Source organism: Eublepharis macularius, chromosome 6 (genome assembly GCF_028583425.1).
Source record: "Eublepharis macularius isolate TG4126 chromosome 6, MPM_Emac_v1.0, whole genome shotgun sequence".
NCBI classification, from domain to species: domain Eukaryota; kingdom Metazoa; phylum Chordata; class Lepidosauria; order Squamata; family Eublepharidae; genus Eublepharis; species Eublepharis macularius.
In genome coordinates, this window is record NC_072795.1 from 7711366 (window position 1) to 7833842 (window position 122477).

Genomic DNA, 122477 nt, shown 5'->3' on the forward strand with positions numbered 1-122477 from the left:
CCTGGAATATAGCCTTCATTTGCACAGCTAGTGTACTTAAGAATGCCAGTTTTGGGGGGTTCATGGAGACAGTGCCGCCCTTTGAATGACGTTAGTTGGTTTCTCAACATCTGGTTGGCCACTACAGAAAACAGAATGCTGGACTAGATGGCTGCCAAGGTCATAGTTCACCTAGGGTGCCAAAAAATCTTGGGCTGTCCCTAGATGGGTCACGGTCACCATACCAAGTAAATGCAGACCAAAAAGTTGGGAACCACTGCCTTACAACAAACATAGTTTGTTTCCAGTTAGTATAGTCCAACAGCCTTGTTGAGTAGGCTGGTAACTTTTATCGGCTATTGGAGAGCATTGGACTCAAGACGTGACCTGAGATGGAACAAGGGTCTTTATTGTTCATAACACACTTTTTAATCACAAAAATCTAAATTGATCGCATAACTTAAGGTTTGACCTATCCTTTTCATGCAGAGCAATTCCTTTATGAGACTGTTCTTCTCAACCAATTCTGTGGACTCTTTGGCTAGAGCAAATATAGAGCTCCATCAGTCCTCCGGCAGAAGTTCATATAGCTCTTCATCTGGTCTGCCAGCCTGCCACAGGCCCAGCTGTGGTAGTTTTTACCTCAGATCTAGCCGTTTTATACGTTTATTGAAGACACCTTTCTTGTGACATACCGGACCTCACCACAAGGATGGCACTGTATTGAGCCCCAGTCTGGTGGGAAAGGTCCAACTGTGACCAGCCAGCTGGGCCATGGGTGGCTAGTTTGGCCCATTCCCATAGGAGCAGGAGCAGAAGAGAAGGAGCAGCTTCTCTTCAGGTGGCTGAGAGTGGAAGGGGGACAGGCTTGCTATGCCTGAGGGGAGCACACCTGCTCAGGAGGGCTTAAAAGAGGTGGCACAGTGCTAGGGTTGCCTGGCAACTGGGGGAAGGGTTGTGGGAGGGATATGGGAGTGTTTAATGCAGGCAGTGGCACCACACCACTTCTGGTTAAAAAAAAGAGAGACACAAATAGCTCTAAGAATCTCCAGAAATTCTATGGTAAACCCATTCTAGCCCCTCTATGGTAAAACCATAGAGTTTCTGTCAATTCCTAGAGCCACTTCTGTCTTTTTTGGTTTTGTAACCAGAAGAGACATGACTCTAAAGGGATCCCTGTTTCCACCAGAGGAATGGGATTCTTACCGTTGAATCAGGATGGACAAGAGTGAGTGACATATCTTGAAATTGTTAGCGGTTGTGCCATGTATGTTCCTGGACATAGGAGTAGCTAAGATGGTTTGGCAGCTTCTACTTTCTCTGCTTTCTCGGTCCCTCCTTGACAGATTGGTCAATAATTAATGGACTGATTTTACTTCACCTTAATTTTACATAACTTGGTTATCACCTAGTTTCTACCTACATATACGTGGTTATTGCTAGTTTTTACCTACATATAAGTGGTTGTTGCTTAATTTGTATTTTTATCTATTCTGCTCAGTCGTAGATACTGCTTCCGTCTTGTCATTACCAAACAAAACAAAAAGTCCTACGAATGGCACCTCTTAAGATTACGGCACAGCATAACATGTGTGAGTTTGTTCAGACACGTTTCAAACACCATATTTCATATTTCTTCATACTGGAAGAATCACATATATACATATCTTATAGTTAGAGCTGTTGTATCATGCTGGCTTTCACCCTTTCATGGGTTAATTCCAATATTCCTACAATTTCTTCATTTTTCTCCATATTGCTTGACCAGCCATTAAGCTCAGCCTGTGTTGGTCAAAATGTCTGTTGCTTCAGTAACTCCACCCCGCCCTGAAGTTAAGGTAGCTAACACCCACTCCACTCTGATACCGATGACCAAACACTCACGGTGCCTATTACGTAATTTGGCAATTTCACATTGGCTTTGACGTTCTTTTGAAGTTCAACTGTGACATTGTACAAATACAACAATGTTATGGAATTAGCAACAGGGTCCTCTGGAAGACTGAAAAGTTCAGGCATGAATTCTGCTGTTTTTAATGTCAGTTTTGTGCCCCCTTATCATTGCACTTCAACTCTCCCCACTGAACACACAGTCAGTCCCTATGCAAAAGAATAAATATATGCCAACGTCCGTATCCAGCCCCTATGTTGGATCCCTATAATAACAACTACTACAACAAAACATTATAATAATAACAAAAACAATATTTGGTTTATATACCGCCTTCAGGACAACTTAATACCCACTCAGAGCGATTTACAAAATATGTTATTATTAGCCTCATGACAATCACCCTGTGGGGTGGGCGGGGCTGAGAGAGCTCTGAGAGAGCTGTGACTGACCCAAGGTCACCAGCAGGCTTCAAGTGGAGAAGTAGGGAATCAAACCTGGTTCTCCAGATTAGAGTCCTGCTGCTCTTAACCACTACACATAACTGGCTCCATGTAAGGTTTCTCTATTTATCCCTTTCAAGGACATATAAATCAGGCCAATAAATGGCATATCAAAGAACACTTAGCTTTGTTTCTTGGATGCTTACCTAGAGATAATGATTTAAAGTTCTTTGAAAGACTTCTGATTTTAGAGAGAATTATATTCTTTTAACTTTTTATTCCCCTCATATTCACACACTTACCTTAGCACATCAGAGATACTTTATTTTTTATTCCCATAACGTTTTAACTCTTTATCTCCTGTGCCTCTCTTTGCACCAAAGTAGGTAAAGGGAGTCCCCTGTGCAAGCACTGAGTCATTACTGACCCATGGGGGGACGTCGCATCACGACGTTTTCTTGGCAGACTTTTCACGGAGTGGTTTGCCTTTGCCTTCCCCAGTCATTTACACTTTACCCCCAGGCAACTGGATACTCATTTTACCGACCTCGGAAAGATGGAAGGCTGAGTCAACCTTGAGCTGGCTACCTGAACCTGACTTCCGCCAGGATCGAACTCAGGTCGTGCAGAGCTTGGGCTGCAGTACTGCCGCTTACCACTCTGCACCAAGGGGCCCTTTGCACCAAAGTACCTGTCTAGAAATTGGTCTAAGGCTTTAACTCAACCAAAAAAGAATACTAGGCCTACTACAGAAGCGGTTGATAAACCCTTAATAGTTTCCCCCCCATTAGTAAAGTTAAAGAACTTTTTTCAGTCAATAGGGTTTGTCTTAAAAGGGCCAAGAAGGATTGAGCTCAGTGTTCCAGGTTTTTGACAAATCCTGAGTTCACTATGTGTAATGACAAGTCTTTTTGTACGTTGCCTGGGGAAGATACTATACCAGAGCATTTGGAGTCTCTTAAAGACAATCGTATTTTCCTTATGTGTGAAATAGGCAGTAGCTCTTTATAGAATTGCAGCTGTGTAGAACCGCAGGGAAAATTTGACCGTTGCTCCACTACAGAACCATACAAAGACCATCGTTTCCTTTTATTGACAAGTATGTCGGTGCTCATACCCCACTTCTTCATGCTCCTTTAGAGCCTGGAATAATTGTTAGACGTCTTCCTCTTTGTGAAGGCTATGGACGTGGGCTATTTTTTAGGTAGTGATCACTTTGTTTGTTTGTTTGTTTATTTGTGTCATATATATTCCGCCTTTCTCACTGAGGGCGAAGCTACAAGTGACAAATGACACTTGAACGGCAAGTGTATTTCTCCCTGTTCATTTGTGCTCCACTCAATCCACTTGCCGTTCAAGTGTCATTCGTCACTTGTAGCTTGGCCCTGAGACTCAAGGCAGATTACATGGTGTGAGATTAGTACAATCAGCGGCAAGGACAAGGGCAGGCATTTCCATACAGTATCAAGAACATTTCCATAAAAAGTGTCATAGGGTAAATGAATATAAATTTACAAAGACATAGTATTCGCAAGGATCCAATATAGGGTTGAAGAATTGCTGAAACAGAACATAATCAATTCTAGGACTTACATTAAACAAGAAACACAGGTAGTACATAGGAGTACATATTTAAAGCAACAGATAATATGTAAGGGAATATAATGGTGAAGTCTATGGTCCCTAACTTATTAGCAAAACATCTGGGACATCCCTTTCTACAATACCGCCTTTCTAGCTGAGAAAAGGTCTTTTTGAATGATTCAGTTTTGCATTATTTGTGGAAAGCCAGGAGCGTGGGGGCTCTCCTGACCTCAGGCAGGCCGTTCCACAGGGTAGGGGCCTATTTTATTAAGCTATTTTAATCACTAGATTTCATATTTCCTCATTTGTTGTTTTTGAGCATTGGCCCTTTAACCCAATCATTTTATTGCTTATGCCGTTTATGTTTGTTTCCATACGGCTCACCTTTTGTCCGGATACAGTGTCTTCGCACGCAAAATCGTGCCAGGAAGACACTGTTATTTTGTGATTCTGCACGAGATCATGCTGTTATTGCACGATTTCGCACAAGAACGTGCTGCATCCCTGCAAAAGGTAAGCCGTGTGGAAACGGCCTATACTTGTTACTTCAAAGTAACAGAAACTTATTAATGAGGGCAGGAGGCACACGATTATGGTGGCTAATGATATACACAATTAAGGTGGGCTGGTGTGAGGAGCTTCGGTGAGTTATAAGAGTAAAACAGGTTAGGAGAGAAGTGGGTGGTTAGGAATGGTTGGGGCTGGAAATTGAGTTACTTCCCCCCCCCCTGCTTCTCTCATCATACCAAAAGAAAAAAAATTACATCTTTCTGTAACTCTTTACTCAGTCACAGAATTGTGTTTTTCCCAGAAGCATCTGGTTATGTACTGTTGGAAACAGTATGTTGGATATGATGGGTGTTTGGCTAGGTCCTGTGAGGCTCTTTATGTTCTTATGCTGTAGATATGACAGATCCAAGCCTCTCGCAAGACGGGGAGCCTTTCATAAGCTAAAGGGTGTAGCCAGCACAGCTCATCCATTGCAGGTATCTTTCAGCTTCAGTTGAGAAAGTGGCTGCAACAACAGATGTGAAACTGGAAGAGACCAGGCCAAAAGGAAGGGACAGGTGGAAATTTGTGGACCATGATTGGGAACACACCCATGGGAGGGCAATTGCAGGATCTGGGATTCTTACGCCACAGCACAATACACAGCTAGTATTCGGTGTGCAGAAAAAGCTGCAGCGAAATGTTGGATCTAAGCACCATCGTTACCCTGCTCTTTCTGTGCTACTTGGTCGGGGAGATTGTAAAGGCGCAAAGAAAAACACAACAATATCCACCTGGACCGGCTGCTATCCCAATTCTTGGATGTTTATGGCGACTGAAATTCTTTCAATTAGAACGTGATATGTTGACAGAGGTATTTCTGCTCCGACATTGTGGTCCATTGGGTGTTAAGCTAGAAGAAGTTTATTGCCAAGTGAACATGCAGGGCTCTTACAGGTTAGAACCATGGGTCATATTCTTCAGCGGAAGCTATTCTGTGGCCATGGCATAGTCAGAGTGATTGCAGTTCTGGAAACTATATATTAATATCAAGAGAACTGTTGTAGTGATGGGAACTCTTGACTGGATGGAGTCTGCTGTCCTCACGTTCTGGGCTACGTGGAAGGAAATACCTCCTTGTAGCTTTTCTGACTATGCAGGCACCTTCTTTAGTTCTAAATAAATCAAGGGAGTAATGTAGACGCTACACCTTTGTTTCCAATGGGATAACAGAACATTTCAACAACTAGAAGTAACATTTATTTTACTGGTGGGGCTCTTGTACTTCCCGTGGTTGGTTAGTAACCCCCATGACTCACTGTTATTTGCAACTGTAAAAATATTTGCAACCGGACATGTCCACTAAATATCATTGTTCATTTAATATCCTAGCTGTTGAGTCTCAGTGAAAAAGGCGGACGATAATGGAGGCCTTCAGTTAAAAGCTGGGGTCAAAGAAATATTTTGGTCTAGCATCTAAAGGACAGAAATGTACCTGCTAGTTGAATCTCCAAGGGATAGAATGGTATCTCAAAGGTGAGGTGCCACCACCGTAAAAGCCCTGTTTTGGGTTGCCGGCCGCCTAACTCCTGCAGATGGGGACACAAATAGCAGTACTTTGGGGTGGGGGTGGGGGTTCTCCCCACCATTGCACTTTAATGTACTTGGTTAATTTAGTTTATTATTGCTTATTGTATGTTGATTTTAGAATTATTGTTTTCTTGTTTTTATTGATTTTAACTGTTGTTCACTGCCCAGAGCCCTGGAGGATGGGTGGTTTATAAATTGAAATAATACATAAATAATAAATAAATAAAAGGAGTTCTTAAACATGATTTTTATATCCCGCTTTTGACCATTAAGTCCTTAATCATTCCAAATGTTATATATAATGGCCCTTGCTGTTCCTTGACAAAAGGTTAAGCTTGTTCCTTTGCTAGGCAGATATATTCATATTAGAAGTTACAAAGAAAGGCCAGTTGAAAACGAGATCGACTCAAAATGTTAATTGATCTACTCAGAGCAGATGAGGGATACTCCCACCTGCAGATAGACAGGCAAACTAGGATTGCTATAGGATCAAACCTGGGAAAGCACTTGGTGAAAAACGATAAACGGATACAATTAGAAATGTATAGAAGCACGGCTGAGCTAACAAACATTTGTAAGGGATGGAATATGTTAGCAGCACTTATAGCGAATGAGAAATTAGAAGCCCGATAGGCAGACCTAAAATCACCTGGGCCGTTTCCACACTGCTTACCTGGTTCCGGAAAACAGCGAAATCTCACACGAAATCTCGTGAGAAGACGCTGTTATCGTGTCTTCTCATGCGAGATTTCGCGTGAGATTTCGCTGTTTTCCGGAACAAGGTAAGCAGTGTGGAAACGGCCCTGGTATGCTGTAGGGCAGAGGGGGGAAGGCAACAGGGGCACAAAACGATGGGATATATTAAACAGGAGGATGAGCTAAGCATGCAATGTTTGGTGTAGTAGTTAAGAGCGCGGGACTCTAATCTGGAGAACTGGGTTTGATTCCCCACTCCTCCACTTGAAGCCAGCTGGGTGACTTTGGGTCAGTCACAGCTCTCTCAGAGCTCTCTCAGCCCCACCCACCTCACAAGGTGATTGTTGTGGGGATAATAATAACATACTTTTTAAACCACTCTGAGGGGGTGTTAAGTCATCCTGAATGATGATGTTGTTGTTGTTGTTGTTGTTGTTGTTGTTGTCGTCGTCGTCGTCGTTGTCGTCATCGTCGTCCCATTGACAAGGCTATGTTCTTACTGGGGATAAGGAATAGATTTGGCCCTCCATCCAAATAGTGTCCTGAGGTATATCCCTTCTATTCATAATAATAATAACAACTACATTAGTGGTAAGGTGGGAGCTTTCATGAGCCACAGCTCACTTCTTCAGATGAGCTGTGGCTCATTAAAGCTGCTACCCTACCACAAATTTTGTTAGTCTTACAGGTGCTACTGGATTCTTGTTCTTTTCCACTGCTACAGACAAACTAACATGGCTACCCATCTTGATTTAACAATAACAACATTCAATTTATATACCACCTTCAGAACAACTTAACGCCCACTCAGAGCAGTTTACAAAGTGTGTTATTGTTGTCCTCCTCACAGCAATCACCCTGTGGGGCTGAGAGAACTCTGAGAGAGCTGTGACTGACCCACAGTCACCCAGCTGGCTTCGAGCGGAGGAGTGGGGAATCAAACCTGGCTCTCCAGATTAGACTCCTGCCACTCTTAACCACTACACCAAACTGGGGGAGAAGAGCAAATGAAACATTGCTGGACAGAGGTACTGGAAAGAAAGAGTAGCAGAAGTGTATTGGGAGGGTGGGAAGAGGGAAGAAAGAGCAGCAGTGAAATATGACCAGTCAGGGCAAATTGTAACACTTTCACATGTTCAGAGTGCGTCACATGCATTATCTTGTCTGATTTCTTACAACAGCCCTGTAAGGTAGGTCAATAGTAAGTCTTGCAGATGGGGGAGTTGGCTCAGAGAGGTTTTGCCAAGGCCATCAAGGGAGGTCAAGGGAGAGGCGGGCTCCCTGTTTTGCTGGTCACTCTCTTAGCCATTGGCAAACTGGAATCAAGAAATGGTGCAAAGTATCTAAAGATACTGCCCACATCCTCAGACTGGATCAACTTAAAAGTATCCCAAACAGCGGGACATGTCAACACCATGCCACCATGCAACCCTCTGCCAGTGTGGACTCCAAGTCAGAACGGAGAGAGTTTATCTGCAAAGTGCTGAGCAAAATGGACACAGCACGTTGCTGAGCAGTCCACCTCCTTCAGCAGGCCAGATCCCAGCAGGCCTCTGACCACCTGAGAGAGCTCTGCTGGCCTACACTGTGCAGACGCAATGGTGGCAGAGACGTATTGTTACTTTGCTGCCATCACCATCATGAATTGTGCTTTCAAACTAGCTTCTGCCCCTGCCTTATTGGATTTATTCCAACTCTTCCTCCACTGTGTGCTGGTTGCAGACTGTAATAATAAACTTGACTTGACTTCCTCCATTGTCGCTGTAGGCATCTCCCTTGCCTTTTATTGCCTGCAGCCCCACAGTAACCCAAGGAGCTACCTGGGCTCTAACACTAGAGAGTGCGACTGGGAGCACTCGTGTCAACTGTCTCGGCCATCCCATCATTCCAGCAGTCGACCACGGCATCAACAGACACACCAACTACATCGACAAGAAAATCCCCTGCGGCCATCAGGAAGCCATTTGGATCCATCTGGCTCTGAGGGTGGATTGTGTTCGTAGATTCCCACACCCCTGCCGAGTCTTAGTATCCCTCTTAGTTTAAATCTGAGCAGATAGTGATCTGTCTGTGAATAAGGGTCCATGATCAGTTCCCCCACCCCCAGATCACCTTCTTTCCACCCAGAAAGAATGACCAGATCAAGAGTGTGACCTGCACAAGGTGTGGGACCAGTTACTACCTGAGACAGGTCCCTCGTCCCTTAGCTTTAGTGACAGCTGGCATCCACCACCTCAGTGTAATGAAGTTGCCATTCTTTACTTTGCTGTGATGTGAAGTTTACAATGTGAGGAACAAATCGTTATTTCTCGGCAGGGATGGACCTCGGGCATCCACCCACACCGCCTACTGCTGACGCTGGCAGTGCCCCAAAATAACTTGTGACCACATGTAACATCAGGGAACTAAAGTTTCCAAGCACGTTGCAGCCTGATTCTGCCTTGCCTTCTGCACCTGTTTCCTGGACTACAACACCTGTGGAGGGATTTTGTCCTGTGGTGGGATGCCATGGGCTGAAGTCGATACATGTGAAGGGCAACCAGAGCCCCCTGCAGCCATTTTAGCTTGGCAAATGGTACAAAAGGGAAGGCTGAATGAGGGTTGCTGGCTAATGGCTGGCACCCGCTGGGAGAGTGGGGGGATTGTAACAGGGGTGCCACTCTCATGTCAATGGTGTGATGACATTTCTGGGCAATGCTGGAAGTGGTGCCACACCTCTCTAGGATTTGATGGAAACTCTATTATTTTACCATAGAAGTGACATCATTCCATTTCTACAGTAAAACCATGGAGTTTTCATTGAATCATAGAGTGAAGTGATGCCAGTTCCGGCTTTGTCCCAGAAATGACGGCCTGCTTTTGACGTGACAGCACGTATTTTCTAATTTTTACCCTACCAGCCTACTGAGTGGAGGTGGGGACGGGGGTGGGGGGGGGGGAGATTTCTGATAATAGATCTCCTGTTATAATGGGAGACATGACAGCTGTGGATGAAACCTCTCCTTCCCCCACACCATTCATGTGAGCTGAATTGGGCCCCAGAATTCTGGGGAATGTTAGTGCCCTGATGTTACATGTAACTGCAAGTTGAGTTGTAGGACATTCGATTTGACTTGTGTCACGTATATCGGGAAGCTGAACTCAGATTGAGCATTGCTAGATGGGACTAGCAGGTTCACTAACCAACCAGAAGCAAAAGCAGACAGGCTGGGCATTTTGTAGAAAAATAAGGGCGAGGCCTGGTTTTTTGCCTTGTTTTTAGATGTGTACCTCAGTGGGACAGACAAGATTTGTTTGGGTCTCACCTCCCCTAGACAGGCCGAGTCCACCAGCTTCCTTTTCCTTGGCAAAAACTGCTATTGGCCGTTCCCACACGCTGTTAAAGAGACAGCCCACTCACTGAACTCTGGCAGGGTTTTTTTTCACTCACTCCATACGTCTCTGATTTCAAAGCAGAAGCAGGCAGTTTGGCTTCCATTTTTTTTCAGCGTCTTTTCTGACAATGGGATTTCCGACTCTTTCCTGTGCCAGCTAAAAAAGGCTGAAAAAAAAACAAAAGCCAAACTGCCTGCTTCTGCTTTGAAATCGGAGACGTATGGAGTGAGTGACCCCCCCCCCCAGTTCAGTGAGTGGGCTGTCTCTTTAACAGTGTGTGGAAACAGCCATTGTCTTCCTGGGCTCCATTTTCCACACACACACCACCCGTCTGTGCTCTGCCCCAGGGCTAGGGTTGCCCACTCCAGGCTGAGAAATTTTTGGAGATTTAAGGGTTTGTGGAGGGGAAAGAATTCAGCAGGGATATGATGTCCCGAAAGCTGTGATTTCCTTCAGACAACACCGATCTCTTAGTTCTGGAGATCAGTTGTAACTCCAGGGGACAGCCAGGCCCCACCTAGAGGCTGGCAACCCCACCCTGGTCTCACTCAGAGACCACAGTCCCCAAGAGCAAGTGATCTTTATTTCACATGGAGATGCAGCTACTGCCAACACATGACTCCACCCTGCCTCTTTTTAATTTTTTTTTATTTTTCTTAATATTTTCAAAATAAAAGGGGTACAGAAAGAAAAGGGGGAGATACAGGGTCAAAGGAGGGGTAGGATTTTGCTCTACAAGAGTTATTAAAATACAGAGTACTTAAAACATATCTTATTCAGAGTTAATCAATATTAAAATAAAGAATACATATACTATTCCAGCTACTGTATATTTTCACATTTACTTTCCCAAACTAAATACATCATGCAATCTACCTTGTCAATAATATTTGCCCATTTCCATCTTATCGTAGCGTTATATTCAATATTTAACAATATATCAATATATAATCCTCATTCCATTATTGCTGCACTATTTCATCTTAACTCTTTATATAACTGATTAATATAGCAATCCTCTCTACTTTATCAATGTTTCCAAATCTACACACTATTTTAGCAATTAAATATTTGATTATATCTTCATACCTTTCTACCCTTGTGAGTCTATAAGCTCTTATAAGCTATATGCAGTAAGTCAGTATGTGATCTAATTCTACTTTATAAAACTGCAACATCTTATTTTATTCTTTATAAGCAAAATCATTCCCCCATTTCTCTTCAAATTCACTTATTGGTCTTCTATTTATATAACTCGTCAGTTTTGCCATCACTGCATATTCTGCCATCTTGTCTTTCCAAATTTCACCCTGCCTCTTTGATAAGCAAGTAGTAAAAAGAGAGAGAGATGTCACAGCATGTATAAGCAGTTCTTTTGAAATCTCCGCCACATGACTGGCAACTGGCAGGAGATGGTGGGGGGGAGGTAGAAACCGACCGGAGGGCATGATCCTTGCCCTAGATGCAATGATGCAACTCCTGGCATGACTCAAAAGTGATGCTGTTGTGCCATGGGCAACACTATCGCACTCACCCCAAAACGCTATAGTTTGGGGCAAGTGTGAGAAAGTCATCCTCGGCATCATGACATCACTTCCGGGTCCCTCAGGAAGTTGTGTCATCACACTGGGGACAACGAATGGATGCCTCCATTTTGCTGGCCAGTTTCCTGCCGTTGCCTAGCAGGGCAGCAGAGGGCAGCAGCAGTGAGGATGGGAGATCTCCTGCCATACGCAGGTAAATCTATGCAGGTGATCTGATTTCAGAAAATCTGCCTATATTTAATACAGAGATCTTTTTTCAGGGGATCGCCATCTTCAGATTTGAGCTGGCAACCATCTCCCTGGTCACATAGTCTTCCAGGCCTGTGAGATGAGAGGTTAGGCCTAGACAGAGTATTAATTTAGTTATATGAATTCTACCCCTCCATTCCCTCCTCCCACCATGGGGACCCCAAGCAGCTTTCTTCATTCTCCTCTTCTCCATTTATCCTCCTAACAACCCTGCGAGGTAGGTCAGGCTGAGAGTGAGTGATTCGTGCAAGCAAGCTTCTGTGGCAGAATGGGGATTCAAACCTGGGTCTCCCAGGTCCTAGTTCCACACTTTAACTACTACACCACCTTGTGGTGTATAACAGGAGCCTAACCTTGTTTCTGTAAGAGGAAAATATCTAAAATAACAAGTCAATGACAACTGATGATTCCACAGCTTTTTAGAAAAGAAGAAAATGCCTCAAAAGAAGGGGAAAATGAGATCCTGAAATCAGCAGTTTTTCTCCTCTTCTCCAAACACAAACTTTATTTTGCAAAGATCAGTAGTGGAAGGAGACCCTTCTTCTACTGTTACCCCACAATAGATTATCTATTAGCAGGGGTCATTTCATAGAAAAAAACCTGCAGGAATGTATTAGCATACTTATTAGCAAAACTCATTAGCATATGCCACGCCCCTTGACATCACTGGAAGGTTGTCATTAGCATAATTGATTTGATCAGGCCTGAAATGGCCGGGTTTCGGCTGTTGCCAGATGGGGGAGTGTTCCCCCACCTGGCAGTGGTCCGATCAGGGCTGTTTTGGCTCCAATTTGGGACGAAACCCCCCCAATCCAGGCCGAAATGGGCCCAAAATGGCCAAAAATAGCCATTTTGGGCCCATTTGGCCCCGTATCGGGGCTGAGACGGCTAGGACCAGGTCGGTGCCAGGCAGCACTGACCCAATCCAGGCTGTTTTGGTCCCAATACAGGCAATTTTGGGCCCAATCGAGGCTGAAATGGGCCCAAAATGGCCAAAAATCAGGTGGGTGGGGCCACCTGACACATGACCTCTTGGGAGAACTGCCGGAACTACGTTCCTGCACGTTCCCCCTCAAAATGAGCCCTGTCTATTAGAGATAAAAGAATTAAAATCATACACTTTGTAGCCCTGAGCGGGTTGGGACCAGCATATCTTCGGGACTACCTCTCCCTGTACGTTCCCCGGAGACCGCTTCAATCAGCGGATAAATGTTTACTGGTGGTCCCCGGCCCTAAGGAAGCCCGCCTCGCTTCAACCAGGTCCATGGCCTTTTCAGTCCTGGCCCCAGCCTGATGGAACGCTCTGTAAATGGAGATCCGGGCCCAGTGGGACATATTATCGTTCCGCCGGGCCTGTAAGACAGAGCTGTTCCGCCAGGCGTTCGGTGGTTGAAGGAGGCAGTGCCATGTCAGCCTCCCACCTTCGGGGTGGGGTGGGGGTTCTCCCCACCATTGCACTTGGTTAATTTATTTCATTATTGTTTTGTATATTGATTTTAGTATTGTTTTCTTGTTTTTATTGATTTTAAACTGTTCACCGCCCAGAGCCCCTGGGGATGGGCAGTATATAAATTGAAATATAAATAAATATAAATACTGAGTGTACATACTACTGTGAAGAAGTGTTAACAACTGGCCTGTTTTCTTAGGGAATGAGCTGTTTTTCCTGCTTCTGTGTTGTTGTCAGGCACAGGGTTCGTTTTTTCCCATGGCACAGAGGGATAAGAGAGAGTTTTTTAACTGTTTATGTCTCGGTGTCTCTTCAAGGGATTCTACCTCTTGAGGTGGAACCCCATTGGCTGCCTCTGGAATCGTCGACTCCACACGGCATTACCTAGAGGAGCTCTTTAATCCCCAAAATTGATTTAGTGGACCAAAAATGTAGTGGCTAACAAGGATCATATTTTGTGGATCACAAGTTGTACAAGCCCGGTACAGAAGAAAAGAGACCAGGATCACTAGAAGTTCGTATGAGGGTTGGTTTTTTAAATTGGTCTATGCTATTTTTTCACAGGTAGCCAAGTCCCACGGGGACATTTTCACTTTGTGGTTTGGTCCATCCCCTGTGGTTATATTAAACGGATTCCAAGCAGTGAAGGATGGCCTTACCACCCACCCCGAAGACGTTGCTGGCCGCCCAGTGACCCCTTTCTTCCGAGCAATGGCCAATAACAAGGGTAAGGTTATCCTTATAAGTATCGCTCGATAATATTTGATATTGGTTTACTTTTGTAGAACCTTGTTAGCAGCTTCGTACTCGGATTACATTCTGAAATGCAGTCTCGTTATAAAACAAGCGTTCTGCTCCTCATAGAACGGATGCGCTTCATCTCCTTGGCATGAAACTTGGCATGAGGAATGTTCTAGATGAAGCGTACTCTTCCTTCAGATTTCAGAGAATCCAGATGATGAATGGATGAATCACAGCAACTTAAATTTTGGTTGGACAAATGAGCATTTCTTTCCTTTTAAATTATATATCCCTTGTGAACAAATTTGGAGGGGAGGGGAGGGGAGCGCTATTAATGCACAGCAGCCAAAATAACAAAAGAATATTTTGCTGTGAAGTCCTAAGAACATTTTCCTGGAGTAACCTCCATTGAATATACTTGAGTCTGATTCTGAATACATCCCTTTAGGATGGCCTTACAGACATGTTTACTTTGGAATAAACGGTCACTTTCTTGAAGAGCTACATTCAACTAGTGTATGTGATTACTGTCATTATAAGAGCCCAGGAGACCCAATTAATCAGAGTATCAGTATGTTGTGTTACATTGCTGAACACAAATGAAAATGAAATCCAGCCCGAAAAATAATCCCATCAGAATGGATGTTGAATGATTCCATCTGGAACCATTTTATATTGGGTAAAGTGGATTGCTCTACAGGCATTCAGAATTTGGAAGCCTATCGAAAAAATTTCCAAGCAATATGGTTTCCTATTGTGCAATTTTTGCAGGAAAAAGAAATTTTCTTCTAACATTCATTGTCATGAACTATTGAATTTCTAAATGTATGGAACTCCTTGGGAATTGTTATATTTTGGGTTTTGTATGGTTATGTTTTAAGTTAATGTGGAATACATTTATTATTATTAAAAAAAAATGGATGTCGAACTTTTTCAAAAAGATGACCAAGGGAGGACATGATAAAGGTTTATAAAATGATGCGCTGCGTAGGGAAATTGGATAGATAGCACCTTCTCTTCCTTTCCGTTGGGATTTAGCAAGTGTTTCCATTTCAGTCATAAAAGAGTTAAACTATTTGTGTTACAGAAGAAGCTGATTCTGCACACATTAGATAATGCACTTCCAATCCTCTTTAGAGATCATTTGGAACTGAATTTTTCGAGTGTGAAACAAAAAATCCACTTCCAAACGATAGCTAAAGTGCATTGAAAGTGCATTATCCAACGTGTGCGGAATCAGCCTAAGTTAGTAAACTTATTTGCATGTAACCACTTAGGCTTCGAATAAGGATTCCCACCAAGGAAAGGGGAATCAGTAGTCTTAATGAAGTAGAATTAGGGTTTTCTATTGGGCAACCTGTTTATTGGGGGAGCAATTAACTGATGCTATATACTGAAGTTTTAATTCTCTTTGCCTCACTTGCTTTCTTAGTCTCTCTCAGTCGCTTTTCTAGCAAGATGTAGTCAGTTTAGCAATTTATTATTTTTCTCCAATGTAACAATTTTTATCCTTTAATAAAGTATTCTTACAGAGCTACACTGGAGTGTGTGTCTGTTCTCATTAATTCCAATGTGCCATCTTTGCATTAACTCTGCTAATTTCCAATACTTTCCCATAAGACTAGTACTTGGGTGCTCCTAATCTGTTGAAATCTCCATGTTGAAAGGTAAATAATTTTCTGAATGTTGCATTAAGGTTCACCCAACAGAGGGAGGCCTTGTTTCCTTATCCTCTTTGAATGTTTTCTGGGGGTACCTGGTTTGCTACAGTGTGAGATAGAATACTGGATTGAATGGATTAATTTAACCTTCTAGGTTCCTAATTGCTGGACTGAATGGTTCATGGGTCCAATCTGGCATCGGTGCTCTTGCATGCTATGGACGGTCCAGGATTCATGAGTTAAGATGGAGACATCAGATTAGATGGGTTTCAGTTTTATCGTCCCTGCTGTTCCGAGTCTGAAATCTGCATTTTGATTCGTAATGATTTTCTGTATTTGCATGGGATTTCCCCCTTTTCTATTATTTCTTCATCAGTAAATTGGCATCATGTATAACATGCAATATGTTACAAGTGATGTACTCTGTAGGTATATACCATATCAATGGTACATAAAAATATGGCACCGTGTGTCCACTATGTAAACAAATGTACAAAATCAAGAGTGAAAACAGAGGATTGAAGCTGTTGACAAAATAAAATTGAATATATAAGTAGAAGAAAAAGCATGTGCCACCAAGATTGGTTCCAGTGGTTAAGAGCCTGTTTGGTGTAGTGGTTAAGAGTGTAGGACTGTAATCTGGAGAACCGGGTTTGATTCCCCACTCCTCCTTTTGAAGCCAGCTGGGCGACCTTGGGTCAGTCACGGCTCTCTCACAGCTCTCTTGGCCAACCCACCTCACAGGGTGATTTGTTGTGGAGATAATAATGACATACTTTGTAAACTGATCTGTGTGGGTGTTAAGCCATCCTGAAGGGCGGTATATAAATCAAATGTTGTTGTTGTTGGTTGTTGTGGATTTTCCAGGCTGTATAGCCATGGTCTTGGCATTGTAGTTCCTGACATTGTTGTTGTTGTTGTTATTAAGTCTCAACCAACTCATGAAAACACCAACCACATGGTGTTCAAGGCAAGAGAGAAGCAAAGCTGGTTTGCCTTTGCCATCCTCCTAGACTTCCTTGGTGATCTCCCATCTAAGTACTAACCATGGCTGATGCTGCTTCTAGCTGCCACCCTCAGACAAAAGCAGATTAGTCTGGGCTATGAGGCTGCTAGAAAAAATGTTCTATCAAGTTGCAACCAACTCAGGACTCCAACCACTGTTTTTAACTTGGAATTCTCCCATCCAAGTACTGACTGTGGCCAACTCTGCTTAGTTCCCAAGCTCTGATGAGATCCAGCTAATCCAGAATAATCAGGCTGCTAAATAAGTAAAAAAGAAACCAAAAAGGGAAACGTAGCCCATCCGGAATCAGAACGAATGCTTCAGTACTGGCCTTGCCTCCCAATATGCTGACGGTTCTGCTACCTGTATGAGTTCATTTTAAAAAAAATTAAAAGTATCTACAGTACTTTTTTGAACTTATTTTCAATGGCTTCAGGTCTTTTGCTGGCAACTGGCAGCACGTGGAGGAATCAAAGACGATTTTCCCTGATAACCCTAAAAAGTCTGGGCTTGGGGAAGATGAGGCTGGAGTACCAGATCCAAGAGGAAGCCCGCCACCTAGTGGAGAACTTTATGAATGCTAAAGGTATGGTACGGCTAAAGAAATGTGTGCTTTGCTCCCCACTACCATAAATCAATTTTATATATATAAAAAAACCCTGCTCACCAGCTGTATTGTGGGGATAAAATAACACTAAATTTGTTCACCAATGTGATTGTGGCACTAATCTGTCCAGAAGGGCGGTATATAAGCACGCTATATTAACAACAACAACAATAATTTTAAAAGACACTTTGACCAGATTTTGGTGTTGCTCAGCTATAATGCCATAATGAGAATGACAGTAGCTTTGACTCTCAAAAGCTCATGCCATGGAAATCTAGTTGGTAAAGTGCTATTGGACTCAAATCAGTGAAGTTGACAGAGGTCATTCTTCAGATGAATAAGTCTTTCTTCATTTATTAGTTTTCAAAAGCTTAATAAAAACACAAATTCCCAAACTCAACCCGGCCTAGTATTACCAGTCTTTATCAGAGGTCAGTCAGAATTTAAGAATAGTTAGAGTGATGGAATAGGATCCCGGAGCTCTGCATTCTAACTAGAGATGGGCACGGAACAAAAAAACCCACAATGAACCAGGAGGTTCGTGGTTCGTGGGCTTCACGAACCACGAACCACGGAACTGGACCAGTTACGAACCAGTTCGTGGTTCGTGGTTCATGGGGTTTAAATGCCCCTGTCCGGCCTTAACAGTGACAGGGAAAGGGGCTTTTAACAGTTTAAAGGGCCCTTTCCTGCCTTGCAAGCAGCAGGTCCCTTTAAACTATCTGCTGGCAGGCGGCAGGGGGGGATCCAGCCCCCACCCCCCAGCCCCAGCCCCAGCCCCAGCCCCAGCCCCAGCCCCAGCCCCACACTTACCTTCCCCAGTGCTACGGCGTCCTTTCTCTCCTCCCGAGAGGGGCAGGAATGCCATTTTCTGCCTCCTCCGCTGCCCTGTGGGCCCCCAGGGAGGCGGAAGAGGCCAAAAACAGCCTCACTGCCCCTTGGCAGCCATTTGAGGGGCAGAGAGGCCGAAAACGGACTTCTCGACCCTCAAATGGCCGCCGTGGCCTCCGCTTCTAAATATAAAGCAAGTGTATGGTTTATTATTTTCACTCCTGCACACACACCAGCCAGCAGAACCAGCTCACAACCACCTATAACCGCGCTTCCTATGCCAAACGATAGACTCTGCTATCTGAGTCTGAGTAGGCAATATTAACCTTGAGGGATCGAAGGTTTGATTCAGTAAAAGGTTCACATGTGTGTGTGGCTTGTGTGTGCACCCTGGCAGCTGCGTCACTGCTTCTGTCTATTGTTCTATGGGCCCCTGCCTTCTAGTGCCCTGGACAATTGCCTAAGTCCACTTAACAGGCAAGCCAGTTCTCTGAACACGAAGGAAGAAGAGCCCTTAACAGCGAAGATGCGGATGAGACATCTGACTGCATTTGGCTAGCCTTCCTAGAATTGACGCCGTAATACTCGGCACTGTTTCTGGCCTTTGCCATACTGTCCTTCTGAGCACCTTCTCTTGCTTCCTTTGTACGATTAAATCCTGCCTCTTCAAGGGGCTCAGAACAGAGTGACTCCGTTTTGTCGTCACCAGCGTTCGTGGAAGCTCCTTTTCACGGTACTTCCACAAACCATATACTGGTTTGTTGGGTCGTATTTACAGGGGCAGTTTAAATGGCCATTTCCCCAGGGAAATGGCCATTTAAACTACCCCTTTAAGGGATTACTGATGGGAGTTGGCAAACCAGCTGGAAAATTCCCACTGCCGGTAGGCCACCTGGAACACGCACAGCACATGCACTCCCGGCAAGGCATGGTGTCACTTTCTTGAGTGATGTTATCGTGCCGGTAGTGGACGTGCTCCCGTGCTTTGTTGGGGCCAATTTTTAACAATACATATATCTATATAACTAAAAGGAAAAGGGAGAAGAAAACAACCGCCCCCCTAGATTACACTACAGGTTGAGTTCTGATTTTCTCCGCAACACATACATATCATTTCTAGAGTCACACTTATTCTAGGTTAGTCACAAACCCCCTTTTTTTCTATTGTTCATGTTTCTTAATCCGTAAATGCAGATGTCATCAAATCCTTGTTATCCATTTCATGCAAAAAGTCTATTAACGGTTTCCATTCAGTCAAGAAGTTAACTAATGCCCTTTCTCTAATCAATGCAGTAAGTTTTGCCATTGACACAAACTCCAAAACTTTTGTCAACCATTCCTCCACTGTAGGCAATGTTGCAGTTTTCCACTTTCGTGCATAAAGTACTCTTGCCGCTGTAATAAAGTATAAGAACAGTGTTCTAAAGCTTTTTTCCAACTGGCTGTTTGTTATTCTCGTGCTTCGTTGGGGCCAATTTTAGCCCCAAATGGGCTGAATTAGCTGTGTGCCAAACACAGGAGCATGCCCGCTGCTGGAGCAGTGACATCACTTCCCAGAAGTGATGTCATCACACCTTGTCGGGAACACTTGTGCACTTTGTGTGCTTGCGATGAATCACTTCCCAGTAAGTGCCAAGACCCCCAACTTTAGTGCGCACCTGGGCTGCAGCACTAAAGTGGGCCAGACTAGTGGCAAGGAAGGGCGCCAGTCTAGCCGATGGCCGAGGGCGCCAGAAGCCCTTAGGCTGCCGCCGTATTCGTTCACCTGTTTTTAAAGAACTAAGCCTTTAGCCAGAACAGTTGCTCTCAGTATAAAATTTCAAGACTTGGATATTAAACCTAGTTGCAGCTGTGAATTAGAATGAGGACTCTAAAACGGGTCTTGAACCCAGACAAGACCAAAATGATGCTTGTTGGGGAAGCAGAGATCTTGAAGAACATTGTGCTCCCCACTTTCGATGGAGTTCGTCTGACCCTGGAAGACGCCGTTAAGAGCCTAGGGGTTATACTGGATCCAGTGTTATTACTAGAAAAACAAATTAAGGCAGCGGCAAAAAATGCTTACTACATCCTCACTCTAGCCTGGAAGATGGCTTCTTATCTTGACGCGGCTGACCTGGCCACTTGGATCCATGCTATGGTAACATCAAGGCTTGACTATTGTGATGCTCTATACATAGGTCTCCCAGCTAACTTAACTAGGAGGCTCCAAATAGTGCAAAGTGCTGCAGCTCGACTGTTATGAGGAGCGAGCAGGAGCATGAACATCACTCCCATCCTATAATTGCTTCATTGGCTACCCATCAGTTACCGTGCTCAGTTCAAAGTATTAGTTATTACATACAAAGCTCTTCATGGCTTTGTTGCTTGAAAAAGGGATGTGGCCTCTGTGTATACAGTTGGCTCCTGTTGAGCTGTCTTCAATCTGCCTGCTTCCAGTTTCTATAAAACTGTTACTATGAGCTGAAATCTCAATATTTAATAGCTCTCGCACTCAGGGCCAAGCTACACATGACGAATGACACTTGAACAGCAAGTGTATTTCTCCCTGTTCACTTGCCCTCCACTCAATCCACTTGCCGTTCAAGTGTCATTCGTCATGTGTAGCTTGGCCCTGTGTCTCCACATCATCAAGAGAAGCCTTTTTTTCTGCCTTTCCCTCCCGCCTTTTTTGGATGTTCTACTCTCTCACAAGGACACAGACTCCTCAGTTTCTTTGGGGTGTATGTGTGGAAATTATGTGTGATAATTCTCTCTGTCGATTACATACAGCAGTCCTCAGGGCCGGCATGTCCATCGAGGCAGGTCTGATAGCCGCCTCGAGCGCACCCTGTGGAGCTAGCGGCAGCAGCGTTGGTGGCTGAATGGGAGGGCTGGGAAGCTGCATGCATGCCTCCCCAGCCACCTGCCATACCTGGCCCACAGCTGCTGCAGCCTCCCAGCCCTCCCACTCAGTTGCCCCGTGCTGCCGCCACCACCTGCACACAGCTGTGGGCCAGGCACAGCAGGTGGCCTGGGCAGTGCGGGGCATGCTGCACAATGATGTCGCACGCAGTGACGTCATCATGCAGTCCGGGTGCACGTGTGTGGGGGGCAGCAGAAACAGCCCTGAAGCTGCCCCTGGCCTCAGGTGCCAGAAACTCTGGCCCTGTCCCTGGCAGTCCTTGTGTTGCAGGCTTCAGAAAATACATTCTTCAGTCCAGCCACTGAGGCCTTCAGATTGCTAGATGGATTCCACCAGTTTTGTTAATCTTACCCCTCCCTCCAGACTTGTTCTCTCGTTTTACAGATTATTATCCACTGTGGTTCCCCTTCCCCACTTACCGTGACAAAGAAGCGTACACAAAATCAGCTCCGTGCCTCCTACGGACGTGCTAAATTGCTACAAAGACCAACAAAACTGACTGAACTAGACAGCCTGAGCAGCTTTATGATGCTACCAGGCAGCTCGGGGGAACTTGAGCCCCACTGCCTCCTCTGAAGTTTATGCCCCTTCCCTCTCGGCCTGTGTCCTTAGAGCATGCTGATATGACTTGGAAGACTGCAGTGCTTTGCACCTACTTCGCTTCTTGCATTCTGCCAATATGCTTCATTCCCAAGACCGACTCACACTCATCATCCTGTGCTCCCATTTCAGGAAAGCCCGTGAATCCGTCTTTCGCTCTCACACTTGCCGTTTCAAATGTGGTCTGCGCTGTCGTCTTTGGGCATCGCTTCTCCAGTGACGACAAAACCTTCCATCACTTACTGGAAGCCATGGAATGTGTATTCAAATTTGGAGGAAGTCGCTGTCATAATGTAAGCATCTCGTCTATTTTTTCCCCCTTCTTTCCCAGAAAAATGCAGAATATTACTAGACTATCTGCAGTGAGGGATCTCTCTAGAAGGAAGATAGCAGCAACACAGTACTGTGTAATGCATTAGAGATGGGAACATTCAGACATACTGGCAGGTATCGAGCCCTGCAGCTCCAAAGGTTTAACAGCTCAAGTCTTGGGAAGAGGGATCAACAATGTCAGCCCCTTCCACTCTCCCAATGTAGACCTTCAATTTACCCCTGAAGCAATTCCCAAGAGTTTGCTGATCTCCAGGAACAAAGTTTTGGACAACTCAGAGGACCACACGAAGGGGAATATTCTGCCCCCGAAGTCCACGGATGGATGAATGCAATTCAATATTTACCTCCAGGCGTGTAATGCATGGCCTTCTACTGACTTCACTTCATCCATTTAGAACTATCATCTAGGATTGCCAGGTTGAGCCTAACAACCAGCAGAAGAGTTCAGGGCGGGGACGTGGTGTGTGTGTGAGGATAGCATCACATGCACTGTTCCATCACGTCCAGGAAAAATCTGGAATTGATGGTAAGTAGTTCTAGGAATCGGTAGGCATACTATAGAAATTCCTCTACAGAGCTTCTGGTGATTCCTAGAGGTACCCGCTGTCACTTCTAGGTTTTCCCCGGAAGTGATGTAACAATGCTTTAGGCTGATCCTACACTGGGCAGGGGGTTGGACTAGATGGTCTGTATGGCCCCTTCCAACTCTATGATTCTATGAATGCACCTGATGCCACTGGTAGATGTCATTCTTACTATTGTCCTATCTTGGGAGGTAAGACCAACAAAACTCATTGGGACTTATATCTGTGTCAGGTATGAAGGGCCAGCGTCTTGAGGTTGTGGTCAAATGGTGAGGGTAAATAAGCCAAAGATTAATCCAGAAAATTGAGCTTATTTGGCCCAGTTCCAAATACTGGTTATTATTATGGATTTGCACCAAGAATTTTTTTGTTATTGCTCCAGGCTGGCTCAGAATATGATGAGCAAGGCAGGGCCACACAAAGCCACAGGCTAAAAGCTGCAGGTTAAGAACCAAGAGACCTTTTGCATTATTTAACAGGAGCAAACTGACGTGTGCAACTAAGGTGCCATTAATAATAACAATAGCAATAAAGTCATGACTTTAATCCCACTTTCATTCATTCATTCATTCATTCATTCATTCATTCATTCACAGAATCAAAGAATCACAGAGTTGGAAGGGGCCATACAGACCTTCTAGTCCAACCCTCTGCCCAATGCAGGATGAGCCTAAAGCTGCCAGTGAAGGGGAGCTCACCACCTCCCTAGGCAGCTGATTCCACCTTTGAACTATGACTGTGAAAAAGTTCTTCCTAATATCCAGCCGGCACCTTTCTGCATGTAATTGAAGCCCGTTGCTTCAGGTCCTACCCTCTGCTGCCAACTGGAACAGCTCTTTGCCCTCCTCCAAATGACAGCCTTTCAGATATTTAAAGAGAGCAATCATGTCCCCCCTCAATCTCCTCTTCTCCAAACTAAATATTCCCAAGGCCCTCAGCCTTTCCTCGTAGGGCTCAGTCTCCAGACCCCTGATCATCCTCATCGCTCCCCTCTGCACCCTCTCGATCTTGTCCACATCCTTTTTGAAGTGAGGCCTCCAGAACTGCACACAATACTCCAGGTGTGGCCTGACCAAGGCAGTATAGAGTGATTATGACCTCCTGCGATTTCGATGCAATGGCCCCTTTGCTACAACCCAGGATTGAATTGGCCTTTTTTGCCACCACATCACACTGACTGCTCATATTTAGTTTACAGTCCACTCTTACCCCAATATCTCTTTCGCAGACACTACTACCCAGAAATGTACGTCCCATCCAGTAGTTGTGCTTCCCATTTTTGTGGCCCAGATGTAATACTGTGCCCTTACCTGTATTGAATTGCATCCTGTTCACAGCTGCCCACTTCATTCATTCCTTTATAACATTTGTGATGCTTTTCTATGCAGCTCACCAAATGAAACAAGATAAAGTCGTAAAACCAGAAAATCAAACCATTAAAGACCCAGCCAATAAAAACCCAGAGCACGAAATATCTGGCAGTTTAAAAGATGTTTGTGACAACTCTCAGGCTGGAAGCAGTATGTTAAAAAAACTTAGAAATTCAAAGCCCTAGTTAAAAGTCTGAGTAAAAAGAGATGTTTTGAGCATGGCAGTTAGGAGATCTTCCAGTATTACAACTGATCTTGTGTCTGTAAAAGGGAGCTCTGCTTACGCTCTGAAAATCTTGTTCTTCTCTAAGGTGCTGCTGGACTCATATCAACTGATCTCCAGAACACAGAGAGCTCTATGGCATTATACCCAACTGAGGTCTCTCCCCTCTCCAAATCCCAGGCTCCACAGGCTCCACCCCTCAGTCTCCAGGAATTTCCCAACCCAGAGTTGGCAACCCTATCCCATGTGCTTTTGATTCTAGACTACAAAGCAAGGATGGGAGCGCCACAGAATGTGACGTAGAAAGAGTGGTGGGGGGAGAAGCGGGGCTGGCAGTTGTCGAAGGAAAGAAAAGGGCCTGGAGAAGGCCAAGAGAGAGGAGTGAGGAACAGAGAAAAAGAAAGAGGGAATGGAGGTGAAAATTCGGCAAGACGTTAAGAAACTGACCCATAATAGACAGACATTTATTCCATAGCCGAGGTTCATTTTGTTTCTTCTCGATTCGCTATTACAACTGCCAGTTATTTCCTTTGAGCCAAGCTACAAGTGATGAATGACACTTGAAGGGCATGTGAACAGACTCACGTGTATTCCTCCCTGTTCACTTGCGTTCCACTTGCACTCCACTTCATCACTACGTGATCACTACGTGATCAAGTGGAGCACAAGTGGAGTGCAAGTGAACAGGCAGGAATACACATGAGTCTGTTCACTTGCCCTTCAAGTGTCATTCGTCACTTGTAGCTTGGCCCTTAGTTAATTGTTTGCATCCATAGTAAAACGCAAAATAGTTAGCACCTACAAGTCTAAGATCCACAAGCCGGTCTATCTCTCCACTTTGTAATCAATTAAATCATGGAAGTTTTTTTTTTAAGCATCCCTCTTTGATGTTTCCCTTCTGCAGCTATACGATTGCTTTCCTTGGGTTATGCGCCGTCTGCCAGGCCCTCACAAGAAGACACTGTCTTGCTGCGAGTCGGTGCGTTCATTCATAAGGAAGGAGATCAGTATCCACCAGAGCAGAGGAGCGTCAGAGGAGCTGCTAGACTTCATTCATTGTTACCTGGCTCAAATCGAGAAGGTCAGTGGCTGCTTGTTGTGCTAGATGCCAGTCCACTTTTGAAGACTTATGGGGCAGTCCTGAGAATACTTTCCTGGGAGTAAGCCCACTGAATAAAATCAGACTTACTTCTATACCTGTTTAGGATTGTACCCTTATAGTGCTTTATTGCTTTCAGTTCTGGTGACGGTGAAACCAGACTGAGCTCTAAATGTGGCAGTCCTTTTGGTTACTGTCACAAACTCAGAAAGTATCCTAAGTAGAGATGGGCACAAATAGCAATATGAACAAAAAAAAGCCACAAACAGCCCAATCTGCTGTTTGCGAACAAGCTGTTTGTGAGGCCCCATTCTAAATGAACAGGTGGTCGTTGCAAGCCTCGTTCGTTGCTGTTCGTCAAGCCAGACAGTCTGGCACCTGCAATCAATTCCCTTGGCAACTTAGGCAGGGATTGTCTGAACTCTGTCTGAACTCCTGTTGTTGCCCTGGAAACCCCAATTTAGTTTGATAGCAGGTCTTCCTTTCAAGTGTGGAACTCCAAATTTGTTACAGCAAAGGAGCAAAGAGCAGGGGGGAGGGGGGCTCCCAGCTCTGGCTTAGTTTGCAGACTGTGGAGAGGGAGATAGTTGCTGTTCGCATTTTGATAGAGAGAGTGCACTGGAACTTGAATTTTCTTTGTGTGTGGTGGGATAGGGATCTACCCCTTCAAGTTCCAGGGCTGATCAGGCTCTGGGGCCAAGCTATTACTTATTATTGGTACCTTTCCTGGTGCCTGCTCAGGTCAGGTTTCTGGGAGTGGTGCGGTAGGGATCTTGACTTGGATGATGGCTGGAGGAGAGCCTGCTGGCGCCCAAGAACAGCCAACCACGAACATGTTCATGAACAGGGCCATGTTCGTGGTTGTTCATGAGTCCCTGTTTGTGGATGGCAACGAACAATGAACATTATGTTCAGTTTTTTTTCTGTTCATGCCCATCTCTAATCCTAAGGCAAACTGTGAGCCTCAGCCACCTTCTCTGTAAATTATGAATAATAATACTGATTTACCTTATGCACTTGGGAGGGAAGGCAGCAAGGCATAGCCTGATCACATAATATCTTGGAAGCGAAGTTGGATTGACCTTGATCACAGCTTGGATGGGAAACCATCATGGGAGACATGGGGTTACTGTGCAGAGGAAAGCAATTACAAACCACCCCTGCTCTTCACTTAACTTGAAAGCCCCTTGCTCGGGTTGCCATAAGTCGGTTGCAACTTGATGGCACATACATACATTGTAAAATTATATGATGGCTGTAAAATTGCTAAGATAATGACTAGGAGATACTTTAGATACTATGGTGCTGTACCAATTCTAAGGATTGCTAGTATTAGTATTAGCACTTTTCCCAGTTTTATCATCTTGCAGTGTCATATGTAATAAAACGACAAAGCTCTAAAGCTACTTCTAGTTTCATGCCTTCCTCTTATAGGACCATCCATTCATCGGACAAATCAGCCATCTCCATACACAGTGTGCCATTGACGGCAGAAAGGTGCCTGCAGATTAAATAATCTCAGAAAATTAATGCAAGCCAGTTAAACGAAATGATTAAAACTTTCAAGGCCACTATTCTCTGTACAAGCAGGATAATTCCTTCTTGCCACTGCAGAACTTTGCATTTCTAGCATTTTTATTATTGTAGAGCACTCTGGGGTGACCACAGTGCAGAAACTGGGAAAACTGATAATAACAGCATTATGCAGCACTCGAAGCACATCTCATACATAATCTCAGTAGAATAAACCGCTATATAGAATGTGATATGTCTTCCCAAAGGATACGGAGCTTCCAGCATCTTATCTGGTTTGGACCTTAGTATATCTCTATTGGTCCATAGAATTAGGTTTATAAGGCAGAATTTTGCCCCAACACCCCTATTAATGGCAGGGGCTAGCTTTCGGGTTCCCAACTTCCAGGTGGAGGCTGGAGTTCTCCTAGAATTACAACTGATCCACAGATGACAGAGATCACTTCCCCTGGAGAAAACGGCAGTTTCATAGGGTGGGCTTTATGGCAAAAAATTCCTACCTGGCTCTGGGAACAGCAGACAGCTAATCCTGCACTACAACACGATGAGGTGGGCGGGCTGAGAGAAAGAAGCGATTGCCAGCTGGGTAAGTGGAGCTGCCTTCTAAGGCAGTGGCTCCGCCCCCTGCCAAATGTCCATATGCCCGGGAAGGGAGTCTCCCTCCGGGCAAGGCAGCGAAGACCGGCCCCCAGCTTAAGCAGTGATGCTGCTGCCGGGAGTGCCTTATTTTCAGTCCTTTTCCCAATAGATGGAATTTTACAGCTGCAAGCATTACCTTGGAAATATATCATGTTTCCTTTGTGTTGTCTGGCAGAGCAAAGACCAGCCAAAACCAACCTACGATGAACACAACATGATCCAGAGCATATTCGACCTGTTTTTGGGTGGGACTGAGACATCCAGCACCACTCTCTACTGGGCATTGCTTTATATGGTGGCTTATCCTGATGTCCAAGGTGAGTGGAGAATGCGATCCATTATGAATCCTCCACCATTTTGGAACCAATGGCAATGCAATGACTGGCAGTGGGATGGAAACAATACAATGAAACATGGGGAGCCAGTGTGATAGAGTGGTTAGAGTGTCAGACTAGGATCTGTGAAATCTAGGTTCAAATCCCCTCTTGGTCAGGGAAGCTTGTCATGCACTCTCAGCCAAACTTACTCAACAGGGTTGTTGTGAGGCTAAAATGTGGAAGAGAAGAATGATGTAAGCAGCCTTGGTGAGAAAAGCAGGGTACATAAATGAAGTAAATAAATAATTAAATAAACATTTTATACTGACCAACTGGATATTTTGCTTGCTCAACTGTTCATGCTTAAGTTTTTTGGAAGAAAAAAAAAGGAATCTTATTCTCTAATAATGTACGGTAGTTTAAAAAAAAATTTTGTATAACATCCAGTCCCCTTTTTAAGGAGGATCATCTTACATTCAGGGTCACCTTCTATGACAGACACCCCCCCTTCACTCCCCCACTATGAGGTAGATTTTCCTGCCAAAAATCAAGTTTCCTGCTTTGGCTGAGCAGTTCCAAGTGGTGGGTCTGTATTTGTGGTTTAACTGTCTGTTTGTTCCACTCTGATAAGCAGTTTTAATTTTGGCTTTTTAACCCTGCCCAGAAACTTGAAGGGGGGCAAGCAGGAGCCCTCTCTCTGTGTGTTGAAAATGGCACTGGAGACCCTATAATGTTCAAAAGAAATAACAACTATATGGAACAGGCAGGGATTCAATAAGGGCAGTCAGGGAATGAAAGTGCTGAGGTAAAATTTTGTAACCTATAAGCTTAGTTTCTTATATTCTTAGTTCCTAACAGTTCCTACTTAATTCCTTAGTTACATCAACAATGTTCCTTCACAGAGTTCTGTTTGACAACTCAGGTTTCCTGAAGTAAGTTCAGAACTGTTTCCACTTCACAACACACCCAGGATCCTCCTCAGAGTCAAACCCCCTTTAGAAACTGGGCAGGAATTCTTCACCTAAGAAGACATAACCCTTCTTTACTTGGCTTGAAAGGGAGTCTCAACCTGTTACCCAATCACTCTTGCCAAAATCACCCCCCTCCAGTTTTATTGTGGTTGTGTAAATGGGTTTCAGCCTGTGCTGACTCTTATTCTTGGAATTCTTAACTAGAATTCTTCCTCAAGACAATAATGTTACAGTTAGGGAAAAAGATTTCTCTTTCCTCACTTCAGAGGGGAATCTGTCTGACCTTCTTTGTCACTCATTCACAAAAAACTCCCAAATTTTGTCAGAAACCCACTGTCACCCTGAAGGCTGTTTCTGACTGGTCAATCAGAGAGGAGAGAGCAGCCTGTCAATCAAGCTCTTTTCCCAAGCAATTGTTAACTCTTTCCCTTCCCAGCTCTCTGATTGCTGCACTTAGTAAACCGTCTTTACAGTATATTCTGACACATCTTCCTTTTTGGTAAATACAGTCTGAGAACTGGTGTCAGCCCTTGTAGCTCTCTCTATAGGTCATCTGTTTGTTTCTCCTCAGAAAAAGTCCAGAAGGAGATAGAGGCCACCGTGGCTCCCTGCCAAACAATCCGCTATGAGGACCGCAAGAACCTGCCCTACACGAATGCTGTGATTCACGAGGTCCAGCGCTTCTCTAACATTGTCTCCATTGGGATACCTCGACTATGTGTGAAAGACACGATGATCCGACAGTTTCCCATTAAAAGGGTAAACAAATCTCCTTTCTATAAAACCTGCTTTACGTTTATTATTTTAGGTAATAGGTCAAATATTTTCCTTCCTTCCTTTCCATCTGGACAGAAGGTCATCAATCACTGGGGTAAATCAGCTTTTTTTCCAAGATAAGAGGTGCCGAAACTCTTGACTGAAATGTTTTAAATAAAGAAATACATAACACATGAGCGGAAAAGCACAGCTCTTTTGTCGTGGCCTTTCTTTGTTTATACTCTAAGCACCATGTGGAGGTCAATTAGCACACTACTGCTAAAAGTTTAATGGACACAACTTCCCCACACTGGACGGGAGGGTCAAAGCAGGTGCTGAACCTTTCACTGTGTTCTAGCTGGGGGGTGGGGGTGGGAAGCCCTGGGTAAATCCTTTCTTCTTTCCTGAAAGTTCAGAAAGGAAAGTCTATTCAAGGGTGAAGGAAGTCTTCTAAGTCCGTCAGGACCCTGAGAGAATAGATAATCATTGGCTGCCACAATTAAAAGACTTTGCGAGAGCTATCTTCCATACTTTTGTCTGACTATGTTTTAAAGTCATTTAAACTCGTAGTGTGTATACTCCCCATGGTTCCACTTGAAACTGGGTTCAGCATTCTCTGTCCAGCCTTTGGACCAGATTACACTCCCAACACAATAAGGAATGTAAAAGGTTCCAAATCTCACGTAAAACATCTCCCACCCCTGTCCTCCTTTGGCCTTCTGCCAAATTTACCATTTAGGTGGAGGTGTGAAGGAAGCCTCAACCTTCTTCCCCCCTCTCCCCCTTCTCCCTTTGGTTTCTAGAAAGTGACAACAGCCAGCACTGGAAACGCTGGTAGCCTGGAAACATAGATCTCCATGAATCCATAGGCTCAAGAACCCTGGAGAACTATGTTTCCCTGATCTCCTTGCACCTGGAATAATGCTGTTGTAACCTTCTAGTTGGTAGAGAGATGGACACCAGAGGAAAGGAGGCAGAAGTCTCCAGAGAGAGGTCCCAGTTGCTGCCACAGTTACTGAAACTGGGGAGGGGGCCGGTTCTTCTCTGGCCTGATTCAGAGTTTTCCCAGGAGCTTTTGATAGTGGAAGGCGTCTTCCCCTCAGAGGATTCAATCTGTCCTTTGGCCAGTGTTTCTACACCTTCGGAGGCATTCTGAGGCATTCAGATTGCCAACCTTGGAAGTTTTTGGGAAATACTGCAAAAGAACGTTATTCAGGAGAGCATTTGAGGGCGGTCAATTTGATGGCAGCCATAATGAGTTGGGTCAAGCTGTAGTATGTTCTTTTATCTTGGTTTTAAATATCGGCTCTGCTCATATTTCTCTAATTCTGTGTTTGTATGCCCCTATATCTCCCTATGGAAAGAAAGGCAGGAAATATTTTAGCCATTAACTTCATGTATGTATTTCTCTGAGATCTTTTGTTGGTGGAGAACTTATTAACATGGGCCTCTTTCCTTTCCCCTCAGGGTCTTTGAGGGAGCAAACTGAATTCTTGGCTTTCTCCCCTCAGGGCACTATCATTTTACCAAACATCGCTTCTGCCTTGATGGATCCTAATGAATGGGAGACACCCCGGGAGTTCAATCCGAGCCACTTCCTCGACAGAGATGGGAAATTCACCTGCCGAGAAGCCTTCATTCCCTTTTCTATAGGTGACAGCACAGATGACTAACAGCTATTTCAACCAATTGGGGCTTTGAGCTTTGATTTAAAGATTGAAATTTAAAGGAAAAAATTAGAGAAAGAGCTCAAATTTAAAGAAATCCAGCGTCACTTAAAAATATATGCACGTACTATGCTGGAGGGTCACTTCCCTACCCCAACACACAGAACTAAATGGTGTTTCCCTTTGGAAACAATGGCCGAATCTTACCAAATAATCTTGAAGCAGTTTAAATACCCGAAGCTTGCAGCTTCAGCCTTTGAGTTTACCCGAATTTTTTCCCCTGCTTCAGTAAACCTGAATCTTTTTTTGGTGCACACCCCTTGTCACCATGTTACTTTTCTCTTCATCTAACCTAAGATTAAAAGGCAAGATGGACAGGATTTCCCCAAAGAAGCTAGGAGCAATATGCACTCAAATGGAAACCCTAATTAATTAGCTGTTTGATTTCCCATCCACCCACCCATCTTGCCTTTTGAGCACGAAATCTTCAGGAGGATTTGAAAATTCCACCCCCCCCCTTCGAGTATTACTATAGAACCTAAATGCAGTTCACACTAAAAACCTGTTTAACGAGAATCCACATGGAGACACCGGAATTGAAATTGCCTCGAGGAAAAGGAGAAAGTTTTAACAAGGTGTCTGAATGACATGTTAACATTTTTCATCTTGCCAATAAGAACCCTCCCAAGAGGCAACCAAGTCAACAGGTAGAAGCTCTTCTCTTTTGCAGTCTTTTTCTGCCGGCAGAATGGAGCCGGGCAGGAGGGTCAATTCCGTGCAGCAATACTGAGAACTAAAGACCGGCTATCACTTTTGGCTCCTTGACCAGCATTGTTTCTTTTGCCTTCAGAACTTGGGGCACCAAAAGTGACAGTCCCTTGGACAAGGTTGGATTTGTATTCTTGTATTTTTCAGTTGGAACGCGGTGGAACGAAGTTCCGGAACCTCTTGAAAATGCACAAAATGGCTGGTGGCTCCGCCCCCTGATCTCCAGATAGACGGGAGTTTAAATTGCCATCCGCACCACTGGAGCAGCGTGGAGGGCAATCTAAACTCTCCTCTGTCTGGAGATCAAGGGGCAGGGCCACAAGACATGTGACCATTTTCGTCGAGGGCGATTTAAACTTTTAAAAACTCCCCCCTTGTTCCAGCTGACCCAAAGTGACGTCATTGGCCCTGGGAGCATGCACGCACTTTGCGCACTCACATGTGGTACCATGGGCACAACCTTCCGCCAAGAGTTGCCCCTTGTGCTGGCAACCTCTTTTCCCAGAAAAAAAGCCCTGCAGATGCCTGAGGCAGATGCCTGCATTCCCTTCCAGACAGTAATTATTCCACCACCACAAATCAGAAAAGCTTTGCTGCTTGTATTTCTTGTCTGCTGTGCAACAAATCCCAGAGGGGTATCTGTGCTAGTTTTTTGCAACAGAGACAAAAAATTTAGCCTTGCGGCATGTCAAAAACAAAGAGATTTAATGAAGCATAAACTTGCTGAGTTATAATTTATCAGTAATATTGTTTCATGATTACGGGTTAATAGTACAGGGGTTACATTATTTTTATAAGGCAAGAAATACTGTATTATCATCATCAACTACTGCTGGTTTGATTGATTACTCTTATCCTACTACATAATTGTCTTAGCGTCTTTCAGATGACGCACTTTTATCCTGGTGCACCTGCGCAGGCGCACCAGGATAAAAGGGCACCATGGAACACCACCTCGGGCAGTGGAGGGTCAGGCAAATCTGCCTGGCCCTCTACCGCTGGGTTGCATAGCCCAGCTGGAGGAGGAGGATGGAACAGGAAGAGCGACGTGCCTGCAAGCCGCGGCAGAGCTGGGGTGATGTGGCGGAGGCGAAGTGGCCGCCTGCCACCCTCGGAGCCCCGCTGGAGCCAGGCTGCCTCGCTCTCGGCAGAGCCATGGCAGAGGCGAGGCGCCCGCTGCTGCCCTCAGAGCCCCACCGGAGCCGGGCTGCATCACTCTTGGTGGAGCTGGGGCAATGGGGCGGAGGCAAAGTGCCCACCCGCCACCCTTGGAGCCCCACTGGAGCCGGGCTGCCTCGCTCTCGGTGGAGCTGGGGTGGAGCCGAAGTGCCTGCCCCCGACTTCGGAGCCCTGCCAGAGCCAGGTGTTGTTCTCAGCAGGGCTCACAGGGCTACAGGCATGTTGCCCCTTGCATCTCAGCCCTCGCCAAACCCCCCTTGCCCCTTCACCTGCCAGTCCTCACAAGCCCCGCTTGAGCTGGGAGGGGGGGACAGAGAGGCAAGGGCGAGCTGTCCGCTGCCCTTCCAAGCTCTGCTCAAGCTGGGGATGGAGAGGGAAGGCAAGCTGCCCTCTGGAGCCCCATTTGAGCCAGGGCAAGGGGAAGGAAGGTGAGCCCTCCTGCCAGCCTTCCCCAGTCCCCCTGCCTGGCAGCCCTCCCATGCCCCCTCTGCCTGCCAACCCTTCCATGCCCCCTCTGCATGCCAGCCCTTCTTTCACTGGTTCTTCATTCATCCTGAATCAGGCAGAATTCTTCTGTTTCCCTCCCAGTTTTTACCTCTTTTGTAGGACTCCGTAGGCTTTGCAGTTTCAGAAGTTCATCTTGGGGTCTTTCTTCCCTGCTTGCCTTGGCAAAGAAAGGAGGAAAAAGGCTGGGTTTCAAGTGGGCTGAAGGAAGAATGGCTGCCCAGAAGGAGCAAGTCTTGACTGGGGGAATGTTAGGATGCTTGTCAGTTCCTGGCAGGTAGATCCCTCAAGCCCATCCACAGTGAACACACATTGGTTCCAGCAGAAGTGACTTTATTAGAATCCATTCAGTTCAGGTCTGTACTCCATCACGGAGTTTGGCAGAAGTAAAATAGAAAAGAGTCCAGTAGCACCTTTAAGACTAACCAACTTTACTGTAGCATAAGCTTTTGAGAATTACAGTTCTCTTCGTCTGATGCATCTGACATAGAAAACTGTGATTCTCAAAAGCTTACGCTACAGTAAAGTTGGTTAGTCTTAAAGGTGCTACTACAGACTAACACGGCTAACTCCTCTGGACCTTTGGCAGAAGTGACCATTCAAATCGAGCAGCCTATGTTATAGTTGATTTTCCCATGCTCCAAATGACCATTAAGGTTTTGGCATGCAAGCCTGTGAGAATCTGGTTATGACTAGGCATCAGGTATACAATAAAGTATTCCCAGCATCTGGGAAGAGAAGTGAAAGCTGGCATCTAGACACACCAAGGTCACAGTTAGCCGAGACTTGCATATTTCTCTAAGATAACCAGGGAGGCCCGTTCTGGGTCCTAAGCAAGTAACATCTGCAGTAAGGCACATCAATAAGCAATAAGGCAGTATAGCTTCAGCATATTGTGACACAAGCAACACAATAAACAGACAACCATGGTGTGGCTGTACACAGACATGACAATGCTCCTTTTTCTTCCTATCAGTCCCACTGGTGTGGAATTGCAGGAGAGAAAGGTACTGTAAGGAAAAATGAGCAATGTTAGACAAATGAAGAAGAAATTCAGGAAATGATGGGAAACTTTATTTAATGATGAATGGCAAATGGATGGGGAAAGAGATAGCCAGGAGATATTCCACCCGCTGTTCCTGGCATTGAGTGGTACATGCTATTTTAAACATTTTAACTTCTCCTAGTCTCCAAGCTTCATGAGCCAAGCAAACGGGAGGAGATCCAGCATCTCTAGCTGAAAGGACCAGGCAGTAGGTGGTGAAAAAGGCTCCGGCCTGAGACCCTGGAGAGCTTCTGCCAGACTGAGAGCCAAGCTACAAGTGACGCCTGACACAGGTTGGACACTTGTCAGCTTGCCTCAAGTTTTGATGGGAAATGTAGGCATCCTGGTTTTACAGCTTGGCTCTCCATTACAGCTGCAAAACCAGGATGCCTACATTTCCCATCAAAACCTGAGGCAAGCTGACAAGTGTCCAACCTGTGTCAGGCGTCACTTGTAGCCTGGCTCTCAGAAGACAGTACTGACTTTGACCAATAGTTTTATCCTGTACAAGGCAACTTCATGTGTTTTCACTTGTCTTGTCTGGCTTTAAGCTCGAGGGTCATAGCAATATTTACATGGGGAAAAACGTTCTCTTGAAAACAGCGCGAGTGTGCAGTGATGGAAGATGAAGTGTGTTTCCGTCAGCCATTGACCATAACAGAAAAAAAGAATTAACAGGCAAGGCAGAAACATCCAAAGGAGAACAGCAATTGACTGCTTTCATCAAAAACACAACGGCATAGATTGAGGTGGTTTCCCTGTCGTAGGATGCCCATAAAGCGCAGCAGCAACAGGGCTTCCACATGGCAGGTCTCCGGGGCTTTTCCAGGTTTTTATTATTATTTTTATTAATTGGCAATTTATTTTTATTAATTGGCAAATGACAAGTGACAAATGACACTTGAACGGTAAGTGTATCCCTCCCTGTTCACTTGCCCTCCACTTGCTCTCCTTTCAATCCACTGGCCGTTCGAGTGTCATTCATCACTTGTAGCTTGGCCCTAAACGAGTGAAGTTTAAGTCACTTTACAATGCATGGGTGATTATGGGTGATTATCTCTCTCCTCTTTTCTCCCCTGCAGGGCATCGGCTATGTCTGGGAGAACATTTGGCAAAGACAGAGCTCTTTATTTTCTTCTCCAACCTTCTGAAGGCCTTCACCTTCCATTTGCCAGAAGGAGTGAAAGCAGTAAACTTGGAACCCGTTTTGGGGGGGACTTTGCAGCCGCACTATTTTGAAATCTGTGCTGAACCTCGCCAAGTCTTGTGTGGCTGAGAGTGTGTGCAATGGGGAAGCAGTACAGTGAATTCAAGAATCTCTTTTTTCAGCTCGAAGTGTTTCCGGCTTATTCGGATTTGTGAGAATCTCAGGTTTCATTGTAAGGCATTTTTAAGTTCCTTCATGTTTGCTGAGGACGTACCTTAATCCTTTTTTACTATTTATTTCCCAGGTTTATTGTAGATTGTTAGTCTAGGGGTAAGGGCCACATTAAGCCAAGACAGGAAGATGCAAGACGGCAACCAAACCTGAAGTTCAATAATGTGGCAATTCTGCTGCCATCTCATAGCCAAGCTACAAGTGACGCCTTACACAGGTTGGACACTTGTCAGCTTCCCTCCAGTTCTGATGGGAAATGTAGGCATCCTGGTCTTGCAGCTGTAATGGAGAGCCAAGCTGTAAAACCAGGGCGCCTACATTTCCCATCAAAACTTGAGGGAAGCTGACAAGTGTCCAACCTGTGTCAGGCGTCACTTGTAGCTTGGCTCTTAGACAGTCAAAGAATCTGTCTTCTTGACCTGCCAGCCTTTTATGTGGTCAGAGGTCGTGACTTCCAGGTTTATGGTCCTGGCTGATCATAAGATTGTAGACCCTCACCCCCACATCCAAGGAATGTTAAACAAGTGTCGCACTCCTATTTTATATCCATTTTTCTTCTGCTGCTAGCATGATATAACTGAACAATGCTATGGACGGACCCCTTGTATTTTGTTTTTGAGGTGTTAACATATTAAACTATTGGTGTTGTGTTCCGTGCACATAATTGAATTGGTCTTATTTGCATATTGCATCATACATCCTTTCTGTCTTCTTTTCTCAGCCTCTTTGGTTTACCTGCCAGAAATTGATCATAACCTAAACAAGATATACTCATAATCATAAGTGATTTGCAACACAAAAGCAGGAGACAAAGCAGAATTAAACATGGTTAGAAAATTTGGACTAGGACTAAGAAACAAAGCAGGGAAGCGACTCATAGAATTTTGTGAAGCCCATAATATGATACGTTTCAGGCAACTGAATAGCAAAAGTCACCAAATGTCCAATACCATCGGAAGCAGAAGATGGAGAACCTCAACTCTCTCTGCTAAAACAAGACCAGGGGCTGATTGTGGTACAGACTACTAATTTCAAAAATTAGAATAAAGCTGAAGAGAAATACTAAAGCAATCATAGTACCAAAATATAATCTAAATATCATTCTAGAAGAATTTAAACGACACACCTGAAGAATGTAAACACCATGTAAAGAACAGATTTGCAGTCTTGAAGCCAGAGATGTTATCAAGGAAGAATGTGCACAGATTACTCCAGTAGCCAAACGAAAGGAGGAGCCTTTATGGATGATCGATGAAATTCTTAAAATTGCGAAAGACAGACAAGAAGCAAAAGTCAAAGGTGACAGAAAGAGAATCAAAATTCTAAGTGCAGTTTTCCAGCAACTTCCACAAAAAGACAAAGAGAACTATTAAAATATCCGATGCAAAGATATAAAACATCAATAAAGGAAGAACAAGAGACCTGTTTCACAAAATCCAGGAAATCAAAAGGAAATGCAATCCATAGATAGGGATACTGAAAGATCAACACAAAAACATTAGAACAAATTTAAAAAATGGAAACAACATACTGAAGAACTGTACAGGAGAGAGGAAAGGATGGCAGATTCCTTCAAAAAAAGAATTTTTGATGAAGAATCTGCAATTTTAGAAGATAAAGGGAAAGCTGTGCTACAGAGTTTTACCAATGAGAGGAGATGAATCATGAGTAGATGATATACGGATATTTCTGTTTCAAGATCCAGAAAATCAGTCCATCAAAACAAGAATATTCCAATAAATATGGAAACACAAAAATGGCCCACAGACTGAAAATGCTCAATCTACATCCCTAAAAAAAGGAGACATTAAAGATTGCAGCAGCTGTTGGACCATCATATTAATTTTCCACTCAAGCCAAGGGCATTGATAGGATTAGACGAGTTTTCCTAGGAAACCTCATTATCTCTGGGGGCATGGAGAGGCCATCAGTCAACAGCCTCATAATCTGGTAGTTTTCCATGCTCCCAGCCAGCTGGCATCCGCTCTGGACCAGGCAATGCTTTTTGCTTATGGCCTATGGGGAAGGGACATTTACGATACTCCATCCATAAGCTGCCCTCTTAGTGTGAGGAAGGGGTCTGACTGCTAACAATATGGGGTGGGACTTTAAAGCTGATTTTGCATACTGCAGCTTGCCTGTTTCTTGGGATCTCAGAGCCAAGCTACAAGTGACGCCTGACATAGGTTGGACACTTGTCAGGTTGCCTCAAGTTTTGATGGGAAATGTAGGCATCCTGGTCTTGCAGCTGTAATGGAGAGCCAAGCTGTAAAACCAGGACGCCTACATTTCCCATCAAAACTTGAGGGAAGCTGACAAGTGTCCAACCTGTGTCAGGTGTCACTTGTAGCTTGGCTCTCAGAGGGAGGGAGGTCATTCGCAGGTTTTCTCGTGCCATAAAACAACAACAGCATTTTATACTATATTGTTCCTTTCTTACTAGCTTAGCTTTCTCCTTGAATATACTTTCTGTTTTGTGTGTGCTGTGTCCTCTAATTCTTTCTGAAGCATTTTACTATTTTAACTTGTGGCTTGTGCCTTCTATCCTCATTCCTCCCTGCTTTACTATTTGATTTGTGACTTGCCTTCCGTCTTGCTTCCTTCTGCCCCTTCTGGCTCTTCAGAGCCCAGTTTTTTATTTAATTCCCCCCTCGGTTTTATTGGCTTAATTAATTCTTTATTAAGTATTTCAGGGTGCAGCTTCCTGTGACTGTGTTTTGCCAAAATGTATCCTTCTACCAAACCCTTTTGAATTTTAACTGTGCCCCTTCCCACTACTGAAGCTGTTGTAATTCTTTGAGAATTACAATAAATATTGGATTTGTCTGTCTAGTGTAACTCAGTTTGTGTTATATGTGTCATGTCTGCATCCCTGCACCCATGTCATTTAGGTGTTGAACCATTGCTAATGCTGTGTCTTGATTTCATGTTGCAAATGCTCTAATCATCACTTTTGTTTCTCTCCCTCTACCATCCTGAGAACACAGCTGTGTTCTCTCTTTCTTTGGAGCTCACTGAAATGACCTTGCACTGCCTGAAATGTTGCCGTTTCTTTTATGCCTCTTTGTCCTGTCTAGCTAATCTCCAGAAGAAGTTCCCAGACTCCTTCCCACAGAATTCTGTGGTCTAGGTGGGAAGGGGGAAATGTTTGAGTATTTAGAGCTGTACTTTCCTCAAGTTTCTATTCCTATCAAGGAAGCATGTACTGCTTAGATGCTTTCTTGCTTCTGAGTAATTCTATGGACATATATATGGAAATGATTGGATTTCTGAATAAAACCATTTAACCAAGAGCTTGGACTTCTTGTTGCAACGGCACAGAGACCTGTCTACCATATCCTGTCATCCATAGCCTGACAATATGTCTGGCTGGCCCAGTTGTGACCAAAACACAACACTTTAAATAAACAAATAAAATTGATCACACACAATCCAGTAATAAAATTACATACATTTCCTACACATATCACAGTGTCTAATCTGATAACTTTGCACAAACACAGCAAATCATGACTGGCAGGCAATCTTCCAGTGCAGGTTGGAAGACTGTGCAGCTTGGTGGAGGCAGATCTGGCAGAGGGAGAGGAAGGGGTGATTTTGAAAAAGCAGCAGCAGCCAACAGGAGCGGCAGTCTAGCTAGCGCTGCAAATCCCCCCTGCAAGATTAAGATGCTATTATTTAAGCTAAGAGGCTGCAGTCCCAATTAATCCAGCTGTTTTATGATTTCTGTTTCCTATCAGTTTCCACATAAACTTTAATGTTAACCATGGGTATATTTAATTGCCTCACAAGGAAAGACTACTTTTTTCTGTCTATCAGATGTTTTACAGTGCAGATGTCCTAGTGGAGTACTGCAGTCCTGGTGAGCTTTGTCCAGTTCAGACAGAAAACCAAGAAGGGACAAAGGGGTGTGTGTGTCTTCCATTGAAATCAATGGGAAATAAGGAAATAAAATTATGAAAATGAAACTACAGTAATGAAAGAAGCAATAACAAAACAAAACCATGTGAAACAACTCAATAATAAAAGAGTCCCTTTGGGAATTAATAATAAAAATGAAAGAAATGAAACAAACTCCCATGTGGTGACTATCAAACCCTGCTGGTTTCTAACAGTGCAATCCTATTAGAGCATTACAACGTTTTACATTCATTGAAGTCAATGGGCTTAGAAGGGTGTAACTATGTTTAGGATTGTGCTAGGGGTGCCGACCTCCTGATGGATCCTGGAGATCTCCCAGAATTTTAATGGCTCTCGACAACAGAGATCAGTTCCTCTAAAGGAAACAGCTATTTAGGAGGATGGATTGTATGACAATTATACCCTGATGAAATCCCGCCCTTCCCAAGGTCTACCCTTAAATCTTCAGGAATTTTCCAACCTGGAGTTCACAACCCTACATTCAGAAATTTCTTGCTGAATTTGAAAGGGTTTTTTTTTTTTGTAGGATGACAATGACATCGTAGAATTAGAGCAACATTACAAGATTAGCAACAGAATATTCTGGAAGGGTATAACGTTCACCCACTGGTTTCCAAATACTGCTGTTTTTAATGTCAAAATTGTGTCCATTTATCAAAACAGTTCAACTCTCCCCATTGGACACACATTCAGTGTCTATGAAAAAGAATAAATATACACACAGAAGGTGGGGCTGGTGTGAGGAGCTTGAATGAGACAGATGAGGTAGGACAGAAATTGAAGGGTAGGAACAGCTGGGGGAATTCTCTCAATTATTTTGGGAGATTGGGGGAATACCATCGTTTAGATTATCTTGATCTTGGTTCCCAAGGAGACATCTTTATCTTTAAGGATTTTATCTAGCTCCCTCACAGCTTCTCTTCCAAGACTCAATCTTCTCATTTTTTCATTTCAGTTTCCCTTTTGGTTGATGATTGAGCCAAGGAATAGAAAATCTTGAACAATTTCAATTTCCTCATCATACTAATGGCATTCCCCATTATTATGTATGGATGTGAAAGTTGGACAGTGAAGAAAGCTGACAGGAAGAAAATTGATTCATTTGAAATGTGGTGCTGGAGGAGAGTTTTGTAGATGCCACAGACAGCCAAAAAGACAAATAAGGGTACTAGATCAAATCAAACCTGAATTCTCCCTAGACGCTAAAACAACAAGACTAAGGCTATCTTACTTTGGTCGCATCATGATAAGACAAGATTCTCTGGAAAAGTCAATAATGCTAGGAAAAGTGGAAGGCAGCAGGAAAAGAGGAAGACCTAAAATGAGGTGGCTTGACTCAATAAAAGAAGCCCCGTCCTTCAGTTTGCAGGATCTGAGCAAGTCTGTTAATGATAGGATGTTTTGGAGGTCTTTCATTCATAGGGTCACCATAGGTCCGAGGCGACTTGACAGCACATAACACACACACACATTTTGGGTAAAGCTATGACACCAGTAACTACAAATTGCTGCTAAAAGATACCACTGCCTAAAGATTAGTTTATGTCTGATTCTTGAGGGCTGATGAACTTTGATGTTTGTGTATTGAAATGTTTTAATATTTTTGCATGTTGCAAAATTTAGACCAAAAACCAGGTATGTAACTAAATAGTAAAACAATGCAGAATATACAGCATAGGGTTGCAAAATTTGTGCAGATTTGGGGGCTAGAGCCTGGAGAGGGTGGGGTTAGGGGAAGGGGAAGGACCTCAGTGGAGTATAATGTGGTACAAACCATCTTCCAAAACAGCCATTTTCTCCAGGGAGACTGAGCTCTGCAGTTTGGAGGTCAATTATAATTCTGGGAGATCCAGAGGCCCCTTCTGGAAGGTGGCAACCTTATTTCATTCCAGCCGTCACTCACTATCAAATAAGGTCTCATTTTGGAAAGATTAATCTTTTCAGAGTTCCATCATTTTGATTCATACTCACTGCAGAGAGGGCTACTACTCAAATGATTGATGGACTGGAGAACATTTCCGGTAAGAAAAGATGTTTGGGTCTCCAGGAAGAAAGGGGAAAAGTTTGAGAAAGTTGGCCAGTGGGGTACATGATAGACCATTATACACAGCACAGAGAAACTTTACTGAACTGAGATTTTTTTCTCCTTCTCTCGTAATACCAAAAGAAAAGGAAAAGACCTTTGTGTAACTTATTATTCAGTCATTGAAGTCGCTGTCAAAAGGTGTGGAGAAGGTTAGCTGATTAGCTGATTAGCTGGAGAAAGTTAGCCTTAGCTGATTTTGAAAGAGGATTAAACAAATGAGAAGAGAAAAGATCTGCCAGTGGCTATGACACATGATAGCTAACAGGAACCTCTATATTCAGAGTCAATATACCTCTGAGTCCTAATTGCTGAGATGCAAATTGTTGTGCGTGTGGATTTCCCAGACGCGGGCCACACGCTAGATCTGGTCTTTGGGATGGGGATACATGAGGATCTGGATGTGATTAAAGTGGTGCTGTGGTCAGATCGCTTCATCTTGAGCGAGGTTCACCTTGCCTCGACCAAGGCCAGGGCTTTTTTGGTCCTGGCCCCAACCTGGTGGGACTGTGGAAACCCAGGACCGGCCAGATTTATTATCTTTCTACCAGGCCTACAAGACAGAGGGTTGAAGCAGGTGGGCCAAAAAGGGCCTCCTACCAAGGGGGAAGTGGGGGCCCCCAGACTGTTGTCATTTGGTAGCTAGCCACCCTGCCCCACGGAACTATTTTAATGTTTGGTGGATGTGCAATATAGGCACGACTGTCTTATATAGATTTTATTGTTCTGACTGAGATTTTTTAATTTAAATTATGCTATCCTGTTTTATTGTAGGGTCAAGCTACAAGTGATGAATGACACTTGCCTACAAGTGACGAATGACACGATCAAGTGGAGCGCAAGTGAATGGCAAGTGAACAGGGAGGAATACACGTGTGTCTGTTCACTTGCCAAGCAAGTGTCATTCGTCACTAGTAGCTTGGCCCGTATTTATCACCGTCTGTGATCCACTCTGAGCCTGCTTGCGGGGAAAGCAGAATATAAATTGAACAAAATAAAATAAATAAAAGCGTCTGGTTAAGTACTGTTGGAACAGTACGGCTCTCCTTAGGTTTTTACTGCTGTAGATATGACAGATCCGCATCTCCGGCAAGTCAGGCAGATTGTCACAAGCGAAAAGGTGTAGTCTGCACAGCTGTGCATAATTAACAGTTGCAGATATCAAAGAGCTAATCCAGCTATAACTTTCAATCATATACACAAAGCTATTCAACGTGCTTCAACTGAGAAAGTGCCTGAAGGAGCAGACGTGGGATTGGAAGAGACGAGGCCGAAAGGGAGGGGCAGATGGAAATCTGGGGACTGTGAAAGCGAACACACCCGTGGGAAGGAAATAGGAGGATACTTCTACTCATATGCCATAAGACAATAGACAGCTACTATTTGGTACCCAGATAAAGCTGCAGCGAAATGTTGGCTCTAAGCACCATCTTTAGCCTGCTCTTTCTGTGCTACCTGGTGGTACAGTTTGTAAAGCTGCAGAGAGAGAAAAAACAACTTCCACCTGGACCAGCTCCTATCCCAATTCTTGGATGTTTATGGCAACTGAAATTCTTTCGGTTAGAACGTGATATCCTGACAGAGGTATTTCTACTTCTATTGTGTGATCAGTTGGGTATTAAGCTGGGAGAGGTTTATTGGCAAGTGATGTTTCAGGGCTCTTACTGGTTAAAACCATGGCTCATGTGATTTTCCAGCATTGTGCAGGGGGTTGGACTAGATGACCCTACAGGTCCCTTCCAACCCTATGTTCTATGATTCTATGTTCTTTTGCTGGTGCTATGGTGCAGTTGTATGTTAATCAAAAGGATTGTTGTAGTGATGGGAACTCTTTCCCCGTTGGACTCTGCGGTCCTCAAACACTGGGCTACATGGAAGGAAATATCTCCCTGTGGCTTTTCTGACTATGCAGTCACCTTCTCTTCTACACAAACCAAGGGAATAATGTAGACCATTCCTTTGGTATTGATAAAACAATAGAAAATGTCAGCAATAATAAACACCTTGGAAGGGGAGACACTTGTACTTCTAAAACCAAGACGGTTTATTGGAAGGACAATTGGTTAGTGGTTTATGATCCAAACAAGCTATAAATAATGCAACGAGAACTTGTGCTTGTATTCCGCTTTTCTAGACAGATTAGTGCTCCATTCAGAGCAGTGAACAAATTGTTTTTATTATCCCCACAATCCAGCTGGGCAACTGGGACTGACCCAAGGCCACCTGCAGAGGTCATGGCAGTAATGGGATTCGAACCAGCAGAGTGCCGATTTGCAATCTGACCACTTAACTACGGGATGAGTGGGGGGACCGTAGTGAGATATTACACAGCAATGGAACAAAAATATGTTCCACTCAGTGCAACTGCTCTGTCCAAGTCCATCAACATACAAATATATAATCTGGCTAGAAGTAGACCACAAAAGCATCTTTAAAAGATGGAATCCTTCAGTTAAAACCCAAGGTCAAACAAAATATTTTGGCCTAGCATCTAAAGGCCAGTAACATAGCTACCAGTTGAACCTTAAGGGGGGAGGGGCAGGGCTTTTTTTCAGCTGGAACACGGTGGAATGGAGTTCCGGAACCTCTTGAAAATGGTCACATGGCTGGTGGCCCCGCCCCCTGATCTCCAGACAGAGGGGAGTTTAGATTGCCCTCCGTGCTGCTGAGCGGTGCAGAGGGCAATCTAAACTCCCCTCTGTCTGGAGATCAGGGGGCGGGGCCACCAGCCATGTGACCATTTTCTCCGAGGGCAACCCACTGAGTTCCACCACCTCTTTTCCCAGAAAAAAAGCCCTGGGGAGGGGTATTTCAAAGGTGAGGTGCCACCACTGAAAAAGCTCTGTCTTCGGTTTCTACCCATGTAAATTCTGTAGGTGGGGCACAGTCAGCAGTGCTTGCAAAGATCTTAAATTATTTATAATCTTCATTATCTTTGTACTTTGCTTTTGACCTTAAAGTACTTAATAATTCCAAATATGATGTATACAACATTCCCTCACCGTTCCTCAAGAAGAGGTCAATCTGTAAATCTGTTCAGTAATACATGAAGAACCTTGCTTAAGTGCAGAATGGGGATAGCTCAAACCACCTTTAATTTTCGAGCATATGTATCCCTTAACTTGGTAAAGGGGGTTGCATGTGTATGTTATGTGCCATCAGTTGCTTCTGGCTTATGGTGACCCTATGAATTAATGACCTTCGAACCTCCTAACATTGACAGCCCTGCTCTGGTCTTTTAAAACAATGGCCAAACTAGTTGAGTCTGTGGATTAGGGCCGTTTCCAGATGGCTTACCTGCCTCCGGAACGTCGCGCCATGTTGCGGGGAAAACACGAAATATCGCGTTTTCTCGCGCGAGTCTTGCACGACGTCGCGCGATGTCGTGCAAACTTGCGCGAGAAAACGCGATATTTCGCGTTTTCCCCGCGACATGGCGTGATGTTCCGGAGGCAGGTAAGTCATCTGGAAATGGCCTAGGTGGCCATGGGAAATTGGTTTGGGGTTTGAAAGGAAGAAGTGCATAATCCAGCACTGCTCCCGTCCTCGTAATCTCAGGATTAAAAGAATGCTGGCCTAAATTCGCACTATGTAGGGAATGGCGTTGGTAGGGATCCCAGGTCCCCTGGTGGCAGTGGGGGATCTCCCATTCCCACCCTCCAAACCCCACCACCATCACTTGGCTGGCAGGGAGGAACGTGAGGCTGGGAGTGACGTCATCACATTGCCCAGGGAGCGCTCCTGCGCTTTGCGGTGGGCCTATTTGGGCCCCAAACTGGCTGAATCAGGCCCATTTGGGGCCCAAATCAGCCCGCTGCAAAGAGTGTGAGCATTCCTGGCCCCTGCACAATGATGTCAGTTCCTGGAAATGACATAATCACACCACCTGGGGAGTGCATGCACGGTTTTTGCACTCGCAAAGCTATCAGGTTCCCCTGCTCCTGTTGGGAGGGTAAGGGGACCTGGTAAACCTAGAGGGTGGTGCAAAGGTAAAATTGAAAGCGTCCCTCCAGTAAGCAGGTACGTTCATATTAAAAACTGCAGAAAACCAGAAAGTGGAGTGGGATGGCGGTGACGAAGAAAGGCCAGTTGAAAACAAGATCTAATCAAAACAGTAAGTCATCTGCTCAGAGTGGGCGAAGAACGTTCCTACTGGGAGATAGATAAGTAAAGTAGGGTTGCTCTAAAATCAGATCTAATCTAGAAAAGTGCTCAGTGAAAAATGATAAGTTGATCTGATTAGAAAAGTATGGAGGCATGGATGAATTAATTAACACCTGTAAGGAATGGAAAATGTTAGCAACACCTATAGGGAATGGGTCCCGAAATGGCCAGCCTTCTAAGTAGACCTATGCGATTGCCTAGGGTGCCAGAGGGTGGGCTGGGGGATAACATGGGTACCAAATGATGGAGTATATTCAATTGGGGGATGAGTTAAACATGTTCGATTGATATAAAGGGCTCTGAAAACGGCCCAACTATGGCTGGATCATATCTGTTTGCTCTCTGCCCCTCCAACATTGTATCCCACAGTAGGGTGATTAGGGACAGATCCTATACACACTTACCTGGAAGCAAGTCTCACGTTGGCATAGGACTACATTCTAAGGCAGAACTCAGGCTGTGCATATAGCAGCAGGCTACGTTTGGGGTGGAAAGGTGATGGGCAAATGCTTCCAATAAAAAAAAATGCGTTCTTACTGAGTTCTGTCTCTAGAGATGAGGAGGAGGTTTGGCTCCCATCCAGATGGGATGCCTAGGTACATCCTTTTTCTTTCACTTGCATAAGTGAATGGCTGCCATTCTTCCCTATAAGAAAATAAACATGCACAGCGCAGAAGTGAAGTCAGGCAGAAAAGGACCTAGAGGTTTGCTGACAAAGAGAAGGGGGATAAGCGAGAATGAAACATTGCTGGATAGAGGTACTGGGGGAAAAGAACAGCGGAAAGGTAGAGTAGGAAGAGGAAAGGAAGAGTGGCAGGGAAATCTGACCAGGGTGGGCAAATAACAACTTTCACATGTTCAAAGTGCTTCACTTGCATTGTCTTCTTTGAGTCCTCGCGACAGTCCTGTAAGGTAGATCAATCATAGGTCTTGCAAATGGGAAGGTGGGCTCAAAAAGGTTTTATTTATTTGTTTACAATCAATGACCACCAAGAATCACTAATGTACAGCCACAGCACTCCCAGAAAAATGGGAAACACATCAAATTTCCGAAATATAAAACATGAAACACAGAAAACACATCATAAAATTTAAAGAGTCCAGGAGCACCTTTAAGACTAACTAACTTTATTGTAGCATAAGATTTCAAGAGCCACAGCGCTCTTTGTCAGATGCATTTGATGAAGAGAGCTGTGACTCTCAAAAACTTATGCTACAATAAAATTGGTTAGTCTTAAAGGTGCTACTGGACTCTTTACTGTTTTGCTACTACAGACTAACTTGGCTAACTGCTCTGGATCTATGACTATAAAATTTAAAAATACAAATTAAAACCGTTAAAATGTCGAAATGCATCGTAAGATTTAAAATACACATTAAAACATTAATACCATACTAAAAAGGAGGCAGGATAAATCTCTATGTAAAACCTTATTGCTTGCTGCGAAAGTTTATCACGTAAACACAAAACTTGGCTATAAGCCTAGTAATAGTTAAACTTCCATCTCTCAAAAATTTCTCCAAGGAGGCCTTATCGGCAAGAGTCATTGGTCTGTCGAGAAGGGGAGAAATGATATTATCTCGTGATTCCTTGTAAAAGGGGCAGACATGTCCTCACGATTCTACTTCACTCATAGTGCAAGGGCAAAATCTCTCTACATACGGGATCTTTTTCTATCTCCTTTCTAAGACCATTGACGGCATAGCCACATATCTATCCAGGGTAAACGCCCTCCTGTGGGAAGGGACATCACGTTGGGGGCTCAAAGAGGTTTGGCCAAGGCCATCCGGCAAAGTCAGGGGAGAGGAGGCTTTCAGGGACTCCCTGTTTTGTAGCTCACTCCCTTAGCCATCAGCAAACTAGAACGCAGAGATGGCGCAACAGACGCCCTTCAGCATTACCTGTGCACTTCCCTATGAAATTTCACATACCTTTTGCCAGTTTATAATCATAACCCTTCTCTGCCTCCTGGGCTAGGCTAGGCCAGGGCTTCAGAGCACTTCTTTCAAAAATAAAATCCCACACAAACACACACCCAGACTTGAAGCCCTGGTGCCAGGCCTACTGCACATTTTGATCTCCAGAGGTGAATTATTACTCAGCGTGCAAAACTGAAGCACATACTATTGCCGGGGCAAATCCTTGAAAAGTGCTATGTCAGGGCTGATAGAGACATTTAAACAGCCCAGGAGCAAGATGAGCACGGGCCGCTCTGCGGTGAATTTAGCAACATACACTCCTCTATCATCCTGTTCTGCAAAGTACAAGCTATGTAATTATTTAATTAATGTCTTAATATGTTACTTTCCTCACTGAGATTCAAGGGGATCACACAGTGTAAGTCTATTTTATCAAAGGCGAGGACATTCAATAAATATTACATTATTAGTTATTACATACAAAGTTCTTCACGGCTTTGGTCCGGCATACCTATGGGACTGCCTCCCTCCCTTTGTTCCTCCACGGCAGCTTTGCTTATCTGAACAAGGTCTCCTGCAGGTGCCAGGCTGCACATAGGGGAAGTCAGCAGCAGCCCGTACACGGGCTTTCTCTGTGGTGGCCCCTATCCTGTGGAATGACCTGCCTGAGGAAGTCAGAAGAGCCCCCACTCTCCTGGCTTTCCATAAACAATGCAAAATCGAACTATTCAAAAAGGCTTTTTACTCAAATGGGAGGGCTGTATTGTAGGGAGGGGGTCTCAGGTGCTTCACTAACGAGCTGGGGATCATATACTTTCATCACTATTTTTGCCTTATATATTATCTTCTGCTTTAAACATGTACTCCTATGTACAACCAGCGCTCCATGTTGTCTAATGTTAGTCCTAGAATTGATTATGTTTTGCTCCAGTATTTTTGTACTCTGTTTTTTATCGTTGCTAATGCTATGTCTTTTAAACTTGTTTCTGTTTACCTTATGGTATTGTATTGAAATGTACTTGATATTGATTGTATTAACCTCATACTGTGTAATCCGCCTTGAGTCTCGGTGAGAAAGGCGGACTATAAATAACGTAAATAAATAAAAATGCAAAAGGGTATGGATTGCAGAATTTTGAAAACAAGCATAGAACCAAATACAGATATGAAACACAGCAGAAACAAAATGTAAGTAATTTGACATGATGTATTAAACACCACAGAAACTCCCAGTAAGAACATATCTACACCAACAGATAGTACCCAGTAGTACAATATACAGTCGGTGTCCCTTTACCAAAGCATCTCTTTGAGCCATTTCTTACCGTACAACCATATTCCCTGAGTGGAAAAGCCTTCCTAAATAGTTCTGTTTTGCATAGTTTGTGAAAAAAACGGGAGAGTGATAGCTCTCCTGACCTCTTCAGGCAGGCTGTTCCACAAGATGGGAGCAACCACAGAGAATGCTAATTTTGCATATGTGCAGGGCTGTAGCTGCAGAAGATCTTGTTGAGTGAAGCTGTCATAGTGGAACAGAGAGAGAGGCAGTCCGGCAGATATGTGGGTCCAGGGGTCATTTCGTAGAAAAAGAGCGGGAGGAACTCATTAGCATAACTCATTAGCATAACCAATTAGCATATGCCACGCCCCTTGCTATCACCAGAAGTGTGTCATTGGCATAACTGATTTGCATATGCCACACCTCCGACATCACCTATCCTGGCTGTTTTGGAACCAATCTTAGCCATTCAGGGCCGAAATTGGGCCCAAAATGGCAGAAAGGGGCTGAAAATGGCTGAAAAGGGGCCCAGAATGGTCAGGATCGGGCCGCTGCTGAGCGAGAGAGTGATTCACCACCTGTCAGAGGCCCAATCTGGGCCGTTTCAGCCCCAATCCAGGCTGAAACGGGCCCAAAATGGCTGAGAGTCAGGTGGGTGGGGCCACCTGACATGTGACTTCTTTGAGGAACTGCCGGGACTGCGTTTCTGTGTGTTCCCCCTCAAAATGAGCCCTGTGTGGATCCAAGACCACGAAAGACTTTGTGTTCGCCGAAACTTTGAACTAAGCCTGGTAACTGATGGGTAGCAAATGGAGCGACTACAGAATGGGAGAGAGATGCCTGCTCCACCTAACTCCTGATAATAATCAAACTGCAATGTTCTGCACCATCTGGAGTCCCTGAGTTGACTTTGAGGGGAGACCTACATGGAGTGCATTACAGCAGTCTAGTCTTGATGTTACCATGGCATGTATCCAGGTGGCCAGATAGGCTGTATCCAGGTAAGGGGCCATCTTCCAGGCTAGTTTGAGTTGCGGGAAGGCCTTTTTTGCAGCTAACTGAAAATAAATTGACCTCAGTGAAAGTGATTGTTGCAGTTGCTCTTGGCCTCAGATCAGGTACTGAGCCTCCTCACTGTAGCCTGACCCTTAGGGAATCCTCTTTGGTCTCCTCAAGTGCTCCCTCTGGCCAATGCTGTTCCTCCAGAGTTGCTGTCATCCAAGTGCCGGCTTTCACACCCATGTGCCTTCTGTGTCCCCTATGCCTTTGCCTTGGGATTGCCTTCGGTCCCTGTGACTGGATGTGTTGTCCCTTCCCATTTAGGGGACCACAACCCAGAAGAGGTTGGGCAGCCGGGCTAGGGCCATCTTCAAATGTCTTACTGGCCATGCAAAATCTCACAAAACTGCTGGAACGACGGCGTCTTCCTGGTGCGATTTCCCGTCATGACTCCGGTTTGTGGCGCAAATTGTGGCAGGAAGATGCTGTCGTGCCGAGAGTTTTGTGTGATTTTGCACAGCTGGGTGAAAATAGCCTGAGTAACTAATGGAGGAGGGGCTGGGCCAGGGCCAGGTGTCTGATATTTGGGGAACTGTTTTCCTAGAAAGTCCCCCAAAATACCAGACTCTCTGGGTCAAAACCAGACACCTGGCAACCGTACAGGCCACCAGGGTGGTCACAGACTACTGCCCTTAAAGTGCCTGTGGTACCCTCCACCTGTGTATGACATCATGACAAAAAGTCCTTACTGAAGTGCCAATACTGTGCTGTATATCCGGTGCTGTATAGTGAAAGAATAGGGCTGTAATGTGAGCTTTCATCGCTGGAGTCATCCATTATGTTGCCATTGGTCCTTCATCCAATAGATGATTAAGTGGTCTGTCATGAAAGTAAAAGGATTACATAATAAAACAATTGTAAAGAGTCCAGTCACATCTTTAAGACTCACCAACTTTATTGTAGCATAAGCTTTCGAGAGCCACAGCTCTCTTCATCAGATCTGACGAAGAGAGCTGTGGTTCTTGAAAGCTTATGCTACAATAAAGTTGGTGAGTCTTAAAGGTGCTACTGGACTCTTACTATTTTGTAACTACAGACTAACACGGGTAACTCCTCTGGATAATAAACAATAGTGCAATAAACTCATAGCCCACTTAACTGCTAATACTTCCTTTTGTAGTGTGGAATATATAGGGCTCTTAGGCCTAGACACTGTATTACTAAATACCTCATTGTTCTGCCCCATGGTGACCCAAAGCAGCATATATAATTCTTTCTTCCCTTACATCTCTACAACAACCCTATAGGGGAGGTTAAGCTGAGAGTGTGTGATTGGCCCAAAGTCATTCATGGCAGAGTGGGGATTCGAACTCATGTCTTCCAGGTCCTATTCCAATCACTACACCACACTGTAGTGTATAACAGGAGCCTGACCTTGTTTCTGTGAGAGGAAAGTATCTAAAATGTCAAGCCAATGAAAACCCGCTAATTCAAAGGGGTTTAAAAAAGAAAATGCTGCCCCACCCTAAAAAATGTTCTGAAATTTAACAGTTTGTCTCCTCCAAACAGAGACTTTATTTTGCGCTAGAAGAGGGCACCCCTCTCCTACTGTTTTCTCCTAAGAGATCAATTATCTATGGGAGATAAAGGCATTAAAAGCAGAAGTCTCAGCATACGATGAAGAAGAACTGGAAGGGGACACACCTGATAATTAGGGTTGATTACTGGCCTGATATGAACAGTTTTTCCTGTTTCTCTGCTGCTATCAGACGCAAGGATGGTCCCCCCTCCCCGTAAGAGTGATGAGAAAGAGAGCGGTTTTTAAATGTTTGTTAATTACTCAGTGCCTCTTCAAAGCATTCTGCTGCTTGAGGTGGAACCCCTCTGCCTACCTCTTAATCATCCACCTCTACTCTGTATCACCTACAGGGTTTGCTTCCATGAAGGAGCCAACCTCTAGGTGTGTCCTTGAGATCTGCTAGAATTACAACTGATCTCTAGACTATGGAGATCAGTTTCCTTGGAGAAAATGGCTGCTTTGATGGGTGGACTCTCTGGCAATATACCCTGCTGAGGTCCCTCCCCTGTCCAAACCGCATCCTCCCCAGACTGAAACCCCAAATATCCAGGAATTCCCCTACCTGGAATTGGCAACCTTAGCAAAGAGCGCCTTGTTATCTCCCAGGATCTCCCCCAATCCCAATGGTCTTCTCCACCACTTTACTCTTAGAAATTGGTTTAGTGGATCCCAAATCTGGTGGCTAACAAGGATCATATTTCGTGGCTCACAAGTTGAACAGGCCTAGTCTGGAAGAAAAGAGGGCAGGCGCATTAAACGTTTGTATGAAGATTTCCCCCCCCCCTTTTAATTCACCTGTGCTTTCCTACAGGTAGCTAAGTCCCACGGGGACATTTTCACTTTGTGGTTTGGTCCATCCCCTGTGGTTATATTAAATGGATTCCAAGCAGTGAAGGATGGCCTTACCACCCACCCCGAAGACGTTGCTGGCCGTCCAGTGACCCCTTTCTTCCGAGCTATGGCCAATAACAAGGGTAAGTTTATCACTTGATAATGTGGGATATTTATTCTTATAGAACCTTGTTAGCAGTTTCATACTCAACGGATCACATTCTGAAATGTAGAGCCAAACTACAAGTGTTGCCTGACACAGGTTGGACCCTTGTCAGCTTCCCTCAATTTTTGATGGGAAATGAAGGCAGCTTGGCGGAATGCTGGACAAGTGACAGTTGAAAAGTCGGTTGGACAGCAGTCGGAGAGCCAAGCTGCAAGACCAGGATGCCTACATTTCCCATCAAAACTTGAAGGAAGCTGACAAGTGTCCAACTCGTGTCAGGCATCACTTGTAGTTTGGCTTGTAGTCCCATTATAAAATACAAGCATTCTGTTCTTCATAAAATGGATATGCTTCATCTCCTTAGTATGAAATTTGGCATGAGGAATGTTCTAGATGAAGCGTAAACTTCCTTCAAATTTCAGAGAATCCAGATGATGAATCACAGCAACTTAAATTTCGGTTGGACAAATGGGGGCTGTATGTTTCCCAACATTTTTTCCTTGTAAATTATATATATTCCTTGTGAATAAATTTAGAGTGGGGGTGAGCTCTATTAATGTGCTGCAGCCAAAATAACAAGAGAATATTTTACAGTGAAATCTTAAGAATGTTTTCCTGGAGTAATCCCCACTGAATATACTTGAGTCAGATTTGGAGTAGACCGCTTTAGGATGGCCTTACAGACATATTTTCCTTTGCACAAGCGATCCCCTTCTTGAAGAGCTATATTCAAATAGTATGCTTGATTACTATTATTATGAGAGCCCAAGGAATTCGTTTAATCAGGATATCAGTGTGTTGTGTTACATTGGAGAGCGCAAAGGAAAACAATCCAGCCCGAAAAATAATCTCATCAGAAGGGATGTTGGGCTTTTTCAAAAAGGTGAATAATGGGAGATACGATGGCAGTTTATGAAATGATGGACTGCATAGAGAAATTGGATAGATAGCCCCTTTCCCCCCTTTCCCATAATACTAGTACTTGGGGGCTCCTAATCTGATGGAATCTCCATGTTCAAAGGCAGTAACTTTCTGAACGTTGCATTAGGGTTCACAAACAGAGGAAGGATTTTTCCCCTTATCCTGCTTGAACGTTTTCTAGGGGCACCTGGTTTGCTACTGTGTGAGATAGGAAGCTGGACTGAATGGATCATGGGTCCAATCTTGTGTGCTATGGATAGTCCAGGATCCATGAGTTAAAATAGAGACTAGAGGTGAGCACGAACAACAGTATGAACGAAAAAAACCCACGAACAGCCCAATCTGCTGTTTGCAAACAAGCCGTTCGTGAGGCCCCATTCTGAGCGAACAGGTAGTCATTGCAAGCCTTGTTCGTTGCTGTTCATCAAGCCAGACAGTCTGGTACCTGCAATCAATTCCCATGGCAACTCAGGCAGGGATTGTCTGAACTCTGTCTGAACTCCTGCTATTGCCCTGGAAACCCCAATCTAAGCCCAATTTAGCTTGACAGGCAAGTCTTACTTCCAAGTGTGGACTGGAGCTCCAAATTTGTTGCATTTTGATTAGAGCTCCAAATTTCTGCATTTTGATTAGATCACATTTTCTAATTTTGGCACAGTTTCCTGTTTCCTTGAACTGAATTTTCCCCATTTCCCATTATTTCTTCATTAATAAATTAGTATCATACATAATATACCTTATAAGTGATGTACTCTGTACATATATACCATATCAATTGCACATAATAATATAACACCCTTTGTCCACAATGTAAACAAATCTACAAAATCAAGAGTGAATGTACAGGATTTTCAGTGCAATCCTAAACAGAGTTACTCTCATCAATGGGCTTAGACTGATGTAATTCTTAAGTTTGCACTGTTAAACTGTAGACAAAATATAATGAATCTATACAAAGAAGAAGAAGAATGTGCTATCAAGTCACGACCGACTCATGGAGACCCCAATGATGGCATGTTCAAGGCAAGAGAGGAGTAGAAGAGGTTTTCTATTACCGTCTGCTGTGTAGCAACCCTGAACTTCCTTGGTGATCTCCCCTCTAAATACTAACCCTGGCTGGTGTTGCTTTTAGCTTCCAAACTCTGACAACAGCAGGCTAGTCCGGGCTATGAGGCTGCTAGAGAAAATGTGCCATTAAGTTGCAACCAGCTCATAGTGATCCCAACCATGGGGTCTTCTTCAGAGGTCTCCTGTCCAAGTACCGACCGTGGCCCCAGACCAACTGAGCTCTGATGAGCTCCAGCTAATCCAGGCTAATCAGGCTGCTGAATATGTAAGCAACAAAACAAATACATAAACAAAATATATAAAGGAAAAAATGAAAATGAATGTTTCGATGATGGCTCAGCCTCCAGATGTGCTGCAATCTGTATGAGTTCTTTTTTTAAAACTTAGAAGTATCTACAGCACCATTTAACAAAACTTATTTTCAACGGCATCAGGTATTTTGTTGGCAACTGGCAGCACCTGGAGAAATCAGAGACGCTTTTCCCTGATGACCCTAAAAAGTCTGGGCTTGGGGAAGACGAGCCTGGAGTACCAGATCCAAGAGGAAGCCCGCCACCTAGTGGAGAACTTTAGGAACACTAAAGGTATCGTGTTTGTGTGTTTGTGTGCCATCATGTTGCATTGACATATGGCGACCCCGTATGGTTTTCAAGGCAAGAGATTTTAGAGGTTGTTTGCCATTGACTAACTCTGCCTTACAACCCTGGCCTTCCTTGTAGATCTCCTATCCAAATACTGACTAGGATTAACCCAACTTTACTTCTGAGATCTGATTATATCAGTTTACCTGGACCAATATGGTATAGCTGAAGAAATGTGTACTTTTCTTTATTTTCCTCTCCAGGAACATGCCTTCTTTGTTTTTTTAAATAGGACTCGACCTGTAAAGAACAGGGAAGCAGAGCATTGCGCTAGATGGTGTATAAGGCCCCTTCCAACTCTATGATTCTATGACCTTTGGGACTAGATTATGGTATTGGTCAGCCATGATCACTGTCTTTGTCTCTTGAAAACTCATACTCTGGAAATCTTGTTTGCCTTTAAGGTGCTACTGAACTAGAAACTTGCTCGTAAACATGTCATGATAAATGAGTCAGAAGCTACCCAGTAGGTACCCAGTAGTACAACCCACAGTCCCTGTCCCTTTACTGAAGCCTCTCCCTGATCATTTCTCTACAGCCCTGCCCTCCTATCTGTGTTAAATAGCCATCCTGAGCAATTCAGCTTTACATAGTTTGTGGAAAGCTAAGAGACAGGAGCTTTCTAAATCTCATCAGGCAGGCCATTCCCTAAGGTGGGTGCCACAGCAGAGAATGCATGTGTACAGGCAGTTGTTGATTTTGCCCATTTGCAGGAAGCCATGAAAAATGCAGTTAGTATAAAACACTGATACTACTCCTGTACTGACCTTGTGAATATTGTGTTGCATTGACTGAATATTGGGTGTTGTATTGTCTGCTTTGCTGAATGGATACCGTGGCATGTTCTACGGTTGTATCCCTCAGAAACTGAGTGCTGAATTGGGAATTACCAGTTCTTCCAAGGTGATACTGCATATAATTGATCACATGTATTCGCACATTCTCTCCCATGCTTCTGATTAAACTCTCATTATCTGACTCAGCACTTCATCTTCAGGAGAAGTTCATTTTTCTGCCTCTCCTCCCTGTTGTTTTGAACATTCTACCCTTTTAGCCAGTCTCCTTGTACGTCTCAGCACCCTACAGTGCTTTGCTCGTATATCACACCTTGCATTCTTCCAACAGGCTTTGTTTCCAAAACTGATTCACAATCATGCTCATGTGTTCCCATTTCAGGAAAGCCCATGAATCCGTCTTTCGCCCTCACGCTTGCCGTTTCAAACGTGATCTGTGCTGTTGTTTTTGGGCATCGCTTCTCCAATGATGACAAAACCTTCCATCACCTGCTGGAGGCCATGGAATGTATTTTCAAATTTGGAGGAAGTCTCTATCATCATGTAAGCATCATGTCTTTATTTTCCTTTTCCTCTTTTCAGAAAGATGCAGAATATTATTAGATGATTTGCAATGAGAGAGGGGGTCTCGGCAGAATGGTGAAGGTAAACAAACTGAAGCTTAATCCAGACAAGATTAACTAACGAACGAATGAACGAACAAATGAACCAACGAATGAAATAACGAAATAACTAACAAAATAACTAACAAAATAACTAACAAAATAACTAACAAAATAACTAAATAACTAAAAGACTGGCTGCGGCATCCAGTGGATTGCATATATTTATTAAAATGCCTAATTCTGTTGTTGTAGAATATAGAAAAGTGGAGAGCTCCTCCGAGTCTGGAAAGCTACCCAATTACAAAGAGAAAAACTTCGGAGGTACACTGGAAATTAAATTAATAAATTTTTATATATTTTTTTTGTGTGCAGAGTACAAAATGCCAAAATATAGGCACTTTGGCACTTTGCACTCTGCACAAAAAATTATAAAAATTTATTAATTTAATTTCCAGTGTACCTCCGAGGTTTTTCTCTTTGTAATTGGGTAGTTATAGAATACAGAGCAAAGATGGGAGGTGCACAGAATGTGACGGAAGGGCGGGGGAGAAGCTGGCTGCTGGTTGTTGGAGGAAAGAAAAGGGATTGGAGAGGGCTAAAAGAGAGGAGTGAGGACCAGAGGAAGAGAAAGTATGAATGAACATTGAATATTCTGCAAGATGTCAAGAAGCTGAGCCAGAGCAGACAAACTGATAGACTATGGTTGTTGTGGGTTTTCCGGGCTGTATTGCTGTGGTCTTGGCATTGTAGTTCCTGACGTTTCGCCAGCAGCTGTGGCTGGCATCTTCAGAGGTGTAGCACCAAAAGACAGAGATCTCTCAGTGTCACAGTGTGGAACTTCAACAGGAAAGAAGAAACCTTAAGAATGAACAGAGCATGGTTTCCAGTTCTGAAAAACACCAGGCTAACAAAACACTCTACACCCGACAATAGCCCTGCGGAGAAGATTAGCACATCAAGCACCAATCCATATGCAAAAGAACCTCCTCAGGATACAATGAAGCCTCCTGCCATTAGCATTCCACACCCTGGGAAACTCTTACAGGATGACTCAGCTCAACCCCACCCCTCCTGAGTAGATATAAATGACCTGCCAACACCTTTTCCACACTGTGACACTGAGAGATCTCTGTCTTTTGGTGCTACACCTCTGAAGATGCCAGCCACAGCTGCTGGCGAAACGTCAGGAACTACAATGCCAAGACCACGGCAATACAGCCCGGAAAACCCACAACAACCATTGTTCTCCAGCCGTGAAAGCCTTCGACAATACATTGATAGACTATGGTTGAACCAAAACTTTATTAAATAGCTGAGCTTCATTTTGTTTCTTGTTTATTTACTGTTACAACTGCCAGTTACTTGGCTTTCTTACCTATTTGCATCCATAATAAAACACAAAATAGCTCGTACCCACAGGTCTAAGACTCACAATTTAGTCTGTCTCTCCTCCTTTGTAATCAATTAAGGCGTGGCACTGTTTCTTAGCATCGCTCATTGATGTACCCTTCTGCAGCTATATGATGTCTTTCCTTGGCTTATGCGCCATTTGCCAGGCCCTCACAAGAAGACGTTGTCTTGCTGCGAGTCGGTGTGCTCGTTCATCAGGAAGGAGATCAGCAGCCACCAGAGCAAAGGAGATTCGGATGAGCAGCAAGACTTCATTAATTATTACCTGGCTCAAATAGAGAAGGTCAGTGGCTGCTAGATGCTAGAGCTCTTTTAAAGACTTAGAGTGCTTATTGCTTTCACTTTTGAAAACAATTCAGGTTGAGTGCTCCTGCATGGTGGTGGTGAAACTAGACAGAGCTCTGAACCTGGCAGTCTTTTTTGGTTACTGCCACAAATTCAGAAGAAATCTAGAAGGCAAGAGTGAAGATCTGGGTCAAACACTCTTGCCACTACACCACATTGGCTCAGATGACAAAAATGGAGACAATAGCAGGTTGGGAGGATGAGCGTTACGGTATTACATCCCTGCGGAGCTGCATCTCCTCTGCAAATTCCGCCCTCCCCAGGATCCACCCCCTAAATTTCAAGGAATTTCCCAACCTAGACTTAATGTTGAACTAGAAAATTCCTAATCCATCCACAGTTCTTCACGGTACCTGGCCATGCACTAAGTAATTTGATTTTTTTTAATGTTTAAACTTTGCCATTTGAAGAGACCCCATATATGATTTCTGTGGCCATCAATGGGCATATTGCCAGGTGGGAAGGCCTGAACATAAGAACATAAGTAGAGCCTGCCGGACTGGACCAGCGGTCCATCTAGTACACCATCTGGTACCATACAGCAGCCAACTAGGCGCCCTGGAGGGCCAAACCAATGAGCCATAGAGGTTAAAGCTTTCCTCTGAAACTGTCTCCCAGCACGCAAAGATTTCTTGCCTCTATTTATGATCCAGAGGAGTTATCCATGTTAGTCTGTAGTCGCAAAATAGTAAAGAGTCTAGCACCACCTTTAAGACTAACCAACTTTATTGACGCATAAGCTTTTGAGAAGCACAGCTCTCTTCATCTGATGCATGATAGTGCTACTTGACTCTTTAATCTTTACTGGACTGATTGACAAAGAGAGCTGTGGTTCTTGAAAGCTTATGCTACAATAAAGTTGGTTAGTCTGCAAGGTGCTACTGGTCTATTTACGATGGCTCTCTTTACTCACCGTGGCTATTAGCCATTGATGGACCTCTCTTCCATGAACGTGTCTAACTACATTTGAAAGAAATCTATACTTGTGGCCATCACTATGTCCAAAAGCAGTGAAATCCGCAGAGTTAATTATCCATGGAGTAAAGAAGTATTTCCTATTGTCTGTCTGGAACCTACTTCCCAACAACGTCATTGGATGCTCTCAAGTTCTAGTATTATGGGAGAAAAAGCTCTTCTATCCACTTTCTCAACCCCATGCATAATTTTATAAACCTCTATCCTGACTCCACTTAGCCGCCTTTTTCTAACCTGAAAAATCCCAGAGACTCTTCAGCCTTTCCTCCCAGGAAAGGTGCTCTAAACTCTTAATCATTTGAGTTGCCCTCTTCTGCACTTTTCCCAGCTCCGCAATACTCTTTTTGAAATAATGTGACCAGAACTGCACAGTATTCCAAATGAGACCACACCATAGCTTTATACAAGGGCATTGCAAAGTTGACCGTTTTATTTTCAGTTCCTTTCCCAATGCATGGAATTTTACAGCTGCAAGTATTATCTTGGAAATATAATAAACCCTTTTTTCCTTTGTGTTGTTGTTCAGAGCAAAGATCAGCCGAAACCAGCCTACGACGAACACAACATGATCCAGAGCATATTCGACCTGTTCTTGGGTGGGACGGAGACGTCCAGCACCACGCTCTACTGGGCATTGCTCTATATGGTGGCTTATCCTGATGTCCAAGGTGAGTGGAGAATGCGATCCATTATGAATCCTCCATCATTTTGGAACCTTAATAATAATAATCGTAACATTCGATTTATATACTGCCCTTCAGAACAACTTAATGCCCACTCAGAGCGGTTTACAAAGTATGTCATTATTATCCCCACAACAATAATCACCCTGTGAGGTGGGTGGGGCTGAGAGCACTCCTAGAAGCTGTGACTGACCCAAGGTCACCCAGCTGGCTTCAGGCGGAGGAGTAGGGAATCAAACCTGGTTCTCCAGATTTGAGTCTTGCCACTCTTAACCACTACACCAAACTGGCTCTCCTTACAAATGGCAATGCAATGATTGGCAATGGGACAGAAGAAATACAATGAAACACTGGAAGCCAAAGTGGCATAATAGTTAGAGTGTCAGACTAGGATTTGGGAGATCCAGGTTTATTTATTTAATTAATTCATTTAAAACATTTATATGCCATATTCCCTAAACTTTCACACTTATGTACTGGCTAATTAAGTAACGAGCCCTGATTGGTTCTTGGAGTGGGCTGATGGCTCCCATCACTGTGAAGAAGCCCCTCTGTTACCAAGCAGCTTACCATTTTACCACATTCTACCACTTTCTAGCTGGACACCATTCAGTCCAGTTCTTCTGACCAGCTATGCTAACCTTGTAATCATTGCCAGTTACCAGCTATGGAAGATGAGAGCTTCTAGCTCCATGCCCACTCCAGGATGCCTACAGTGAGCTGGCATGGGTGGACTTGGTAAGAACAACCTACCTTGGAACCAACTCAGAGAATGTTTAGATAGTCAGATAGTCATCTTAGATAGTTTAGATAGTCAGCACCTACTGGTGGTCCCTGGCCCCAGGGAGGCTCAATTGGCTTCAACCAGGACCAGGGCCTTTTCAGTCCTGGCCCCAACCTGGTGGAACTCTCTGTCTGAGGACACCCGGGCCTGCCAAGATCTTGTCTCCTTCAGACAGGCCTGTAAGATGGAGATGTTCTGCCAGGCATATGGTTGAGGCCATCAGGGTTTCCACCAAATGAGCCTCTCTCCCGGTCTCCTCTATATCTGTAGGGGGTATTGACCATCTACCCCCCATATATGAGCGATCACACATGGTTAAGCCACACCTCCACCTCCATCAGACATTATATGGTTTTTATATGGTGAGCAGGTGTTTTATTAGAAAGCTGTGTTAATTTATTGTGATTTTTATCTTGTATATTTTATCTTCTGTTGTAACCCGCCCTGAGCCCGCTTGCGGGGAGGGCAGGATATTAGTAGTAGTAGTAGTAGTAGTAGTATAGTAGTAGTAGTAATAGCAATAGTAATAAAGTAGTATTTTAGCCAGATAGAACATAGATAGAATGAGCAAGCTGTTATTTGTTTTTGCCTTGCCTAAATGTCTTTATGAGCAGTTTCTGCCTAGCACACACTCCTGTGTTCTTCCTGTAATAAATCTCTTTATATTTTACCAGCCAGTGTCCAGTGTTGCTTGGTAAGGAGGTACACACACTCATAAAAGAACCCAGAAGCAAGGGTGCTTCAAACTAACGGCCAGAACTCTTAGGGCCAAGCTACAAGTGACGAATAGGGGTGTGCAAGCCAAAAATTTTCGGCTATAGCCGAAAGTAGAAAGCCGAAAGAAGATTCTCTATCATTAAAGCCGAAAGCCGAAACAAGAATCTCTTTCGGCTTTCGGCTTTCGGGATTCTTTCGGCATTCTTTCGGCATTCTTTCGGCTTTTTTCTATGGGAAAATGCCTCCGTCTTCCCGGACGTCTGGGGGAGGCATTTTCCCACAGAATAAGCCCAAAATTGGTGGGGACCTTCCTCTAACCCTTCTCTAACAACCACCCAAGTTTCAGACAGATTGGACTTTGGGGGGCCATGTTATGGCCCCCCAAAGCAGGTCCCCCCATCCTCCCATAAGAAAGCGAAGGAGCAGCATATTGTTAGCATGCTGGTGCTCATCTTTCTTCATTATTTCCTATGGGGAAAAAATGAAGAGGCAGGCTTCCTTTGCCAGGGGTGGCATTTTGCATGCAAAATGCCCCCTTACCCTCAGGGGCCCTTCTCCCACCCCTCCTCCCACCCCCCACCAAGGCTCAGCCTGCTCCCACTTGGGGGGGCCATTTCATGGCCTCCCCAAGTAGGTGCTCTAATCTCTACCACTGACAGCTGGGGGAGGCTTGTGTTGCCAGGGGTGGCATTTTGCATGCAAAATGCCCCCCAACCCTCTGGGGCCCTTCTCCCACCCCTCCTCCCACCCCCCACCAAGGCTCAGCCTGCTCCCACTTGGGGGGGGGCATTTCATGGCCTCCCCAAGTAGGTCCTCTCATCCCCTAAAGTCCACCCCTTACAGCCCCACACAAACCCAATTCCCCCCCAGCTGCCACACACAGACCCAAATCCCCACATTAGCCCCTCACAGACCCAAATCCACCCCCACCTGCCCCACACCCATAACCCCAGGAACAGGCTGGCAAAGGCCAGCCCTCTCCCTTTGTTCCCTATGCTGGGAACTTCTAAACTCTCTTTCCCTGGGCAATTCTGCACAGCCCAGGGGTGCCACAATGGTGGGCACACTTCTGAGTGCCAGCTGGTCCCTGTGAAAGAGCACCTGAACCACAGACACCCTCCCTCAAATTCCCCCACCACCTACAGAGATGGCTGGCCAGCCAGCCCCATTGTTCCCTATGATGGGAACCAACTGCACAACAAAGAATAAAACAAGAACAACACAAAATAAAGTTTAAAAAAAATTATTTTCTCCCTTCCAAAGTACAAGTAGGCAAAGCATTATGACACATTACACCAGCAGTCCCCCACACAGAAAAATTAAAACAAAACTCACTTAACATCAGAGAATCACAAAACACGATTCCTGTCAAAAACACTTTATTTCTTGAACAGCTTTAGGCTACACAGCAGGGGGGAACACCAAAGGGCATGGCAGCACTATCTTACACAAAAATAACACAACTCACTTAACATCAGAGAATCACAAAGCACAATTCCTGTCAAAAACACTTTATTTCTTGATTTCGGTTTCGTTTTCTCAGCCATGCCGGACGCTCCTCTCGGCTGGTCCGGGAGGAAACGACCGGGCACCCTGACCGGGCGGCTGATCCGCAAGGATTAGCCCCCAGGACTCCCAGGGAGGGAGCCAGGGTCCGGGACGCGGCGGGAAGAACTCCCCGAAATCAATGCGGGGGGGGGGGGGGAATTGCCCGTTTGTCCCTATGGAGGCCGGCAGACGTGCGCGGTGCCTCGAGTGCCGCCGGGCAATGAGAAACGGCAAGTAAAAGAAACAGGCGGAAGCCTGTAAACAAGCGAATCCCTTCTGTTCTACAAGCGTTTGTGAAGGAGAGGTTGATCTGAAGAAGACTCGCTCTTCCCCTTCGTTGAGTTCCAGAATTTTGTTGGCGCCCCCCCCCCCCCAAAATGGCAGCAAAGAAGCAAAGTCCCGCTCTCGGTAAGTCAATCTCGGCTACCTTGCAGAAGGGGGAGTCGCTCGAAGAGTTGGTGCGCAGGGCGGTGGTGGAAGCTATAAAACCCTTTGTTGACAAGTTGAACGAAACTGATCAAAGGGTGGGCTTAATTGAAAGCGAAGTGAAAACCATTAAGGCAGCAGCGGGGGGGGCAGAGAAGTCTGCTCTGGAAAGTGCGTCACTTGTGAAGGCTACAAAAAAGGAGCTGAAGTTGGTGGAGAACCAGCTGATCGGGCTGCAGGTGGAACGAACGCAGACAATTTTGCGTCTCCAAAACGTGAAAGAGGAGGAAAAAGAGGATCTGTGGGAGGTGGTCTCGGAGCTATTGGCGATACCCGCGAGGACGACTAAAGAAGAGGTTTAAAGCGCCATTTTGGAGGTCCGTCGGGCTTCTTCAAAATATGCAACAAAGCGACAGTTGCCTCGTGAGATCATTATTGACTTTTCATCTAAAAAGATTCGGGACACCATCCTATATAACTCATACAATGCGGATTTGGACTTTATGGGTTTGAAAGTCAAGATTTTGAAGGACGTTCCATTTCTAGTCCGGAAACGGCGTTTTAAATATAAAAAGTTTGCAGCTCTTCTGAGGGACCATGGAATAAAGTACAAATGGTTATTCCCGGAAGGAATATGGTTCAGATATAAAGGTCAGGCCTATAAGATATTATCAGAAGATCAACTAAAGGATTTTGAGAATAAAAACCCAGAACTCTGCTGCACCAAGAACGAAGAAAAGGAGGAGCCGGAGGGGGGGGGAGGAGGAGGAGAGCATCGCAACAGCAGTTGCACAGAGAGAACTGCGTCCGGGACCTAGAAGGGGGAGGAAAGTTTAATCAGAATTTGAAATGTTTATTCTCTGTATGATTAACCACTCCATCATTATTCTATGGAGCTATTTTTGTATTATGACAGTATGAAGGGAAACATTGAAGTGTAGTGTTTAGTGTTTGTAGTTCATTCCCCCCCCTTTTCTTTTTCCACCCCCCCTTGTCCCTTCCCTCTCCCCTTTCCTTGTGATAGTCTGGTGTAGTGTTTTGTAGTTATGAAAAATAAAAAAATTTATATAAAAAAAAACCACTTTATTTCTTGAACAGCTTTAGGTTACACAGCAGGGGGGAACACCAAAGGGCATGGCAGCACTATCTTACACAAAAATAACACAACTCACTTAACATCAGAGAATCACAAAAGCACAATTTCTGTCAAAAACACTTTATTTCTTGAACAGCTTTAGGCTACACAGCAGGGGGGGAACACCAAAGGGCATGGAAGCAGTATCTTACACAAAAAGAACACAACTCACTTCACATTAAAGAATCACCCCAAAAAATTGCTGTCAAAAGCACTTTATTTCTGTAACTGCTTTAGGTTACACAGTAGGAAGGCACCACAGAGCAGGAAAGCAGTGTACTACACAAAAATAACACAACTCACTTCACATCAGAGAATCACACAAACACAATTGCTGTCAAAAACGGTGAAGTGGGTTGTATTATTTTTTGTAGTACATTGCTATCATGCCCTGTTGTGCCCTCCTACTGTGTAACCTAAAGCTGTTCAAGAAATAAAGTGTTTTTGCCAGGAATTGTGTTTTTTTGATTCTCTGATGTTAAGTGAGTTGTGTTATTTTTGTGTAAGATAGTGCTGCCATGCCCTTTGGTGTTCCCCCCTGCTGTGTAACCTAAAGCTGTTCAAGAAATAAAGTGTTTTTGACAGGAATTGTGCTTTGTGATTCTCTGATGTTAAGTGAGTTGTGTTATTTTTGTGTAAGATAGTGCTGCCATGCCCTTTGGTGTTCCCCCCTGCTGTGTAACCTAAAGCTGTTCAAGAAATAAAGTGTTTTTGACAGGAATCGTGTTTTGTGATTCTCTGATGTTAAGTGAGTTTTGTTTTAATTTTTCTGTGTGGGGGACTGCTGGTGTAATGTGTCATAATGCTTTGCCTACTTGTACTTTGGAAGGGAGAAAATAATTTTTTTTAAACTTTATTTTGTGTTGTTCTTGTTTTATTCTTTGTTGTGCAGTTGGTTCCCATCATAGGGAACAATGGGGCTGGCTGGCCAGCCATCTCTGTAGGTGGTGGGGGAATTTGAGGGAGGGTGTCTGTGGTTCAGGTGCTCTTTCACAGGGACCAGCTGGCACTCAGAAGTGTGCCCACCATTGTGGCACCCCTGGGCTGTGCAGAATTGCCCAGGGAAAGAGAGTTTAGAAGTTCCCAGCATAGGGAACAAAGGGAGAGGGCTGGCCTTTGCCAGCCTGTTCCTGGGGTTATGGGTGTGGGGCAGGTGGGGGTGGATTTGGGTCTGTGAGGGGCTAATGTGGGGATTTGGGTCTGTGTGTGGCAGCTGGGGGGGAATTGGGTTTGTGTGGGGCTGTAAGGGGTGGACTTTAGGGGATGAGAGGACCTACTTGGGGAGGCCATGAAATGCCCCCCCCCAAGTGGGAGCAGGCTGAGCCTTGGTGGGGGGTGGGAGGAAGGGTGGGAGAAGGGCCCCAGAGGGCTGTGGGGCATTTTGCATGCAAAATGCCACCCCTGGCAACACAAGCCTCCCCCAGCTGTCAGTGGTAGAGATTAGAGCACCTACTTGGGGAGGCCATGAAATGGCCCCCCCAAGTGGGAGCAGGCTGAGCCTTGGTGGGGGGTGGGAGGAGGGGTGGGAGAAGGGCCCCTGAGGGTAAGGGGGCATTTTGCATGCAAAATGCCACCCCTGGCAAAGGAAGCCTGCCTCTTCATTTTTTCCCCATAGGAAATAATGAAGTAGATGAGTAGCAGCATGCTAACAATATGCTGCTCCTTCGCTTTCTTATGGGAGGATGGGGGGACCTGCTTTGGGGGGCCATAACATGGCCCCCCAAAGTCCAATCTGTCTGAAACTTGGGTGGTTGTTAGAGAAGGGTTAGAGGAAGGTCCCCACCAATTTTGGGCTTATTCGGTGGGAAAATGCCTCCCCCAGACGTCCGGGAAGACGGAGGCATTTTCCCATTGAAAAGCCGAAAGAAAGCCGAAAGAATCCCGAAACGTTTCGGCTTTTTTCTTTCGGCTACCCGAAACGTTTCAGCATTCCCCGAAACGTTTCGGCATTCCCCGAAAGAAGCCGAAACACTTTTGTTTCGGCATTCTTTCAGCATTCTGAATGCCGAAACGCACATCCCTAGTGACGAATGACACTTGAACAGCAAGTGTATTTCTCCCTGTTCACTTGCCCTCCACTCAATCCACTTGCCATTCAAGTGTCATTTGTCACTTGTAGCTTGGCCCTTAGAGGCTCTGAGGGGTCCTGTTGCAGTCGGTGAACTGGCAGGGACGGGGGATGAGAGGCTCTGGGTCATGATAATAGTCTTTTTTAAAGAGGAGGGAACATCTTACATCTGGGGTCACCTTCCTCTTTGGTAAACACGGTATTGTCTGAGAACTGGTGTCAGCCCTTGTAGCTCTCTCTATGGGTCATCTGTTTGTTTCTCCTCAGAAAAAGTCCAGAAGGAGCTAGACGCCACCGTGGCTCCCTCCCAAACGATCTGCTATGAGGACCGCAAGAACCTGCCCTACACAAATGCTGTGATTCACGAGGTCCAGCGCTTCAGTAACATTATCGCCATTGGGGTACCTCGGCTATGTGCGAAAGACACGATGATCCGACAGTTTCCCATTAAAAGGGTAAACCAATCTCCTTTCTACAACTCTCTTTTTAATATTGCAAGATATCGCTCAGATTTCTTTATTTCTTTTGGGGGGTGGCACTTCCTTCCTTCCTTCCTTTCTAGGGGTAAATCCTCCCTTTACCTCAAAACTTTGGAGAAGAATTTGCATTCAAGGGTGAAGGAGGTCTTCCTAGTCCATCAAAATGCCGAGCATATAGATGCTCGCTTTGGCTGCTTCATCTAAGGGCCAAGCTACACGTGACGAATGACACTTGAACGGCAAGTGGATTGAGTGGAGTGCAAGTGAACAGGGAGAAATACACTTGCCATTCAAGTGTCATTCGTCACTTGTAGCTTGGCCCTTTGAGAGAGCTATCTTCCATACTTTGCCTGATTCTGTGTCAGTCCCTAGCAGTTGGATCCCTCAAGCCCATCTTCAGTAAACACACATTGGTTTCAGTAGAATAAGCTTTACTGGAATCCTTTCAGTTCAGGTCTGCTCTCTCTCACACGGAGTTTGGCAGAAGTGACAGTTCAAATGAGACATTCATTATTATATATTATAGTTGGTTTTCCTTCTGTAACAGTTAAAAATTGGCGCGCAAGAGTTCTGTGAAACTATTCTTATTTAGACTACCTGCTTGGTACACAACAAGAGTTCTCGGTATTTGGGAAGAGTGGTGTGAGATCTTACTCCTAGACAGATCAAGGTCATAACTAGCAGCGACTTGCATATTTCTCTGAGGGCCAAGCTACAAGTGATGAATGACACTTGAACGGCAAGTGGATCGAGCGGAGCGCAAGTGGAGGGCAAGTGAACAGGGAGAAATACACTTGCTGTTCAAGTGTCATTTGTCACTTGTAGCTTAGCCCTCAGATAAGAAAGGAGGCACACTCGGGTCTCACAGAATGAACACCTTACAGTGTAAGTGTGAACAATCATGCAGAAATAATAGCTGCTGTCTAAGGAGCGCGCTCACTATTCACGTCCCTATTCTATGAAATCTGTCATTTATTTCCACCTATTTTTAACTGATTAACCACCGGTGGCAGAACCTCTGTTCCTATGCCATTACTGGTCAGTTTTCGTAGGAGCTTTAGATGGTGGAAAATCGAACAATAAAGTGTCTATTGGATCACTCATTTCTATACGCTGGTTGCCAAGTGGGAGAGGCAAGATGCCCCTTTGCAGAAGCCAAGCTAATGCTTCCTCATCTTGGCTTCTCTAACAGTTGTGGTCTTAATGACACTTTCTACCTGTTCATGTGAGAAATGAAGCTGACGGTCTATAATTCACTCCTTTCAAGGGCTTCTTCTCCTCAGAGGATTCAATCTGCCCTTTGGTCAATGCTTCTACACCCTCTGAGGCCTCCTGATGAAGTCAAATTGCCAACCTTGGAAGTTTTCAGGAAACATTGAAAAAGAACGTTATTCAGGAGAGCATTTGAGGGAAGTTAATGTGATGGCATTTGATAGCAGCTTTAATGAGTTGGGTCATAACTAGACATGTGCATGAATGGGGAAAAAACCCCCGAATACCCTGTTCGTCGTTTGGTGCCATCCACGAACAACGAACTATGAACATGGATGAACATGAACTGTTCCTGGACATGTTCAGTGTTTGTTGTTCATGGGGGCCAGAACTCCCCCCCAACTCCCCCCCACTTAGCCCCCCTCCCCTCAAACCCACTTACCTGGCCCTTTAAAGATCCCTTTAAACTATCAGCTGGCAGGCGGCAGGGGGGGAGTCCCCCCTGCCGCCTGCCAGCTGATAGTTTAAAGGGCCCTTTCCTGCCACATGCAAGGGGCAGGGCCCTTTAAACACCCCACAAACTGACCTTCGCAATGTCCAATACCCACCAAATTTGCAGGGGACACAGTCCTCACTGTCCTCTGAAGACCTCTCAAGTTTCAGAGAGATTGCACCCCAGGAAAGTCATGATCCACGGGTCCCCCCGTTGGCTGTCATTTTCTCTTCACAGTGACAAAAACGGGACTCTCTGCTGGAAGTACTTTGAAGGGTTAAAGCCAGAAGGAAAGCCAGAAGGAGTTCAGACAGAGTTCAGTCCCTCCCTGTCTCAGGTTGCCAAGGGGATTGATTGCAGCAGGTGGCAGACTGTCTGACTTGCCAAACAGCTGCCGAAGGCAATGAACGAGGCTTTTAATGACCACCTGTTCGTTTAGGATGGAGCCTCACGAACAGCTTGTTCGAGAACAGCAGATTAGGCTGTTCGTGGTTTTTTTTCTGTTCGTAATGCTGTTCGTGCCCATGTCTAGTCATAACCACAGAATGTGCTTTTATGGTGGTTTTAAATATTGGCTCTGCTCATATTTGTCTAATTCTGTGTTTGTATGCTCTTGTGTCTTCCTATGGAAAGAAAGGCAGGAAAATAGTTTAATAATCTCATATGTGTATTTCCTTGAGATCTTTTGCTGGTAGAGATCTTATTTATGAGGGCCTCTTTCCTTTCCCCTCAAGTTCTTTGCAGGAGCAAACTGAATTCTTGGCTTTCCCCCCACAGGGCACTATCATTTATCCCAGCATCGCTTCTGCCTTGATGGATCCTAATGAATGGGAGACACCCCGGCAGTTCAATCCGAGCCACTTCCTTGACAAAGATGGGAATTTCACCTGCCAAGAAGCCTTCATTCCATTTTCTATAGGTGACTGCACAGATCGGTGACAGCTATTTTAACAAATTGGGGCCCTGTGCTTAAAGTAAAAGAAATATCTCCAGTGCGTATGCATGTATTAAGGAGCTAGGGTGGCCCTGTGCCTATGTGATTATGTCACTTCCACTGACATCACTTCCGGGTGACATCATGGTGTGGATGCAGGAGTACATGCGCACTTTGCAATGGGCTGATTTGGGCCTCAAACAAGCCCAATTCGGCCTGTTTGAGGCCTAAATTGGCCCACTGAGAAGCATGCGCACGCTCCAACGGGCAGTGCAAAGACATCACTCCCAGGAGTGACGTCGTGACAGCATCCTGGGAAAACACCTTGGACGCCTGTTCCCACACCTTTCTCCCCCACTGGCCAGGTGACAGATGACAGGGAGTGGAGGGTGAAAACGAGGGATCCCCCACCCCCACCGGGAGAATGGGAGCTAATTTTGGCATAATCATTTCCAATGTGTACTACTAGCCGTTCGCACAGCCCCAGTCAAATAACAACTGTATTCAAGTGGCAAGTGTTCTCTGTTTTGTTTTCATTGTCCTTTGAACGAAGAGGCATTTATATTGCCCTCAGAGCTTCCACGCAAGAATTTTCTGTGCAATTTCCTCAGTCAGAAGTTAGTAGGTGGTGGTTCTAGGTGGTAGTAGGTATCAGGTTCTCTGGATTCCCAGCTGACATTTTTTAAAAACTATAAAGAAAGAAAGAAAGAAAGAAAGAAAGAAAGAAAGAAAGAAAGAAAGAAAGAAAGAAAGAAAGAAAGAAAGAAAGAAAGAAAGAAAGAAAGAAAGAAAGAAAGAAAGAAAGAAAGAATTACATGAGTGATATCTAAGGCACTTTACAATGTATGGGCAATTTTGGTATTAATCTCTCTCTTCCTCTCCCCCCCACCCTGCAGGGCATAGGATGTGTCTTGGCGACCATTTGGCAAGGACAGAGCTCTTTATTTTCTTCTCCAACCTTCTGAAGGCCTTCACCTTCCATTTGCCAGAAGGAGTGAATGAAATAAACATGGAGCCCATTTTGGGGGGAACTTTGCAGCCGCACTATTTTGAAATCTGTGCTGAGCCTCGCTAAATCTTGTGTAGACAAGTATGCATGCAACGGGGAAGCCACAGTACAGTGAATTCAAGAAGCTCGATTTCTGCTGGAAGTGTTTCTGGCTTCTTTGGAATTGTGGGAATCTCAGGTGTCATTGCAAGGAATTTTTAAGTTCCTTCATGATTGCCGAAGACATGCCTTAATTCTTTTTGACTATTTATTTTCCAGGTTTATCATAGATTGCAAGTCTTAGAGGTATGGGCCATATCAACCCAAGATGGGAAAAATACAAGATGGCAACTAAACCCAAAGCTCAATATTGTGGCAATTCTGCTGCCATCTTAGATAGTCAAAGACTTTGGCCATTTCCACACGGCTTACCTTGTTCTGAAAAACAGTGAAATCTCGTGTGTAATTGTGCGAGAAGATGTGATAACAGTGTCTTTCGCTGTTTTCCGGAACAAGATAAGCTGTGTGGAAATGGCCTTTGTCTTGACCTGTATGAGGTCAAAGGTCATAACTTACAGATTTATGTTCCCGGCTGATCATAAGATTCCCCGCAACCAAGGATTGTTAAACAAGTGTATTATATCCCACCCCTCGGATTATATCCTCCCTTTATTATATCTGTTTTTCTTCTGCTGCTACTATGAGATAACTGTACAATGCTGAGGGAAGACCTCTTGTGAGCGTACAGAACATGGGGAAGCTATGGCTGCTGGCGAAGTTGCTGATGTCATAGGGAGACTCAGGTGTGGCAGTCTCCTGTGATCATGTAGACCTCATGGCTTCCTTGCCTGAATTTATTTATTACTTATTTATTTAGAATATTTCTATGCCACTCAGCTAAGGGCAGTTGTTGATCTTACTCATTTTTAGGGAGGCACCTTCAGTAGGCTTTTCATAGATCAGGTCAGCTGTCTCAGCACAGCATAAGAGAAGCAGTCCTATAGACAGTTCTATAGATAGAGCTGTTGTAGCATAATGGTTAAGTGGTTGGGTTGTGCATCAGCCCTCTGCTGGTTTGACTCCCACTACTGCCATGAGCTCAGCAGGTGGCCTTGGGTAAGCCTCTCAACCCCAGCTTGCTGCTATATTGTGGAGATTATAACAACACTGACTTTATTAACCACTCTGAGTGTGGCACCAATCTGTCCAGAAGAGTGGTATAGATACATAGTTATTACTACTACTACTACTACTATAGATATGTGGCTAAACAGAGCTGTCTATAAGACTATTAATCCAAATGTTTACAGATACTCGAGTTGTTATGGGGTGGGGATTTTCTTTTTTCCAAAATTCTTTTTTTTTAGATATGGCTGTAGAGCCAGTTTGGTGTAGTGGTTAAGAGTGCAGGACACTAATCTGGAGAGCTGGGTTTGATTCCCCACTCCTCCACTTGAAGCCAGCTGGGTGACCTTGGGCTAGTCACAGCTCTCTCAGAGCTCTCTCAGCCCCACCCACCTGACAGGGTGTTTTGTTGCGGGGATAATAATGGCATACTTTGTAAACCACTCTGAGTGGGCATTAAGTTGTCCTGAAGGGTGGTATATAAATCGAATGTTGTTGTTGTTGTTGTTATTTTGTTTAAATATAGCCATGGATTCCTCTTACTATCTTTTCTTTTTGAAGAGCAGGATTTCTCTTCAAAGAGAAATCAAGACACTCTTTTGTAACTGCAGCTCTTGCAGTTGTTTTATACAACCCCAAACCAAAGTAGGGTTGTTATGGGGTGGAGATTTTCTTTTCCAAAATTCTCTTTTATATATAGCCATGGATTCTTCTTATTTTCTCTGATTATATGTTACAAAAGCACAAGTTCTGTCTTACCTTCATAACAGTACAACTAGTCCACTCTCTCTCCTGTATCTAAGCCTTTGTTTACAACTTTTACAATACAATCCTAAGAAGAGTTACTCCAACCTAAGTCCATTGATTTCAAAGGATTTAGACTGGAGTAACTCTGCTTAGGATTGCACTGTTAATGTCTGACTTTTCCGACCATGGGTTATCAGGATGAGCAGTGAGCCTTCACATTAGAAAGCCTCATAGTATTTCTTTCTAATTTTTTCCCTGCTTGGAAGTTTCCACGCTGCTAAGCATGCCATGGAAATTAGATATGTTTTGTTTCAGATAGATTTCATCTCTTTGCTCAGCTGTATGCTTATTTGCATTTTTCTGCTTTGATTCTTTATTGTATCTGTTTTCCTGAATGTCCTAATTGTTGTTCATCATTGTACTTTACTCAGTAAGTGTCCTAGCTGTTGATTATATTTTATTGACCCCTGCACTACGTAATCCTCCTTGGATCTCAATGACAAAGGTGAAACAACAACATAACAACAACAACAGTAAGTCCAATGTTAGTCAGTTGACAATGACTTCATATAAAATTTTGTATATCGCATTTGTGTGTGTAAAGTATGGTCAAGTCATTTTGACTATTTTGTACGGAAGCAGACAGTTGCCTTTATCTTTGGGAGAATTTATTCTGTGGAGAGCAAACCAACTTTGGGAAATAATGTTAATAATAATAATAATAATAATAATAATAATAATAATATGTTTATTGCTTTTCCGGCCGAAGCCATAAGCCATACAAACACCAACAAAATATGAACTGTACACTTGAACATACCCAATTCACATAGACATAACTCGTCATGAAATAATATTTAAAGACTTCGGTTCCATGGGATAATTCCGTATTGTATGCGACTTTGAGGAAGGTTGCGAAAACGAACCCACACTGGTAGCGCATTTGGTCACGGAGGAGTTGGAAGATCTCTTCAGGAATCTGGAATAAGGAAATATAAAAAACAAGAGACTCCCACAATCCTTGTATTTATCTTTGTAGTGTTGTGCTATTCCTTTAAGATTTATGTATCTTTGTAAGAATAACAATTGTAAATAATATGGAATAGTAAACTACTACTAAAAACATTTGGAATTTTAGTCTTATCATCACGGAATTTCTTCTGCGTTGTCTACGGAACACCATGGTCTTTTGTTGTCTATTTTAATCAAACTTACCCACTTCTATTTGTCAATTTAAATTATATATTAGTATTTTAGTTATGTGTATCACATTTTTAGTTTTACAGAATTCCTTTTTTTGTTCCAGCCTCTAAAAGAATTGGTCCTGGTGCGACTGCTTCACTTCCAGGTTGCTCTGGAAGTGATGTCATCAGCCAGGGCTGTGAGCAGATGTGCGCTCATTTCTGTGGCCTTCCTCCTCCTGTGAAAGCTCATGCCTCCTCCCACAAGTGGCATGTGGTAAGCAGGGGCATGGATCTCCAGGAGTTTGCCCGCCATTGGTGGGCACCTACTATCCCTAAGAGGCAATTTCTTCAGTATCAAGATAACACACGTATTCTGATTCCAAAACAAAGAGAAGCATACATCCCCAAGTGTCCAAGCACACTGGCTATCTTTACTCCCATAAGATATCAGCAGTACCCTGGGGAGTTGCCAAGTTACCAAGCAACGCCCAAGATACTTTAGCAGCCAGGCCCAGGTGGGGAAGCACTGGAAAGGAATATTGGCCATTTCCACATGTCCTTAAAGGGATGGCCCACTCACGGAATGCTTGCAGCTTTTCTCCTTCACACCACATGTCTCCGATTTCAAAGCAGTAGCAGGCTGTTTGGCTTCTGTTTTTTTCAGCGCCTTTTATGAGAACGCAATTTCCCACACTTTTTTGCCTCCCCGACAAGGCATTGAAAAATTGGCAGCCGAACAGCCTGCTACCACTTTGAAATCGGAGGCACAGGAGTGAAGGAGAAAAGCTGCCGGTGTTCAGTGGATGAGCCATCCCTTTAAGGACGTGTGGAAACGGCCTTTGATCTTGGGACAGCAGGATTTGAGTCCAGTAGCACCTTAGAGACCAGCAAGATTTTCAAGGTGTAAGCTTTCAAGAGTCAGAGCTCCCTTCCTGAGAAACCTGAAGAAGTCAAATGTAAAGAAGAAAAATGGAGGGAGCATGGAAAAAGACACAAGCCTGCAAAGGAAGTAGGAAAAGTGTTATCATCATTAAGGCATCTAAAGTGATTGCTGAGTGAGAGCCAAGCTACAAGTGACACCTTACACGGGTTGGACACTTGTCAGCTTCCCTCAAGTTTTGATGGGAAATGTAGGCATCCTGGTTTTACAGCTTGGCTCTCCATTACAGCTGCAAGACCAGGATGCCTACATTTCCCATCAAAACTTGAGGGAAACTGACAAATGTCCAACCTGTGTAAGGCGTCACTTGTAGCTTGGCTCTGAGAGAAAAGCTGACCATCTCTGTTTTCAGACTTCTCTTGATCAGGGGTGGCATCTTCAGATGTGATATAGGTGGACACACATCTCTTTTTCATTTTGCTTGTTTACTCCATTCTACCCAATCATTTTCCTCACAGACAACATGACCAGTATCTTCTGAGGTAGAAAAACCATAAATTATTCACATTTTTCATAAACAAAACCCAGGCATGAAATGTTACTCCACTCCCAGTAACATTCATTCTGCATTTTTCTTTGCTCTGGCAAGTGAATTAACTTCCCTTTTTAGTATGATTGAACCTCAGACTGTTTTGGAGTGTCACTTTGTTCTGGATAACTCTGGTCAAGCCTGATTCAGATATTTCCGTACACTTAAGAAGCCCTGAACATCTAGCTTAGCTTTCCTATATCAAATCATTTAACGCTTGAAAAGAGGTACACTACAGTTAACGTTTTAGATTTGTTAACCAGGTAATACTATCACAGAATCGCTGCTTCCAGTCTAAGCTTTTATTATTATGACATCTTTATCTAGATGGTTGTTGTGGGTTTTCTGGGCTGTATTGCTGTGGTCTTGGCATTGTAGTTCCTGACGTTTCACCAGCAGCTGTGGCTGGCATCTTCAGAGGTGTAGCACCAAAAGACAAAGATCTCTCAGGGCCAAGCTACACATGACGAATGACACTTGAACGGCAAGTGTATTTCTCCCTGTTCACTTGCCCTACACTCAATCCACTTGCCGTTCAAGTGTCATTCGTCATGTGTAGCTTGGCCCTGAGAGATCTTTGTCTTTTGGTGCTACACCTCTGAAGATGCCAGCCACAGCTGCTGGCGAAATGTCAGGAACTACAATGCCAAGACCACAGCAATACAGCCTGGAAAACCCACAACAACCATCGTTCTCCAGCCGTGAAAGCCTTCGACAATACATCTTTATCTAGCATTCTTAGGGCCAAGCTACACATGACGAATGACACTTGAACGGCAAGTGGATTGAGTGCAGGGCAAGTGAACAGGGAGAAATACACTTGCCGTTCAAGTGTCATTCGTCATGTGTAGCTTGGCCCTTAGTATCAGCTCAATCAACAGAATATCATACCATATTATAGCAACTACAAAAACCATTAAAGAGAGCAATTACATGAGTCCAAACAAGTATTTTACACAAAGATAAGAAAGTTACAGGCAAGGAACCCCTTCTAGGAAGAAGCGCCCGATCAATTTAGCATGTTTCAGAACCTTTTCCTAACAATAGCTGTCTGTCCCACTTCAAAGGCTCACATTCTTGGCTAATTACTAACTTACAATTTCAAACACCAGACAAGGTTATCCATATTTGAAACATCATCTTAAAATACATAAAAAATATTTAGTTCATTCTTGCTACCTTTTATCTGAACAAAGGCTATGTAAAATTAGTGATTACAAGTTTCTCATACGCATGAATATCTTTTGGCCCTCCACCAACACATCCTTTCTTCAATTCTATTTCTGACTTCTGTGACGTTAGATATTCCTGCCATTCTCAGACACCCTCTGTATCTGGGTCTTAGTAGATTTTATATATTGATATGAGGCTCTTCTAATCTACACAAGGTCATTCAACTCTGTTGTTTCATTCCCCTCTCCAAAGTTGTTCTGTTCTAGACTTCTAGACTCCTTTTGTGGTTTTACCATAGAGTTTCCAGCAACTCCTAGAACGACATTACATCACTTCCATTTATCCCTGAAAGTGATATATCGCACAGTGCCATATGCCCTCCCCCCTACCCCAACAGCCTGGGGAAGAAACTTATTGGCAGCTTCTGTTATTTTACAACTACAACTACAACTACAATTCCCAGAAAACTAGGGAGCAGGAAAAGGAGGCACCTGATACCTTCCAAGAATATACTTTGCATAACATGTGACATTAACTATCTGGCATTCTGGGTACTATAATTCTTAGAATGCATGGGAGAGTTGTGGAAATAATAGACAGAAATCTGGAGACTGCAAGTAGTTTGCCTTCTCAGCCGCCTAATCTTGCCCCCTGCCCAATGCTGTGTGGATTGTGAAAAGCTATGAATGATATGATGGACTCCCCTTCACTCTCCCCTCTGTGAGGCAGATTTTCCATAGATGCTTTTTAAAGAAATGGGTGTGCCACAACATCTGATTGGTTTGAGATACGATCTGGAAAAGAGGCAACTGCTAGGAAAGAATATGGTGAAACAGAAAGGTTTCCAATTGGCAAAGGTTTCAGACAAGGATTTATTTTATGTTCCTATCTGTTCAAGCTATACACAGAACATATCATAAGGAAAGCAGGATTAGATTTAGATAAGGTGGAGTGAAAATTGGTGGAAGGGACTGCACTGGGTGAGGGGCTGATAGTCCTGTTCTATGAGCTGCATGGTGTGGATAAAAGCCATTCTATATAAGCAGAGATTGGTTTTGCAGATATGTTTTGTCATACTTTCTCTGTGTTTTATTTCCCTTTCCCTTAATCTGTATTTATGTATGTGCTCCCGCTTTCACCCTGTGCAATGTATTATTGGAAATATGCTTTTCCCGTAAGGATGTGAAAGACGTTTGCAGGCTCGTTGGTGCCGATGGAAACTTTGATGGTTCAAATGGATTCTTTAAAGGAGAGGAATGATAGATGCTTTTTGTTCTGAGATTAAGCAGCTGGCAGATCCATCATTTCTTACGCTGAAAAACTTAGAGCATCTCCTGAATGTGGGGCAACGTGTTTCAAAATGAATGTTCATGAGGACCTTGAGGCAACAATCTGAGCGGAACTTTTTTGGTTTAATGAAAAGCACTTGGTCCTTCGATGTTCTGGAGTGGATATTCCAAAGTATTGCGGCAAGTCAAACGGGGTGGGGAATTGTTGCTGAGACAAGTTGGATCTCTACGCGGAATAGGTCAGGTAGCATCCTACTGTAAGCAGTCAGCCCGGCCTTCGCCAGTTGTACAGCAGTTTTCATATAACTGCATGTGATATTAAAAGTGGACAAGCCTCTGGAGTTTAAAATGGCTACTGTATGGCCACCAGAGAGCCTCTGACGGCGCTACATGCTGCCCGGGAGAACCAGGCATGCAAGGAATGCTGCTCTGGAATGCGGAGTGACCATGGCTTAATTGGATTTACTATCTCATCGGCCCCACCAGTGCCCAGAGCAACAAAGGACTCGCAGAGTCACCCCCACTTAGCACATTCCTTTCCCTCCTTCCGTGATGAGATCTCCTGTCCATGATTGAGGAGCTAATCAAATGACATTCATAAGTATAGACAGTCGTTCCTGGCACAATGTGTCCCCCCACTAAAAACACTTAACCTTGCTCCGGTGTACTTCATCAGAAAAATGGTCCTTTTTGTGCAGCGCTAGAACTAGTTTTACATTTGTATTCACACACCCCGGCAGCTGCCAATCAAAGTCCTCAAGCCTTTTGTCTAACCCAGGAACTGACCATTGGCATCTTTGTCCTAACTGCTAGGACTCTCCTCCACCTCAGGGCACATTTTACCTATAAAGGTAGAGCTCTGGCCCCATTCAAATCATGCTTGTTTCCAGGATGCTGCTCCCTCAGGGTCTCTTCCCTAAGCCTCTCTTCCTTTGAATACGTTTCCGGATCCACAAGTGCTGTTCTCTTGAGGTTTGCTCTAAGCCTCTTGCCTTGCTGAGGACACTGGACGTTTGAAGCTTCTCTCTCTCTCTCCTCACCGTGGACTGGACCCCCTTCTCCAGGATAGGTAGATATAATTACTCCCTCTCACTATCCCCAATTTCTGGCTACATTTCCTAGGACTCGCGCGCGCGCGCGCGCGCGCGTGTGTGTGTGTGGTTATTTCCCCCAGTAATTGGTGTGTATGTGCATGAAGTTTTTGTGTTCAATAAAGAGTTATTGTTTAATATTAAGCACCAGACTCGCTTGTTCTATTGTAGGAAGGGACCTGGTATACAAAGGTGACAGATCCCAGTTACTGGCCTCTTGCACAGTCATTCTCCTTCCTAGCTAATTCCCCCACAAATTATTTTATTGCAAGGAGACCATTTCCGGTAACACTACAGCTACAGATCTCAATGCCACTGCTTATCTCCATGCACCATGACCCCTGATTTTTCCCCATCAGTGCATACCAACATCAGATGCTACCTGAAACCTTCATATCAACCAGACAAGTCTACAAGCAATCAAAGGTCCTTTCCTAGTTGCTTTGCTTTCTATCCGTTCTGATGAAGCCCTCCTCTACCAAGACCCCCACTCTTCTACATCCACTGCAGGGTATATTGAACGTTGATCACTGACTACCATTGGTGGTGATTGGAAGATGCACATTTGTAGACTGCAAATTTTGGCCAGTTCCTGCCCCTTTCTCACCTTGGATTTTAGGAGGAGCAACCATATAAAGCAATGCCCAGTACAAGGTAAGGGTTGTGGTGTCTGTTGCTGCCCCAAAGAGCTCTAGAATGCTATGGTTGCCTTCATTTTTGAGGCCAGGTTGCCTGGCCCCAATGAGTCCACCTTCAAAGGCCAAAATAACCCTGGGAAGGGCCCTGTCCCTTCCCCCTGCTTTTTACTAACAGAAGCCAAGCCAGAAATACTGGCTAAACTGTTTGCGCAACTGAGGACACCTGATTCTTAAAGCTACAAGAGCTCCTTTTATCATTTTTGGGTCCTTTAAAGGCCCCAATGTGGGTTTTTTTTTATTTCAAATTTTTCTGCAAACTTGGAGCATTTTTTCAGGCATGTAGGAAGATCTGTCTTATAGGTTCTTGGCTGTAATCTCTGGAATTAAGTATCCTCGGATCAGGGCTGCTTGGATATGAATATATAAGATGATGCAAGGAGAACTCGTTGAGGGGCAGCTGGATGCATGGATTATTTCCCTTTGATCTGCAGCAAGTGGCCACTGGGATGCAAGCCCTGCCCACCACCTCCCTTTCTCCTTCACAGGTACTAGCTGCTGAGATGGCTATTTAGCCAGGGACTCGTGCAGCATGTCTGACAATGTTTAATTCTGCTTTGTATCCTACATTTGTATTCCAGTCTCCTATTATTATATCCATGTATTTTGTTTAGGTGCATGACCAGTTTCTGCTGAGTAAACCAAAGAGGCTGAGCAAAGAAGACAGAAAAGATGTATGATGCATATACAAATAAAACAAATTCAATTATGTGCACAAAACAATAGTAACCCCATAGTTTAATATGTTAACACCTCAGAAACAGAATATAGGGAGAAGGGGGATTCTACAATCCTATGATCAGCCAGGACCATAAATCTGGAAGTCATGTCCTTTAACCTCTTACAGGTCAAGATGGAGTCTTTGACTGTCTAAGGCGGCAGCAGAATTGCCACAATATTGAGCTTTGGGCTTGGTTGCCATCTTCCCATCTTGGGTTGATGTGGCTCTTACCTCTAAAACTAACAATCTACAATAAACCTGGAAAAAAATACTCAAAAAGGATTAAGGTGTGTTTTCTGCAAACATGAAGGAATTTTTAGAAAACCTTACAATGAAACCTGAGATTCTCACAATTCCAAAGAAGCCAGAAACACTTCCAGAAGAAAATGAGATGCCTGAATGCAGTGCACTGCAGCTTCCCCATGGCACACACACTCAGCCCCACAAGATTTAGCGAGGTTTCGTACAGATTTCAAAATAGTGCGGCTGCAAAGTTCCCCCCCAAATGGGTTCTGTGTTTATTTCTTTCACTCCTTCTGGCAAATGGAAGGTGAAGGCCTTCAAGAGATTGGAGAAGAAAATAAAGAGCTCCACCCTTGCCAAATGTTCTCCAAGACACATCCGATGCCCTGTAGGGGGAAAAAGAGGAGAGAGATTAATTCCATAATCACACATGCATTGTAAAGAGCCTCAAACATCGCACATTTAGTTGTTTTGAAAAATGACAGATGTGAATTCAGAGAAACTGATAGATACATTGTGATAATGTTATATGACTATAACAATATTCAATTGCCAATTTATAAATACCTGAAAATGCCCTGGAGAGCTGCCACGTGGAAGCCCTGTTGCCGCTATGCTGTACTGGCATTCAACTGCAGGGAAACCACCTAAGGGCCAAGCTACAAGTGATGAATGGCAAGGACGGAGCTCTTGATCAAGTGGAGCGCAAGTGAACGGCAAGTGAACAGGGAGGAATACACGTGAGTCTGTTCACTTGCCAGGCAAGTGTCATTCGTCACTTGTAGCTTGGCTTTATGTCATTGCGTTTGAGGAAAGCGATTGATTGCTGTTCTCTTTTTGATGTTTCTGCCTTACCCGTTAATTCTTTTTTTTCTGTTACGGTCAACGGCTGACGGAAACACACTTCATCTTCCAATATTGCACACTACCAAGATAACTTTTCCCCATGTAAATATTGCCAGGACCCTTCAAGCTTAGAGCCAGACACAACAGGTGAAATCACATAAAGCTGTCTTGTACAGACCATTGGTCGATCAAGGTCAGTCAATCAAGGTCAGGAAGAGACTAACAACCAGGGCTCATTTTGAAGGGGAACATGCAGGAACGCAGTTCCAGCAGTGTCCCAAAGAGGTCACATGTCAGGTGGCCCCACCCACCTGACTCTTGGCCATTTTGGGCCCATTTTGGCCTGGATTGGGGCCGAAACGGCCCAGATCGGGCCTCTGATGGGCAGTGGATCACTTTCCCACTCAGCAGTGGCCCGATCCTGACCATTTTGGTCCCCTTTTGGCCATTTTCAGCCTCTTTTTGCCATTTTGAGCCCAATTTCGACCCTGAATGGCCAGGCTTGGGTCCAAAACAGCCAGGATAGGTGATGTCAGGGGGTGTGGCATATGCAAATCAGTCATGCTAATGACACACTTCCGGTGATGGCAAGGGGCGTGGCATATGCTAATGAGTTATGCTAATGAGTTCCTCCCGCTCTTTTTCTACGAAATGACCCCTGGTAACAACCCAGTGGAAAGGGTCTGAGGGCCAAGCTACAAGTGACAAATGACACTTGAACAGCAAGTGGATTGATTGGAGGGCAAGTGAACAGGGAGAAATACACTTGCTGTTCAAGTGTCATTCGTCACTTGTAGCTTGGCCCTGAGTGAAGGAAATACAAGGATTATTGTCTGTTACAGACCACCTGACCAAGGAGATGAGGTGACTTCTGCCCTCCATGAGCAGTTTAATAGGGTATCCAAGAAACATGATCTTGTAGTTATGGGAAACTTTGATTTCCCTGATGTGTGCTGGGAGACCAACTCTACTATGGCCCCAGGGTATGGCTGACACCGTCTTTTCTCAAATGGTGGAAGAAGTGATGAGGGGCTCGGCCATACTGGACTAGATACTGACAAACAAGAAAGAGTCGGTTTACAGGTTAAAGGTGGTGAGAATCTTAAGGAGAAGTGAATTCTTTTTTGCTGTGGGGTGCCACAAGTTTGTAGCCAGGCACGCAGGTTAGATTTAAGTAGGAAAAACTTTAATAAAAGTAGAGATATGATGAGAGTTATTCCGTGGACAAGAATGCAGGAAGGGAAAGGGAGATGAGCTCTTTCAGGCTTAAGCTATCACCATCCCGGCAAGAAGGGAACGTGGTAGAGGATTTAAGAAACCAATGTGGATGAACTGAGGGCCAAGCTACAAGTGACGAATGACACTTGAACAGCAAGTGGATTGAGTGGAGGGCAAGTGAACAGGGAGAAATACACTTGCCGTTCAGGTGTCATTCAGACGAGAAATAACGAGAACAACAACAACATTTACCATGCAATAATGTAAAACCTGCAATATTAACCCATAATCATGAATGAAACAATCTTACTGATAAATTATATCTCAGCAAGTTTATGGCTTCATTAAATCTTTTTGTTTATGAGGTGCTGCAAGGCTGCATTTTTTTGTCTGAGGGCCAAGCTACACATGACGAATGACACTTGAACGGCAAGTGTATTTCTCCCTGTTCACTTGCCCTCCACTCAATCCACTTGCCGTTCAAGTGTCATTCGTCATGTGTAGCTTGGCCCTCAGTTGCATACAACTAGCACAGATACCCCTCTGGGATTTGTTGCACAATGGACAAGAAATACAAGCAGCAAAGCTTTTCTGTTTTGTGGTGGTGAAATTATTACTGTCTGGGGGGGGGGGGGAATCCAGGCATCTGCCACAATCATCTAGAGAATCCAAGTCCAGCCTTGTCCGAAAGACTCTCACTTTTAGAGCAGAACCACAAGTGACAAAAGGCACAGATTGGACACTTGTCTGCTTCCCTCAAGTTTTGATGGGAAATGTAGGCAGCTTGGCGGAATGTTGGACAAGTGACAGTTGAAAAGTCCATTGGACAGCAGTCAGAGAGCGAAGCTGCGAGACCAGGATGCCTACATTTCCCATCAAAACTTGAGGGAAGCAGACAAGTGTCCAATCTGTGCCTTTTGTCACTTGTGGTTCTGCTCCTAGATACTCCAAGTTCTGAAGGGAAAAGAAACCATCTTGAACAAGAAGTCAGAAGTAAGTTTAGTTCTCAGTGTTAGGGCCGGGAAGTGACACTCCTGCCCAGTGCATGCACATATTTTTAAGTGACGCTGGATTTCTTTACATTTGAGCTTGTCCTCTAAATTTTTTCTTTAAATTTTTTTCTCCAAATTCAAGCTCAAAGCTCCAATTCATTAAAACAGCTGTTAGTCATCTGTGCCGTCACCTATAGAAAATGGGATGAAGGCTTCTCGGCAGGTGAATTTCCCATCTCTGTCGAGGAAGTGGCTCGGATTGAACTCCCGGGGAGTCTCCCATTCATTAGGATCCATCAAGGCAGAAGCGATGTTTGGTAAAATGATAATGCCCTGTGGAGGGGGAAACCAAGAATTCAGTTTTCTCCCTCAAGGAACCTGAGGGAAAATTAAGAGGCCCACATAAATAAGATCTCCACCAACAAAAGATCTCAGAGAAATATGTATATGAAACTATTGGTTAAACTATTTATTTCCTGCCTTTCTTTCCATAGGGATACATGGAGGCATACAAACACAGAATTAGACTAACATGAGCAGAGCCATTGTTTAAAGAGCCAGTTTGGTGTAGTGGATAAGAGCACGGGACTCTAATCTGGAGAACCGAGTTTGATTCCTCACTCCTCCACTTGAAGCCAGCTGAGTGACCTAGGGCTAGTCACAGCTCTCTGGAGCTCTCTCAGCCCCACCCACCTCACAGGGTGTTTTGTTGTGGGGATAATAACATACTTTGTAAACTGCTCTGAGTGGGTGTTAAGTCATCCTGAATGGTGGTATATAAATCGAATGTTATTAAGTTATTATTAAAACTACCATAAAAGAACATATTTCAGCTATGACCCACCTCATTATGGCTGCCATCAAATTCCATCATATTAACCTTCCTCAAATGCTCTCCTGAATAACATTCTTTTGCCGTGTTTCTAGAAAACTTCCAAGGTTGACAATCTGACTACCTCAGGAGGCCTCAGAAGGTGTAGAAGCACTGGCCAAAGGGCTGAGTGAATTCTCTGAGAGGAAGAGGCCCTCGAAAGGAGTGAATTATAGACCAGGCAATTTCACTTATTAAGACCACAACTGTTACAGAAGCCAAGGTGAGGAAGAACCAGCATGGCTTCTGCCAAGGGACGTCTTGTCTCTTCAATTTGGTAATCAGCATATAAAAAAGAGTGATCCGATAGATTTTTATTGCTGGATTTTCCACCATCAAAAGCTCCTGGGAAAACCTATGAGTCATGGCATAGGAACCTAGGTTCTGCCAGAGGTTGGTAATCAGTTAAAAATAAAGTGATAGATTTCTTAAAATAGGGAAGTTAATTATGAGTGTTCCTTAGACAGCAGCGATTATTTCTTTCACAAAATATCAGGACTGAGGGTCAAACCACATGAGACAAATACACTTGAATTACTCTCGAATTACACTCAAATACACTCTAATTACAAAATACACTTGAATTACCCATGTAATTCAAGTGTATTTTGTCTCGTATGGTGAGCCCCTGAGGAGAGCAAATGGAAGCAAACATTGTAGCCCCAAGAGTTCCTCTCTGCCACAGAACATACTCCAGATCAGACAAGAACCGATCACCTTCCCAGTTTCAGTGGCACTGACAGAAACTGGGATCTCTCTCTGGAGGCCTCTGCCTCCTTTCCTCTGGTGTCCATCACTCTACCAACTAGAAGGTTACAACAGCATTATCCCAGGTTGAAGGACATCAGGTATATATACTTCTCCAGGGTTTCTGGGTCTATGTATTCCAGTATCATGGAGATCTATGTTTCCAGGCTTGACTTTGGTGCTAGTTGTTGACCGGGCTTTTTTTCAGCGGGAACACAGTGAAACGGAGTTCCGGCACCTCTTAAAAATGGTCACATGGCTGGTGGCCATGTGACCATTTTTGCTGAGGGCAATTTAAACTTTTTAAAAAACTTTTAAAAAAACTTAAAAAAAAACTTTTTAAACCCCCCCCCCTTGTAACCCCCTTGTTACAGGTGACCCAGTGACATCATTGTACAATCTTGAGTTCCACCACTGAGGGCTAAGCTACAAGTGACAAATGACACTTGAACGGCAAGTGGATTGAGTGGAAGGCAAGTGAACAGGGAGAAATACACTTGCCATTCAAGTGTCATTCGTCACTTGTAGCTTGGCCCTCAGTTTCCCAGAAAAAACGCCCTGGTTGTTGACACTTTCTAGAAACCAAAGGGGGAGGGGGAGGGGGGAAGGAGTGAGAGGCTTCTAGAGAGACCTTCTCACTGCTAGTGTTCCACCCAAATGGTAAATTTGGCAGAAGGCAATGGGGGACAAGGAAGGAAGAGGGTTGCTAGACCCTCCTGGTGGGGGGGGGAGGACCTGGCACTTATCTCTTGTCCGGGGCATGGTACATCATCATGCCAGCCGTCAGCATGCTCAACGCTTTCCGAGGGGCTGATTCTGGCCCATTTGGAGCCAAAGTTGGCCCCAACGAAGTGTGGGAGGACACCCAGGGCCACCACGATGCTGTCACTTCAGGAAGTAATGTCATCATGCCCCCCCCAAGAGCATGCACACTGTGTGTGTTCCCAGGGTGCCTGCCAGTGGTGGCCAATCTCTGTGGGTGGCCCAAAACCTCTGGCCAGTCACCAGTGATGGACGAACAAGAAGGTAAACTTGAGATCTCCAGTTTTATGTGAAATTCAGAACCATCTACATTCCTTGTCAAGTTGGAAGTGTAATCTTATCCAAAGGTTGCAACAGAGTTTGGAGAATATTTCCCTATATTTTAAAGGTAGTCATTTGTGTGCTGAGCCTAGTTTCAAATGGAAGCATGGGGCATATGCCCACCACTAGTTTAAATGACTTTAAAACAGAATCAGGCAAAAGTATGGAAGATAGCTCTCTCAAAGTCTGTTCGATGTGGTAGCAAAAGCGGGCATCTATGCTCTCAAGATCCTGATGAACTTAGAAGACTTCCTTCATCCTTGAATGTAATTTTCTTTCTGAACTTTTCTTAAAATTGGAAAGGATTTACCCAAGGCTTTTTTTCCCAGCTGGAACACAGTGGAACGCAGGTTTAGCACCGCCTTTGACCCTCCCATCTAGACTGGGGGAGATGCATCCATTAAACTTTTTGTAAAGCTTAGAGTAGAAACAAAGGAAGCCCAGGACAAAAGGCTTGTGCTTTTCTGTTTGTGTATTATGTATTTCTCTCTTTCTTTAAATCATTTCTGTCATGAGTTCCGGCATCTCTTTTCTTAGATAAAAAACACTGGATATACTGTCCGAGGGGGGAGGGAGGGAGGGAGGGAGAGAGAGAGAGAGGAGGGGAGAGAAAGAAAGAGGTCTGAGTTATACCCTAAAATAATAAAAGTAAAGCAAGTTTTATAGAAAAGAGATTTGTTTACCTTTTTAATGGGAAACTGTCGGATCATCGTGTCTTTCACACTAAGCCGGGATACCCCAATGGAGATAATGGTGCTGAAGCGCTGGACCTCGTGAATCACAGCATTCGTGTAGGGCAGGTTCTTGCGGTCCTCATAGCAGATCATTTGGCGGGGAGCCACGGTGGCATCTATCTCCTTCTGGACTTTTGCTGAGGGGAACCAAATAGATGATCCATAGAGAGAATTGCAAGGGCTGACGCCAGTTCTCAAACAATACTGTATTTACCAAAACGGAAGGTGACCCTAAATGTAAGACAATCCTCTTTAAAAAGAGGGCGTGGTGTTATACACAAAAGGCTTTTTTATTACCATACATTATTAGAGAACAAGTTTCCTTGTTTTCCTTCCAAAAAACTTGAGCGTGAACAGTTGAGCAAGCAAAATACCTAGTTTTTCCATATTAAATGTTTATTTAATTATTTATTTACCTCATTTATGTGCCCAAAGAGGCTTACTTCATTCTCTTCTCCTCAATTTTATCCTCACAACAACCCTGTGGAGTAAGTTAGGCTGAGAGTGCATGACTGGTCCAAGGTCACCCAACAAGCTTCAGTGTCCAAGTGGAGTTTCGAACCTGAGGGCCAAGCTACAAGTGACGAATAACACTTGAACGGCAAGTGGATTGAGTGGAGCACAAGTGAACAGGGAGAAATACACTTGCCGTTCAAGTGTCATTCGTCACTTGTAGCTTCACCCTGAGTTATTCAGGTCCTACTCTGACATTCTACCTACTACACCGCTATGTTTCCCAATGTGTCACTGTATTTCTTCTGCTCCATTGCCACCCATTTGTTAAGTTCCAAAATGGCGGAGGATTCGTAATGGATCGCATTCTCCACTCACCTTGGACATCAGGATAAGCCACCATATAGAGCAATGCCCAGCAAAGCGTGGTGCTGGATGTCTCCGTCCCAGCCAAGAACAGGTCGAATATGCTCTGGATCATGTTGTGTTCATCGTAGGCTGGTTTCAACTGGTCTTTGCTCTGCAGGACAACATAAATGAAAAAGGGTATATTCTATTTCCAAAGTAATACCTATAGCTGTAAAATTACATGCACTGGGAAAGGGACTGAAAATAAAACAGCCTGCATTGTAATACCTTTGCATAAAGCAATGGTGTGGCCTCATTTGGAATACTATATAGCTCTGGTCACAAAAAGGGTATTGCAGAGCTGGGAAAAATGCAGAAGACGGCAACCTAAATGATTAAGGGGTTGGAGCACATTTCCTTTGAGGAAATACTGAAGAGTCTCTGAGACTTTTCAGACTAGAAAAAAGTGGGAAAACATGGTCTTTATTTCTTTTATTTCTTACTCTACTCTTTTAACCTATTAGCCTTAAGTAGTGTTCATCAAACTGAAAATATGAGGAAGAAAGGAAGAATTCAGGCCAGAGAGGGTTAAGACGTAAACTACAAAAAGGCAAGTTTCTTATCTATTGCCTGAATTCTCAATGTTTGAACTAAAAATTTGGCTAAAATGAGTAAATTTTCTACTCTTAAATCTGCTAGCAATTTAGGAACTAAAATATCTACTGTAGACTCTGTCCAGTGTAATGTCAGGGGGTTTCATCCATTTCTGTCTTGCCTTGTTGTACCAGAACTATTCAAATAAAAGAGGACTTACAGAACTGATAACACCCAAAGCACAAACAATATCTGAGAGCCAGTTTGCTGTAGCGGTTAAGAGCGCGGGACTCTAATCTGAAGAGCCGGGTTTGATTCCCCGCTCCTCCGCTTGGAGCCAGCTGGGGGACCTTGGGATAGTCACAGCTTCTCGGAGCTCTCTCAGCCCCACCCACCTCACAGGGTGTTTGTTGTGGGGATAATAATAACATACTTTGTAAACCGCTCTGAGTGGGCATTAAGTTGTCCTGAAGGGTGGTATATAAATCAAATGTTGTTATTATTATTATTATTTGAAAAAGGTATACCCAAAACGTGGCCTTCAGAGACTGTGCGAGGTACTGCATTGAATGTTGCGAGCATAATTGTTCATCTGTATTTTGGAACTGTTAGGCCCACCAAATCCATTGGGATCATAAAACTTGGAGGAATTCCCATATAGAGGGAAGAACAGACCCTCCTAGCTCTAGAGATGGTGCTGTCCACATCTACCTTCATAATTAATTTCTTGATTGTTTTACGAGCTAAAGGCCATCCTAGAGCCGTGATTACATCCTCTGAATTTTATATAATATTCAGTTTTCCTTCTGTTGCTTGGCTCCATGCACTGGAGTAATTATCATGTTTCAAATAAAATAGTAAACAATTGTTCCCTGAAAAAAATATTTTGGACAGGGGGACATGTGACTTGAGGGCATGGCTGCCTGAAGCTTTCCCAGCTGGGAGAGACAACGAAGCTTTGATTAATGACTAGAGAGGCAACTCCAGTTGAGAAATCGCTCTGGATAAAGAGGGATCATGAGTTTATCCACTTGGTCTTCCTTTAACATCTCAGCTGAAGGTCTTACTGCCCAGATTTGCTCTGGCTAGTGGCTGGAAATTTGGTGCTGTTTGGAGACGCGGAGAAAACACCGACTCGCAGCTGTGTTTGGAATCTAAAGGCAAGCTACCCTCAAGTCTTAATCTACCAGTTTCAAAATTAATTAGCCCTACGACACAATTACCTACGATAGAATGTTGGCCCATGTCTAATCTGAGGGCGGTACCTGCCACATGCTTTTGTAGTCCATATATCTGGCCTAAAAACAGTCAATCTATACTTTCATCTGTTTTACAGATCCAAACTGCTGCTCCATATAGTCTTTGGGGCATCACTTTGGTGTTAAAAACTGTGATTGCAGATGGAAGGTCTTCTATAGAAGAAATGCTTTATAGCTACTCCAGAAGAAGCCTTATACAGCCATAACAGCCTTATACTGGGACTTCCAGGATAAGTGATCATCAAAAGCTATTCCAAGATATCTGAAAGATCTGACCTGCTCCAGTTTGTTGTCATCTAATCTCCATTTACATTTGCAGTCTCTTCTCCGTTTTTTAAAAACAAGAATCTTTAACTTAGCAACGTTAATTGTCATGCTGTGCTCCCGACAATAGTTGGAAAAATTTTGTATTAGCCTTCGAACCCCAATAGGAGATTGTGATATTAAAACTACATCATCGGCACAGAGTAGAATAGGAAAGTCTAGAGCTCCAAAATTTGGCAGATGGAATTTATCTTGTTTAAGAGCAAGGGCCAGACCATTCAGATATAGATTTAAAAGGAGTGGAACCACTAGGCATTCCTGCTTCACTCTGGATCTCATCATAAATGTCCTTGAAAGTTGTCCCTTTCGCCCACATCTAACCTGACAGTTTGGTCATCATATAGCATCTAAGAGCCAAGCTACAAGTGATGCCTGACACAAGGAAAACTCATGTCAGTTTCCTGCAAGTTTTGATGGGAAGTGTAGGCATCCTGTCTGGCTTGTAGCTTGGCTCTAAGAGTCGATCTGGGTAGAGCTTATGGAAGTTGTTCACTGATCACTTCCCTGCTCACTGCTCACCCCGATGGCCCTTCTGCAGCTCAAGGGTTCTGCCGGAATGGGCTGCTGGGCTGCACTGCCCGTAGGTGAGAAGGAACCCCCCCACACACACCCGAGAGAGGACCCCACCGCACAGCCCACCCGGCTCCCCAGCTCAGGTGCCCGGGTGCTGGAGCATGGGCAGAGCTGCTCATCACAGAGACTTCCCTCCTCCCACAGCCACAGCCTCATCCTGCTGCCGCTGGGAGCAGGGGCCTCAGCCCACGGCTCCATCAAGCAATGTGCACGCTGGCCCCACGGCCCTTTGGCGGGGGATGAGCTGCACTCTGGGCCGGTTGTGCTCGCCCAGCAGTTGCTCCATTTTCCCACAGCCTGGTGGCAGGCCAGGCATGATCAGTTGGGCTGCCTTATCCAGCCACCACACCTCAGAGGCAGCTGCCGAGGGAGCACGACCCTGGCCACACTCCCAGCTCCTCTTGGTCCGGCAGCACGAGGTGGCCACCAGGCAAGCCCGCGCCACCCAGCCCAGGCTGCAGCCTGACCCTGTACAGCTTCAGGAGAGGATGGGGGTGGGGCATAGCCCAGCTGATCACGGGCTGTGGCCTGGGCTGGGTGGTGCGGGTTCACCAGGGTATGAGTGAATCACAGCTCACTTCTACAGGTATCTGGTGGATTTCCATCCTGTATGGCTAAATGTGGTGCCTTCCATGGAGATAGATCAAGATGGGTTATGGTTGCCAGCGTCCCTCAACCTCCGGGCGGGGGATAGGGGTTTGGCACTTACCTTGGGGGAGAAGGGGTGCATGCCGCATGAAGCATGCACATGTGCCACCCCACAGGCGCAATGACGTCACTTCAGAAGTGACATCACCACTCAGCCCCTGGGAGCATGTCCAGGCTCTGCAGGGGCTCAAAAACAAACATTAACAAGGGGCCTTCCCTCCTAACCACATCAGTATAATTATTCACAAACTACACAGTAGGTGGCTGGGGCTCACAGGTGGCCTTAGGATACCTTCTGAGTTTGTGCTAGTAGCCAAAAAGACTGCCACATTTAGAGCTCTGTCTAGTTAAATCACCACCATGCAGGAGAACTCTACCTGAATTGTCTTCATAACTAAAAGAAATAAAGAACTATAAGTCTTCAAAAGTGGACTGGCGTCTAGCACAACAAGCAGCCACTGACCTTCTCAATTTGAGCCAGGTAACAATGAATGAAGTCTGCCGGCTCCTCTGAAGTTCCTCTGCTCTGGTGGATACTGATCTCCTTCCTTATGAATGAACACACCGACTCGCAGCAAGACAGTGTCTTCTTCGGAGGGCCTGGCACACAGCGCATAACCCAAGGAAAGACATCGTATAGCTGCAGAAGGTAAATCAAAGAGTGATGGTAAGATACTGTGCCTTGACTTCATTGATTGCAAAGGAGGAGAGAGAGACTACCGTGTGGGTCTTAGATGTGTGGGTGTTAGCTATTTTGCATTTTGCTATGGGTGCAAACAATCTAACAAAGCGGAGTAACTGGCAATTGTAACAAAAGAAGAAACAAAATGAACCTCAGCTATGGAATAAATGTCTCTCTACTATGGGTCAGTTTCTTAACATATTGCTGAATTTTCATGTCCATTCACACTTCCTTTCCTCTGGTCCTCGCTACTCTCTCTTCACCCTCTCCAGTCCCTTTTCTTTCCTCCGACAACCACTAGCCCCGCTTCTTCCTCCACCACTCTTTCTACATCAAAAATCAATAAGAATTTCAGAGTGTAAGCTTTCAAGAGTCAAAGCTCTCTTCTTCAGACACAAGATCATTTGTAATACTGAGTGTGACATTATCACACTCACAGCACCAGTGAGTTTTTAATTTTTCCCCTGCTGAGGGGAATGGGAGCTTTGGGTCAGGCATTCCCTGCCCTGAACGGGGAGAGGGTTGATAGATAGTGATGTGCATTAAGAATCATAAAATCATAGAGTTGGAAGATGCCTTAGAGACCATCTAGTCCAACTCTGGTCTAGCCAGGGGCCATTTTGTAGAAAAAGAGCTGCAGGAACTCATTAGCATAACTCCTTAGCCTGTGCCACACCCCTTGACATCACTGGAAGTGTGTCATTAACATAACTGGTTTGCATATGCCACACCCCCTGACATCTTGGCTGTTTCGGCCCCAATCCAGGCTGTAATGGGCCCAAAATGGCCGAAAATCAGGTGGGCAGGGCCACCTGACATGTGACCTCTTTGGGGAACTACTGGAACTGCGTTCCTATGCATTCCCCCTCAAAATGAGCCCTGAGCCCAACCCTCTGCCCAATGCAGAAATAGCCTAAAACATCCCCAACAAGTATTCATCCAGTCAATCCTTGAAGACTGCCAATGAGGGGGAACCCACCACATCTTTAGGCAGCTGATTACACTGCTGAATTAATGTAACAACATTTTTCCAAAAATACAGCCGTTATCTTCTCTCCTGTGGTTTAACCCATTATTGGGAGTCCTATCCTCCATTGCCAACAGGAATAGCTCCCTTCCCTCTACTAAGTGACAGCCTTTTAAATACTTAAAGAGAGCAATCGTGTCTCCCCTCAAGCTCTTCTTCTCCAAACTGAACATCTCACTCTGGTAGGGCCTGCTTCTTATAAAGCCCATGTCTTGATTCTTGCCTTTAGGATAATCTTAAGAGAAGCACTGTAAGGAGAGGGCTGTTGGAGGAGTGCATTGGGTATCATGGGAGGTGCATGAAGGCCCTAGGTCTTGAAGGGCTTTTAAGGTACCGTCTAGGGGTGTGCGTCACAGAATTGCTGAGCCAAAAATAAGCAAAGAAATCAAGTTTCTCATCATTATTTTGATTTTCCATGAATCCAAGATGGTTGGGAATAAAGAAATATCCTCCCTGAAAATACCTGGGTCCCCCCCCCAATTGCCAGTGCTTACCAGCCATGCAGCAGGACCGTATGTTTTGTTTTATAATTTATTATTTTTTATTCCACTGATTTCCTGGACAATTCCATTTCTTTCTTCCAGTTAGACCCTTGCAAGAGAAGAGCACAGAGCACTTCCAGCCAATCTCAAGCTGCAGAGAGCTGCCATTCTCATTCCCCTGTCCTTTGTAGGCAGTGCTTTTTTTCCGCGGGAACATGGTGGAACAGAGTTCCGGAACCACTTGAAAATGGTCACATGGCCGGTGGCCCCACCCCCTGATCGCCAGACAGAGGGGAGTTTAGATTGCCCTCCGCACCACTCCTAAACTCCCCTCTGTCTGGAGATCAGGGGGTGGGGGTACTGGCCATGTGACCATTTTCGCCGAGGGTGATTTAAACTTTAAAAAACTCCCCCCTTGTTCCAGCTAACCCAAAGTGATGTCATTGTGCGATCCTGAGTTCCACCATCTCTTTTCCCAGAAAAAAGCCCTGTTTGTAGGGTGGATAGAATATTTTTTCCCCTATGAAAGTAGGAAGTCTGGACATCTTCAGAAGCTCATCTAATTCAAACGCTTTGTCCAATTTGCTTGAAACTTGGGACTTCTTTGCTGGACAGGCAGAAAAAATTCTCCTGCAATTTTGGTGACAATTGGTGAAAAGGATGATGATGCCAGCACCTATTCCCCTGTAGACCTTCATGGGGAGTAATGGCAGACTGACAGGGGAGAGTCTGCAAATGAAGCCTCCCTCACTGTATAAGAGAAAGTAAACTGAAGACCACAGCAAGAAGGGATAGCAAATGAAGAGTTTTCAGCAGAATGGTAAAAAAATATTGTCAGTCAGTCACTATAAAAGTAGAAATATGAAATGAATGCAACGGGTGGGGGGTGGTTAATCCTAGTAGCTGGCTACAGCTCTCCCATAGGGAGCTGCTTGGTGGCCATCTTAGGAAACAGCAGAGATAACTTAGTGCAGCTGTGCAGAAAGGGAACTAGTTTTGGGGTCTGTAAAATCCCTCCCCCTTTTGACCAATTTCTTTTACATTTGAGGTTTCTTTGGGAGATAGGCCAGCGAAGCTCTGCTGCGATTTTGGTGTCATTTGGCTGAAAAGGTGACTGTACCACCCCCCACGTTCCTCGTAGGGAATCATAGGGAATAATGGCAGACTGACAGGATGGGGTGGGGTCTGCAATGGAAAGCCATTCTCACTTTCTGAAAGAAAACAAAAAACAAACTACAAGAAAGAATGATGGCAAATGCAGTTTTCAGTGGAAAGGTAATTTTTTAAAATTGGCAGTCACTGTAAAAATAGGGAAATGAAATGAATGCAGATGGGACTTTATTTTTTTTAAATGCTGGTGGTTGACTGGAGCTCTCCTGTTGGCTGCTGCTTGACAGCCATTTTAGAACTTAGTAGGGAGAACTTACTGTGGCTACTTTGGGAAGTGAGTAAAATCAACCTCCTTTGTTCAATCTGCTTGAAATTTACAGGGGCTTTAGATTAGAGGGAGGACCATGTTCTGTGAAATCTACTGTAATTATCTTTATAAACAGCTGTCCTAGATGTCCGAATACATTCCCCATGGAAAATAATGATCCCAGAACTCAAGAACCCGAAAAAACTTACAGATCTCAATCCAAACCAATAATGTCCTGCCTAGAAATAAGCAATAAGAACTCCTCCCTCATTACAAATCATCTAGTAATATTTCACATTTTTCTGGAAAATGGGAAAAGAAAAAAGATGGGATTCTTACACGATAATAGAGACTTCCCGCAAATTTGAATATAAATTCCACGGCTTCCAGTAAGTGATGGAAAGTTTTGTCATCATTGGAGAAGCGATGCCCAAAGACGACTGCACAGATCACATTTGAAACAGCAAGCTTGAGGGCAAAAGATGGATTCATCGGCTTTCCTGAAATTATGATGAGTGTGAGTCAGTCTTAATTTGTTAGCTGCTTTGGTGGCTCTATTGGGGCAGATAGGCAGAGTAAAGATTTTGTTAATTAATAAATCAAATAATAAATTGCCTCAGAACCAAGATCATATAGTGACAGGGCTTTTTTTGAGGGGGAATGCTTCGGAACGCTGTTCTGGAAGTTCTAGAATCTGCCCATGTGCGGGTTCTGCAGAAGACACTTAGCTGCTTTGAGTTCATTCTGCTTTCGTGAGTGAGAGAGAGAGAGAGCACAAGCAGACTGCCTGGGCCTGTTGCTGGCTCTGCAGAGGAGGTTTAGCTGCCTTGAGTTCATTCTGCTTTCGTGAGTGTGTGTGTGTATGTGTGTGTGTTTGTGTGTGTGTGTGTGTGTGTGTGTGCGTGCGTGAGAGAGAGAGAGAGAGAGAGAGAGAGAGAGAGCACAAGCAGACACTGTTCGGGCCTAGTGCTGGCTCTGCAGAGGAGGCCTAGCTGCTTTGAGTTCATTCTGCTTTTTTCATTCGTAAGTGAGTGAGAGAGAGAGAATTTAGATTTGTGAGATGGATTTTGGATTTTTAGAGGCCCCCTCCTTCTAGCATATTTTAAAATATGATTCCAAAGAAATGGTACGTTTGGGAAGGGGAATGGAAGATTTCACTTTTTGTAGAGGATACAGAAAGGAAACAAACCCTTTCTCAAAATAGTGTAATTTTCCAAGCTTACTAACATTTATCTCACCGTAACTCATTGTGCTGGGTTCCGGGAGCAACGGCACTTCTGGGAGTGACATCACTTCTGGAAGTGACATCATCACATATTTCTGGGAGTGCATGCGCACTTTGTGCATGCACATGTGATAATAGAGAGTTCTACCACCTCTTTTCCCAGAAAAAAAGCCCTGTATAGTGACATTCTGACAGCAAAATCCTCCCATAATGAGATAAGGAGACAGTTTCAGATGGGTCGCTGTTTTGTTCTGTGACAGAAGATCAAGGTTCAAGTCCACTAGCACCTCGAAGTCCAACATGGTTTCCAAGGTATAAGCTTCTGAGAGTGAAAGCTGTCTGCATCAGATATTGTGGTATCTTGTAGCAAGAAGAACTCATATTTAATATCATACTTGAGTTCCAGCAAATCATTAATGACACCTAAATATCTACACCCAATCACTGGATTTGCTCTTGCTGTGATCAAATGAACACTGAAAATGACAGGTGGACACAGAATTCACATGGAAACAAAACCTTGCAGAGTAAGAAATCCTCCTTGGACTTTAGATTGCAATATCTATGGAAATAAATAGTTAGGAGAGTTCAACTTCAGACAGATTCTTCCAGCTAGAAATGTAGGTTGATGGCATCCCTTATAACCCAGGCTAGCCTTCTCTTATCAAAGCTCAGACGCTAAGCAGAGTTCGCCATGGTTCAGACTTGGATAAGACACAACCAATGAAGACTGGGGTTGCTATGCAGAAGAAGGCAATGACAAGCCACCTCTGCTCTGTTGCTTTGAAAACCTCATGAGATGAAATGCAGAAAAACCTGAAATATTTAAAATAAAGACATTTTGAAGCTGCACATAAATCTCGAAGATACTTAATGTATTGTTTAAGAAAAGGGAGAGAGAGAAAAAGGATATCTGGTGTTAGGAAAAGAAATCAAGTAGTCTACGCCGACGAAGAAATAAAAGAGCAATTCAAAAATAATTCAAATCTTTTAAAAGAAGAATCCATCAATGAGGGAGAGATCGAGAAATAACTCTCTGACATATCAATTAAAGAATTTACATTTGAACAGAGAAGAATTTTGAATCAAATGATAGCCATACAAGAGATTAACCATGTTGTTAAAAAATTAAAAATAAACAAATGCTGGGTCCAGATGGACTGACAGCAATGTATTATAAATGTTTTGAAGATATATTAGCAATACCCTTACAAAGTTTAATGAATGAAATAAAATAGAAAAAGTATATACATCAACTTGGCAAGAAGCAAATTAAACTTAAATATATAAAGAAAGGAATGATCCATTATTACAACAATCATATAGACTATTATCATTATTAAATGTGTGGGTTATAAATTTTTTACAACAATAATGGTAGAGAGATTAAGACAATGTATTTCAGATATAATTCATGAAGATCAAACAGGATTTGTCCCAAAGAGATGTATGTCTGTTGTCATCTGTTGTCTTGATGCTGGAAGGAAGGCAGTGGGAGGGCTACTGGTGTCCTGGCCTCACTGACAGTCCTTTAGATGGCACTGGATTTCTAGCCACTGTGTGTGACAGAATGTTGGACTGGATGGGCCACTGGCCTGATCCAACATGGCTTTGCTTATGTTCTTATGAGAGATAGCATCAGATACCTGCTCAGTGCAATTGTCTACACAATGGAGCTGGCGGAGCTGGCTTCTCAGAGGGTTTGTTAAACTCATCTTCACCTCCCTGAAGGGGAGATGAAATTGACAGAGCCTTCAGGGAGGCAAAGATGAAATTAACAAACCACTGAGGAGTGATCTTGGCCAGTTCTGTCTTTTTAAACTACGCTTCCCAGCTAACATTGCATCTCCTTACACTTGAGCATCCCCATGTAAGATCTCTCATGTAGAGAGACACTTACAGCTGGGGAGCTGTTTTTTTATTATTTAAAACCCAAAAGAGGCTGTTTTATGGTGGGAGGGGAGCAAAGCATGCATTTCTTTAGGCATACCATACCTTTAGCATTCATAAAGGTCTCCACTAGGTGGCGGGCTTCCTCTTGGATTTGGTACTCCAAGTTCATCTTCCCCAAGCCCAGACGTTTTAAGGTCATCAAGGAAAATCGTCTTTGATTCCTCCATGTGCGGCCAGTTGCCAGGAAAATACCTGAAGCCACTGAAAATAAGTTTCAAAAAAACTACCGTAGATACATTTAATGTTTTTTTTTAAAGAACTCATGCAGATAGCAGAACAGCCACCATATTAGGAGGCAAAACCAACATTGAAGCATTCATTCTGACAACCTAAGGTTTCCTTTCTGGTTTCTTGTTTGCATAGAGTCAAAACACACAAGACGTAAAGGCGAGTGTCGGATCCTGCAAGGGTCCCTGGGAATTGTAGTTTTAAAAAACCCAGCTGCTTAATGTAAATCTCAGCTAGGGAGAATTGCAACTGGAGGGACTTTCTCTCTCACACATACTCTGTCTCTCTTTCTCTCTTTCAAAAATCCTCCAGGAGTTCAGGATGGAGGAGGGGGGTTGGGAACAACATAACAAGAGGCAGGAAAAAAAGCCAAGGTATTTTGAGAGCAAGAGAGAAACCCATTCCCTTCCATTTTTCTTCTCCTGGCAGGGTCCCGTTACATATCCCCTCTCCACCCAGTTTCTGAGCTCCTAAAGGAAAACCAGCCAATTGAATTTTTGAAAGAGAATCTCTTTGAAAGAGAATCTTTCCAGTGTCTCTGTGAGAGAATCTCTTTGAAAGGGAATCTCTCCAGTCAAGTGGCTGTTCTTTGCAAGAAAATCCACTTTGTTCGGTTTTCCTCCAATTGCTTGGAGAGTGGGGTCGGTAAGACTACCGTTCCCAGGGAATATTGCGGGACCAATCAAGTGCTCTTCATGTGAAATTTGTCTTGTGTGTTTCCACTCATAGTTAGCAGCCTGATTAGCCTGGAGTAGCTGGAGCTCATCAGAGCTTGGGAACTAAGCAGAGTTGGCCATGGTCAGCACATGGCTGGAAGACCTCCAAGGACCTCTGAAGAAGGCCCCATGGTTTGGATCGCCCTGAGTTAGTTGCAACTAGATGGTGCATTTTTCTCTAGCAGCCTCATAGTCCAGACTAGTCTGCTGTTGTCACAGTTTGGGAGCTATAAGTAGCATCAGCCATGGTTAGTAATGAGACTGGGAGATCATCAAGGAAGTCCAGGACGACGGCAAAAGCAAACCACTTCTGCTTCTCTCCTGCCTTGAACATTGAAGCTGGATAAAGAAACAAGGCCTCCCTCTGTTGGTGAATCCCAGTACAAACATTCAGAAAGTTACTGCGTTTGAACATGGAGATTCCATCAGCTCAGGAGCCCCCAACTATTAGTATTATGGGAAAGGAAGAAAAGGTGCTATCTATCCAATTTCACTATACAGTGCATCATTTCATAAACCTTTATCATGTCCCACCTTGGTCATCTTTTCAAAAAAGCCCAACATCTGTCCTGATGGGATTATTTTTCAGACTAGATAGCATTTTCATTTGTGCTCTCCAATGTAACATAATGCATGAATGTCCGGATTAATTTGGTCTCCAGGGCTCTCATAATAATTGCACACACTAGTTGAATATACTGTAGCTCGGCTTGAAAGGGACTGCTTGTGTCAAAGTAAATATGTCTGTAAGGCCATCCTAAAGAGGTCCTTTCCAGATCTGACTCAAGTACATTCAGTGATGTTTACTCCAGGAAAATGTTCTTAGGATTTCACTGTAAAACACGTTTTTGTCATTTTTGCTGCATCACATTTATAGGGCTCACCACCACCCCTCCAAATTTGTCAACAACTCATAAGGGACATATAATTTACAAGGAAAAATGCTGGGAAGCAAACGACCCTTAATTTGTCCAACCAAAATTTAAGTCGCTGTAATTCATCCATTCATCATCTGGATTCTCTGAAATTTGAAGGAAGTGTATGCTTCAGCTAGAACATTCCTCATGCCAAATTTCATGCCAAGAAGATGAAGCGCATCCGTTCTATGAGGAGCAGAATGCTTGTTTTATAATGAGACTGCATTTCAGAGTGTAATCCAACGAGTACGAAGCTCCTAACAAGGTTCTACAAAAGTAAACCAATATCAAATATTATCGAGCAATACTTATAAAGATAACCTTACCCTTGTTATTGGCCATAGCTTGGAAGAAAGGGGTCACTGGACGACCAGCAACGTCTTCGGGGTGGGTGGTAAGGCCATCCTTCACTGCTTGGAATCCATTTAATATAATCACCGGAACCTGACCAAACCACAAAGTGAAAATGTCCCCGTGGGACTTGGCTACCTGTGGAAAAATAGCATCCAGGATAGGTGAATTTTTCAAAATCCCTCATACAAACTTCTAGTGATCCTGGTCTCTTTACTGCCATACCAGGCCTGTACAATTTGTGATCCACGAAATACGATCCTTGTTAGCCACCACATTTCTGATCCACTAAACCAATTTAGGGGATTAAAGAGGTGGTGAAGACCATTGGGGCTGGAGGAAATCCTAGGAGAAAAATGAGTCCAATGGCACCTTAGAGACCAACAAGATTCTCAGTGTATGAGCTTTCAAGAGTCAAAGCTCCCTTCTTTAGGGAGAAAAATGTGGCACTCTGGCTAGGGTTGCCAAATTCAAGTTGGGGAATTCCTGGAGATTTGGGGAGGGTGGGTTTTGGGGAGGGGAGGGGAGAGGAGAAAACTCAACAGGGTATAATGTCACAGAATCCACTCCCAAAGCAGCTGTTTTTCCAGGAGAACTGATCTCTATATTTTGGAGATCAGTCGTAATTTCAGGAGATCTCCAGCCACCACCTGGAGGTTAAAGAAAAAGAGTGTCTCGGTGTTTACGCTATTATAGAAACAAAAAACGCCATGATAACCTAACGAATAACAATTTCGAATTAAGTATCTAACAAATTTAACTATGTCTGTGTTTTCTTTATATAAATATTTGAAAAACATACGTGAACTGTATTTACAAATTGTGTTATAGCAAACATTCATGGAAAGAGTGATATTCTCAAAAGGTACATTAGTAAAATTGCATCGCTAACTCAGATGGTTGGAGGCCTGTCGGGATCTGTCCTGCTGAAGGAGGTAGATTGCTCAGTGACCTGCTGTGTCCATTTTGCTCAGCACAGATAAAATCGATGTATTGTCGAAGGCTTTCACGGCCGGAGAACGATGGTTGTTGTGGGTTTTTCCGGGCTGTATTGCCAAGACCACGGCAATACAGCCTGGAAAACCCACAACAACCACAGATAAAATCTCTTGCATTCATTCTGACTTGGACTCTACACTAGCGGGAACATGGTGAGAGGGTGGTAGGGTATCAACTTCTCCCGTTGTTTGGGATACTTTTAAGTTGATTCAGTCTGAGGATGTGGACAGTATCTTCTGATATTTTGCATCATCTCTTGATTCCAGTTTGCCAATGTCTAAGAGACTGATCTACAAAACCGGGAGTCCGTCTCTTCCTTGACCTCCCTAGATGGCCTTGACAAAAATCTTTTTAAGCTAGCTTCCCCATCAGCAAGACCAACTATTGATCTACCTTACAGGGCTGTTGCGAAGACTCAGAAAAGATAATGCACGTAAAGCACTTTAAACATGTAAAAATGTTGTAATTTGCTCTCCCTGGTCCTATTTCCCTGCCACTCGTTCTTTCCTCTTTTCACCCTCCCAAAACATGCCTGCTGTTCTTCCTTCCCAGTACCTCTGTCCAGCAATGTTTCATTCTCTCTACTCTCTCTTCTCTTTGCCAACACAACTCTAGGTCCTTTTCTGTCTTCCTTTTTGTGTTATGCATGTTGTTTTCTCTTTGGGATGAAAGGCAGTCATTCACTATGCAGGGGAAAGAAAAGCCCTATATGGCTTGGGACTGATATGACTACATACTTCCCTTATGAACCTACCCAACCAATGAAGTAATCTTCAGAGGCCCTGCTTTGAGTAGCCTCAGAGCCAAGCTACAAGTGATGCCTTACATAGGTTGGACACTTTTCAGCTTCCCTCAAGTTTTGATGGGAAATGTAGGCGTCCTGGTTTTACAGCTTGGCTCCCCATTACAGCTGCAAGAACAGGATGCCTACATTTCCCATCAAAACTTGAGGGAAGCCGACTAGTGTCCAACCTGTGTAAGTCGTCACTTGTAGCTTAGCTCTCATTTTCTGAAATTAGGCAGGTGGAGATCTAGGGGTGGGCCTTCTCAATCGTGCACCACAACTCTGCATCTCTCTCCCCAGGGAGATTCGTCGGTCCTCTTCTGTTGACATTTTCCACCAACCGTTGAAGACTTTTTAAAATTTCATTGGGCATTCTTTCTTTTGTGCCCTATGTTTTAATTGCTTTAATTGTTTTTTTAAAATGTCTTTGTATGTTTTTAGCTCTTGTATTACTGTTTTAAAGACGTGTTGCTGTTATTATTTTGGTTGGTTTTAATCAGTTTGGAATGTGATTTTTATTATGTATACAAAAATAGCGCAACATATTTATTATGTGTATTTTAACTTGCTAGACACCTTGGTGGCCTTGATGAGGGCAGAAAGGCAGGATTTAAACTGTGTTCTACATGAAACCAGGACATGGAGCTATGTGAAATTGGAGAGGTTGATTCAGCAAGGGAGCCAATCAAATCAGTTAATTGATAATAGAAACAAAGAGCATCTTCAAGAGAACTTGCAGAACTTAAAGAAACTTTCAAGTTGGTAACAGATTCAGATTCAAGCAGTATAATTAGATTTTCTCTATTACAGGGGGCTACCTTATTTTTTTTCAGCATATTTTCAAGCTCATTCAGTGCAGCAGAGGATTCTTTAGGCTGATAATTGTTTTTACAAATTAATCTCTAATGGATGGTGGTTGCTTTCCGTTCTAGATCCAATAGCAAAGTTAGTAATAAAAGGTATAGAGGGTGAACAGATGCAATAATTTACTACACTGCAGCCCCAAGGAGAGACATATGTGGACTCCGAAGTATCAGGAAAAAAAGAAGTGCCATTCAAAATAATTACATTGTGGGTGATACAAAATTCCACCAGCTCTATCCTCGCTCTATTAATCGAAGGTGCATGGTGTTTATTTCATTTCCATGATCAGTCATTTTGCATACTCCAAGTCTTATTTTTGCACCATGTTTTTGCACCATGAAAATGTTAACATAAATGATTTTAAGACAAGAAATGTGGTTTGCCATTGCCTGCCTCTGTGAAACAACCCTGGAGGGATTACTTACTTAGCTTCCGAGATCTAAGATCAGGCTAGCCAGGGTTGTCCTGGTCTGGGCTCAGGTGGTATACTGCCCCACTTAACTCTTATGCTAAAATAACTGTGAATATACCTTTCATCCACACATTTCTCTAACCACTTTTAAACCTAACACCATCTAGCAGTTGCCACTTCATGTGGCAGTGAATTCCATATATTACAGATGCACTCTTTAATATCCAAAGGAGTTAGCCGTGTTAGTCTGTAGTTGCAAAATAGTAAAAAGTCCAGTAGTATCTTTAAGACTAACCAACTTCATTGAGGCATAAGCTTTTGAGAATCGCATACATAAGTGGGTGCCATCAACATATTGATGGCACCCAATGCCAATGCCTCAGACAATTCAAAAGTCTTTTAATCAAATGGATTCTGGTTTTGGAAAAGGCCTGCTCAAAACTTACAAGTTGCTGCTCACAAAGTAGATTTCTGCCTCACAACACTGCACTGCTTAGAGGGAACATTGATGCCAGGTAAGGGGCGGGGAGGCAAACAGACCTGAATTGCAGGAGCGCTCCTAGGGATGGCTCTGCCCCACACAATTATGTCACTTCCCGGAAGTGACATCATTGCATGGTCCCAGAAATTCACGCGTGCTTTGCATGCGCTCATATAGTCCCAGTGAGTTCCATCACCTCTTTTCCCAGAAGAAAAGCCCTGCGGATAATGATAGAATTTAGCCAGGACTGTGACATTATCCCAAACTGATTAATAAGAATAAATAAATTGGCTGTGGGAAAGGAGCACCACTGTGGAAATTTAATAAAAACGTCTGCGGGAATCCAATCTGGGCCAGGGGATTTATCAGGTTTTAATTTTGAGATCAGTTCAATTACTTTGTCAGGACCAGCTAGGTATATCACCTGGGCTAGTATTGTTATCATCAAATGAGGTATTATCAGAGACATCAAAAATTAAACTATAATGATTAATCCAAGCTTGAGGAGGGGTTTTTGGATTAGTATGTTCTCCATTATTGTTCATTTGGGCTGTTATCACTTGCCAAAAGGTCTTATTGTTATTACTAGTTTTCACTGTTTGCAGCAGTTTAGCCCATTTCCTTTGGTAATATATATATATATATATATATATATATATATTTATTAAGGGTAAGATCTTGGTAACATTGGTATTGGTTGTGGTTTTTTATTTTGTTAATATTATTTGATATGTGAAACTCAATATAGGCAGACCTTACTTACTTTTTTGCCTGCATACATTCTACATCAAACTGTGTTAAACAAACGAACGAACAAAAATTAAATGAGTGAATGAATGAATGAACGAATGAATAAATGAAGGGAATATACCTAGAGACGCCATTTGGATGGGGGCCAAACGTACTCTTCCCCCCCTAGAGACAGAACCCCGTAACAACATAGGCTTGTCAGTGGGACAGTACATTGCATGCTTAGCTCAACCTCCAGTTTAATATATTCCATAATTTGGTGCCCCTGTGGCCTCCCTACCCCGCCCTCTAGCACTTTAGGCAATCACGTAGGTCTGCCTATTCAGCTTGTAATTTCTCATTCTCTATAGATGCTGCACACATATTCCCTCCCTTGCAGATGTTAGTTAGCTCAGCCTTTACGTTTCTAATTTTATCAATTTATTATTTTTCACCCAGCGCTTTCCTAGGTTAGATCTGATCCTACAGCCAATCTACTTTGCCAAACTATCTGCAGGTGGGAGTATTGCTCGTCAGCTCTGAATAGATCGATTAATGATTTGATTAGATCTTGTTTTCAACTGGCCTTTCTTTGTAACATCTCTCCCACTCCCCTTTCTGATAGATCAAGTTAGGTAGCTGTTTTAGTCTGTCTGTAGCAGTAGAAAAGAGCAAGAGTCCAGTAGCACCTATAAGAGTAACAAAATGTGTGGTAGGGTATCTGAAGAAGTGAGCTGTGAGTCATGAAAGTTCATACCCTACCAAAAAATTTCATAATCTCATAGGTGCTACTGGACTCTTGCTCTTTTCTACTCCACTTCCTAGTTTTTTGCAACTTTTAATATGAATATATCTGCCCATCAGACAAACACTTTAACAAATTAACCACTTCTTGAGGAGCAGCAAGGGAACATTATAGATAACATTTGGAATGATTAAGGACTTTATGGTCAAAAGTGGGATATAAAGATAATGTTTAAGATCTCCTTTGCAAGTGCTGCTTTCTGTGTCCACACCTGCAGAAGTTAGGTGGGTGGGAAACCCAAGATAGGGCTTTTCTTAAGGTGGCACCTCACCTTTGATATACCATTTTCCCCCTTGGAGATTCAACTGGCAGGTACATTACTGTCCTTTAGATGCTAGACCAAAATACTTGTTTGACCCCAGCTTTTAACGGAAGGATTCCATCTTTAAAAGATTCCATGTTTGAAAGCTGTTTTGGTCTGCTTCTAGCCTACCTATTTGTTTGTTTGTTTTTATTTGCATTATTTATAGTCTGGCTTTCTCACTGAGACTCAAGGTGCATTATAAAATCTAATTCAATATGATCAGCAGATAGAACATTCACTAAACAATGGTATTTATACTTTGTACATGGGTGGACATGTCCAGTAGCAAATATTTTTACAGTTGCAAATCATAGTTATTCATGGGGTCACTAATGAACCATCCTCCCAATGAAAAGATTGGATTTGGGAAGTACAAGAGCCCCACCAGTAAAAAAAAATGTTACTTCTAGTTGTTGACATTTTCTGTTATCCCATCAGAAACAAAAGAATAGTCTCTACATTACTCCCTTGTTTTTTTTAGACCAAAAGACGGTGACTGCATAGTCAGAAAAGCTACAAGGAGGTATTCCTTTCCACGGAGCCCAGAATGTGAGGACGGCAGGCTCCAATCAGTCAAGAGATCCCATCACCACAACAGTTCTCTTGATATTAACTGCAGTCATTCTGAACATGTTGTGGCTACAGAATAGCTCCAGCTAAACAACATGACCCATGGCTCTAACCTGTAAGAGCCCTGCATGTTCACTTGCCGATAACACCCAACTTCCAGCTTAACACCCAACTGACCACAATGTCGGAGCAGAAATACCTCTGTCAGGATATCACGGTCTAATCGAAAGAATTTCAGTTGCCATAAACATCCAAGAATTGGGATAGGAGCAGGTCCAGGTGGATGTTGTTGTCTTTTTCTTTGCAGCTTTACGAACTCTACAACCAGGTAGCACAGAAAGAGGAGGGTAAGGATGGCGCTTAAAGCCAACATTTCACTGCAGCTTTTTCTTGGTATCAAATAGAACCTGTCTATTGTGTTGTAACTTAAGAGCAGAATCCCAGATCCTGCAATTGCCCTCCCATGGGTGTGTTCCCAATCACAGTCCACAGATTTCCATCTACCCCTTCCTTTTGGCTTGGTTTCTTCCAATCTCACATCTGCTGTTTTAGAAACTTTCTCAACTGAACTGTGTGTTGAATACCTTATATGATTGAAAGTTGTAGCTCTTTGATATCTACAACTGATAATTAAACTGAGTTGTGTTGACTACACCCTTTTGCTTGTGAAAGGCTCCCCATCTTGCCAGAGACTTGAGTCTGTCATATCTACAGCAGTAAGAACGTAAGAAGAGCCTCACAGGATTTGACCAAACATTCATCATATCCAAGATACTGTTTCCAATTGTATCTAACCTGATGCTTCTGGGAAACACGCAAGCACGGCAGTTAGCACACCAATTTCCATCTCAGCAATTAGGATTTAGAGTCTTTCCATAGTGAATTCTGTGACTGAATAAAGAATTACACACAGATGTAATTTTTTTCTTTTGATATTATGAGAGCAGGAGGAAAAAATAACTCTTCCACCCCCCAATCATTCCTAACCACCCACTTCTCTCATACCTGTTCTACTCCTATATTTCATCCAAACTCCTCATACTAGCCCACCTTAATTGTGCATATCATTAGCCACCATAATCAACTGTTTATGATATAAAAATCATAAGCCCCTTGAATCTAATGTGCTTTAATTTGCATTAGCAAACCAGCTGGCTGTGCAAAGCATTGCCGGATCCCGCCCAGGAGAATGAATCATGAATAGAATGTGAATGCAAGCCGAGTGACTGGACGTGATGGGCTCCTGCCTCCCCACACCACAGAATGTGGTATCTTTGACAATAGGGATGCTCATGAGTCACCACCCTGAACATTCCAAACTTTCCTCTTCCCATTGATTAAACTCTCCCCTGCAATCGAGGGCCATCAATCAGCTTTGATAAGTCTGAAACTCTTCCAGGAACTTCTAATCAAAACTCTAAATTCATTAGCCAAGCTCTGAGAACATTTAATTAACCACCATTTCTTTGTAAGGCACCAGAAGTAACCAATCTGATTTCTTTGTCACACTCTGGTAACACCAATCAAAGGTACTCAAATCTTTGTCATTCTCAGGAGGTGACCTTTAGGGTCCTTTATCTTAACGGCTAAAGTGTTCTCCAGCCCGAGGGCCTGATTTGCCCTATAAGAACCCGGGCTTTACTCCAATCAAATGGTGCATGTTTATTTGGATCTGAGCAGTGTACCCTCAAAGTCTCCCTCTCTGAGCCTCCCCTGATTGAGAATGCTGGCCTTTTGAAGCCCTCTTCCTCCATGGACTACTCTGCTCGCTGGATAGGTAATTGTCGCCCCCAAATCTCTGAAATCTATTCCAATTTTCCCCACTGCTTTCCTGGGAATCTTGTGTACTTGTGAGTTACTCTTTGTATGTGTTAGTTTTTTCCTTTTAAATAAAAATTACTCTTTGTTTTTGAAGAACCCATCTCATCAGTTTTCTTGGGGAAAACTTGGGGTAAAAATTGGTGGAGTATCCCACTTGTTACCCCTCTCACATAGACTTCTCCTTACTCCTATTTTCCTGCTACTCACAAGGAGACCAATTCTAGTAACAGAATAAGTTTCTGTTACACTGATGTAACAAGCGTAAATGGTATAAACAATTAGATGATTGAGTCATCTAGAAACCGTATCATACTAAAAGGAACTAAGAAGATCATTGTCTGGGCCCGTTAATTTTTGTATTAGAATATTATCATCATGCCCCATTCTAGCATAATAATCTCTGGTTAAATGAGTAGAATGAAGGAACAGCTGATCTGTATGCTATCAACTTAGTTTCCTAACTGAACCCAATTTTCTTTTGCCAAAGCCTGAAAACCAGGTGGCAAATATACAGAAAAGAGTAAGAGAGAAAAATTAGCAATTTCGAGGTTAACTCCAAATAGAAGGTCAATGGAAATTACTCATTCTTTTAACACTCAGAACTATGGAAATTAAACAATATTGGCCTCCTTTAGGGTAACCACCTATCCGCCTTATAGTATGCTGACAAAAAACGATATATGCAGGAAAAAAGACATCCTTCAAGGCCCAAGTTTCTTGAACTAAGATTATATCAGACCTCAAGAGAATTTGAAATTCTCTACATCTAAGTCTAGATGGCCAGCTGGCTATATTTCATATAGAATTTTTTATTTAAAAAGAAAAGATAAAACAGTAGAAGGTGCATAAAAAACTTATACAAGCACTACATTTGAAATTAGATTACTCTGATAGAAAAATGCAATCAGAAACACAACTTAATTATATACAGGGCTTTTTTTCTGGGAAAAGAGGTGGTAGAACTCAGTGGGTTGTCCTCAGAGAAAATGGTCACATGGCTGGTGGCCCCGCCCCCTGATCTCCAGACAGAGGGGAGTTGAGATTGCCCTCTGCGCCGCGGTCAATCTAAACTCCCCTCTGTCTGGAGATCAGGGGGCGTGGCCACCAGCCATGTGACCATTTTCAAGAGGTTCCGGAACTCCATTCCACTGCGTTCCAGCTGAAAAAAAGCCCTGATTATATAATAACGTTCTTTCCCTCTCCTTGGTTACTTATACCGAAACTTTGATTTCAACTATTTTAATTAATCATTTCCTTATGTTTTATCTTCTTATCTGTGCATCGTTACCTTAATTAATCTTAATTTTAGCCTAAGAAGTCAAAGAAATTCTTCAATTTCCCCCCAAATTCAGCTATTGGTCTATTATGTACATAAGTAGTTAATTTGGCCATTGATGCATATTCATAGATCTTATCTATCCACTTTGACACATCAGGGCACATATCTGTTTTCCATTTCACTGCATATAACGCTCTTGCTGCTGTCTCCCTGTTCTTTTATAACATTAATTGGTGCAATGTTTAATACGTGTTTGGGGGGTTTAGCTGAAACCAGAGCTTGAAAATCTTCTGCATCTCTTCATATATCTGAAGGCTCAAGTTCTTTGAAATAAGATTATGTCAAAAAACCTCAAGACAGTTTGAAATTCCCTACATCTAAGTCAAGCGGGCCAGATGGCTATATTCCAGAAAACAGTTTTTAAATAAGAAGAGTCAGACCGCTGGAAAAGGTTTGGATTCCAAAGATGCATTTAGAGAAAGGAAAATTATTCTAGGCTTACAGCAAGTGGTGCTGGGAGCTAGTAAAAGCTATTGCTAAGCCACTGATATCCTGTTTAGAATTAAGGAAATCAGAGTAATTACAGAATTCTGAGAAATGGTACATATATAGTACACTGTATTGTATAAAGTATATAGTATACTGATCGTATACTATAAAATGCTTTTAAAAATGAAACAGGGCAATCCGCTCAGCAAATCATTTGTTATCAGGAGAAATTATTTGCAATTTAAGAGTCTAAACTATTTGTATTGGGAAGACCAGATCTTTACTAGTCTTCCATTAGGCAAGAACTAATCCTAGTTGGGGATAGTTTCAAGGTGTTGATTTTAACCTTTAAAGCCCTAAATGGACTGGGACCAGCATACCTGAGGGACTGTCTCTCCCCATATGTGCCCCGAAGAGTGCTTCGTTCAGCGGCTAAGAACTTACTGTGATCCCTAGCCCTAGGGAGGCTCATTTGGCTTCGACCAGGGCCAGGACCTTTTTGTTCCTGGCCCCAACCTAGTGGAAGTCTGTCTGAAGACACCCAGGTCTGCTGAGATCTTGTATCATTTCGCTGGACCTGCAAGACGTAGATGTTCTGCCAGGTATATGGTTGAGGCCAGTGTCAGGAACATCGTCGAGTCTCCAGTATTTGATTACATCTCATCTGTCTGTCTCCCTCCTCTTTGTATGCTGGGGGCAGGAATGTGTAGCCGACCATCTGAGTTTTTTGTGTATATACGATTTTAATTGCTGAATTTTATCGTAAAATTTGCTATGTTATTGTATTTTATCATTGTTGTACCCTGTCCTGAGCCCGCTTGCGGGGAGAGCGGGTTAAAACCAAATAAACTAAACTAATATCTGAAGGTTAGTAGTTTGCTCTGCTCCAGCTGTATAGAACACCACAGCTTGATTGCTATTGCTTGTGAGAGATGCTGTAGCATAGGGGTTAATTGGTTGGGCCTCAAGTCGGCTCTCTGCAAGTTTGAACCCCACTATTACAATGAGATCTGCAAGTGACCTTGAGTATGCCACCCCTCTCAGCCCCAGCTCCCCAACTGTATTGTGAGGATAATAATGACAATAACTACTCTAAATGGGGCACTAATCAGTCTAGAAGAGCAGTACATAAGCATAGTTATTTATTTATTTATTTATTTATCTATTTATTTATTTATGGCATGTAGAGCTGGAATCCGTAGCCAGCATGGTAAAGCAGATGCTGCAGATTGATGGCTTCTCACAGGCCCTCTTGTAGGTATAAATTTAATGCTCCTGCTTCAAAACGAGTCTGTTTCTTTTATAAAACAAAAGTCCAGCAGCATCTTAAGAGTCTCCTCCAGCAGTAAAAGACAGAGATTACCCTTCTAGGTGGTTGCACAGGGCTGCCAAGTTGACTGCCACGGTTAGGGGCATGCATTCTGGAATTCCCAAACCCAAAATACACGTAAGAAATGGCGTTTCAGGTAGTTCCAGTGATTCTCTTGAATGGTTTGTTTGTTTATTGACTGCACATCTTTCTCACTGAAACTCAAGGCAGATTACCAAGCATCAGTAAATCCAATCAACAGTTGGGACATTCCATAAATAATGAAATAGGTTATGGATTTCAGAAATGTGAAATCAAGCATAAATCTACATAGGTATGAGACATTGCTGAAACCGAAGTTATTTGCTTTGATATATTAAATGTAGGAGTAAATCCAAGATACTTCGGCATTATGAAAACTACACAAACAGCAGCAGCGGGCACTTTGTTTTTCTTTGATTCTCTGAATTTTCCTGGCAATGGCCCAGGAAAGGCGGTTCCCAACCTGGGCAAACCAAGAACAGGGCCCAGCAATCTGGCTCCCTCCATCTCCTTCCCATCTTCCTTGATTGGAGTGGGGCCATTTTTTCCTTTGCAAGGCAGATCGGTATGGTGCCCTGTTCAGGGATCCATATAATTGGACACCTTGGACCAATTCACCTGAAACTGGAGGTTCTTTAATGGACAGGCGGGCAATTTTGGTGCCAGATAGTTGAAAATCAGCCAAAATCAAGGTAATGCGGGCAGTTCAGCATCTAATTTAGGCATTGCCAATGCCTAGAAGCGTCTCTCTGGAGGATTTATAGCCTGCACACCCACATGTCATGCACCCAGCCAATTTCTCGGAAATAGTCCTTTAAAGACTCATCTTCACTATCAACAGGAAGCTGGTGTCAAGCCAAAAGATATGCGCTTTGCCTTCTTGCTTGCAACTTCGCTCTCAGCATTCTTCTGCAGCCTTCCAAAGGCACAGGTGATCCCAGAATGCTGGGAGTGACTCACTGGCCCTCACCTGCTGAATTAGAGATGACAAAAAACAATTAAAAAGGGTTCTTTGCGTATGTTCAAGGTAAGAAAAAGAGCAAGAATATGGCAAGCCCATTGCAGGGACTGGGAAGTGAAATTGTAGCAGGCAAGGAAGAGAGAGCAGAACTGCTCAATTCCTACTTTTCCTCAATCCTGTGAGGGAAATGGTCCTCAACATGGAAATAAAAGAACTCATGATGGAAGAAGGGAGTTCCAGCCTAGGATCGACATAGAGGTAGTTCATAAATATCTAGTATCTTTAAATGAAACTAAGTCCTCAGGCGCAGATGAATTGCACCCAAGGGTACTAAAAGAACTCACAGATGTAATTTCTGAGCCTCTGTCCATTATTTTTGAGAAATCTTGGAGAACAGGTGAGGCGCTAGAAGACTGGAGGTGGGAAAATGAATCGGGAAAAAAAATATATTGTGGACTTCACAAAATTCTATGAGTCGCTTTCCTGCTTTGTTTCTTAGTCCTAGTCTAAATTTTCCGACAATGTTTAATTCTGCTTTGTCTCTTATTTTGTGTTAAAATCCCCTATGATTATCGGTGTACCTTGTTTAGGTGAACAATCCGTTTCTGGTAGGTAAACCAAACAGGTTGAGAAAAGACGACAGAAGGGATGTATGATGCAATATGCAAATAAAAGCAATTCAATTATGTGGACAGAACACAACACCAACAGTTTAATATGTTAACACCTCAAAAACTAAATACAAGGGGTCCGCCCAAAGCATCATCATACTAGCAGCAGAAGAAAAATGGATATAAAACTGGGGTGTGACAGGTGTTCAACAACCCTTGGATGTGGGGAGGGTATACAATCTTATGATCAACCAGGACCACAAATCTGGAAGGCATGACCTTTGACCTCATACAAGGATGGCAGGTTAAGATGGATTCTTCAACTAAGATGGCAGAAGAATTGGGTTTGTTGAGCACAAACTTGTGCCTTGGGTGTCCCTCTAGCCAATCACAATAAGAGACACACACTACGGACTCCTGTTGATTGAAGCAATAAATGATTGTTTATTAAACAATGGATGAACGATTTTTACATGAAGAGGAAAAGGTCTCCTCGTGCTCAGCGCTCATCAAAGCTACAATAGCAATGCAAAGCAATTAATACCTTTTGGTTAATTATAATATTTGTTATCTTATTGGCTCGCAGAATACAGGGGTCCCGCATTGGCACAGAGGGGGGGACCACCTATCATGACACAAATGTCCACGGGTATTCTGATTGGAAGAAGCAACTTAGGGCAGCAGCAGAAATTGCAAGACTGCAGTTTCTTATCTGTCCTTGGTGTTATCTCTGAGAGGAACATTTTCCTTCCTCTCTCGCCCATCTCTTCTTATGGGCTTATTCCTGCCCACTCCTTTTTGCCAATGTAACTTTTAATGGTGGCGCCCTAAAGTCGCTTCTTGCAACCTTGGGGTCTCTCAGGGAGCTGGGCACCATGGGTGGAAAGCTATTAGAATGTGCTTGTAGTTACAGCCCCTGGCCCCAGTTTTGCAGTTTCTCTCTCTCAGCCTGAGAGAGATGTTTCTAATCCTAGCTTGCTTTCATTGCAACATTTTGCATAGACAGTTCTTACAAAGAGTTTCCTGTATTAGAATCATACAGCAGGTGCGTGTGACGGGTGCCTCTCTACGGTATAGCAAGCATTGTACTGATATTTCTCAGTTCTCACAGTGATTAACATGTTTACCATACATTCTTCTTTTGGTCCTTTTGGTCATTTTCTTGCAAGTTGCGTTACAAATACTACAATAGCTCCTGAGAATAGTAAGAGCGCATAATACTTAAAGGCATAGAAAAGTATATAAAATCTCTTTCATTAAATCCACATTCTACAGGTTTTGTTGCCATCTTACATCTTCTCATTTTCGGTTAATGCGGTGCTTACCCCTAGACTAACAATAAACAATAAACCTGGAAAATAAACACTACAAAAGGAGTAAAGTGTAAACATAAAGGAACTTTAAAAAGTGTTACAATGAAACTTGAGATTCTCACAGTTCTGAACAAGCCAGAAACACTTGCAGCAGAAAATGAAATTTTGAATTCACTGTACTGCAGCTTCCCCATGGCACACCCATTCAGCCACACAAGACTTGGCGAGATTTAGGGCAGATCTCAAAATAGTGCGGCTGCAAAGTTCCCCCCAAAACGGGTTCTATGCTTATTTCTTTCACTCCTTCTGGCAAATGGAAGGTGAAGACCTTCAAAAGATTGGAGAAGAAAATAAAGAGATCCGTCCTTGCCAAATGATCTCCCAGACACATTCGATGCCCTAGGGGGTGGAGGGGGAGAGGAGGAAAGAGATTAATGCAATAATCAACCATGCATTGTAAAGAGCCTTAAACATCACTCACTTAGAGCAGAACCACAAGTGACAAAAGGCACAGATTGGACACTTGTCTGCTTCCCTCAAGTTTTGATGGGAAATGTAGGCAGCTTGGCGGAATGTTGGACAAGTGACAGTTGAAAAGTCCATTGGACAGCAGTCGGAGAGCCAAGCTGCGAGACCAGGATGCCTACATTTCCCATCAAAACTTGAGGGAAGCAGACAAGTGTCCAATCTGTGCCTTTTGTCACTTGTGGTTCTGCTCATAGTTGTTTTTTAAAAATGACAGGAATTCAGAGAACCTGATACATACATTGTGATAATGTTATACCATTATAAGAATATGCAACTGACAATTTATAAAAACCTGGAAAAGCCCCGGAGACCTGCCATGTGGAAGCCCTTTTGCTGCTGCGCTTTATGGGCATCCTACGACAGGGAAACCACCTCAATCTATGCCGTTGTGTTTTTGATGAAAGCAGTCAATTGCTGTTCTCCTTTGGATGTTTCTGCCTTGCTCGTTAATTCTTTTTTTCTGTTATGGCCAATGGCTGACGGAAACACACTTCACCTTCCATCACTGCACACTCGCGCTGTTTTCAAGAGAACGTTTTCCCCCATGTAAATATTGCTATGACCCTCGAGCTTAGAGCCAGACAAGACAGGTGAACACACATGAAGTTGCCTTGTACAGGATAAAACTATTGGTCAAAGTCAGTACTGTCTTCTGAGAGCCAGGCTACAAGTGACGCCTGAGACAGGTTGGACACTTGTCAGCTTGCCTCAAGTTTTGATGGGAAATGTAGGCATCCTGGTCTTGCAGCTGTAATGGAGAGCCAAGCTGTAAAACCAGGACGCCTACATTTCCCATCAAAACTTGAGGCAAGCTGACAAGTGTCCAACCTGTGTCAGGCGTCACTTGTAGCTTGGCTCTCAGTCTGGCAGAAGCTCTCCAGGGTCTCAGGCTGGGGCCTTTTTCACCACCTACTGCCTGGTCCTTTCAACTAGAGATGCCAGATCTCCTCCCGTTTGCTTGGCCCATGAAGCCTGGAGACTAGGGCTGCTTGCACACACGTTGGATAATCCACTTTCAATACGCTTTAGTGAACATTTATAACTGATTTTCCATGTGTGGAACAAAAAATCCACTTCTAAAGGATAACTAAAGTACATTGAAAATGCATTATTCAACACGTGTGGAAACGGCCAAAGAGAAGTTAAAATGTATAAAATGGCGTGTACCACTATATGCCAGGAACAGTGGGTAGAATATTTCCTGGCTATCTCTTTCCCCATCCATTTGCCATTCATCAATAAATCAAGCTATCCATCATTTCCTGAATGTCTTTTTTGTTTGGGACTGTCACTTCTGAATGTTCTGAAGGCAAAAGAAACAATCCTGGACAAGAAGCCAGAAGTTATAGCCAGTCTTTTGTTCTCGGTGTTGGGGCAAGGAAATGACCCGGGCCGTTTCCAGATGGCTGACCTGCACCCGGGACATCACGCCACATTTCGGATCGTGCCGGGGGGAAACGTGAAATATTGCGTTTTCTCGCGCGAGTTTTGCGCAACGTAGCACAAAACTTGCGCGAGAAAACGCAATATTTTGCGTTTTCCCCGGCACGATCCGAAATGTGGCGCAACGTCCTGGGTGCAGGTCAGCCGTCTGGAAACGGCCCCTCCTTGAGCACAAAAGAGAAGAGCTCCTATCTGTTGACTTTTTTGCCTCTTGGGAGAGTTCTTACGGGAAAGACAGAAAATGTTAACGTGTCATTCAGACACTTTGTTAAAACTGAGGCAATTTTAATTCTGGTGTCTCTATGTGGATTCTCGTTAAACAAGTTTTTAGTGTGGCCTGCTTTTATATTTTACAGTAATATTGGAAGGGGGGATGGATTTTCAAATTCTTTTGAAAATTTCATGCTCAAAAAGCAAGGCAGGAAAAAAATCAAACAGCAAATTAATTAGGGTTTCCATTTCAGTGCATATCACTCCTAGCTACTATGGGGAAATCTAGTCCATCCTGCCTTTTATTCAGAGTTTCTTTTCCTGGGAAAAGAGTAGGATTTCTTTCTCCATTGTGAATTGTATGTTCAGGTGGATGTTGTTGAGATGATTCAAAAACCCCATCAATTCTTCCTCCCCATGGCTCCAAATGAGTAGGAGTATACCCTGCAGCTGTGGACAAGTTTACATCGGGACCACAAAGCGTAGCATCCAGACAGGAATAAAAGAACACGAAAGACACTGCAGACTTGGACAACCTGAAAAATCAGCAGTGGCTGAACATAGCCTAACGAAAAACAGGGCACAGTATCTTATTCCAGGACACCAAAATACTGGACAACACTTCCAACTACTTGGTCAGACTGCACAGGGAAGCCATTGAAATTCACAAGCATAAGCAAAACTTCAACAGGAAAGAAGAAACCTTAAGAATGAACAGAGCATGGTTTCCAGTTCTGAAACACACCAGGCTAACAAAACACTCTATACCCGAAAATAGCCCTGCAGAGAAGATTAGCACATCAAGCACCAATACATATGCAAAAGAACCTCCTCAGGATACAGTGGAGCCTCCCGCCATTAGCATTCCACACCCTGGGAAACTCTTACAGGATGACTAAGCTCAACCCCACCCCTCCTGAGTAGATATAAATGACCTGCCAACATCTTTTCCACACTGTGACACTGAGAGATCTCTGCCTTTTGGTGCTACACCTCTGAAGATGCCAGCCACAGCTGCTGGCAAAACATCAGGAACTACAACGCCAAGACCACGGCAAGACAGCCCGGAAAATCCACAACAACCATCGTTCTCTGGCCGTGAAAGCCTTCGACAATACAACTCTCAAGATTGGCCGCTGCAGAGCAAGTACTTTAGGCTCCTTTGACTTGCCAATTTGCATTTCTTAAAGTTGAAAGTGTCAAGATCTGCATTCAATGAATGGATATGGGAAGTGGTGTAAACTGGGCATTTCCAGTTGTAAACCGCCTGAGATACTTTCATCAGTTGAGGATGAACTGATGTCGAAATCGTGAATGTACTCACATCGAGCGAATTGAAGTTTGACTGTGTGAACAAATAAATGGAAAGTTGGAGCAGGAAGATGTGAAATAAGATTCACTTGAGTGTCTCCAGGTACTTTGTAATGTGTATTTCCACCCATCCACAATACATTCTTTCCCAAACCTGGTTTGGTATGACCTTTTTGGGAAGAGTGCTGTCCAAGTGGGTTATCACTAGAGATGGGTACGAACAGGAAAAAAAATGAACATGTTAGTTGTTCGTTGCCATCCACAAACAGGGACTCATGAACAACCACGAACATGACCCTGTTCACGAACGTGTTCATGGTTGGCTGTTCATGGGGGCCAGCAGGCTCTCCTCCAGCCATCATCCAAGTTTGGTCAAGATCCCTAATGCACCACTCCCAGAAACCTGACCTGAGCAGGCACCAGGAAAGGCACCAATAATAAATAATTGCCCCAGAGCCTGGCAGCAGCCCTGGAACCTGAAGGGGTAGATCCCTATCCCAACACACACAAAGAAAATTCAAGCTCCAATGCACTCACCCTCTCTCTCTATCAAAATGCCAACAACAGCTGTTTCTCCCTCTCTACTGTCTGCAAAGAAAGCCAGAGCTGGGAGCCCTCCTCCTCCCCCCTGGTCTTTGCTCCCTTTTTATAACAGATTTGGAGCTCCACATCTAGAAGAGCTGCCTATCAAGCTAAATTGGGCTTAGATTGGGGTTTCCAGGGCAACAGCAGGAGTTCAGACAGAGTTCAGACAATCCCTGCCTGACTTGCCAAGGGAATTGATTGCAGGTGCCAGACTGTCTAGCTTGACGAACGGCTGACGAACGCAACAAACGAGGCTTGCAACGACCACCTGTTTGTTTAGAATGGGGCCTCACAAACAGCTTGTTCTCGAACAGCAGATTGGGCTGTTCGTGGCTTTTTTTTGTTCATATTGCTGTTCATGCCCATCTCTAGTTATCACACTGTTTCAAAGGCCCCACCTGTTTTGGCACTGTTTTTATTTTGTCAGCCCCTTCCTGGGTCACTGGGGCGTTTTTACGGGCTTTTTTGGGAAAATGGTAATTCCTATTCCACTATAATGCTATAGCACTGTACTATTTAATGATTTTTAGCAAATGTTCTCTGATGTCACAGCTGAGGAGAAATGCAGGGAAAGTGGCAGCTGATTGCACAGAAAATTCCTGTGCGAAAGCTCCATTGCCATTGCAAAAGCATCTTCATTCACGGGGGGGATACATGCAAACAGAGTTTCCTTGCCATAAGAATGCACTTGTTATTCAACTGGGGCTGTACAAACTACTACAACTATACACATCAGAAATGATTGTATCAAAATTAGCTCTTCAGTACATGCCTTTTTTAAATCGATGCGAGATCTCTTTAAATTCAACCTCTTTCTTTAAATTTCTTTCTTTAAATTTAAGCTCAAAGCTCCAATTCATTAAAATAGCTGTTAGTCATCTGTGCCATCACCTATAGAAAAGGGGATGAAGGCTTCTCGGCAGGTGAATTTCCCATCTTTGTCAAGGAAGTGGCTCGGATTGAACTGTCGGGGTGTCTCCCATTCATTAGGATCAATCAAGGCAGAAGCGATGCTGGGATATATGATAGTGTCCTGAGGGGGGAAATCCAAGAATTCAGTTTGCTCCCACAAAGAACTTGAGGGGAAAGGAAAGAGGCCCTCATAAATAAGATCTCCACCAACAAAATATCTCAGGGAAATACATATATGAAATTATTAGTTAAACTATTTCCTGCCCTTTTTTTCCACAGAGACAAGGGCATACAAACACAGAATTAGACAAATATGAGCAGAGCTAATATTTAAAACCACCAGAAAAGAACATACTGCAGCTATGACCCAACTTTACGGCTGTCATCAAATCTTCCTCAAATGTGCTCCTGAATAATGTTCTTTTGCAGTGTTTCCCAAAAACTTCCAAGGCTGGCAATCTGACTTCCTCAGAAAGTGTAGAAACACTGGCCAAAGGACAGATTGAATCCTCTGAGGGGAAGACGCCTTCCACCATCAAAAGGTCCTGGGAAAACTCTGACTCAGGCCAGAGAAGAACTGCCCCCTCCCCAGTTTCAGTAGCTCTGGCAGCAACTGGGATCTCTCTCTGGAGGCTTCTGCCTCCTTTTCTCTGGTGTCCATCTCTTTACCAACTAGAAGGTTACAACAGCATTATCCCAGGTGCAAGGAGATCAGGGAAATATACTTCTACAGGGTTCCTGGGCCTATGGTGCCAGTATCATGGAGATCTATGAGCCAAACTACAAGTGACGCCTGACACTAGTTGGACACTTGTCAGCTTCCCTCAAGTTTTGATGGGAAATGTAGGCAGCTTGGCGGAATGTTGGACAAGTGACAGTTGAAAAGTCCATTGGACAGCAGTTGGAGAGCCAAGCTGCAAGGCCAGGACGCCTACATTTCCCATCAAAACTTGAGGGAAGCTGACAACTGTACAACCTGTGTCAGGCGTCACTTGTAGTTTGGATCTCAGTTTCCAGGCTTCCGGTATTTCAGGTGCTGGCTGTTGACACTTTCTAGAAACCAAAGAGGAGAGGGAGAGGGGAAGAAGGGAGAGGTTTCCAGAGAGAGGCTTTCTCACCGCTGCTGTTCCAACCCAAAAGGAAAATGTGGCAGAAGGCAATGGAGGATAGGGAAAGGTAGAGGATTTTACGTGAGATTCGGAACCTTCTACATTCCTTATCATGTTGGAAGTGCAATCTGGTCCAAAGGTTGGAACTCAGAGCAGAACCACAAGTGACAAAAGGCACAGGTTGGACACTTGTCAGCTTCCCTCAACTGTCACTTGTCCAACATTCCGCCAAGCTGCCTACATTTCCCATCAAAACTTGAGGGAAGCTGACAAGTGTCCCATCTGTGCCTTTTGTCACTTGTGGTTCTGCTCTGAGTATGGAAAATATTTCCCTATGTTTTAAAGGTAATAATTTGTGTGCTGAGTGCAGTTTCAAATGGAAGCATGGGAAGTATGCCCAACACTAGTTTAAATGACTTTAAAACAAGATCAGGCAAAAATATGGAAGATAGCTCTTAGGTGAACTCACCCAACCAATGAAGTCATCTTCGGAGGCCCTGCTTTGCGTGTCCGCACTTTCTGAGATTAGGCAGGTGGTGATCTGAAAGAGGGCCTTCTTGATCGTGGCACCAAATCTCTGGATCTCTCTCCCTAGGGAGATTCGTCTGTCCCCTTCTGTTGCCATTTTCCACCAATGGGTGAAGACGTTTTAAAAATTCGTTTGTCATTCCTTCTTTTTGCCTAACGTTTTAATTGTTTTAAATGTTGTAATTGTTGTTGTTTTAATGTCTTTCTATGTTTTTAACTCTGGTTTTACTGTTTTAATGACATGTTGCTGTTATTGTTTTGACTGGTTTTAATCAGTTCAAAATGAGATTTTATTGTGTGTGTGTCATGTGCTGTCTAGTTGCCTCTATGGTGACCGTATGAATGAGAGACCTCCAAAACGTCCTATCATTAACAGCTTTGCTTCGAACTTGCAAACTGGAGGACGTGGCTTCTTTTATTGAGTCAAGCCATCCCATTTTAGGTCTTCCTCTTTTCCTACTGCCTTCCATTTTTCCCAACTATTGACTTTTCCAGAGAATCTTGTCTTCTCAGGATGTGACCAAAGTATGATAGCTTCAGGCTTGTTTTGATCAGGTACCCACTTATTTGTCTTTTTGGCTGTCCACCATATCCAAAAAACTCTCCTCCAGCACCACATTTCATTTCAAAATATCCTACAACATAATTCCTTAAATGGGTTTCCGATGACTCACAGGTATCCCAGAGCACAGGCGTGTGAGTGCGCCCCTAGCGGGGATAAGGCAGAGTCGCTCCCAGCTGTGCTCACCGCTCTCCGCAGCCCAATCCGGTACTGGGGAGGGAGCAACATTGGGCGCTTGAGCCTCCAACTCAGTGTAGAGGGAGCGGCAACTCAGAGGCTCAAGGCATGCCAAGAAGCACTCCCAGGTGGCCCCACAGCTGAGCAGGGGGAAAGCTGTGCTGCTGGATTGGTGTCACTGCCGGCCAGCCAGGCGAGCAGGCAAGCAAGTAGGCAGGCACCCAGATCACTCTGCGGCCTCCCGGCTGCTCAAGGCAAGCAGGCGCTGCATGGCCTGTTTGCACGCGTGCTCACGCGCACAGCCAATGATTACCGGGGGTTGTCATTGCAGTGATTCCAGCTCCACCCCCCCCCCGGCAGAGTCCTGTGGAGCACACAGGGAGCCTGGCCCACCGAAGGACAGCGCGGGTGGGCAGGTAGGTGGACGGAGGCCGCTTCTCCTTTAATTGACCTGGTGCTGGGCCAGGCTGGCTGGGGGCTCCTCCTTCATCTTCCTCTGTGCCTACCGCCCACTTCAGCTTCCCTGCCTGGCTCTCCCCACTTGCTCTCTCATGCACCCACTGGCTGTGCGCTGGCTCCCCCCGTCGGCAGGACAGAGCCGCGTGGAGCGCACACAGAGCCTGGCCTGAGGATGTGCGGGGGGGTGGGCAGGTGGAGGCCATTCTGCCTTCAACCCTCTCAGCTCTGGCTGGCCAGCTGGGGGCTCCTCCTGTGCTAGGGGCGGCCAGCCAACTAAGAG

General features: G+C 44.0%; 3 protein-coding genes across 3 annotated transcripts; 2 read left to right on the forward strand and 1 right to left on the reverse strand.

Moving 5' to 3' along the window:
* Nucleotides 1–5086: 5086 nt before the first annotated feature.
* Nucleotides 5087–36150, forward strand: LOC129332570 (cytochrome P450 2J6-like). Its single transcript, XM_054983779.1, has 9 exons — nt 5087–5260; nt 13855–14017; nt 17135–17284; nt 21774–21934; nt 25056–25232; nt 27598–27739; nt 29282–29469; nt 30978–31119; nt 35712–36150. Exons 1-9 carry the CDS (start codon nt 5087–5089, stop codon nt 35903–35905), a joined length of 1491 nt encoding a protein of 496 aa, XP_054839754.1. The 3' UTR covers nt 35906–36150.
* A 7271-nt stretch (nt 36151–43421) lies between these two features.
* Nucleotides 43422–71996, forward strand: LOC129331983 (cytochrome P450 2J6-like). Its single transcript, XM_054982709.1, has 9 exons — nt 43422–43595; nt 52764–52926; nt 55373–55522; nt 56756–56916; nt 58495–58671; nt 60235–60376; nt 67337–67524; nt 70031–70172; nt 71084–71996. The coding sequence occupies exons 1-9, from the start codon at nt 43422–43424 to the stop codon at nt 71260–71262; spliced, it is 1476 nt and encodes a 491-aa protein (XP_054838684.1). The 3' UTR covers nt 71263–71996.
* Nucleotides 71997–80668: 8672 nt separating this feature from the next.
* On the reverse strand, nt 80669–106959 carry LOC129331703 (cytochrome P450 2J4-like). The gene is made up of 9 exons (XM_054982141.1): nt 106748–106959; nt 100576–100738; nt 98431–98589; nt 95550–95710; nt 92066–92242; nt 88235–88376; nt 87353–87540; nt 84160–84301; nt 80669–81298 (listed from the first exon to the last, which is right to left on the reverse strand). Exons 1-9 carry the CDS (start codon nt 106919–106921, stop codon nt 81120–81122), a joined length of 1485 nt encoding a protein of 494 aa, XP_054838116.1. The 5' UTR covers nt 106922–106959; the 3' UTR covers nt 80669–81119.
* Between the last annotated feature and the right edge of the window lie 15518 nt (nt 106960–122477).

Excerpts from the sequence above, each read along its gene's own strand:
- LOC129331983 (XM_054982709.1), top strand. The coding sequence starts at position 43,422 with ATGTTGGCTCTAAGCACCATCTTTAGCCTGCTCTTTCTGTGCTACCTG. Across the intron at positions 43,596-52,763 it reads AACGTGATATCCTGACAGAG|GTAGCTAAGTCCCACGGGGA; the intron begins GTATTTCTACTT and ends GCTTTCCTACAG. Across the intron at positions 55,523-56,755 it reads GAACTTTAGGAACACTAAAG|GAAAGCCCATGAATCCGTCT; the intron begins GTATCGTGTTTG and ends TTCCCATTTCAG.
- LOC129331703 (XM_054982141.1), bottom strand. The coding sequence starts at position 106,921 with ATGTTGGCTTTAAGCGCCATCCTTACCCTCCTCTTTCTGTGCTACCTG. Across the intron at positions 95,711-98,430 it reads GACCTTTATGAATGCTAAAG|GAAAGCCGATGAATCCATCT; the intron begins GTATGGTATGCC and ends TCATAATTTCAG. Across the intron at positions 88,377-92,065 it reads ACCTGGCTCAAATTGAGAAG|AGCAAAGACCAGTTGAAACC; the intron begins GTCAGTGGCTGC and ends GTTGTCCTGCAG.
- LOC129332570 (XM_054983779.1), top strand. The coding sequence starts at position 5,087 with ATGTTGGATCTAAGCACCATCGTTACCCTGCTCTTTCTGTGCTACTTG. Across the intron at positions 17,285-21,773 it reads GAACTTTATGAATGCTAAAG|GAAAGCCCGTGAATCCGTCT; the intron begins GTATGGTACGGC and ends CTCCCATTTCAG. Across the intron at positions 31,120-35,711 it reads CTTCATTCCCTTTTCTATAG|GGCATCGGCTATGTCTGGGA; the intron begins GTGACAGCACAG and ends TCTCCCCTGCAG.